The 114,743-nt window shown below is 39.3% G+C and overlaps 4 protein-coding genes across 6 annotated transcripts; 3 read left to right on the forward strand and 1 right to left on the reverse strand.

The window, feature by feature from the left end:
- Positions 1–1,100: 1,100 nt before the first annotated feature.
- Positions 1,101–15,129, forward strand: LOC137297656 (UPF0046 protein C25E10.12-like). Its single transcript, XM_067829559.1, has 6 exons — positions 1,101–1,279; positions 4,152–4,518; positions 6,038–6,245; positions 7,650–7,765; positions 8,451–8,561; positions 11,278–15,129. The coding sequence occupies exons 2-6, from the start codon at positions 4,164–4,166 to the stop codon at positions 11,691–11,693; spliced, it is 1,206 nt and encodes a 401-aa protein (XP_067685660.1). The 5' UTR covers positions 1,101–1,279; positions 4,152–4,163; the 3' UTR covers positions 11,694–15,129.
- A 7,017-nt stretch (positions 15,130–22,146) lies between these two features.
- Positions 22,147–46,655, reverse strand: LOC137299037 (methyl-CpG-binding domain protein 5-like). The gene is made up of 7 exons (XM_067831511.1): positions 46,496–46,655; positions 41,963–43,320; positions 32,392–32,690; positions 26,651–30,670; positions 26,089–26,267; positions 24,546–24,658; positions 22,147–22,371 (listed from the first exon to the last, which is right to left on the reverse strand). Exons 2-7 carry the CDS (start codon positions 43,144–43,146, stop codon positions 22,230–22,232), a joined length of 5,937 nt encoding a protein of 1,978 aa, XP_067687612.1. The 5' UTR covers positions 43,147–43,320; positions 46,496–46,655; the 3' UTR covers positions 22,147–22,229.
- A 1,511-nt stretch (positions 46,656–48,166) lies between these two features.
- On the forward strand, positions 48,167–67,080 carry LOC137299038 (alanyl-tRNA editing protein Aarsd1-B-like). The gene is made up of 13 exons (XM_067831512.1): positions 48,167–48,295; positions 50,202–50,330; positions 50,902–50,919; positions 52,379–52,520; positions 53,604–53,661; positions 55,574–55,733; positions 57,971–58,087; positions 58,701–58,831; positions 59,709–59,775; positions 60,956–61,047; positions 62,473–62,530; positions 65,124–65,218; positions 66,508–67,080. The coding sequence occupies exons 1-13, from the start codon at positions 48,257–48,259 to the stop codon at positions 66,641–66,643; spliced, it is 1,242 nt and encodes a 413-aa protein (XP_067687613.1). The 5' UTR covers positions 48,167–48,256; the 3' UTR covers positions 66,644–67,080.
- A 2,126-nt stretch (positions 67,081–69,206) lies between these two features.
- LOC137298173 (sialin-like) lies at positions 69,207–96,666 on the forward strand. Of its 3 annotated transcripts, none has more exons than XM_067830320.1 (10): positions 69,207–69,229; positions 85,765–86,033; positions 87,103–87,339; positions 88,008–88,095; positions 89,481–89,567; positions 91,596–91,729; positions 92,219–92,368; positions 92,859–92,991; positions 93,854–94,095; positions 95,380–95,745. In XM_067830320.1, exons 1-10 carry the CDS (start codon positions 69,214–69,216, stop codon positions 95,671–95,673), a joined length of 1,650 nt encoding a protein of 549 aa, XP_067686421.1. In that variant the 5' UTR covers positions 69,207–69,213; the 3' UTR covers positions 95,674–95,745. The 3 variants fall into 3 exon arrangements, with proteins under 3 accessions (XP_067686421.1, XP_067686420.1, XP_067686422.1); XM_067830319.1 differs by lacking the exon at positions 69,207–69,229 and adding an exon at positions 78,330–78,486; XM_067830321.1 differs by lacking the exon at positions 69,207–69,229 and adding an exon at positions 84,399–84,465 and having other exon boundaries at positions 95,380–96,666.
- Positions 96,667–114,743: the final 18,077 nt, after the last annotated feature.

Raw genomic sequence — 114,743 nt, forward strand, 5'->3', positions numbered from 1 at the left:
AAATACAGCAAATTTAGCAATAAAGGGACGAGGAGCGTGATCAATGGTTGTCATGTTTGGCACCTACAGGGTTAACACATGCAGTGTCTGTGTTCAGGACTGATGCCAGTCCTACCCGGTCTATGACGTCACTGAACTTCATAGCTTCAAGTTGAACTTGGTATGGTTCAAGGTGCTGTTCAAGGTGATCTTCCAGTTTGTCGAATGACGTTTATAATGCCTCATTGTCAGTAAAAATAAGCTGTCAGCAACTTTCGCAGTAGACTGGTTTGTGAATGTGTAAATACAATTTTCATAGTAAACAATAAAGCCATTTAAATTGAAAAGGAGCCCCAGTGAGACGGGAGATCTATGTTGAACCTGAGGAAATCTGGACCTATTTCATTTAGGGCTTTTAACATTGCAGGGAGGACTGGGTTGGAAGACTGCGAGACCTATACCCGGATCAAAGAAATGACCACAAAGACGTAATACTGCATACATATATATCAACTTTATTTCACCGCCATTACAGATAACACCACTGAAATAACTAGCAACAACGCCATGTTTCTTTATGCGTGACTCCAACTCATGATCAATTTATAACTATGCAAACATTATTTTTTTAAGATGTTACAAAATTAATACACAGTAAAACTCGGAATCAACTCATACATCGTCGAATTCCCATTCCAGTCATCCGACATGTTGAAAATTCGCTGTTTGACATCCAAGTGACGCCCTGAATATATCTTAGACCGCCGATGACGTAGACAGCACTATTACTATACGTCACAGCATAGAACTGGGTCTTTCTCAAGTTCTATGGTCAAAGGCAAGAGACCTTTCCCGCCGAATATGGCGGTAAGAAAACACCCCATGCATGCATGATACAAGTCAGTTACCCCAGTCATAAACTCAATCTTCGTCCACTTACAACAACTTAAAGAAATGCCCTGGCCTTTCACTGATAATCGAAAGCCATGCACACCATTTGGTAACCATGCAGACGAAGTCCTCATTCGATTTCCAGAGTTGCGCCCCTTTGTATGAGGCATAGCTATTAATACACACAGGCTGTTTCCGGCTTGTCATTTCCAACCACATAGTTTCAAAACACTTGTATTGTCAACATACTGGGCCGAGGAGTATGACGCACGCCAGGCTTCATCAAGGGAAACGACTTTAACCCACCAAAGATATTTCGAAGAGTGTCAATTATACAATGCCATATGCAGTCAAGAACAAGGCAAGACCTGTTGACAGTGGTTACACGGAAGGAAAATAGATAATTCAGGTAGGCTCAAAAGTAAAAGTAATGTGAGGTGTTGGATCTGAGAATTGTTTATTTCTTTATGTTTGTTAAATAATAAGTCTGAGCGTATACAGGTGATTTTAAATTCACGCTTATCACTAGGCAGAAACATGTAATGTAATATTTGAAGATACGCAATTGTTTGAAGCACCTCTAAAATATATTGCACATCATGAAGTCTATCCCACAACGCGAACGCGACGGTGTCATATATCTTGCAAGGGAGACACACAACTTAAACGTAAATGTCACATTGTACATGCTTCTAAAAGATTTCCACCGTAATCACAATTCCCCTTTTTTATCATCCTTTGCCTGAGATTAGGTTATTTTTCCGTTTATTTGTGTTTGTTTATTATATATATATATATATAAAGGGTGCTTGCATATTTTTTGTTTAAAGGGGATTCAGATGTTTGAGGGAATAAAAAGCTTTCTAAAAAGATTCAGATGTCAGGACCTTACCCTCACCCTAACCCTAACCTTCAGATTTCAAGTGAAGGCTGCAAATGGAACTCATAGCTGATTGCATGCGATGGTAGCAGGTGGATGGGGTATACTGAACTGTCCATCCTTGTCGTCATGATTTATATTACTGTGAAGCATTTCGAGTGGGGAGTCATCTCTATACTTTTAGATATTTTTTAAATCCTTAATCTTCACAAAGACACGAGGGACTGGAGAAATAACTAGCTGAAGCTCCTATCGTGGGCCTGGATATTTTAAGCTCTCTTAGCAGTAAGATAGTCATAAGTGCCATACATTAAAGGGGCACTGATGCGGAGCAGTTTCCGTGGACTGGTGTAAACTTTTGTTATTGCTTTTCTCCCGTGAGTACCCGGATGATATCCCAGAATTCGTGACTGGTTTGTGACCTCTGCTGCGCAGTCAGTAAGCGCAATTGATAGTTTAATTATTGACAGATCAACTTAGGTGAAGTCATTTTTACTTCATTACAAATGTATTATGAAAACAAATGAAACACTTTGAAGGTTAATCATCTGCCAGTGGTAGAAATGGTAAAAAACTATTAGGACGGAAAAATAACGACGCCAATGTACGTCTCTATATTTTGTCTCATAACCCTAATTAGTTTATTGTGATATTTGTATGATTTTGAAAATTAATAAAAGAACACGTGATCTGCTTATATCCATAGTAAATTTCTAACATAACAGCAACATTTATACATTGTATAGATTGCCAATGTGGATCCTATTTCACACACATACGCGATCTAGTGTGTGTTTTCTGTCATACAGATTCTGCTGAATGCTACAAGAAATAAATTAAAACAAACTGCAAATAATGAATGTAAAACAGACTAATTTTATAGCAACAATGTCAGGCTACTACCTTGTTCAGGAATGTATCCATCAATATCCACGTAAAAGAAATCGTATTCCATTCATCTGCAGCTGGTAAATAATCCTGCTCTGTGTCGCATGTCTTACAACTGTCTCATTTGTGAAAAAGTAACACATCGTTTCACGTCTTTCGTTGGTGAAAACCTGATAAACCTCTCATTGGTCTCCCAAGATAGCACACCTGGCAAACTAATTGTATGATGTCCACTATTCTAAGTAAGTTAGTTAACCAATAATGAGCAATCAATCAATCAACGCAAGGGTGGTTAATTCTTTGAAGGGAGAATGTTGTTTTTGCACTCACACTTTACGACAGGGTGTAGTCATCTACACACACTGCCTTTTGACAAATCCGCTAGAAGATAAAAGTAATTAATCAATCAGTGTGTTATTGGTTAATCCTTTGATCAATGTTTGTTTTTGTAACTCAGCTGATAAACCCTCATGCATCACTTACATGCACATATTACATAACATACAATACATTTGCCATTACAGACCTTAATTTATAATGTTGAGTATTTACTGCAGACAGGAGAAATGCCAAATGGGAACCTTTGTTGAGTAACCGAAGTGGTGTTACTATTAATTATACCTGTTATAAATTCATTAATTGACCATCCAGAGAATGATGACAAATAACATGTGTAGGTTTACAGCATCAAACGCGAGTTACAGCAAGGAAGATGTAATCTCTGTGTCGCATGCAGCCTGAAAACACTTATGGCCCGAAACTGTTTTGAGGATACCAACAGAATTTCGTTACATAAGGAATACATACAGGCATTTGCTGTGTACTTGGGTAAATAGGTGAAATAAGGTGTTTTTAACGTAAGAAAATTTTCAGATTTCTCTACCAAAGGCAAAGTCATCGTTTTTTGTTTACGAATTCAAATAAATCAACTGTGTGTTTTATTATCATAAATAATAAACCATTGTAGCTACCATAGCTACCAAAATTTACGTATGATATTTGCTATCACAGCGGAACCAACACTCAAAACTACCTAAATATAAAGCTTTGCAATCTTCCGTACTGAAACAAATGGCTTGCTACGTGCCTGTAGACATCATATTTTCATGTAACATGATTAAATATCGAGGTTAAAAACACAGAAATAGGATCAAATTGGATCAGTAACTATACCATCCAAGCATCCGAAAAGAACTACACTGCTGGGATATTTGGTTACGATCAGACAAGGAATACCATGGATATTTTTAAAGAAATGGCATATGATGGGCTGACTGTTTAGGTGAAGAAATTCTGCTAATATGGACAGGAGCCCAGTTCCTTTGTCCGTCATGGTGGAAGGAGCGGGCGCTGACCAATTTGCGGTTTGGTTTCGTAATTAGACCGTTGGCGAGAAACATTATTCGCTCCGCATCAGTGCCCCTTTAACATTAACTTATGACTGTTTTGGCACTAAGAGAGTTTTGCGAAGCCAGGCCAAGGAAGTAGATTGTAATTGTACAAATCTTTTCAGTGACCTGTCAACATGATAAAAAAAATCAAGCAGATGATGTTTACACCGGAATGCGATAAAAATGAGTTGACACACAAGACAACACTGGGCTCAATACAGGTTCATCCGTTGACACACACACCAACAAAAGTTTGGAAACAGCTCAGAACTGAGTACAGAGTTGAAAAGCTGAGGCAACTGTATCCCTACCCTCCAGTCAGGAAAGACTTTGTTCGATTTGTTTGTATCGGTGATACCCACATGAGACATGAGGAGAGGCACACAGATCTGTCTTCTATGATCCCACCTGGTGATGTGTTGTTGCATGTTGGAGACTTCACCATGTATGGCAGCAGGGGTGAATTGTACACATTCAACCAGCATTATGGTAAGTTGAGGTCCTGGAGCTGCTGAGCAACAGTCTGGCTCAACGTAGGTCTCTGAACTGCATTTTTGCCCCTCTGTCTAGCCTCTTTTACCGTGCTAAAGTCTAAATGAAATCGAAGCACATTTAATTTTCCCCAGGTTGAGTATCTCCCTTCTCAGTGGGGATCATTTTCAGTATACATTTGTATAAGGAATTGTTTGTTGTTATCAATTTATATGTTTTCAGTGTGTAAATGTTAGTCTAAACATGAACCGAACACAACAAAGTCTCTATTTATGGGAATTACGATTACTGAGGTTGCTTAGTACATGACAGCACACTGAGTGACCACTGAAGTGTTCCACAAAGTGTTCTCAGAGCAATGTTTTATGCCCATTTTAAGGTGTTCAAGTTCTGATAATCTTAGCACTAAAATCACTTTGTGTAACCATGGAAACAGCAGTGGTGAAGTTAACATTTTCAACCAATACATGTGTATGGATGCAGTGTGTAAGAATCTTAATAGGTAGGCAGTCATATAGTCTGTCTCACAGTCTCGGAACCATACTGCTTTTCCATTCCATCCATCCCTTGCAGAAATACAAAAATCTGAATGAAGCAAGTCTAGATTTTCCATTTTTTAGGCGCTTCCTCCTCACTTCTTTTCTCTTACCCATGAAGATCCCAATCAGAATTGGTCTTCAGCAACCCAGTGACACATTCCATTGTATCCCAATTGCATAGAACAATCCTGGTGCTGTTGATCACTGGATTGTCTGGTCCAGACTCAAATATTTACAGACCGTCACTATATAGCTGGAATATTGATGTGTGCAGCATTAATAGCAAACAAGCAGATCAACACAACACAGTTGTGTTGTGTGTCAGTGTTGAATGAATCAGAGTTATATCACCCTGGAACTTAATAAAAGGAAACCATTCAGCCAGTATCAAAGCTACAGATATCATTTTTGATCCTTGAGTTATATACTTAGCTGTGTTGATCTCAGTTTGGTGTCCCAATTTTCCTTTGAGTAAGCAAATGAATTGTACCCACCTCACTCAAACTAATTTGTGGATTTTACCATTTTCCTAAATATGTAAAAATATGATAAAGTTTAAATGTTGGTTTGCATGTTTGTTATCTTTATTTGAATTGTAAGATGTGAAATGATAAGAAAACAAATTGCCAATTTCAGAAACTGAAATAGAACCTCTCCAATATCTTAGTTATTTTATGTAATCACAGGTACGCAAGCTAAGTTTCAACACTTTTATATGTATGTATGCAAGGTCAATTTATTGAGTATTTACAAAAATTCAAAGTACCTGTATGCAGCAGACTTAATACGAATTGCATTTTCACATAAGTATTGGGGTAACTGACACATTTGCTCGTCACGCCTAAGACCAAGGTTCTATTCCCCATGTGAGCACAATATCTGAAGTCATTTCTGGTGTTCTCCGGTATGATATTGCTGGAATATTGTTAAAGGCGGCTTAAAACTAAACTCACACACTGAAACATTGTTTGTTTCAGGATCCCTTCCCCACAAGGTGAAGCTCCTTATTGCAGGTAACCATGACAGCTGTCTGGAACCAGTACGGAAGCAGACGTCTTTTTGGGGGCAGCCAGTCATGAATTCCCAGGAAACCCTTCAGGAGAATCGTGATATGCTGACCAACTTCACCTACCTCCAGGATGCTATGGTGGAAGTGTATGGGATCAAAATATATGGTGCACCGTGGTGAGATGCCATAAGAATACTTGTTCATGTTTGTTGTACTCTACGTACAGTGGAAGCTGACAAAACCGGCATCTGTCTAATCCAGCAAGTTGTCAACACCCGCATAAAATAGGCGTCCCTTCCGTGGCTTGTACATTTATCATCAGCTCTGCAATCCAGCACATTACCTAAAGCGGATTATTTCCTCTGTCCAAATGAGTGCCGGATTAGACAGCTTCCACTGTATAAGGGAATGGTTGGGGAGCCTAATGTTTAAAGCATACATTCATCACGCTGAAGCAAGTGAGGGAGGATGTTTTGTGCCACTTTTAACACTTTCCAACAATATTGTGGCAGGGGACATCACATGGATTCACACATTGTACCCATGTGTAGAATCGAACCAGGTCTTCAGCTCTGTCTTCAGCAGATATTTAAAAGTATGGAAAGGATTTGGTCTTTTTAAGAATATTATTCTTCTGATTCGTGTCTGTGCCTGTAAATGACTGTATTGGTTAGCTAGTCTCTTCCAGCTTCTAGTATTATAGTACATCACTGTAGAAGAAAATAGAGTGAATTTAGTGTTACTCCGCTTTTAGCAATATTCCAGCAATATCACCAGTCCATGTAAACTTATCCTCAGTACTTTTTGTTACACTCCACCACAGAGTCTAACAAAACCTTATGGGAGGTCACGTCAGGTAATCTTTGAGATTGACCAATCAGAACACAGCTTACCAAATCGCCAAAGTGGACATTCGCACATACCTTTTGAACTTTTTTGTCTCGAAAAGGTTCGTACCCGAACAATTCCGAATGCTATTTACCGTACGCCTCTTCCGGGTGATGCATAAGGCCTACGTACAACCATGATAACGGTGAGTAAACAGTCGCTGAAAATGGGTTTTTTTCGCAATATTCAAGAATGTCATCTTGTGGAAATATTAGCTAATGGTAACCATGTCAACAGAAACCCCAAATCCCATATACTGCAGGTCAAATAATTGTGTTATATGCAGATTTTTGTTTGTGGAGAGATCTGTGTCAGTGACCTGAATATTTTGAAAGTCCCTCTGATCCTGAAATAGTAGCCGTTGTCTGATTGGTTAAATCTGTTTAACCGTCTCACGTTTGATTGGATGGTCATTGGTCGCTCAGATGTTACCTGACGTGACCTTCTACTAGGTTTCGTTAGACTCAGTGGTGGAGTGTAACAAAATACACTGAGACTAAGCTTACTTAGACTGGCAATATCACCATACAGGACACCAGAAATGGGCTTCCCACCTTATAACCCATTTGGAGAATCAAACCTGGGTCTTCAGGGTGACAAGCAAACACTTTAACCGCTAGGATAACCCACAACCCATCAGAAAATAGACATGATAGAGATGACTGAAGTGAATGTTCTTCCTTTGATGCCAGGGTCCCAGTCTGTCATAGTGATGCCTTCACTCTTCAACGTGGTATGCCGTTATTAAGGCGCTGGGATCTCATTCCTGAGGATACTGACATTCTAATGACACATGGACCCCCTGTTGGTGAGTACACTGAGTGAGTCAGTCAGTTTAGTTTTACGCTGCTTTTAGCAATGTTCCAGCAATACCTATGTCAGGAATCGAACCCAGGTCTTTGGTCCTTTTCCAGTTTTATTTGCTTTTAGCAATGTTCCAGCAATATCATGGCAGGGTTCACCAGAAATTGGCTTCACTCACAGTACCCCATTCTCTTCCCACAGTGGTTACTTGTCACATCTTCCTACGTAACCTCTGTTCTAATACGACCCTTTCATGGTGCGAGTGTTCAAGTGTTCTGATTGGAGGCAATCAGATTTAGTAGTGCAATCAGCGACCTTGTTTCAAAAGTGATCGTTCGAAAGACCTCGGTAAATTCTGGATGCATCGTGAAAACTAGAACCTCTTCCCGAGCAAGATACTCAAATGTTTTATTTTCTAGAAAAAGTCTATGTGATACAAAGCTTGTGAAGAAAACTGGAAAAAAATTAAAAATACACTTGTCCTTTCTTGTGATCCCTTATTGTTTTCCCGTAGTATGTTGTTTCTCATTGAGCAGCAGGTGATACCTGTTTTGTCTGGTGCAACAAGGTTAATACTTAGAGTTGCACCTTGTGCATATAGGTCTCATTTCCTTGTGGGAGAATGAGTTCATTCTTCAACTTTGGCAGTACATATTTAGTTTGCTTGCAGTAATACGCTCTGTCTGCAGGCTATGGAGATACACTTCACAATGGACGCAGTGTTGGCTGTGTTGAACTACTTAATACTGTGCGGAACCGAGTGCGGCCAAAGTTCCATGTATATGGGCATGTACATGAAGGTATGACTAGGGATATGTATGTAAGTATGACTGGGCATGTACATGAAGGTATGACTGGGCATGTACATGAAGGTGTAACTAGGCATATGTATGAAGATATGACTGGGCATATATTTGAAGGTATGACTGTGCATATATATGAAGGTATGACTGGACATATACATGAAAGTATGACTGTTCATATAGAGGAATTAATGACTGGGAATACACTTGCAGGCATGTCAGGGAATATACATGAAGGTATGACTGGGCATATATTTGAAGGTATGACTGGGCATATATGTACATGAAGGTATGACTAGGCATATCTATGAAGGTATGACTGGGCTTATATGTACATGAAGGTATGATTGGGCATATGCATGAAGATATGACTAGGCATATATTTGAAGGTATGACTGTGCATATATATGAAAGTATGACTGTCCATATAGAGGAATTAATGACTGGGAATACACTTGTAGGCATGTCAGGGAATATACATGAAGGTACGACTGGGCATATATTTGAAGGTATGACTGGGCATATATGTCAAGGGCATATACGTACATATGGACGTATTGTGATATTGATGTCCATGTCCTTGTTTGTCATGGTCCTGAGTGCAAGGACTTGCCCCAAAATATACTGAGTCAAAAAAGTTTGTTGTAGATGACCTCGCAAGTCATACACAGTACGACGGCTGCATCCCATTGCTCTTGCGATCAGGATCCCACAAATTAGCTTCCATTATGCGAATTCATGCAGCGAATTTAGTGCCATATTAGTGTAAATGTATTCAAGTGCGGTTATTAGGCCATCAGTTTCATGAATGTTGAATACTATTTGACAAGGGTAATTAACCAGTCAGATTGCAGGAAACACTCACTATTGGTTTACAATAACTGATCTTCCCACTTGCAACATGCCAACGGCACATTCATGTTGCCAGGGATACTCTACAACAGGGATAGGTCACTCGTTTGCTTTCTTTACCATTTGTACTAATTAACGTGTGCCTCATCATGCCTCAAAACGTTAACGTTAACACACAGTGACTTGGCTCATTCCCAGTGCAATTTCAGTTGTGTTTAATACAACTTCAGCCAGTTTATTGTATCAGTTGGAATTTTACAATGAATGAATGAATGAATTATAGTAAGAATTAAGAGCAATATTTATGTGAATGAATGAGGAAATGAAGGAATGAATGGAAGGAAGGAATGAAGAAATAAAGAAAAAATAAAAGAAAGATGTACATATGTGAATGAGTGAAAGAATAAATGATACACCGCGGCCTTCCCTCCCAAAACATGTGAAGGAACGCAAAAGTATTGCGAGAACACGTGTTAACATCAGCTGTCCTTTTAAAAAAAATCTACTTCGAGACATTTTTGTTTACATTAATAATTAATTCAGATATCTTATTGCATGTGGGGAATGGAATGGGCAATAACAAAATGTTAACTGACACTGTCACACTGCCCTCAAAAACAAAGTGTAAAACTGTCACAAAACTTTCTAAAACACCTTTCCAGTTTTGTCAAATAATATCAACAAGAAAGAAAGAAGTTATGGAACTATAACCCTCAAGCATCAATGGCCAATCAGATCAGATCAGCGATATGTCATAGTTTTCACACACCTCAAATACACCTTAACATTCTTTTTGAGATTATGAAACTATCACTATCACTTGCAAATACATTTCACCTGACAGTATATTCCCCTCATGTGAATTAAAGGTGTATGTGAAAGATGTTTTTGAGGAAATAACTAGAAACACGGTGTGTAGCATTTCAATGGCAGATCAGAAAAGATCGGCGAAATGTCATATTTTTCACACACCTCAATTACACCACAACATTTTTTAAAGTGATAATACTGTCACTATTCCTTGCAAATACCTTTTAACTAAAGGTATGTTTTCCTTCTAAAAATTAAACGAATGTGTAGAAGAGGTTTTTATGGGCATAATTCGTGGTGAATTGAGAATAGAAGCCTGTGAGCTATGATATACCGACGTGAAACTTTACTACAAATCTACTGTGCTAATACAAACACTAATACCAATTATTTGTCTGAAACTGAAGTGACAAGATAGTTAACCTATCTTCTTCATGTAGGATTTCAGTTGTTACAACATTCAGCGAGCTTAATCAGCTGTTGAAAATAAACTGGGCTCAATCTTTAATACTTTGCTGCCACCATATTGGCTACACTGGTAACGTAATGATCCGAGACATATGTTCAGCGGCTTTTCAAGGAGTTTATTCTTCCCCTGGCGTTGCACATTTGACAGTCATGACATTTAAAGTACAGTTAGAACCGTGGTTTAAAAGTGTTTTTTCCAATTCATGAGGCCAATGCAAACATGTGCAAATCAAGAAAACTTCGATGCAAAGATCACATGATTGACTGCAAGTGCAAAACCTGATTTTGCACGAACATCATTTGCACGACAAATGGATGGGTTTGAGTGGGTTTTGCTAGCGTTTAGAGTCGAAAGATAGGGATCTCAATTCGGATACATAGACGTATCATCAGAGAAAAACTATTCATTATTTTTAAAAATTAGATTTTGTGAAGTTTCTTTTTTGACTTGATTATAGTTACAGCATGATTCCAGTTTCATGGCAGTCTTTTTGTTAGTTCCAATGCAAAATATTACAACTATTTTATACCTAAAACATCTGATTCCTTCAGCAAAGTGTTGTGGACCTATTCTCTTTTGTAGGGTATGGAATGTACACAGATGGGCAAACAGTGTTCGTCAATGCAGCAATGTGTACGAAAGGGTATCGTCCAGTCCAGGCCCCGATTATATTTGACTTCCCATTACCAAAAGGGCATTCCAAAAGTGAACTTGTTGATCTGTCAGTTATTGAGTCAGTGATGCAGTTCACACCTGATGAATCTGAAGAAATACATGAGGTGACAGAAGGAAAGGCAGCAGAAGTGAGACGGGATACCACTAAAGAAGTGAGGCGGGACACTATGGCAACAGACGTTAGGCAGGAGACCAATAAAGACGTGACGTGGGATACCATGGCAACTGATGTGAGGTGGGATAACATGCCAGCAGAAGTGAGATGGAATACCATTCCAGCACAAGTGAGACTGGATGCCTTGGCAACAGAAGTCAGATTGTGATGTTGCAGGAAAATATTTATATTATTGTGATGTGCACACATGCATCAAGATCAAGAGAAAACTGATGTGTTTGAGTGTCATAGTGGTTACAGTGTTGGCTCATCATGCCCAAGGATGGGGTTTTGATTCCCACATGGGTACAATGTGTGAAGCCCATTTCTGCTGTTGTGATATCAGTGTGCGAAATGTACACTGGTCCTGTGTTTGCAGACTAGTAAATTTCATCATACCACTAAGTAATAAGTTTAGGTCCAGGTGGCTAGTGAATTTTTTCTCGATCTAAATGATTAAAATTGTCTTTAGATTAAAAGGTGAGCCATACCCACAAGTCAAAGTACATGGGAAAACGAGAACCAGCTTTACATTCACAATCACTCCTGTGGACCAGTGAAGTACAGAAATGACCTCTATTTATTGTCCACTCATTGGTCCTGTGGTCTAGTGGGAAATTTAGAAAGGTTTAAAAGCCTGGATATTGCTGGAACATCATTCATACTGATTCACTCACTTAAAAGGGAACCAGTTGTGTTCTACATTTACATTTATCATTTCCTGGGCCATGGGCCATCAGTGTAAGATGTAACACAATAGGCAGTGTACCAGAGGTTGACCGGTGGCTGACCATCTCATTGAAAGGAATATGCATTCAAGAAGGTCACATGAACAGTCCTGCCAACTGGGATAACAGGAAAGGCTATTAAGAGTCAAATTTAACCATTTGAGGGTCGGTAATGACACTATTACGGACTGAATTAATACCTTAACTGTGTCATCCAACCAACAAATGAACATAATAGGCACGAAGTATGTGTTTTGCAGTGGTCGCCAAGTAGTGCAAATTGGCCAAGAAATCCCTATATAAACTGTGTCCACATTGAAGTCAGCCGAGAGGCACAGAAGGGCGCTGAACACCGATCAGAGCAAGACCAGCCAACCAGTCCAGGTGGGACCAGACCCAGAAGCCCAGCAGCTTAACCCTATGGAACCAAACACTCTGAGACTGGTCGAGCCTGGTCAACACCAAAACTCAGCCTCTCTCTGATGGTGACTGCCATGTCTCTTGACCAGTTGTTGGTAACGTAAAGAATTAAAGAAACTTTACCTTGAAAACTTTTCGAGTTTGTTGATTGTGCCACAAAGATTATCAGCATGTTTTGTTCTCTTTTGGGGTAATTTCCTTTTGATAAGGATTTGAACTTCCATTCCATAACTGTTTCATATTTTAGTGAAAGCATTAATTATGAAGACAGTCGTTTTGATACCATCAACATGTTTTATATTTGTTAACTGTTATTTTCATATACTTTTTGATACTCTTTTTAATGTATGCATTGTCTGTGATAGTGGGACATTTTATATACACATATATGTATGTTGATTCATATACATTTATTATTCATGTCAAGTGCAAATAACCATGTGAATTAACATAAAACTAATTTTGTGTGACCAGTGATTGCTTTGGTTGTTTTAAAACATGAATGCTAATTTTGTGTAAAGTACTAGATACTTAGTATTCCAGTATGAACTACATTGCATGTTTCATTCAGTGTTGACAATGCCGGTGTTTGAGAAATGAAGTGTGTGATATTTTTCGTGTGCGACACAGGAATAGATACTGATGTTTCCCTGAATGATAAATTTACACAAGTACAAGATGTTGAGAAAAGAATGTGGTGGTGCAGCAATGTTAAAAGTAGTCCAGTACACAGAACAATATTCTAAAAGGGCCTCCACAGGCTTTTCCCTCATTGCTTTAACACTGATGCACTTCCACATGTTTTTCTTCCCATTTGTTATACTACTACGAGAAATGTCAGTGACATGATATTTTACTACCATGTTACCATATTTACCATATTACACAACCCGTCCAACATCCCATTCAAAGTGCACCCATGCACAGGAAACACTCTGAACACAGGTAAAGTTTATTTTATAGCTCTTATTTCTTGTGTTTAATATTGATATTTTACCAGTGGCTGCAATTTTAAGGTTATTGAATGCAAGAGATGGGTTATGAGCATAAAATTTACTGTTGTTTCTGGTTTGTCTTATCATTGTCTCATACATCATGTTCAGTAGTACTAACATTATAAAGAACATGCCTTCCACAACTAGATGTGCATGGAGTGAGTGAGTGAGTGAGATAGTGAATGAGTGAGATTTTAAGCCACATTTAAAAATATTTAGCAACATCCTGATCGGGTACTTCATACACTGTACCCAAATGGGGAATCAAGTCTGGAAGTTCTGGCATGATCAGGGCACCCCACAGCCTTACATGTCAACAGTAAACAATCCACATGAAATTTAGGTACCACAAAATTATTTTAGGCAAGACATATTGTGCAATCTGTGAAGATTATTTTGATGTCAATTTGGGAAGTGGTGGGGTAGCCTTTTGGGCAAAAGATCTTTGATTCTTCACTTGGGTATAGTGTGTGGAGCCAGTTTCTGTTGTCCTTTGCCAGGAATGTTACATGTGAGCTTTATTTGGCAGTGAATAAGCCCCTCTGCAAAGAGGTGGAACAGAAGTTAACATCCCATTCAGAAGTTTTGCACTGAATGACTGTTCATTAATTATGGCAGGGTGGGTGGGCTAACAAAATGTTTCACACACCCCATCCCCCACCCCTTAAAATCAATGACAACCCCACTCGCTGATATAAGGTGCTACCTTTTCAACATATATACCCCAGTCAGACACAGTGCACCAACTCAAGGTCCTCTGAAAATTTGGGGTAGAATAGGTCTTCAGCAACCCATGCTTGCCATAAAAGGCGACTAAGCTTGTCGTAGAGGTGACTAACGGGATCGGGTGGTTAGATGCGCAGACTTTGTTGACACGTCATCAGTTCCCATTTGCACAGATCGATGCTCATGCTGTTGATCACTGGCTTGTCTGGTGCAGACTCGATTACTTACAGACCGCTGCCATATTGCTGGAATATTGCTGAGACTGGCATAAAACTAAACTCACTCACTCACACCAGCTCAGGAGCTGATGAGTATAGGTTTTATCCACATGATGCTGAACCTGGTCATGACATATGCAGGGATTCTTTAGTCTCTGGCAACAAGCTGTCCACTTGATGAATGAAGTCTTTGCAAGTGGGGTTTTGAGGTTGCTTGCAGCAGTTAAATAACAACATCAGCCAGCAGTGTTCAAAATAATCGCCGGCCCGGAGCCCAGCACCGGTTGTTATTGTATCGGATCATCAGTTTCAAATATCTACAGGCCTTGGTACCCTTAGTATAATATTATCTCATTTTTTACACCTTGAATCATTCCCGTGTGTTGTTTTTCCTTTATTCATGTTCGAGAATTGTCAATGGTCCATCATGCTACGATATCTTAGTTTTCTCCATGGCATATCAGTGCTTTGGTGCATAGAAATACTGTAGTTCTTAAATAAAAACATCTCTCTGTGCCACAGGATTTGCTAATTGATTTTATAGAAGCAGTGTTAAACTCATCCTCGATATCTCCAGGGTATACGTTCCAGTAAGTCTCAACTATACCCTGGACGCATCTACGGGTCAGCCCGATAATTTTGTTACCTCCCTTAGCTGGCTCCACATTCTCACAGTAGCCAATCAGCTAGGCCGCGGTCACAACTGAGTTTGCCAGTGGTCAACAAAGGTAGCAGTCATAACTGTGAAGGTTTGCTCGCAGTGTGACTCGGATTTTTTGGAAAATCATACAGACAAATTTATAGGTCTGAAACTTGCAAAAAATCTAAACAAGAACTGCTTTTACCTCTTTCAGAGAACCTCTGCATGGATTGTGTTGCTAAGTTTAATTAGTTAGATAATTTAAAAAGCGAAAGTGAGTTGTGATTGGTTCGCTTAACTTATCAGTGTAGACACCTGTATGGATAAAAAGCCAGCTTAGGGAGGTAATAAATTTATCGGCCAGAGCCGTAGATGTGTCCAGGGTATAGTGGAGACTTATCGGTACATACACCCTGGAGATATTGAGGATGTATGAAACAGTGTACTGTATCTTTTTTGTTTTTATTGGTTTGACTTTCACAAAATGAGCCTGTAGATTTCATCCTGGACCTGTAAATTTTAACACCTGCAGGCAGCAGTACGCCCTGATAGCCAACTGGCAAATTAAAGTATTGCAAACACTGACGTCAGCTGGATGTGGTTGGGAAGTAGCTTCAGCAAACCCCCATGAGTATGGAGCTGATACACATAAGAAACAAAGCAGTGTGAACAAGGTTTTCACCCATAATGTTGTGGAATGTTCAAGGGACACAACTCTTCACAGATGCACTTTAGGCAACTGTGCTACAACTGCAATCAAATTACATTTGTGACATCATTCCATTGTCTGCTTGCTCCATTACACTTCAGGAATGGAGCAATGTGTACCAGTTTCAAATTAAAGACTTCATTTTGTCATTTAATATTGGTAACAGAATCTAATTACTTTGAAATGTAATTTAAGAAAGGTAACATCCTCTTAACACTCCCTTATTATTAAGAAATGGAGAGTTACTTGGACATTACCCTATACATACGAGACAGAAGACAGAACCTCCGAGTGTGAACAATAAACTGAAGTTTAATACAGAACATTGGGAGTATGATAAACATGGGAATACATCTGTCCATCATTGCAGTGTCAGCCTGTAAGGGACAGGCAATAGCGTCAGTAGATTCAGTTCTTCCGTGGCATACTGTCTCAATGGTTATTGATAAACAAGTCACAGAAATATATGCAAGACGATGATTCCCTCGGTATCTGATTCTGTCACATGACCCTTGTCACATGACTCTCACTAAGCTGTGATTAAGACTGTAAATAAACACTGAATAACATGATATCACATTATACAAATTTTCTGTACACGACATCGGTTGTGTGCTTTGAGCACATGAGGACTTTTAACATTAAGATAAGTATACTTCTGTATCCATACATGGCACAAAATGGTTGACTATGTACAAAACATCATATCAATTATCAATATATACAAACGAAATCAACTTTTATCAGTATTAAAACTGGGTCAGTTGTAACTACTGGTGTAGCATTCGAGATAAAAGGTTATGTACAATTAAAAAAAAAGATTGTCCAACAAAACAACAAATAAAATATGTGTATATCTCTATGCTCAAACACAAACTCATTGGAATCTGACCACAGACACAATAAACACAATCTTGACATTCGCAAGCCTTGTGAGAGATGGGTCAGTAAAAACGGGTAGTTGTCTCCCTTTGAAGCACTTTTCACACAACATTGAACACCATAGAATATTCTGAGATTCTAAACAAACAAGCTTAAATTAAATCTGCACAACACACAGTGACAACTATAGCACTGACAGTAAAGACAATAGCACAAGCAGCTGAAAGCAGCATCTCGGGGTCAAACACAAATATCACATCTAACCTCTAAATATTTCCTGTCAATTTGATCATAATAGATGTGTTACGATAAAGTAAACTCTCTGTAATCTTGAACACACCAACAAATACTTGATAAGAAAATACCACTAAGTGAATACCTTCAAAACGCCATCCACTTTTAGTCTAATATAATTAATGCCGTCAACATTGCTAACAAACAAAACATTTAATGAATAAAATTGAAATTTCAACAAAACACTTCCAATGTTTTTCTTCAACTAAGCAACAATACAATTTGTTCATTTATAAGTTAATAATAACATCTCATGGCATAACTACCATATCATTTTACCATTTAGTCAGGTCTGATAATGCATTTAAATATTATGCGACATTCTGAAACCTTTGGATGTCTATTTTCAGCTAAATCTGAAAAACCCAAACAATTCAGCACCTAATAGCAACCATGAACCCTGTATAAATTGCAGAACAGTATGTACTGACTTTGATAAAGTAAGAGTTAGGATAATGCCATTTTAAATGCTTTCAGTCATACCAGGCATACAAGATAAATCTGCAATGAAAGACCAAGTTATCCATGCTTTTTTTGAAACCAACGATCATGGATATGGTGCTGACAAACCCTAATGACAGCTGATCTGGGATTCAAACATGAAATAATAGGATGCTGGCTATAAGGGAGACAACTCTTGTCAGCAACCTGTGGAAGACAATACAGCTGTGTCCCCATGCACACTGAACAGATCATAAACTACAAATATTAAACTGCATGAGGCAAAGTCACAGAATCCTATCAGTAACTGAAATAAGTAAAGATATCATGTCAGTGAAGAATTTGAATTTTTGCAGTGGAACTTGACTATAAAGAAAATGCCATTCTTTCAAAATCTCAACTCCAAATTACAAAGTTGGAGAATCTGTTAATGTACTGACATCACTTTGTAATACCGAAGACTGGTTACATTCTTAAGAGTTCCCTCCCTTATTATATTTCTGCCAATTCCTATAATATTTCATACCTAGAATTAAGGAATGGGAATCCAGTTAGAATAAAAAAATTAATCAAACACAACTTCAATACAGAGTAATATTGAATATTGACGTCCACAAAATAAATCTAGTATTCACAGAGACATATTCAACACCACCTGTTCCTAAACTGCTCTGAAGTAGAATGTCCTTCAACCCTCCCCTCTCCCCAAGTAGGTGTTCACATGTGTGTTGACATTAGCTAAAGCCAGTGAGGTTGACGGACATGGAACTACCTGTCCATGAACAGGTGTACAATGTTAAGAATTGACCAGCCCTGTGCTGATACTTGTGTGTATGAAATAAAGCCAAAAAACCCAGCCAGACATCATTTTGGGTGACTTCAAAATGTTACCAGTCCAAAATAGATTTAACCAGACCCGATACCAAGATATGGTGAATTTTCTGAGATGTATCAAAAGAGTTACCAGCTTGTCATGCTGGCTAGCTGTTAATTTAGACCATCTGCCAGAAATCTAACCCGTCTCGGGCAGTCAGACAAGCCTTATGGCATACACTGATGTAACAATTGCTATTAACGGCTAAAGATACGATATATATTGATATATATATCTATTACAAACATGCCCTATGCTTAGCAATGGAAGAGACAAATGATGTCCTTTAGCAAAAATTTCTTGAATGATAAATATATTTCAAGTAATATATTTGTGACGGAGCTTCTGATTCTGTAAATTCACAGTCAAACTTTTAGTTAAGCATATAGAGAGTTATCAAAAAGTTAATAAGCCATCAGACTGACATAAATCTGGTATTATGCAAAATGAAGTATCACAAATAAATAACACTTGTGCACATTTGGACATATCACAAAGCCATACAATAACATTGAAGCAAGAACTGAAAATGTACATCTAGATGAACAACACGCAGAGGGTCTGGTTGGAAAATATTGGAGCATAATTCAGTGTTTCCACATGAACACGTTAAGGAAGTGGTCTGCTGCTTCCATTAGTTTCCTGTTTGTAATGAAGACAATATCAGTCACAAATTCAGCAACAATAAATTAAGCATAAAAGTGTTAAAATAAATCATCTCTCTCGCATGGAGTAAGTCTTAAAAATGCATCATACAAATCTGATTAAATAACCAGACACTGATTCTGGCCGTACCGACAAATGGAGAAGGTACGTCTATTGCTCAAGAAATAATTATCATAAGACATGTTGACACCTCTGAGGTTGAGGGCGGAGGACAAGAGTGTCCGCCAATATATACTGCCCACTCTCCCTCCCAAAACATAACAATAACAAACAAGATGGCAATGACCCTGGCCTCATACAAAGCACTGATCATTTCTAAACATACACTACCTCACATGTACATGCTAACAACAGTTATATCTTTGACTACTTTATAAAATAGAGTGCCTTCGCTCACACTGGCTACCGAACTGAACATTTAAACAAATGAATTCTTGATGTAAATCTGTTTGTATGTTGTTTTTACTTCATTCATTCATCTCTTGTCTTTGAAAATCACTTTGGCGGCACCAAATATCATTAACGTAATATGGATATACTTAAACCTCATCCGTCACATAGCAAAACAATTTTGGATGCATTTTCTGGGTCAGTATATACTGAACAGCAAAAGAAACATAACTCTTGTCTCTTTATCAAGTTTTTAGATAGAAGACACAAACATGAACGCTTACTTTTAAGAAATTTCATTTTTCAAAACTTTCGTTTCTTTTGCTGAACAACATTACCTGATCAATACCAGCTTTTCAGGCCATTTTAATGAAACATCTCCGCACTACAATTATCAGTCTATGCTGAACTATGGGAGTAACAATCACCTTCAAGTTAACATGGCTTTCTGGAATGAAGCCTGTTCATATTGTATTATATACCCAAGGATCCAATTACTTTTTAAAAAATATCCATTCAATATTTTTACTTTGACTTGTTCAACTATCTGACCTGTCTTGTGCAAGCAAACATTGTGCCTCCAATGGAGACTTCAGTTGTATCTCGGCTGACACATTACCCGATCCACAGCTGCAGTGCGTGACAATTGAACACAAGACCAATTGAACATTACTAAACATCAAAATACTAACATGAAACTGTCCATCAATTCAGAAAACAAATGTCAATATTGCCTGTATTTAAATTATGCAGTTTTGCACCCAATGACACTGACAAAACATACACGTACAGAATTTGCATGTTATGTGCATTTGAAATTTTTCAGATCATGTATCACTGATACAGCACTATACAAAGAGGGAAACAACTCAGTTTCTTCTTAGAAAAATAAATTTTCCTCCGAAACAAAGATTTACACCATCCAATAAATGACCTGCTCATCAACCTGTGAAGTGAAACATTCATCAGCTGTCCCAGGATTCAGACACAGTCTGCTTTGCCACAGTTTCTGTTTGAGGGCATAAAACCAACTGTGGCCTGAACACTAATATAATTTATCATTGACCTCATCAAGAAATTCCAGTGACAGATCATAACTTTAACACAGATCTAACTATCACAACTTTCAGACTGAATGAACAAATTTTTCAGATTAACACGACCCTGCTCCAAGAACACACCAACCAACTGTAGACACTGACAGAACAGAAAACCAATGCTTGTATGACTTATATTTGAATAAATTTGAAACATTCATGTAAAGAGTAGAATGAGCCTGTTATGACTGATCCCAACACCAACACTTACAGTCATGTCGTAAACCTTAACACGTGAAAGTATTCTTGCACCATGAAGTCAGTCAACTGCCTCACTGCAGAATCCTTGCAACAAAGAAATCACCACCAATCAGAATAAGTGATGGCTCTTGTGGCAGTCACACTGGGGAATACAATAAATCACACCACACTGCTATACATGCCACCACTCTACCATACCAACCCATTGCTGTACACTGAAACCTTAGTAATTTGAAGTCCTTTCATCAAAGACATCACTGCTTTAGGATGCATTCATTGATAGTGTGGCCTTTACATGGCACCCTTGGAGAAACTCATCTTATATCTGATCAACCAAACCAACTTTACAAGGAAGTCCTCAACACCAAATATAGATATAATCTATGTTATTGTATGGTCTGTTTATTGAAAACATGACCTCTATTTAAAATTCAATATGACCTCAGTTTGACTCTCCATCAATGACTGAACTTGAATGACCAAAGATACGTGATTCAGTGAACTATGTTTTAGCTGGTTCACAGAAATTGTTTATTTCAACCCTAGGGTTAAAAATATATGATTTAACTTCAATAAAACATGTTGGTTGACAAAAGGTGTCAATAATCTTTCTGAATTTATGCTCCAAGAATGATATTTATCAGGTGTAGCCATTTTACAACTTTAAATGACTAGGCAACCAGGCATAAAATATCAAAGAGCTCTAACTCTCATGGCTTCAAAATATGGTGCATTTCACCTAGAGGTGTAGCAGTCAGAAATTTATGAATTTCCTGATGCCTGGTACACTAACAAATGACTGCATCTTTCTGACTCTTCCACCGGAATAATTCTCAGTCTTGCCACCTATTGTGGATGACCACAATAAATAATTTCTGTATCTGCCCTAAAGTCTAGAGTGAAGCAGCTGCTCAGAAGCGAACTTCCTTCAATGTTGATAAATTGGTGTCATCCAAACCCTTGATGTCAACAAAAGAAATTGTGGGAAAGGCAAACAAGAACTGTAATTTGTGTGAGTTGTCATTACACTCTATGAATAAAATGACAAGCAGTAGTTTCAAAATTGTCGCAATTTTCATTTTCAGTCATTTTAAACTGATATATAACGTAGTCGTTATAAACTGTTGTGATTACAATCTAATTTGTGTTGATGTCATAATGAACTTAATAGATATCATTTTTCAAACCAGCATAACATAAGTTCTCAAGAGTTAAAAAGATTTCAAAATATTTCAAATTCGGTTTCTTGCCAATCAAATATCATGAAACTAGAATCCAATACTTAAATAATCCAGGATAACTGTTATAAATCACTTTTGTCCTTTCTCCATGGACTGAAATGTTCACTATCAAACCACAAAACATTCAGTGAATACACACTTTCTTCAAGGTCTGACTGTGTACTGAAGTAAGTCTCTGCGGTATCAAGCCTTCCTCTTCTTTGTAGCACGCCCCTTGACCGATGGTTTCAATGTGGCTGAGTCGGAGTTCACTACAGGCATGTCCTTGATATCCTTGACCGCCTCCTGGATAGCCGCCTCTAGGTGGGAGTTCATCTTCCTACCTCTGGAAAACATCAGAATAAAAACAGAACTTCATAAACAGTTGTTAGGTTTTGTTTGGTAGGACAAATGTGGAGCCAAGCTGTCCACTACATACTCTGACTTAGCAAGCATGGACTTCTGGACCCTTTTCTGCAACTGCAAGTCCTGATTCATGACAGTAACATGTATTTCTGCAACATTATTAGTTATAGCCCACGGCTCCATAACAATATTCAATAGAAAACAGGAACTGACATTTGGAGTACACCATAGATCAGTGCTTGGACCAATCCTTTTCACAATCTCTACCTCTCCTCTTGGAACAAGTGCTAGGCAACACAAGCTAAGTTTCCATGCATATGTTGATGATACACCGCTATACCTAGAGTTCAGACAACTCTTAACCTCATCTGTTGAGAGCACATTCCAAGCCATCACCAACAACAGTGTTCACGAATAGTGTCTGACCCTCTGACAAATCCGGCAGATTTGCCAACGGTCAGACAGAAGTCCCTGACCTGCTGGCCCCAGTGTCTGACTGAATATGTCACAACTTTTGTCTGAAATTGTTATTTGTGGCATGTGACACTTGTTCACTGTTTCTAAATTCATGTTTATAATGTTTATCATTATATAATGTTAATAATTTCAAAGCCAATAATGAAAAATGTTAAATCTGAAATGTGTGTTTAATTTTATTCTGTGGGTCCTGTGAATTTTCACTGGGTCAGACAGACATCTGAAACTTACAGGACCCAATGTCCTGTTATTGTGAAACACCATTCGTTAACACTGCAACAACATCACTGACATTTGTCATTGGATGAGGATCCACTACTTACAGCTTAATGATGATAAGACAGAACTACTCATCATCAGACCACAATCCAGAAACCTTTCCATCACAGTACCAGAGTTCAGGATAGGTGATGACTTGATTGTGCCACGAACGTGTGCTAGAAATCTTGGCGTCGTCTCTGATTCAGAACTGTCCCTTGAGATGCATGTCAACATGGTGTGTAAACTGCTAACTACCACATCATGAACATGGGTCAAATAAATGAACCAGTACCATCAACATGATGAACATGAACCAGAAAGATGTTAAATCCCTCCTTCATGCCTTTGCGACATCCAGGCTTGATTACTGCAACAGCCTTTTGCTTGGATGCAGAAGCAACATTTTGGCCAAGCTTCAGCGAACACTAAACTCAGCCAGAGTGATTACCCACACAAAGAAGTACGAGCATATGACACTTGTCCTCAAGGAACTACATTGGCTACCTATGAGGGAGAAGACTGAATTCAAAGTCCTATTGTTTGTGTCTTCCAGATGTTAAATGTCCTTGCTCCACATTACATGCAAGACCTCAACACCCCCTACTAGGCAATGAAGACATTACGATCTATGTCCACACTCTTGGTTAATGTCCCTGTCACATGTACTGTCACAGAGATAGATCATTGTGCAAAGTAGTAGCTGTGTTGTGGAACAAACTTCCAGCGTACTTACGTGACAATTCCATCATAAGTTTCAGATCTGATCTGAAAACGTTCTTGTTCAGCACATGACTAACCACCTTTGAGCAGTTCTCTGGATTAAGTTGCTAAAAAATGCCTAGTTTAATAATAGTACTATAAAACAAGGGAGATAAGTCACGGTCATGAACAAACAGTACTACTTTCCATTTGACTCAAAAGTGGACCAATGACCTTCAATCTAATTAAAAAACTAATAAAGATTTCATACTCAATGAAATGCTGTCATAATGAAAACATCACACCAACTCTGCAATATTTGTTTTTGAGAATTTAAGCCCTAAAAATAAAAAAAGTTGCTTAACAAACTATCATTAAAATATGGACACAGTTCACTGTTTGTGATAAGCGAGGAGTGCACTTGCGAAAATGCTTCTCAGACTAATTCAGCAAAACTCTCTCACAGTTGGTCTAATGTTTTGATTAAGATTAGCGTTTCATTGAGCATTTTATGTATGCTAGTTTTCGAGTCAGACTGCAATTCATCAGTCCGCTTTTAAGCCCAACAAACTATAACTGGGTGTGATAAAGATGATGGGATGGGTGCGATAGCTGAGTGGCATGAAAGAGCTGCAGGAATCATCCCCTGTGACTTGGGAACAAACACTCTCCACTTTGTCCTCTAGATAACACTGTTCCAAAGCAAGGACACAGTACCTCCGGTATTTCCTCCTTGTTTTGTGATGAGCAATCATTCCTTCACCCCACGTCTTCAGTCTCTGCGGCTCAACCCGAGTAAATGTATGATCCCCATACCACATGACCAGTACCTGGACAACATACAGAACACTTAGGTGAGTGAGCGAGTGGTTTTACGTCACTTTTAGCATATCATGGCAGGGGGCACCAGAAATGGGATTCACAAACTGAACCCATGTGGGTCATCAAACCAAGGTGTTCGGAGTGACGAATGAATGCCTTTAACCACTAGGCTACCACAATGGTCAAGAATACATAGCAGTAGGGTGCTCTGTCAGCAATGTCAGCAATGCCAGCACAGCATCACAGATACTTTAGATGTAATAAATGTATACTAAGGTAAAACATTGTGGTCGCACTATTCTTTACTGCGTATGTCAGCTGTATTCCTAAAAATGGTAAATGTGTAAAATCGGAGTCGTTTTTCTCAGCATTTAGACATTATACCAAGCATGTAACAATGGAGTGAGTGAGTGAGTGAGTTTAGCACTCAGCATATTATGGCAACAATCTGCAAATAATCAAGTATGGACCAGACAATCCAGGGATCAAACACAACCCTGAAAACAGCATGTCAAACGCACACAGTAGTATCAAAGTTTTAATATCACACACTCTGGAAATAACAATGCTACATTTACATTGGGACTAAATGTTTGTAATACATATTTTTATTCACATTTGAAATTTCATTCTGTATTTTTTTGTCATGCGGCAAAATCTAAACTGATCCGTGCGCACACATTATCTAATTCTGGAATCTAGTTAAGTTTTGGAATGGCTTAACTAACAACTGTTGGATAACTCAAGGAATCTCCTCATTTTTGTCAAAAGGGTGTCATATCAATGTCTTGTTTATATAATGTAATGGCCTAACTATCAACTGCTGGATAAACTGAGATTACCAAGCATGTGGGTGTTGAATATGGAAAATATACCATTGAGATATTTTGAAATGTTTTGTTTTATTTATGTGCTAAATGTTTAAAATACTGAGTTGGAATATTTTCCATAATCAACAACAAGTTTTGTGATATATTTATAACACCCAGGATATGAAAACAGTGTGTTTTGTGATGACAAATCAAGCAGACGATGCTGACCAGCAACAAAATGTAAGGGAGATAACTCTGTCAGACTACTTTATAGATGAAAAAATAAACAATGAAAAATATTCAATTGAAAAATAATACTAATCCCCAAATTTTATTATCCATAAACCTGATGATCTGTTCTGTTGACAAAAAATTCTTCACTGGAAATATCAACGTGATGGCAGAAAGTTAATCATTATGACATCACTATCATTGAATAACCTTGTTTGGTGAGACAACATCCGTTGTATAACTGGTTACATAACACCTGTTTCCAATACACAAAATTATCCTACAAAGATATTCAGAACAAATGAGCAATAACTTACAGCATCTGCCCAGTCCAGTAAGGATAGGTTCAGTGTCTAGTTCATACTATGTAATGGCCTAACTGATGGATAACTTACAGCATCTGCCCGATCCTCTAAGGAGGGGTTCAGTTCAATTCCTTCAGCAGCACTTTCTGGAACCAGCTTGCCTGGCCATAGCGGGAAGCCTCTGATCTGACCCCATACCACATCTCCTGTGGAGAAGTTCTGAAGGTAGCCTTCAGGCACCATGCCATCAATAGATTCTTCATCATAGTCTGCAGAAAGAGTAACACGTGAATATGTGACCTCATCTAAAATCAATCATTCAATACCAGATGCAGATAAATTGAAAAGTATACATACTTTGGCCTTTTATGACTCGCAATTGGATCAACGCATAATATCTTCTACCAATAACAAACAGTGTCCATGCTATCTTTAAATGCTTTACTTTTTCAAGCTGGAAATCCATCCACAGACACATGGAACATTGCCCAGAATTACCACGTGTAATCTCTACAATTGCAGAAAGGAAATACAAGTTTGTTTATCTTAAAATTTAAGTCCCTACACATCAATGTAGGGTAAGTGTTCAGTATTTTATCACAATGCAAGGGCATTTATCTTGATCATAAATAAATCCGAACACAGTACTCACTGTCAATGCTCGTGGAGTCCACATCAGTCTCATCATCTGTCCTGGCTCGTTTCAATCCCCTCCTCAGGTCATCAAGAGACATGTCATCATCCAGTGAATCAGTATCATCACACAAGTCCTCCTCTGGCCCATTGTGGTTGGCATGAGGCAGATCTGAAGCTGTGGCTGCTGATCCATCCTGTACACTGCTGGATGAACCACGGCCCATCACTGCATTTGAACCCGAAGGAGGCTCTGCTTCTCCTAATGATGCTGTTAGCGGCTTTGTTCTCAAAGCTGTACCAGTTTTAGTGGAGTCCAACAAGTTAGAGTCACATGATTTTTGTTCACCTGCTGAATCAGACACAGACAAAGTTGATGAGGATACATCGTCAGAGTCGGTATTATGCCATGACTGTTTATCACTGTCATTTCTTGAATTCTCACTAACACCAAATTCCTGATCTTTCTTAGTTTGGGATGTCTCAACTAAACTGTCCCTATCTTCAGACTTCGAACAGGTAATGTCGTTGGCACCAGCACATGTTGCATCACAAACAGCTTTGGACTCTTGAGAAACCTCATTATCAACTGAATCTTTTACTCCATAACTTACATCATTATCATTAACAGGTTGTTCCAGAGAGAAATTCTTGCTTACATTTTGATCACATTCACCTTTGAATTCACATTCCCCTGAAGGACTCAAATCTGCATCCTGGGTGTCCCCATCCTCCTCCTCATCATCCTCTTCTTCTTTCACCTCAACCTTCACTTCCTCTTCCACTTCACCCACAGTGGGGACTTCTTGAGTTGGTATGCTTCCATCCGGATTCAGTGTCTGTTGAGCAGCACCTTGGAGCTGGATTTGGTTGACAAGGGATTGCATTCCCTGGATCTGTTGCAGCAGAAGTTGCAGCTGAAGTGCCTGCAGCTGTTGAAGTTGTATTGCATTCAGATTGGTCATGTTGCCGTTACCAGCATTATTCCACATCTGTTGCATCTGGAGGAGATTGAGACCTCCTCCAACAGCTGCCTGGCCTTGACATAGCTGAGGATCAATCATTGTCCCATGGAGCATGACTTGCTGCATGCTGTTCAAACCAAATTTATCTATCCCAGGTGCTGCTAACAATGGATTAGCTCCATACAGCTGAAGCAAGGGAATATTTGGATTTGGTAGAAGCACAACCTGACCTGGGTTATTGTTCATTTGTTCTATGACTTCAGCTGGCTGATTGACAAGTTTGTTCATGAGCGTCTCCACTCCCTGGTGGGCTGCCTCAAGCTTTGGAACATTAGCTTGACCACTTTCACTTACACATACTGTTTCATTACTGGCCATAGAACTGCCAACACTGTTGACATCTTCCGCTGTGCCTACATTTGCATTGGTTTCAGACTCACCCCCTTGAGGTTGTTGTACTCCCATAAATGCAATGTTCTGTGTCCCAGGCTGGGATGTATGCATTGAGGGTATTTGGTTTGTAATAACAACGGAATTGTTTAATGTTGGGACAGTGACAGTGCTGATGAGAGATGTAACAGGTTGCTGATTCAGAACAGTCTGAGGAACACCAACTGCTGGGATCACTTGTGATAAGCTGTTTGTGACATTGGTTACGAGGGGAAGAGACATCGGAGGCATTGGAGTGTTCATGGTGACATAGGGGAACTGATTATTTAGCAAAGAAGCATTGACACCAGCAGAAACTTGGGATGCATTTGAGGAAGATGTTGTTGAAAGTTTCATGTTAGCACCAATAGTACTCGGGCCACCAGGAACATTTGCAAATAGTGTAGGGAAGTTCACAGCAGGTCCATTAAAGCCATCCAAACCCTTAGTAGTCTCTACTCCTGAAACTCTACCTGTTGTTGTGGCCTGTTTTGAAGTTTGTGAATTGGCACCTGACTTTGGATCAAGACCAATCAATACGTTTTGAGCAGGATTCAAACCTGTGGAATTGCCTATTGGTTGGTTAACAGGGAGGAACATGTTCAGAGGTAATCCCTGCACAGTAGGACCATTCAATGTATTGATATAACCCCCAGGAAGAGCACCTGCCAAAATATTTGGGTTCTGAGGAAGCATGAGAGTTCCACCACCTTGCTGTTGTAGAGATAAATTCAACTGATCTAACGTGTTAATGCCTGCTTTGTTCATGATGTCAGGAATGGCGGCTGGTGGGGCAGTTTCCTGCCCAGTTGGAACTTGCAAAGAAGGACTGACCTGCATTGGCTGGCCTAGGAGAACATTAAGTGGGTTTTGCTGAGAGCCCTGTGCTCTTGCTGCAGCAGACAGTAGTGTGCTGGCAGGAAACTCCCCTGGTCCTTGCTGACTTAAAGCTTGTTGAACTGCATTGAGGTTCAGATTATTAGCAGCTATCAGTTCAGAAATTTCATTTGGCATTACCAAATTTGTAGCAGTAGTGGTTGGGTCTGGTGCAGAGACAGTGGAAGCAAGAGTGACAACTGTGGCATTGCTACTTACAGGTGTTTGGCTCTGATGTGAAACATTTGGCTTAGTGCTGTTGGTTGTGTTAATTTCACTGACACAATTTGAGTCCTTAGTCTCACTTGACTCTAAAGAGTTTGCTTTGGCATCTGTAGGTAGAGTGGCATTGCTGGCAGGACTTGATCTGGTTTTGTCATCACAACACTGTTCAGATGCACTAGCTTCTTTTTCATTAACGTTCAATTTTTCTATAGCAGGTGGATCTGATTTATCACAGTTTGCACTGTCATCAACTTTCAACAATCCTGGGGTCTTAGCAGTAGTCACTGTGCCAGTTGATGTACTTGATGTTGCAGAAGGTACACTAATACTACATGTTTTTGGTGGCAATACTTTGTCTGGTACCTCTTCTGAGGGTTCAGATGCTGGTGAAGAGGCTGTGGTTACAGGTACAGTCTTATTTTGAACTGAGGTGGATACACTTGGAGGGGAGGATACAGAAGGTTGTGGTGTCCGTGGACTTGGTTGAGACATGTCTGTCTTTGTGGAACTTAATGAACTATGAACAAGAGCTGTTTGTTGAGCAAGAAATGCTGCTGGATTTTCCATGAATGATACACTAGTGTTGATGCTGGATGGATTCTTTGATGCTTCCTGAGGTATGTGTCGGACATCAACATTCGGACAAGGAGACGTCCTGTCGAGAATGCTGTTCAACTTCTGTTTATCCTTCTTGCTTCTAGGCCTCTTGGCCTTTGGTTTCCCTGGGTCCAGCCAGGTCAGATTACCTAAATGAGGATAGCCCTGGTTAATCATGAGATTAGGTTGGGAACCAACCTGCAAATGATTGCCTTGCATGTTGGCTTGTTCAAACACAGGAGGATTCGTAAATCTTTGGGCTTGTGGATTCTGCACATGCATTAGAGTCTGGAACATTATGTTTCCAGAATTCTGCTGCATATTCATAGGCAACTGGCACTGGAAGTGTTGGGGAACATTTGGTCCATACATGTGGTTTGGAACAGAATTGACTAAAGAGGGACTGGCAGTGGGAGCACATGGAGAAGCAGACTGTTGCATCAACAACTGGTGCTTCAGCTGGTCTTGACTAAATGGAGCTTGAGGAGACACAGACCCTTGATGGAAGATTGCCTGACCAACACTATGTCCGGCCATAGATGTCTGAAGCCTATTCTTCTGATCCTCCAGGAAGCCTTCTTTACTGAAGTCCAGCTTGGCCGGAACTTGGCACGTTATTGGGCCAAGGTCATCAGCTGGATCAGGCATTACATTGCCAACAGAGTTGTTGAGCTTATTTAACTGTTGTAACTGTTGCAAAGCTTGAGATTTGCAAGGAACTGACTTATTTTCAAACATCTTTGGTACAGCATTAGAAACAGTAGTGACATTATTTGACGACTTAGATGCAGGTCCATCTGTGGGATTCTGTGAACCATCACCCTTTGATTTGGTGTGCTTGTGGGTGTGGTTCATCGGTGGTTTCACCTTTCCTTTCTGGGCCAGGAGCTGTGATACCAACAGTCCATCATATGGTGTAGAGTTCACTTTGTTTTTGCTCTTCTTACCTATAGTTGTTTAGGAAGCAAATAAAACACGAGTGAGGTTAACATAATATAAAATTATATCAGTAGAGGTGAAAAAATGTTATGAGGATGCGATATGATACATATCCTGATAAGGGAGCAATACAATTGATATCTCTGCAGGAGAATATCAGACCTGTAGTTAAATTCCACGGAGCATATACATGAAATTATACAGGAGGCACATGTAAGCTTAGAGGCTCTGTGAAATACCAGAAGATAAACAAACTCTTGATCAATTTATGTTGCTATTGACATAATTTACATATATATAACTTGTGATGCTATGTGTCATATGCTCTGTAAAACTGGGAGTGAAAATCAAGTATTGTATCGGGGGCTTCATCTCACAACACAATTCGGTATTGCTGTTGGATTCATATAAATAATGCAACTGGTTTCAATCCCTCCTTGAATCATATACTGAGTAGAAAAAGAAATGCATTTTTTTCATTTTGCCAAATTAATAGAAGACATAAACATGAATGCTTACTTTCATGAGATTTCATTTTTCACAAAATTGTATTTCTTTTGCTGTTCAGTATATTTCAGTAATATTACATTGTAACAGGTAAAACCTACAACTACTCAATTAAGCTACTTAATTGAGTGATTGAGTTCAATTTTGTGCTGTTATTGGCAATATTCCAGCAAATACTATTGCTGGAAACACCAGAAATTGGCTTCCTTGAATTATGCACACAAAAAATTGAACTTGTTTGTGGACTTATGAGTGAACACTTTAACCACTTGGCTACCCCACAGCCCAAGTGGCCAGACATAGCAAATCAGATAACAACGAAGGACCTGAGATCTCATATCAGTGTAATCATGGTCGTCTCCTAGCCCTAGTTTGACAAATAGAAATAGATCTTAATATGAAGATAAACAAAATTGGTTTTCAACTTGACTGGAATGCCAATACAATTCATATCTAAATTTGTAGAAAAATAAAGCTTGTTTTGATCAGAATACTAACTGAACCAGGCCCAACTACCCTTAACTATATAACCTGAAGTACATTCAGACAACCAAACTCTTTCATGTTACAGTGATTTATCATGAGCAGCAAAGAGGTAGATAGTAGGGACTAAGTCCACAGTGTCAGTGTAAAGTCAAAATAATGTTGCCATAGTTACAACCATTGTTAAAATCTAGATAAGAAAAGCATTTCACTCATAAAAGGTCCTTAATCGAGAAAGAGTGCTCAGTTCAACATGCCTCGATCACATTCATTGTTACATCAGTGATACAATTCCTCAAAATGTAAGTAAATAAAACCTTTAACAAACATCCAAATCTGGAGCAAAATCTAAACTTTTTCCCATTTCCCAAGGCCAGGATGATTGGGATCCTAAACGAATCCCTGCATTACAACAGTTAACATGTCATGACAGCAACATATGTCATATTTGGGATTTCACTTTCTCAGTAAAGTACAAATTCTAGTACTTTTTTGGTTGAGTCCCATCCAAGATTCGAACCAAACCAAACCAAAAAAGTACTAGAATTTGCACTTTTCTGAGAAAGTGAAATCCCAAATATGACATATGTTGCATTTGACCACTTTCTAAATGGCATTGTGTAATCATGTCATGCCAGATCCTGTGATTAAACTGTTTAAAGCTCCTGGATCCAAGGCACAACATATATCAACTAAATGTCTTGAGACAACCTATGACCAGTCATCATTTCCATCTTACCTTTCTTTGAATGACCTCCTGTTCCTGAATGACTGATCTTATCCGTAGCTTTAGAAACTGACATCGACCGACTACTCTGAAAAGTTGCCATTGCAATAATTTTGCGTTTGTGAATACACAACTTGGTGAGGTCGCCTGTAGCCATATCATCCACAGTCCAGAGTTTCCCATTGACCAGTGGGTCAAAGTTAAACACCTTCTCCACCAAGAGTGGACACTCCAAGCCACACTTGCAGGTGCCCTCAGCAGACAGATACTTGCATACTTCATGGTACGAACAAAGTCTTGTGTTGCTAGGACTGCAAGGAAAACATCAGACCACAGTTCAAACATTTTTAAAGTCAGGGACTTATCTGGTGCGTGAGTGAGTTTAGTTTTACGCCACACTCAGAAATATTCCAGCTATATTGCGGCTATCTGTAAATAATCGAGTCTGGACCAGACAATCTAGTGATCAAGTGTTTGAGCATCAATCTGCGCAATTGGGAACCGATGACATGTGCCAACCAAGTCAACAAAACTGACCACCTGATCCCGATAGTCGCCTTTCATGACAAGAAAGTCGCCTTTTACGGCAAACATGGGCTACTGAATGCCTATTCTATCCCGGACCTTCACAGGCTGGACTTATCTGGACCTGAGCTGATATTTAGCTTGAGGTCTGCAGCAAATGCCATTACAAATCCCAAAATTGGAAATAAAACTTCCTTTACTCTGACAGGGCCTGCTTTAAGAGCTTGATAACCTATTTGCATCCAGTGCAACCTAACATAAAAACCTAGTTGTACCAGCCAACTTCCAGCTGAACTGCTTTTATGCAATATGTAATGACAGAAATATGCTACTGAATTATTCAAAGTTTAGAAGGAAAGTGTGCAGAGATAATTATGCTTGTACTGTTACATTTACTGTTGAGTTATTTTTCAAAAACTGACTTGCACCTGTTGCAAGTCAGACAAAAAACTAGTTTGCACACTGTAATATTGGGTTGCACCAGTGCACGCATCCTTAATATCTCCAGGATATAAGTTCCGATAAATCTCCACTATACCCTGGATGCATCTTCTGCTTGGCACAATGAATTAATTATCTCCCTTAGCTACCTTTTTATCCAGTCATGTGTCTACGTTGGAAAGTTCAGCAGACCAATCACAACTCACTTTCGCTTTTTGAATCATCCAACTGATTAAACCTGTCACTACAAATTATGCAGAGGTACTCTGAAAAAGTTCTTGCATATTTTGTAAAGGTTTCTGACCTGTCAATTTGTCAGCATGATTTCCAAAAAATCAAACCTCTGCAGCTGCAACTGCCATCTTTGTTGACACTGACAAGTTTGGTTGTAACAGTGACTTAGCTATTGACTACTGTGAAACTGTGGAACCAGCAACGGGAGGTGATAAACTTATCTGGCTGATGTACATGCATCCAGTGAATAGTGGAGATTTATCACAATGAATATCCTGGAGATATTGAGGATGTAGTGAACACAACATCGAGCCCTGACGCAGGTTAGCAAATGTACGATATAACTAATTCTGTGGATTTGTTAAAAAAAACAGTATTTTGTAGCTAACAGTATCAATAAAGAGGTACACCACTTCAGTGTAACCAAAATGAGGAGAAAATTATCAACATCCCTTATAATGGTTAAACATGTCTAGAAAGCATCAACTACTTACACAGATTGCATGTCAGATGTAACTGTATTTTTGGAGTAATTTATTCCGCAAGAAACAAATTAGGTAAATCTTGGAAGCAAATTTTTAGAGGCATGAAATACTGAGATATACAAAATCTTTTTTCTTTCAGTTAAAAAAATACTATTAGTTAACCACCAATGACATGAAAACGTTTTAAGTTACACTTGAAATCTGATCTATATATCCTTGTCTTGTAATATTGACCATGCTAGAAAAAATTCAGACTTTGAAAATTGAGTTGATCTTCAATGACAGAAAACAATGACACCTGTAATTGACATGCCATGTTTACTCAGGTGGTTCAATGTTTGAGAAAGTGTCTAGTCATTGTTATCATAACACTACAAAGACTTTAATAACAAAACCTAACAACCACAGCAAGTGTTGCTGGCTGATTTTAAATAAGAAGATAAGAAACTTTCTCCTTCCCTGACTTTTCTACATAAACTTTGTCTTCACAGTAGACACAATAATGGATGAGTGAGTGAGTGAGTGAGTGAGTGAGTGAGTGAGTGAGTGAGTGACGTAGGTTTATGCTGCTTATAATAATATTCCAATGATATCATGTCTGGGGACATCAGAAATAATCTTCACACATTGTACCCATTTTGGGAATTGAAATTTGGTCTGGTAAGCGAATGTTCTAAAACAAGGATACACAACCGACCTTAGTTATTTGATTGTGTTGGTACAATGAACCAATAAAAGGCTTATAGTTCTGAATGTTTCTTCAGTACAAGAGATAATAAATGTCGATCAAAATATGAAATGTGGAGTTCTCTAATTCAAGACTGTGGATTTTATCAATACCTGTAAAGCCTCTGAAAGCTGTGGATAGGAAAGTTTCAACCTGTTACCCAGAATTAATCATTTCAACAGTTTCCCAACTGTTTACAAGTCTATACAGTATGCCAGTACTTCCCATCATGCAAGTACTTGTATTAGCATACTTTCAGTGCACTTCTCCTTTGATATTTGCATTATATTTGCATTGTATTTGCATTTCATTTGAACTTAAGTTGTTATCAATATTGTGCAATGTATTTTCAGCAAATAATGTACGTGATCTGATTGCCAGGTAACATAATCAGAAGATCAATATTGGTTCCTTGAACAAACCCAATCATGAAGAAAAGGACTAGGATATTTTAGCTTTTAGTGATGATGCATGAATAATGAACAGATTCCATGTTCAGTTTGTTGGTCATTTTCGACAGCAATATTCCTGTTGTGTTGTTGGTCAGTAAATGACTCAATCTGGACCAGACAAGCCAGTGACTGACATCATGAACCATATTCATCTACCTGTCACTGACCACCTGATGCTGTTTGCCATCTCTTACAACAAGCATGGGTTGACAAAGGCAATCACTGATATGGAGTATTGTTAATCAGGGATTTACATTGAGTCCTGTATTGGAGGATCCAAGGGACTCATACTGTTAATTTTCATGGGTCCTGGACAACAAAATGGGGTCCCAGACACTTAAATATTATTACTACAGTTACTGTATTGTGTATTATGATCATGAAATAAATTATTTCCATAATTAAATGGCACATAATACCATAACCCAGCTTGTAGCAAACTCAGCGATCATTTATTGTTACTTGAGTGGAAGTTTTACGAAAGTATTTAGACTTTTTCTGTGCCCCTGTGCGCTTATAAATTTTGTTGCCTCCACGGTCTATTTTTATGCGTACAAGATTCACGTCCTGTAAATCCCTGGTTAATTATAACATGGTTCGTGGCTTAACTCACAAGAGTTATTAAACCACGCTTATAGATATAGTTATTCAGCATGTTATACCACAGAGCTCGAAGTAGGTCATGGCACGTTACAAAACTCGAGGTGACAAACAACTTTTGAAACCATACAAATGGTGTCATGGTTGTCAACTGACAGGAAGGAACCAATAATCCTTGCAAGAGGAAACAAATGTCCACTCTAACAATCCCAAAAGTTGAAAATATGACTGTCAACAGCTGTGACAGCCACGCATTGTTGTAGTAACTTGTACCCTTGATCCAGTCTCGTAAAGTACAATTTGGAACCATAACTGGTTCTTGAATGTATCCTTGTTACTGAAGATATAGTACCAGATATAAGCTGAGCTCTTTCTCACAGTCAGCCCGCACAAAGGACGGCCTGGAACCAGCATAGTAATAGAAGTAGTGGCTTGCAAGACTTACAGAACTTATACACAGTACACTACTGAAGTCAAAAAGCTGTCCTGATGGAGAAATCTCATTTACATAACTTCACAAAATTAAAGAACATTCTAAACACCTTTGCATATAAATGTCAGTAAGAATTCAATCCACCATTCCAGCTCTGATTACAAGCGACTCAACATTACTGGAATATCTTTGGGGCTGGCTAAATAGATAATCAGGAATATTTTTTATGTGAAAGAAAATTGTGCAAGTATACGTATCATAAACGAACTATTGTGATGAAATAAATTTCAACCTTCAGTTGTTCAGGACAGTGTTTTGTTGGTAATCCAACCAAGTGTCAGAACTCACCACTGATGTGAAAAGGGTTGATTTCTTTCAGATTTTTTCGTCAGTTTTGCTCAAAGTATTTGGGAATTGATCGATATTCACCAACAAGGATCAATCTCTATAATTTAGATCGATAACCATCCCTATCTTTTACGGTTACATGATGCAAACCTTAGTTCACCGATCACAAACACCTTTGTCCCAATGGCAAATACTTTATGAAATATGAAACTGTCCGGAAGGTTCCAAATAAATTGGGTATTTACAAAGCAATCGGGTATTTACTCCAATGCATGTATGTGTATGAGTAATTGCATGTTTTGAGGAATAACAAGCAATTTGTGTACTCCCACTAGTTTAAAGAAGAATTTTCACTCAGAGTTTCTTACCTTTTTGAGGTAAGTAACACTGATAAACATATAAATAAGATGATTCTCAATAGACATGAGTTTTTAGCAATTCTTATATTGCAAAAAAGTTGGCAGCCATCTAGAAACACTCAACATGGAAGGCACTACAGTGAACTCGGACAGCGGCTACGGCTATACTAGTACATGCATATTCAACCATTGCTTAACATTTGTCAAAGCTGTTGAAGAGTTGGGCACCACAACGAATTATCATCTACAAGCCAATTTAGGTAGTTAAGTAATTTAATACGAAGGCATTCATAGACCTGTTGGGTTTTAAGTAATTCTTATATGTGTTTTGGACTCCCAGATTTGTAATTAATTGAGTAAATGTGATTTCTATTGAGTAAAATACACAAATACGCGCCTTACCTGGAGCTCTGTGTCCTGGCTGTGATTAACTTGTAACTGACACACTTGAAGTATCTCAAAAATGTAAGCATGCCCATTGGGATCACACTGTCCCATTCTGAATTTCTTTCAGGTAAAAAGGAATGTGCTGGTGAAAGTTCTACAGACATGTCTTCTATTGACTGTCAAACCAATGTTTACCATGATAAGTGAGGAAGTGAGTTAGGCTTTATGCCACACTCTGCCATATTCCTGCTATACAGAGGCAGTCAGTAAATAATCGACTCTGTACCAGACAATCCTGTCGTCAACAGCATGAGTATCCATCTACGCAATTGGAATAAGATGGCATGTAAGTGGGAAAGCCTGACCATCTGATCCCATGTTCCATGGTAAAGTTTCCGTAACAGCTATTTCCAAGAGCCTGGCTAGCTATTCTCGAAACGTTTGTGGCGCTATGAACTTCTTCAGCCCATTTTTAACACATTGACTATGATCAAAGTTAAGAATTCTTAAGGCTACGAACACTTCGAGAATAAGGGCCCTGTTTCTGCCATGAATGCCAAATTTATGCATGTTATCAGATGAAACATGGTATCAGGTTAGTGTGTCATATTGTCAACAATGCTTTTCCAACTGTGCACCCAAACTGATTTTAGTGAACATGACTGCAAGTTCCCGTTACTGCCTCCAACTATTAAGCTTTCAAAATTGAATCAAATTCACACTTAATGAGAATCACAAATAAGGGCACATGTTACACACTAACTATACTAGATTAACGCTTTGTCTCTGAATATGTAATCTCAATTGTAACAAATAAACCTATTCAAACAGAAAAGGACCCCCAGCCAGATGGGAGATTTTGAACCTGAGGAAATCCAGGATTGCTCCATTTAGGGCCTTAGCATTGCAGAGAGTGCTTGGTGGATTGGAAAATGTGACTCAGGGACTGTGAGACAGACAATAACTTTACGTGTACTTCAGGACATTTTCAAGAGGTGACAGACTGATAACCATTAATGTATTTCAAACAAGGGCATGATGGTTAAATGGTCCAAAGTCAGAAATATCGTCCATGGAAAGAATGCATCATAACTGACATAAAACTTGTGTCATTGATAACATCTTAAACAGACTGTTGTGGTGAAATATAGGTAAAGGTCCTCTGGGAAAATTCTTGTCAAATCTATATGTGAGATAGTAAACTTTTGCTGTGAAAACCTTTCAGTCAGACGAACTGAAAAACTAACTTAAGAGCTTTTAACAGAATTAACTGCAGACTACTTTGTTTATTTGGGGGTTTTGGTAATGTTTTTTTTGGGGGGTGCATAGAATTCAGCATGGTTCAGAATGTAAAAGCTTGCTTTAGCTGTGAAGACAGGGTGTCATGTTGCCACCATACTGATGCCTTGCTATAAAGTTTTCTTGTCATTTTGAATAATTATTCGTTGACATTTTTAACCTGAGCAAGTGAGTGAGTGAGTGAGCGTAATATGTATGCTTCTTTCAACAGTATTCCAGTCATATAACAATTAATATCCTATCATTTTGAATATTTATTCATTGACATTTTTAACCTGAGTGAGTGAGTGAGTGAGTGAGTGAGTGAGTGAGTGAGTGAGTGAGTGAGTGAGTGTTGAAGTCACACAATAATCAACATCCTAATACATAAAGCAGGGACCTGGATACTTTTTTCAAACATATATTTTTAGTAACAGCTTGAATTCATATTCTCTGAAAAGAAATAGTTATCTAAGGATTTAAAATTAAGAAACAGATTTGAACAGAATTAATGGCAGATTAATTTGTTTATGTCTGGCTTTTGTTTTTATGAGTTTTATTTTGGCGCATACAATTCAGTATGGACCAGAATGTAAATGTCATTTTGCAACTTCTTCACAACAGGCCAATGACACTGTGAAGACTTCTGTGCTTAATCTGCAGGATGATGTTGACCTAAATCTATAATTGCTTGCCCCAGGACATTTCACTATCTAAATCATCATAAACAATGTGCAAATTTGTGACGATTCACTGAAGATACTTTAGTGTATCATACAGAGGCCACCAAACAAGATTTCCAACATTCAACTGCAGAGTTCTTGATTTGGTTTCTGAGTACTTTTGTCCTCTTCAACAAGTACAACAGGTCATGATGGCAGATATGGACAACATCTCTGTTGCAATAAGAAAAAGAATTGTGTGTTCTTCAACTTCTTTCCTGTGGAATATATAGTTGCTTGAATTTAGATCACCCAATCCCATAAACTGGTTCTTACGACAAGCATAGGTTACTGAGGTTCAATTCTAACCCATATCTTCAGGGGTTCAGTTTTAATTTTTATCTTGACCAGCAAAACTATTGGTCGAGAGCCTCCTAATTACTGATTTCCTGGAAAACTTCTTAAACACCTCCTAACTACACAGACCTTGTATTTCGTCATACCTTTTGTTTCTTCATGCGTTTTACTCTGCATCCAGGAGGAACATAATGCATATTATATTTGTGTCCATTCTAACCATCTGCTTTACAGGAAGCACAATTTTGTGTTGCATTCGACATTGATCTTCCTCCATCCCTTATGGGTCTTGTGGCATCAGTTAGCAATTCTTATGTGCACAGGAAGCAGTATTATCAACAGCTGAAACCCTACAATAATTTGGGTCACTTTGATCTCTTTAAGGGGATCTGCCAAGATCCAGGTAAGAATTGATCTTTAGCAACCCATACTTGTGGAAAGAGGAAACTGACGTGACTTGCTGACTTGGTTGACGCATGCGATTGTATCTGAATTTGGTAAATCGATATTGATCACTGGATTGTTTGTCCCAGGCTTGATTATTTACAGACTGCTGCCATTTAGCTGGGGTATTATTGCGCGAGGTGTTAAACAACAAACAAAACTGTTCATGGGATTCAAGTTGATGTTCTCATTAGCATCTTTACTCTTCTTCTTTTACATGACACCAGTCTACCACTCTCAACATTCTCACATGCCGGCTCGCCTCCTTTCACACGGCAGTTTCATCACGAGCTTTTCCCAGCAGTACCACTTCTGTGTGCAGAAGTCCCACTTCCATGCGCAGACAGCAGACGATACATTATGTTAACAGTAGAGATGTGAGGTTCATGAACTCTTAACTTTGGACAAGCACCAAATACAACTGAAGTGGTCTCAAAACTGGGGCTGTTCATGGTTGTGAACTTGATCATAGAAGATACCATGCATACGTATCAGCATTAATACTAACCTGAAAATCACACTGCATAATAGCTGATTGCTCAAGAGACAGTGAAAATACAGGACTCAGTAAATTAAGTGAGCGAGTGAGTTTAGTTTTATGACGCTTTTAGCAATATTCCATCAATATTTCGGCAGGGACACCAGAGATGGGCCAGTAAATCATGACCTGGATGAGACATCAATACATATTCAAAGATGAGCATGATTTGAAGAAATAATATCAGCAGCATATTTAGGCATTAGGAATAATTATAATTATTCCACAGTGGACATGCTGCTGTGGTCTTTTTGTAAAAGTTCTGTAAACGTATCTGCATGAATGTTTATTTTTTATGCACAACTGAATAGGAAATTAATGCCTTTCAAATATTATGCCTACATTGTCTGTGACAATTCAGTTTGGTTATGGAAGTTTTACATATTACCATTACATTGCTAGTTGTCCAATTATTTTTATACAATAATTATACTAAAGAAATGTCTCATGTTTTGTAAGATTTGTCACAATGATGAAAACAAGACACTGAACAGTCAACCATGTTTAGTCGAAGGAAAATAATCACCTGCTTGATAATGGTGTTAGTTTCTACTCTGAAATGTCACATATTTATTTGGGTGTAATCATATACCAGTCAAAAACGCTGTGTAGGCGTAAACCTTGGAACAAACTGAAATCACTACTGCTCAAATTGTCTTAAATATACCTGTGCTGATGAAACATCACGGAAAATTATTTCATTGTGAATTAAATTTGTTAGTAACTGTTGGAAAGACACAGTGCCATGTTGTCCCCTTGCTGAGGACTCAAATCAAAGTTTTATTGCGATTCTTGATGAATATTCATTTGTGCCCTAAGTCTGTGAGTGAGTGAGTTTAATGTTTGTTTCAACAGTATTCCAGCTATATAACAATTAACTATTAAACATTTATGGTAGCACTTTGGATTTTTGTTCCAAACAAATGCATTTAGTACTGCAGTGTTTTTTCTCAAAGGAAAAGGAACTACTGTTCAAGTTTAGTTTAGCCAGTTTAGTGTTACACTGCACTCAGCAATGTGACAGCTATATGGTGGCATTCTGTAAATAATTGAGTCGGGGCCAGACAATCCAGTGATCAACAGCATGAGCATCAATTTGGGCAAATGAGAACCGATGACATGTGTTTACCAAGTCAGCGAGCCTGACCACCCTACCTGTTAGTCACCTTTCACGACATGCATAATCACCTTTTAAGGCAAGCATGGATTGCTGAAGACCTATCCTACCCTGGATCTTCACAGGTGTTATTTTATAAGCATTATCTCCAGCATCCCCTGGGCATTATTCGTGTTTGAGGCTGAAGCATGCTTACCTGTAGTACACCACTTCCCCATTCTCTGTCGTCCTTCTCCAGCCAAACGGCACCTTAACAATCTGCAAACTCTGTTCAATGTCTTTGGACTCCATGGAGTCCTGTTCACATTCAGTTCCCTCAGAATCTGCACCATCACTTACTTTGGGCTTTGTGTGGTGCGAAGCACAACCTGATATGGTGACCGGTGGCCCTGGCTCCACCCCGGGAGTTCCTCGAGGGCTCTCTCCAGTTCCTTCTGAAGGTTTGGTCACAGCAACCGACGTAAGAACAGAAGGAACTGTCACATTCACATGCGCCATTGCAGTGGTCAGGGGCGAACTATTACAGTTGGTCATGGTGATCGTGGTGGTAGTTTTAGTCACCTGGTTACAAATGGCTGTCACCTGAGGACCAGGTGTTCCTGCATGGGGAACAGGATGTGACTGACCAGGTGCTTTAGCAGCATGTTGATCATTGACACCAGAAACACTCTGACTGACTGCTGGAACGTTGTGACTTCCATATATACAGTTCTGCATTCTCTCCTGGGGGAAATTTTGATACATCCTAGACTGGTTCACAACGGTCGGATTCTGAGCTTGGTATTGATAGCTGATGTTTTGTCCTCGTGGTCCCCCCGCCATATTCGGACTTAGGGCAAGTGTATTTTGGAAACCCTGCATATGCTGCTGGTTGGGGTAGAAGTTCTGTTGGTGTTGGGGAGGCTGCTGTACTGTATGCTTCTGAATCTGCTGTTGTTGGAAGTGTGACCACAGGTGACCAATGCTTGGAAGGGAGGTCTGATTGCTCTGGTTTGGACCAACCCAGTTATTGAAGTTCTTGTAGTTCATCCCCGGTCTCTGGTTTGGTGGGAATCCTTGGTTATGTCCACCAAAGCTTTCCATTGGGGGAAGGGAATTGAAAGACATGGGTGATGACATAGAGATGTTGACCCCCATTGGAAAACCGGCTTGGGCTCCGGGATTGCCTTGATGGTGAGCCAGTCCGACATTGTGATACGAAGGAACAAATGTGTTGCGGTCAACCGGCATCTGTGGTATCCCCTGGCCTGGTTTCATGGCTCCCTGAGCCTCACCCATCCCCATGTACTGAAAGTGACACACGTTGGTGGCATTTGCTGCCAATCCCTGGCCATAGTTTGACACTCCAAATTTCAGACCCTGACCATTGTCAAAGTTCATGTTTATATCTGGTAAATAAGGGTGTCTATGTAAATAGAAAGTCTTTGGCTGTGAAAGAACACATTTTCACTGTCTCACGTCATCTTTCACAAATTAACATACATGTATGTTTCCACTTTGATGCCATCCCTACACAGAAACTTCCAACCATGATATCTTCCATGACCAGAACATCTGCAAAAAGAGAAAAGGAAAACTTTATGTACACATTATTTCTTACATCCCTGCATGAAAAAGTGTTGGGCAAGCAATATAATTTTATATGTATTTATTCAACAACGCACTTAGCAGCATTCCAGTTACATGAAGATAGTCTGTGAGTCTGGGATTTGTTATTTTCAAAGTGGACTGACAGATTCTCAAATTCACCTGTTGGACAGTCGGGCTAAACTTCAGTCAGTCATGTACTAGTACATGAGGATATTTTGTGGGCAGGTAAGTTTTGCTCTGGGCTGCCAAGTTTTACATCTAACCAGCTTCATGGAGTCTGAAATTCTGGGGAGTTTCATACCCTGATGTAATGACACACCATCTACCCTTTCACAACCGAGTTACCCTTATCCATTTTGTTGTAGCTAGGACAAGCGTATTTTGGGGACATATTCTAAACCATAATCCTGTCAACTAGACTGGATGTAACTGAAACTTGAATGAAAAAGGAAACGAACAGCTGATAACACAAGCTTCTAGAACATGACAACACAGGCCATACTCAGTGGTAACCAATCCTCGTTGTAGGGGTTTCACATGGCTCATGCCCTTTTGGGACCAGTTCTTCTTGTGTATGCCACTTGACATATAAAATCATTAGCATCTTTGTCAAAATTTGTTCATCAATGTGTAAGAAAACTCTCATTTGTGTCTACAGATAGGATCATAATGACTGAAGCAGCATCCAAGACTTCCAAATGTTCTCAATTAAAGTCCATAGCCATTAACAGGAAGGACTGACAATTTGTCAAAATTGGAAATTTTATCAGTTTTGACGCCAGACAAAATTGGTACTTCTTAAGAGCAACAACAATGAAAATATACAGAATAGATGCTGATCAATTTTTACAAATTACAATAATATTACTTTTAAATTTTTTACCTAAGAACCCAAATCTTCCACAGCTGGGACAGTATTGGGAAGGAGAATTTTGACAATGGGCCATTTTCAGGATTATTAGCCATTTCCTGAATTTTGAATGGGCCACTGCCCCTATATCAACAGAAAAACTTCCAAATTTTAATGGGCCATTTTTCATTCTAATGTGCAATATGAACTTTATGAAAACTGTTATCATCAACTAACAGTAAACAACTGATGACCCAATAAATCAAAGCATCGTGATTCTCCTATGATCCAATGATTCTTGTGTTCTCAGTAAATTCTCAGTGTAAACTAGGGCCCAGCAGGAAATGACTTAATGAATCAGGTAGTCAGGGTGTCACTTGTAAAGTGCCATGTGCACATAACCTGGATCTTTGCTCACAATCTCAATCACTGGATTGTCTGGTCCAAATGTGGCAGTTATTTACAACTGAGACAGCCGAGACATAGGTGAATGAGGCAGATAACTATAGACCTCGACCTTAAACTTAACTACACTGTAGAGAGATTCACCTTGCATCATCGACACCAATGCATTATTACAGTACACAAGTGAGATGAGTTTGATAGTACACAAGCGAGATGAGTATGGTTTACAGTGTACTGACTTCCAGTTATCTCAAGGCAGGTCAGCTTATTGTGGAAAGATAACACAAGGTGAAGCAAGTCTCAGACATTTACCAGTTATTTAAAAGCTGACAAACCCTGACAAATGAGCTGGAAAACCTGGATTTGAACCTCTGAACACTGATTTTGGACTTACTCAAGGGACACAACTCTGCACAATGAATTGTGTATCTTGACAACTGGGTTGCCCATGTCCTTACAGCAAGTCAGTGAATGCTGTTACATACAATCAGTTATAAAATAACATTCTCAACATTTTCTACACCATGGTATAATCACTGGCCTTCAGATCCACTTCTTTAACAAGTATACTGAAGTGACATGAATAATGTCTGAATATTTACATATTCTTGACAGTAATCATCATGAATGGCTGTTTTTAGTGATTATTCAACAGTTACCTGTATCTACATAATTAATACACAAAATGATGTGATGTAAATATTAATATCAGTGTCAGGTAACAGAATATGTTACATATAGCAAAAGTCATCATATAATGATATTCACAAATCAACAAGGCAGAAACGGGTTTTCTTTCATCAGTTGCCAAAACCAATTGCATGCATACATCCACATCTTCAAACAAATTCTTGTGAGATATTTTCTGAAAAATGTACCCTATCCTAAAAGATAGTCTGTCCATGTAAGCATTGTGTGGATAAGCCGTACCTTGGGAAATAATAGAAGAAAATATAACATCTTTTCTGATGGCTAATGTTCGCTTCAATAAGTAAGAGGTACCAATAAACTTGCAACATGATTGAAACTATCATACCACATTTGTTCAATATGAGATACAGAACAACTGACTCAGCTGGTATTCAACAGTGTTAAGGTGAAACAAACATTGTGTAAACTAAACATGTTAAGGCAGTTGTGCACATACTATATCACACTAATGTAACATTGTATAAAGGAAGAAGGGTCATCTCTCTATATATGAAATTTTACATTATAGAGTTATTGTATTTGACATGATTTGGTGCTGAGCTGTTAGGACCTTGGGCATATGTGCATTTTGAATCAAATATAAACCAGAGAGATGTTTTGTGCAAAGATTATATACAATACAGACAAGCAAATAACAAACAGTTGATCTACAAAGTAGCACATTTTGACAAGAACCAGGTAAACATAAACATATATTCCTAAAACGTATGTGTTGGTCAAACAAACTAGGGGATTCTATTTCAACATTCAAGAGTTTTCTGCATTGAAAGTAAGTATATAACTTCGTTGTATTCATCAAAGATCACCAAAACAAAGCTGCGGGCGAATGATGAGAAGCACAAAGATGTTATGTAATATTGCGTTTGTGGGGAAAATGACAGGTCGGAAGTGAAGTCCGATCACATCGCAACAGTCTGGCGCCAAGAGCCTTTCCTTATTCTAATTTCACTGTTAACTTATTTACGTTTGACAGTTTCATTAGTGTGTAAAGGGGCCATAATCGCAACTTTCCAGGTAACTGCCAAAGGTGTAAAGCAAAGCTAGTCACTGTTAGGTGTATGTTACGTGGGTACGTTTCACGGGACATTTCGCCACAAACAGCTAGTGCGACAGGTGCCCGTTCCGTCGCGCGTGTTTATTTGCACAATACGGGTGTCTGTGGTGCATACTTACTATTGTAGCATGCTCATGTATTCCTATGTTAATTTCTCCTGCATTTTGCGGGTATATAACCATTGTTTTTAGCTTGCGCGGCACACAAAATAATCAAAATATCAAAATTTTGCATATATTTATCCGAGAACATGGCCGCAGCTTTACTGCGCATGACACCCAGCCCAGACGGGATCAGCGACATCTTGCGGCCATTTGATAGCATTTTCTTGATGAGAAGTGTTCTATCCGTAAGACTGACTGGGGCATAAAATGGGATGTGAAATACATGTACGAGGGAAAACAAACACTCTTGATCTGTTGATTGCGTATATTGACTGCGAAGGGGAATCATTGTGTCCGGTGCAGTTAACAATAAAGTAAAAACACCATCGACGTGATTTGACGCGATTTTGATTTGTCATGCCAGACGTATAACGGCAGTTGATTGTTTAATCTCGTGTGTTTCAATTGGTCTTCAATTAAACAATGAAACCACCGAAGCGTGAATAAGAGCAACGGGGATGAGTGCCCCTTGGTCGTGATGAGTAGCGGGTACATTGTTGTCACAATAACCGTGAAATTAGAGGTCGGACGGTTAAACGGGTCGGGCTGATTATAACAACACTTCAGCCGTATCTGGTCATTGAACCTGTTTACACAACCAACACTTCGGGACCCATTTATTATCCGCAATAATTCTCATAATGCTTCCCTAAAGAGGGAAGAAAATAGCAACGCAAGAAGTAATTATTACTTATTGTCACTGAAAGAGAGTACACGTACGATCTCTACACTTACGCTGCCTCTCATGAACAAAATTAATAGCAATCCCCGAGTGCATCTGTACACACCTGAGGGCTAAACCCACCTCCCCAGACAAAATGGGTACTCCTTCCCACCTAAAAATCCTCATCACCCCTCTAGTTATTAATTATGATCCGTCTCTTAGATCATACTGCCTTTTTGAGTGTATATTGGGCGCACCTTTAGAAAACAGCACCACAACCTAACCTAACCTAACCTAACCTAACCCAACCCAACCTAACCCAAGTCGCCTACAATATTACGTAAAAGACCATTATGGTGTGTTTTAAACTTTGTGGTGCTGCATTCTAAAGGTAGGTCTTTAGTGAACCTCAACTTCAAACTAAACAATCGACTTTATGGAGTCACGGTCGCTTGGTTGACTTGCATGTCATCGTGCCCCATTGCGTTGATGGATGTTCATGACATCGATCACTGGGTTGCTTGGTTCATTTTCATATGAAGCCGGAATATTTCAGTCAACTGTTTGAGTTCCTTACACATATTGCACACTCTCTGAAACAACAATTCATTGTTGTTAAACTCCAAATTGTCGCCAAACTCCAAACTGTGACTATCAAAGACACATGAAAAGGCCGCAAGAGAAAATTGTCTCTCACAAAAATGCCCACAAACAATATGTTAAAAATAGCCCCATTCATCCATTCATTCATTGGGGGAAGCAATACTTCACTCCTTTCATACCCTTCGGGATATTAAGTCCTAGAGGAATTTTAAAAAGAAATGCTCAAATTCTCCGATGTCCTACGAAGGGAGTACGGACAATTATTAATGTAGACAAAATCACAAACACGGTCCAGTAACGCATCGTCGAGTTATTCATGATGTGTTGCCGGTTCAGAACCGTCAAGATTCATGTTGCAGGATAGATAGTCGTGAGGAAATATCTATTTGGTCGTTACCGAAAGAAGCGCACGTTGTTATTCCGGAAAGCGGTGTTCGAGCTGTGGAGGGATGGCGTTGGCGTGTCAGCGGGACAGTTACCTTACTCAGGTATATTGTCAGTTAAACTGACAGCCGCTTTGTCATGCGGGAAAAAAATTGGGTTGCACTTGTAAAGACGTCAATGATGATATTTTCTATTTAACATCGTACTGTGGTGATTAAGGACTGAAGACAAATGCTGATGTAATATTTTGATTGCGTCATGAGACATTCAAGTTATTGTTCCGCCTTCTATTCTATTAATTTAACTGTCATATTTTGGTAGTGCAGATATGATAGATATTGTTTGTAATTGTCAGATATCAACAAACAAAACCCAATTTGGAGATGATTATAAAACATTAAAAGAGAGATCGATCATGATGTTTTAGCAGTGGTACTGAGCTCATCCACAAAGATCTAAATACAACTCAAAACCTTCAGCCATGGATGATTAATATCATTAAGCTGCCTTAAATCATGATTACGAAATGCAACAAATTCAGCTTTAGTAATTATGCGCAAGCAACTTGGGGACATTATAAATTGGATCAGTCATGAAAAGCACTGAAATTACCTGCACAGAGTTGCATCCCTTGAGAGAGACAGTATCCTGTGAATCCAGATGATATTTCAAGGTTTGTCAGCGACCTGTACACATGAATTTCACCGAAGTAGCATTTTGCAAGTTCAATCAACCCATCCTTTCCTCAAACTTTATATTGACATGGTCAGATACGGAATGAATGCTTTTGAAAACAGCATTAAACCCAAGTCACTCACTTTGCTGGGATTCCCATTTCATGCCTTGGACCTTCTCAAGTCATCACTAGAGTTTGCTGTTGCAGCTGTTAGTGTGGGTTTTTATCTAGACCTGCACAGGGTCAATATTCTGTCCCGCCTCTTCATTCAATCTCAGTTAGCATTCTCACTTTAGACTGAAGCAATTTATGGTTGATGTTGTAGGGGTGGCGGGGGTAGCCTAGTGGTTTAAGCATTGGTATGTCGTGCCGAAGACCTGGGTTTTTATGCCCCCATGGGCACAATGTGTGAAGCCTATTTCTAGTATCTGCTGTCGTGATGTTGAATTTTGCTAAAAACGATGTAAAACCCAACTCATTTATGTGGGTGTAGGTGATTTGGAGAACTTTTCAAATCTGGCTTCTATTTCACTGAGAACAGACCTGGTATGGAGGAAGTGACTTTAATGCTTGTAACTATTGCAATTGTAGGAGGGTGTTGAGTTGTTGTCCCACAGGTAACATTCTGTTGACTGCGTCAGCCTCCTTTGACATTGTGTCAGACTTCTGATCAGTAGGTGTGTGGTTCAAATCCAAACACAACTTTTAATGGCGGCTACACAATAGTACAATTACATGCTAATATATCGCACAATTTAGTGAAAAATCATACAAATTTTGAACCTAAGGATTCTAAGGGTGCTTCATGTGGAATCCAAGATAAGTCACTGCAGTGGTTAAGCCGTTTACTTATTACTTTATCATAATATGATTCATTAAGTGTGAGACAGACCATTGTCTTCCATGGTCAAGTCCTGAATCTCCTGATATCAACATCATTTATGCATGAAGATCTGGGCTAGAATTGGTCTTCAGCAAACCATTCTTGTCTTGGAAGGGACTAACGGGATCGGTCAGACTCGCTGACTTTGTTGACACATGTAATCACATCCAAATTGCGTATGTCGATGATCATGTTGTCGTTCACTGGATTGCATGGTCCAGACTCGTTATTTACAGATACAGATTATTTACAGATATAGCCTATATATGGTTATTGCTGAATATTGCTGAGTGTGGTGTAACACTTCACTCACTCACTCACCTACTCACTGACGCACTCACATTCTGTCTTCTGTGAAGGCACTTCATTAAACAACAAGCAAGCAAATCAACAATATCAACAAATTCAATCATTAGTGGAGATACCTGATAGTCACAGGTGTGCATTTCAGTTATCGTCAGTCGTCAAGTCATGTAAGCCTTCACAACTGACCGTGGTCAATGGAGGCAAGAAGGAGAAACTGTCAGGCTTTGATGTGGTCCTTGAGGATACTGTTCTCTTCCCTGAAGGAGGCGGACAGGTGAGATTACCTTACGGATTTGTTGATAAACTGTTAGAACGTCTGTGTGTGAGGTATTATGCTGTAAAGATCTTGCAAAATACATTTTTTAGACTTCGTGAACTTTTAGTAACACAGTCAATACAGAACATTATAAGAAATGCAAGTTTCGGAAAACAAGGAAATCTCATAAAAGTAAGTGTTCACGTTTATGTCTTCTGTTAAGTAACTTTGACAAAAAGCCAGAGTTATGTTTCTTTTGCTGTTCAGTATATTATATCATTACAGTAGGCATGGGTAGCAGAGTTGCTTTTGAGTCCATAGTTCTGTGCAGAATTACCTCCCTTTGGAAGCCAGGACCTATGATGACTGGTTCTAATCCTGGTTGCCTAGATCATGTTTCTGGGTTTAGTGGCACCATACTTGTTACTTAAAACAAAGTGGAAAAGACCTGTAATCTGCTTAGTGAGTGCGTGAGTTTAGTTTTACACTGCTGTCAGCAATTTTCCGGCTATATGTCAGTGTAATAAGCTTAGAGTAACTCTGTTATTTCTTTGATAATTAGCCAAGATGCTTTGTGTTTCTGTTTCAGCCAGATGACCGGGGTTCAGTGAGTATGTTTCTTATCCTAAAAGACATTGGCCATAAAACAATGCTTTAAATATCATATCATTTTGGTACAAAAGAATAGACAGTAAACCAATCATGTTTCTTGCAACCAAACTGCTAAATAATTTTTAGCGAAAAATATACTGATGTGTTAAAGAAAAATTTCATCATTTACCAGAAGATGAACATACTATCTGTAAGATGGAACTGTGTTTCGTGTTGAATATGGTGGTCATCTCAGTGTGTTTTAGAACACTTTCCTGTGTACAGGTTCATGGAAAATCAGTGTTACACTGGTGAAAGTCTGGGTTAGAATTGATCTTCAGTTACCCATGCTTGTCGTAAGAGGTGACTAACGCGATCGAGTGGTCAGGCTGACTGACATGGTTGACATGTGTCATTGGTTCCCAAATGTGTGGATGAATGGTCACCTTTTTGCCTAGTCCACTGCAATATGGCAGAAATGTTGCTAGGTTCAGCATAAGTCACTGACATCGGCGTTAAGGATCACTTTGGTGCTCAGTTCAGTTATGTGTTGAGACTGGTTTGTTGTTTAATGCCGCACTCAGCAATATTCCAGCAGTATTTCAGCGGTCTAGGAGTATGTGTGTGTTGAGGATCACACTGGTGGTCAGATAGAACTGATTGCACTAACACTAAAACCTGTCAGTTTCATGCAAATAAATCTACATTTCACACACAGTATTTTGTACCTGCATGTTCCGCACGCAAAGAATTTTGCATTCTGGGTAGTTACATTTCTAAATTACTTCTCTAATTCTTGTAATGTAATGTTGTCTGTTTTGACATAATGATGACATAGTAATGCTACTGAAACTTGGAATCTCCCAGGTTTACAAATAGTGACCGCGCCATCATGATGTCCAAACCATGTATGGCCATATATGTCACAGATTCATACCCTTTATAGATATTAACTGTTTGGATCTTTTTGAGGCACCTGTTGCCACACTTCCCCAAATTCTCAAGGCCACATGAAAAAGATGATGTGGTTCTGATTACACTTCTTCAAACTTTAGCATAGGATTTTTCTCTTTTTTTCTACATTTTTATGTGGAAGTAACGTACTAGCTGATAACATAATCATCAAGGGGTAATTGTTTATTCAATCAAGCTTGCGGTTATCATATCGACTTTCTCTATCAGAATGACTGATGACTGACTGTGTCGGGAAAAAATTAAAAAACATGTCACTCACAACAACCCCATTCATAGTCATCCTAATATACAGTAGGACACTGAGACCAGTGGGTTGTACACTTCAACCGGACCTTTTGCGAATCTGCCATATTTGTCAAAGGAGCAGACGCTATTCGTGAACTCTAGGTATTGATGATCTCTATCTGGTGTTCAGTGTGTTGTCAGCATCATTCTATGGTTCAGATCTGTAAAGTGAGCTGAGGATTTGAGTGTAATAAGGACGTGTCACTTGTGTTCAGATCAATGGTGTGAGTGTGTTGAGGATCACTCGTTCGGGCGCAGATGCTGTCCACTTTGTCACAGAAGAAATCCCCCCAGAAACAAAAGTGGATCTCCAGGTTGACTGGAAAAGACGATTTGATCATATGCAGCAACACTCAGGTAAGTCCTACTGGAGAGTCATGTGTTCTGCATGAGGTATGAGCACAGATAGCTCAGTTGTCAAAGTGCCACTATTTGCTGTGCAGTGTTTTTCATCCAGAGCAGGCCAGGAACATATGATCAAGGGTTCATATGATGGTCCATCCTAATTAGGTTCCTAGGTTTGCAGTGGGTATCATTCATTCGTTCGTTTGTTCATTCATTGGATGCCTAATGGTTAAAGGGTTTGCTTGTCACGCCGAAGACCCAGGTTCGATTCCCCATGTGTTCACAATGTGTGAATCCCATTTCTGGTGTCCCCTGTTATGATACTGCTGAAATATTGCCGAAAGCGTCAATAAAACAGTACCCACTCACTCACTCACATCCTTTATTCTGTGATGATTTATTTGAAATACTCACCTTAAGTATGTTATGAAATTTTGTGCTTGTTTTGCAGGAACTAGAAAAATAACATGTTTGTCTGGTGAAAAACAAGTTGGGAAACTTTTTTAAGCATCTGGATGAATGCTATTTTGCACCAGTGAACTGTTACAATGTAATTGCAATAATGTCCTTTTATGATAAGCATCTCAACAGAATGATAAGGGCAAATGATTACTGTTAACTGGTAAGTGTAGCAGTGGGCTCACAGCTTCAAGGGGAGTTTACAACCCAAGCTGCCTGTCAGTTTTTATAATGTTAGCAGTCACATTCACTTCCTACTGGGTATCCATTAGCTGCAGGTTGAACAGGGGAAAAGTTTAAACAATTGGAGAAACTGTATCTGCTGACATGCTTCTGGTTTACACATGAACATTAGGATCACTATCTAGCTGCCTGTCACACCATAGAAAGTGTACAGTCACATGACCATTTGAACTCTCCGGGTACCCATTCACAAATGTTGAACAGAGGCATATTTCATACAAATTGAGGAGACATTGCATCTGCTACCTCTGATTTAGGGTGATGTTCTTCAAAGTGATTGTAGCACTACATCAGTCATAAGTCTTTGTTAAAGTATGGGAGTTAAATCATCTAACTGACTCGATCTTTTGTGGAACGGGTCCCAGTAGCAATACACATGATTTTATATTTCAGGACAGCATCTGATCACTGCTCTGGCGGATTCGATGTTTGGCTACAAGACAACGTCATGGTAAGACGTGGTTTTACTGATAGACAATATGTGTCATATTGAATTATGGGTGTCAGAATGTTTCTATTTGTCCAGTGATGGTGAGAGTAATACATAAATTCCTGCACAAGTGTCATCGAAGCAGTATAATACTTATCCGTGTATAATCTGTTTCTGTATTATCCGTTACTGCTCTCATGTGCATCATGTATCGCTGGTTGGTGCAATAATACTCATAACGATTTCCAGAAAATAACATAAGCAAAGAGGAATGGATTACAATGGATTATCAAGGGTTTGTAGGGACATATTTTCAGTAATTTGTAAGCATTATTGGTGAAGCAGGATTGGTAAAATCCATTTTACTATTGTCAGGTAAAATTGCATTGAATGTGTTGTTTTACCAAGGGAAACAACTCAAGCGGACATCCCAGGGGTGGAAATACTTTATAATTGCTAGTGTACTCCTATAGCAGTGGCATCTGTAAAATCACTTGCCCCGATACTTTTTCCACTATACCGTCCAATTTTCTTGTTAAAAATAAACAACATAATTAACAATGGAAAGTCAACTGGACACAGATAGAACATGATAGACAAATTTGCCTGCCGGGCAGGAAATAACACTGTACTGGGGCATTAGGCAATGGGTTAATCCCTCCCTTGACATCTGCCATTATCTGAGACCCATTGTGCAAAACTATCCTTGGGCTGAGGTGACGCTAACTCATTTCCTCTATCATAGGCATGTATCTGGCCTTTGTCTAAACCAGAATAATGTTTGGTCTCACACTGGACTGGTTTAAATAGATTTCTGTGTGCAATTATTTGGAATTATGAAGTCCTGTCATCCTTCAAGTGAAGTTTCTGCTATCAAGGAAGAATTTTTGTGTGGTTTGTCTTCCAACTTTGTTTCAAGATTGAACTTATTTGAATGAAAGTGGTAATTTACCGTATGGCATCAACATCCTTTACATCATAATGTTTTTTGTTATGAATTTACTAATTTGGTATTATCCCCTGTTCAGCAAATGTTTCATTGCTGTGCTGGTCTGCGGAATTTACTTTCCATGGTCCGCGGAAAACGCATTTTCATGCAGAATCCGTGCAGAATTTGCCACTTTTCTGCCGCGGAATTTGCTAATTTTAAAGATTGAGTGAAAACTGACTGACAGGAGGGACTGACTATCATAGGCCATTATCTGTGTATGTGAGTTTCGATCACCTTAGCGCTGAGTCTACTTTAGTAAGACGGAATATGAGGTCACAAAGTGACCTAATTGCTAAGGTCACTTTGTGATACATAGTCCAGCACCATAATGCTAAACTCATGTGTTATACAGCAAATACAACTAAGGCCACATGTAACTTCTTCGAATAAAGATTATCTAGCCTCATGTAAGAATGATAGTAAGTTTTGATTGGTCCATGTGACTCTGATGAAATACCATGTACATCATCACGATCCGCCAGCGTGAGTATAAAAGTCGTATACTCCCGCTGCGAAAGTCATATCAGCCTGCTATGCCTTAGTGATGACGTGAAGTGAGAAAAGCGTGCATCGACAAGCCTTTAGTAACGTGTGGTGGATTGAGGTCAAACAATCCGCTGGCGTCAACATGGCAGCAAGTCGATTTGATGCGTGTTGTTTTGTTTTGATTTAGTGAAAACATTCAACTAGATAAATGCATTATCACTTTGTGTCTCAGGAAATACGGGGTTTTATCAGTCCCTCATAAGGTTGTGTACAACCTTACTCGGGACAGATAAAACCCTGTATTTCCCTCGACCTGATGTGATAACTTATATTGTTTGGTTCTGAAAGTTTTCGACCATCTGTGTTCATCTTGCAACAAGTTACGTTTCAGAAGATGATAACTTAAACCTGGGCTTTGCTTTCCCAGCTATGTATATTTCTTTATTCTTTAATCAGGAATCTGGGAGAAAAGGTGTCATTTATAGAGCTGGATACCCCCAAGATGACAGCTGAGGAATTGACAACACTGGAGGAAACGGTCAATGCCAAGATCCGAGAGGGTGTCCCCATGACACCCAAGCTGTATGAGAATAAAGACGACCCGCAGCTGGCTGCTGTAAGTTGGAAAATTATTGTCATTGACTGTCAACAGTGTTCATTGCATTGTTATTCCCCCGGCATTTAATGCGGGGGGATATAGTCGACGCCTCGTCTGTCCGTCCATCTGTCCGTACGCCCATCGTCCCTTCCTCCGTCTGTCTGTCCATCGTAGTCATTTTGTTTCTGGAACATAACTCTGAAACCATTCAATATTATTAGACCAAACTTAATAGATATAATAATCTCAACCTATAGTTGTGCCTTTTGTTATTTACAGAGTTTGGGCATTTTTATGTTTTTCATTTTTCCTTGGAACATTTTGGTGTTAGTCTAATGGTGGGATGGGCTTCGTTTCCGGAGCAGAAAAAAAAAACCCGTTAAATATTTTTCTGCAAAACTTGGTAGATATCAATCAGAACCTGAAGTGGTGCCTTTTGCTATTTACAAGTTTTTGTGATTTACTATGTTCTCGGGTTTCCATGGAAACGTTTTGGACATAGTCTCAAAAGTGTAGGGGTGTGTTTCATTTCATTTCTGTAATATCTGTCAGCAAAAGTTGTTAGATATGTGTGGCAGATCACAAAGTGGTGCCTTTTGCTCTTTACAGGTTTTTGTGATTTATTATTTTCTCCCTTTCCATGGAAATGTTTTGGACTTAGTCTCAAAATGGAGGGATGGGCTTTGTTTCCAGAGCAGAACTCAAACACTGTTCAATATTTTTGTGCAAAACTTGGTAGATATGTGTGGCAGACCCCAAAGTGGTGCCTTTAGCTATTTATAGGTTTTTGTGATTTATTATTTGCAGACTTAGTCTCATCATGGAGGGATAGGCATGGGCTTCGTTTCCAGAGCAGAACTCTAAAACCATTCAATATTTTTCTGCAAAACTTGTTGTATACATCAGTCAGAACCTAAAGTGGTGCCTTTTTGTACTTACAGGTTTTTGTGATATATTATTTTCTCGGTTTTAATGGAAACATTTCGGACTTATGTCTCAAAAGTGACAGGTGTGTTTCGTTTCTGGAGCACATCTCAAAAAGTTCCTAATATCTGTCAGCATAACTTAGTAGATATATATGTCAGACCCCGATGTGGTGCCTTTTGCTATTTACAGATTTTATTTATTTATTATTTTCTGGGTTTCCATGGAAACGTTTTGGACTTAATCTCAATATGGAGGGATGGGCTTCGTTGCCGGAGCACAACTCAAAAACTTCTAAATATCTTTCTGCAAAACTTGAGAGATATGTAGGGGAGACCCTAAAGTGGTGTCTTTTGCTATTTACAGTGTTTTGCCATTTTTATTTTTCCCTTATTCCATTGAAACAATTCTGACTTAGTCTCAAAATGGAGCTATAGGCTTCGTTTCTAGAGCACAACTCGAAAACCATTTCAAATCTTTCAACAGATCTTGGCAGATAAATGAGACCGATCTTGAAGTGGTGCGTTTTGCTGTTTACAGATATATGGCATTTATGTTTTTCATGACTTCCATGGAAACGATTCAAACTTAATCTAAGAAAACATCAAGTAACTCTCAGATGATTTGTCCTTTCAAATATGTGAGGACTGGGGGGATATGTCATCTTCTGATGACTCTTGTTTGTTTTTGGACAAATTATAGCCAAGTTAAGTTAATCTATTTCATTTGTGCGTTTTTCAGTGGCAAAATTTTGCAAAAGAACTTATTTAAAGATTTAACAGCCATTTGAAAATTTGAACATAGAAAATTGTTTTTAGGCTCACAATCTCCCAAATGACCACATGTGTCCTGTCACTGCTGTTAAACTGACCACATTTGTTTCAATACATACAGAGTTTTTTATAGGTTGGGCGCATCAGATGGCTATTAGGGTCTTGGTAGGGTTGTAAAACTGAATACATTCTCTTCAGTATGTCCAGTGGTTTTTACAGATGGGCACATCCTGTCATGGTTGTAAAACTGAATACATTCTCTTCAGTATGCCCAGTGGTTTTTACAGATAGGCACATCCTGTCATGGTTGTAAAACTGAATACATTCTCTTCAGTATGTCCAGTGGTTTTTACAGATGGGCACATCCTGTCATGGTTGTAAAACTGAATACATTCTCTTCAGTATGTCCAGTGGTTTTTACAGATGGGCACATCCTGTCATGGTTGTAAAACTGAATACATTCTCTTCAGTATGTCCAGTGGTTTTTACAGATGGGCACATCCTGCCATAGTTGTAAGACTGAATCATTGTCTGCAGTACGTCTTGTGGTTTTTACAGGTTAGGGCTCGTGGTCTCCCAGATGACCACGTGGGCCCTGTAAGGGTTGTTACAATCGAAGGCATTGACTCCAACATGTGCTGTGGCACTCACGTCTCCAACATGGCACATTTACAGGTGAGAAAAATACTGATAACAAGGTTTGCTGAAAAGAGTTTTCTGCGAATGATGAAGCTGTCCCAAATGTTTCAGATGTCCTGCTGCTCATCCCGTATACCCAGTGGTATTTGCTCTCAAAATTGAGCAGATGACCTTGAGGGTCAGGGCCACTCATTATGATCTCAGCATCAGAAATGTTTACAACATGATGGCTCAAGTATTTTTTAATTGAATTTGATTAGGGATATTATACAACCTCTTTAAGGTGGGATTTCATTAGATCATCATTTGATGACCTTCATGGAAGGTCAAGGTCACAAGAACTCGGAGTTGAAACAATTTAATTGAAGATTAAGTATATTCAAGTTGTAAGATGAACAGTAAACCATTTTTATAACAAAAACACTATATAGGACAGATGGACATAGGAACGTTTTTATTTTTTTCCCTCGACAGTTTGAAATGGAAGATAACTCAGGGAGCATTCTTCTGATATACGTGGTTTAAAAAGACCGATCTGTTTAGATATATCACATTGCCCAAAATCTTCACACAAAGCTTGTGTATGAATTTGTATTCATTTAATGATTTGGTAAACATGACCTGACTTTGGTTGTTTTGTTTTTTTCAGGCAATAAAGTTGTTGTACACAGAGAAGGGAAAGAAAGGGAAAACCAACTTGTTCTTTGTAGCTGGGGACCGGGTTTTGTCATACCTGGGACGGTGTTGTAGTGTAGAGAAAACACTTACAGGAGTACTCAAGTAAGTCTCAAGGTCACGTGGAGGGGTGATAGGTTATTACCGCCAAGTGTGACATAAAACAACAGACATACAGTTTGAGTGAGTGAGTGAGTGAGTATGGTTTTGCACTGTTCATGGCAATATTCCAACAACACCAGTAATGGGCTTCACACATTGTACCCATTTGGGGATTCAAAGACAGGTCTTCAGCATGAAAAGAGAACACTTTATCACCAGGTTACATCATCACCTCATACAGTCTCCCAACAGATTTGACTTTGAAAAAAAAGACACAAGAACATACATCCTAATGTCTTTATTACACACAGACATTAGAGTAGCCTAGTGGTCAAAGCATTCGCTTGTCATGCTGAAGACTTGGGTTCATTTTCCCACTTAGCTACAATGTGTGAAGCACATTTCTGGTGTCCCTCACTGTGATATTGCTTCAATTTGGCTAAAAGTGGCATAAAACCAACCTCCCTCACTTTCTTGCACATTTTTGGTATTTATGAAGGCCGTGTTAAAGCTTGCTCTCTCAATCACTTGAGAGATTGCATTGAATACATTAAGAAATGAAGAAATGAAAAGGAAGAAAATACAAACAAGCCAGTTAGCTGATTGAGTAAAATATGCAAGGTATTATAGACCTGTGAGGCTTTAAGTGATTCTCATGCATTTTTTGTACGCCCAGATTTGTAATTAATTGAGTGTGATTTTTATTGCGTAAAATACGCAAATACTCTCCTTATCTGGACTTTTTTTCACATATAACAATTTTCAGTGCACTCCAATCAATATTACAGAAACAGTACTAACTGCAGTATATATCCACACTCAGATGGTGACTTAGTTCCCCAAGTGCTGTTTAATAAAGAAAAGATGTTCTTTTTACCAGAGGTCCTTTAGACCAGCATGTGGACCTGGCAGACAAGGCTGTGAAGGGCTGGAAGGCTGCCCAGAAGGTAGGGCATGTTTTTCACTATTGAATCAAGGGCATTAGTTGCCTATTTGTCTGTGGAGAGTTGCCTCCCTTGGGCATGCCAGAATCCTGCAAATGTGGGCTCTGAGTATGTTTCCTTGTTTGTCAGCACCATATTTATATTTATGGCTTTGACTGGTGTGGTGAAGATTTTGTGACCTGTATCACTTTGAGTTTTCCTTTTGTATTAAACCAATGTGATATAAGTGAAATAATGTTGGGAGCCACGTTGAACACAGTTCACTTTGACTCATGCACATACAGATGCATGCACTCACTCATAGCTCCTTACCTGTTTGTGTATTGTGCCTTGTCAAGAAGATAACAAATGGGACATGCACCTCAGTGTTGACCATTTCATATTAGGAGTGAGTGAGTGAGTTTAGTTTACGCCGCTTTTAGCAACATTCCAGCAATATCACTGCGGGGGACACCAGAAAATGGGCTTCACTCATTGTACCCTTGTGTCGAATCGAACCCAGGTCTTTGGCGTGACGAGCGAATGCTTTAACCACAAGGCTACCTCACCGCCCACTCATATTAGGAGACAACACAAAGTATGAAATAAACAAAACATGTATGTAATGTAACCTTGTAAGAATTGTAAAGTGTGGGATATTGTAAGAATTTCAGTGCTCATTTTACCTGAACATGCTCATCCTTTTAACATAATATTCTGAAAGCAGTGTTTACAAAATAAATATGTAATATTACTTTTATATATAATTTGCTTACCCTATGGCAAGCACACATGATCAAGATTTGTGATTTGTTGTGTCATGCTTCAAGTAAGCCTTCAATAGCCAAAATGTACCTAAACAAAATTTGAATCTGTAATTGATCACACAGTATACTGTGTGCATGCATGTATTTTGGCCTTTGGAGTGTACTGTTTAAATGTATATTGACTTGAGTTGAATATTTAATTGACAATTTATGTCATGACAGACCTTTCTGACCAGACAGTCCAGTGGTTGATGTCATGAACATCAACCTGCTCAGTCAGAATACAATAACATACGTCAACCAAGCCAGTGAGTCTGACCTAACGGATTACCCCATCCTGTTAGTCACCTCTTATTACAATGTTGCCTGTAAACAAATGCGAAAGAACATGTTTGTTTCCATGTGACAACCATGACATTATCAACTCTTTTATCCAGTTGTCCACAGGCTTGTTGAAGGAGGTAGCTGTTTTAGAGGCAGAAGCATTCAAGTCCAAAGCAGAGAAGGATAATTTGTTTGTGACACATAGGTGAGCTAAGGTTTCACTAAAGAACAAAATGGGCCTTCAGAATTGAGAAAAGCATTTTTTTCTCAGAATGTGTCTGATGTTTATTCTCTGTGGTGCTCATGCTTTTGACCCTCAGTTTGCTAAATTGATTTCATTCTCAAAGTTGTAATACTGTTCACTCCAGCATAGGCCCCAGGTGCTGCTGCGCAGTTCGTTGGCGGCATGGTGGATTTTTTAGAAATAAATCAACAGTAAATCTAACATTATAAGCATTATTATGTCGGCTCACTTTTGTTCTAAACTTTGAATAATTTAGTGGCATATGTCTGTAATTACATATCGCGATAAGAGTAGTGCAACTGGAATTTGGCTGGTGCAACTGGGTGTTTATCTTAGGTTGCACCTGGTGAAAGTAATTTATCATCTCTTAAATCAATCCCTCTTATACAGAAACACCCTAGCCGAAGTCAGTATTCAGAAACATACGATTGGAGTCCATTCTGATTTTTACTGTTTTCTTGGTCGGAACTTTCATACTATTGCATTAGGTGCATGTGATTGTGCTGTATAAAAAAGAACATATATGGTAATGAATATTTCATGATGAACAATACTACTTGTGATTAGGTCCATGGGAACTACAAACGGTGTTGGTTTTGAGTTGAGGAATATAGACTCGCCCCCTGTTGAGGATGCAGTCAAAATTTCTGTATTCTGACTTTTCTTAGGGCACATTTCTGTACACAGAAATGTACCTGGGGTACCTGTCCCGACCAGCGTTCGAAATAACCGCCAGCCCAGAGGCCCAGCGCTGGTTGTTACTGTGTCTCGCTGGCAGTTTCAAATATGTGCATGCCCTCATGGCCTTCATTAACTTATCTGTCGATTAATTTTCAGCTGAAATATTTCCCCGTTTGTCTTTATTAACATTCGGGAATCATCCATCATCCATCATGTTACGATGACTTACAGTTTCACTTCCTGGTATTTTGGGGCTTTGGCATATAAATGTCAAAACCAGTCTAACAAATAAAAACTACTCTGAATGCCATAAGCTTTGCTTGATTTTATAGAAACAGTGTAAAACAGTGTACAATGAAGTCTGTTTTGTTTTTATTGGTATGACTTTAACCAAATGGGCCTGTAGATTTTGAAGGCTGCAGGTAGCAGCAGGCCTTCATGGCCAGGTGGTGAATTAAAGTATTTCAAACACTGGACCCAACAATTTCACCATCAACTCTACTGCATGTGAGTAGGTCTTAAACAAGTGGGTAAATTATTGGCTTATCTCATGAAAAAACCCACAACTTACAGTATATTCAGTACATCCTTTATGTGCCTCTCTGTAACATGCTGTAATAGTAAGCTCAGAGTTGAAAACGCCAGTGGCATGGTGGGGAACAAAGGGAGGAAACTCCTGCAGTATAAATGGCTTTCTTGTTTCAGGAAGGAGGGTGATGGTGACTATATGAACATCTTAGTTGGGGAGCTGCAAAGTGTTGAGGTAGGTCATGTTACACTGCCATTTGCAATCTGCAGGAAATAAAAGAGTGTTGTGTGAATGACAGTCTACCATGTGTGTCCATTAGAATTCAGGTTACATAATCTGTGAAAGGTTAAAGGGGCACTGATGCGGAGCGAATAATGCTTCTCGCCAACAGTCTAATTACGAAAGCAGACCGCAAATTGGTCTGCGCCCAGTCCTTCGACCGTGACGGACAAAGGAACTGGGCTCCTGTCCATATTAGCAGAATTTCTTAACCTAAACAGTCAGGAGGCCGGATGCCCTTCACATGCCATTTGTTTAAAAATATCCATGGTATTCCTTGTCTGATCGTAACCATATATCCCAGCAGTGTAGTTCTTTTCGGATGCTTGGATGGTATACCTACTGATCCAATTTGATCCTATTTCTGTGTTTTTAACCTCGATATTTAATCATGTTACATGAAAATATGATGTCTACAGGCACGCAGCAAGCCATTTGTTTCAGTACGGAAGATTGCAAAGCTTTATATTTAGGTAGTTTGTAGTGTTGGTTCAGCTGTGATAGCAAATATCATACGTAAATTTTGGTAGCTATGGTAGCTACAATGGTTTATTATTTATGATAATAAACCACACAGTTGATTTATTTGAATTCGTAAACAAAAAAACCGATGACTTTGCCTTTGGTAGAGAAATCTGAAAATTGTCTTACGTAAAAAAAAACTTATTTCACCTACTTACCAAAGTACACAGCAAATGCCTGTGTGTATTCCTTATGTAACGAAATTCATGAATTTATAACAGGTATAATTAGTAGCAACACCACTTCGGTTACTCAACAAAGGTTCCCATTTGGCATTTCTCCTGTCTGGAGTAAATACTCAACATTATAAATTAAGGTCTGTAATGGCAAATGTATTGAATGTTATGTAATATGTGCATGTAAGTGATGCAAGAGGGTTTATCAGCTGAGTTACAAAAACAAACATTGATCAAAGGATTAACCGATAACACACTGATTGATTAATTACTTTTGTCTTCTAGCGGATTTGTCAAAAGGCAGTGTGTGTAGATGACTACACCCTGTCGTAAAGTGTGAGTGCAAAAACAACATCCTCCTTTCAAAGAATTAACCACCCTTGCGTTGATTGATTGATTGCTCAATATTGGTTAACTAAATTACTTGGAATAGTGGACATCATACAATTAGTTGCCAGGTGTGCTATCTTGGGAGACCAATGAGAGGTTTATCTAGTTTTCACCAATGAAAGACGTGAAACGATGTGTTACTTTTTCGCAAATGAGACAGTTGTAAGACACGCGACACAGAGCAGGATTATTTACCAGCTGCAGATGAATGGAATACGATTTCTTTTACGTGGATATTGATGGATACATTCCTGAACAAGGTAGTAGCCTGACATTGTTGCTATAAAATTAGTCTGTTTTACATTCATTATTTGCAGTTTGTTTTAATTTATTTGTTGTAGCATTCAGCAGAATCTGTATGACAGAAAACACACACTAGATCGCGTATGTGTGTGAAATAGGATCCACATTGGCAATCTATACAATGTATAAATGTTGCTGTTATGTTAGAAATTTGCTATGAGTATAAGCAAATCGTGTGTTCTTTTATTAATTTTCAGAATCATACAAATATGACAATAAACTAATTAGGGTTATGAGACAAAATATAGAGACGTACATTGTTATTTTCCATCCTAATAGTTTTTTACCATTTCTACCACTGGCAGATGATTAACCTTCAAAGTGTTTCATTGGTTTTCATAATACATTTGTAATGAAGTACAAATGACTTCACCTCAGTTGATCTGTCTATAATTAAACTATCAATTGCGCTTACGGACTGCGCAGCAGAGGTCACGAACCAGTCCTGAATTCTGGGATATCATCCGGGTACTCATGGGAGAAAAACAATAACAAAAGTTTACACCAGTCCACGGAAATTGCTCCGCATCAGTGCCCCTTTAAGTATTCACCATATTCAACAAGCATTTCATGATCTGGGAGCTCTGTTCTTATGAGTTAACTAATACATTATTACCAATGACATTCATTAAATATTAGCTTCAAGGTAGGATAATAAAATGGCATATTGTAGAATTTTTGTTCTTTAGTCCAGCTGCCAGCAATATTCCATCCATATGATGGTGGACTGTTATTACAGAGATGGCCATTTTCTGCTGATCTGTCTGTTTCTGCCAATTTCACTTCAAACTAACCAATTCTGTGAATCCTCTAGATCTGTTGAATCTCCCTGAAACCCATTCAGTAATACAATGTTAAGTTTCTATCTGAAAATAGATTTTCTGGTTGCCATCCCTGTATTTAGTTGCCTTGCGCAAGGCAATCTAGTGACAGACATACCTGTTGGTATGCAATGATAGGCCATAACACAATTCAGTGAGTCTGACCACTCAGTCCACTTCTTATGACAAGCATTTGTTACATGGATCTATAGTCGTTCATGAACTACATTTCTAAAGCAATGCCACAGCTAATTTAGTCACTGATGTCCATTGCACTGCTTCCATCAGCATGTCAATGAATCATTTCCATAATTGTGATCGCTTTCCTTCACACAGGGTCTGAGCTGCCTTGTGACTGTGGGAGATGAGAAGGGGGCCGGTCTGTTTGTGTTTGCTGGACCGGAAGCGGTTGTTAAGGACATGGGGCCAAAGTAAGGACTTTAATTATGTTGTCCATAAGCTGAGTTGATACCGGTTGTCTTCACTGAATGTGATGTAGTAACATGTAGTATAGTGAAATATCTAGAAGTTTAATATCATGCATTATTATCCTTTAGAGCCTTAATGCCAATGAAACTGTACTTTAAAATATGGGTAATGTCAGCCCATCTTACTGTTTTCCAGCTGGTAGTATGGACGGCATTTACAGTTTGTCACCTTTGACAATGAAATCCAACTTACTTGGAGAATTCAGTTATAATCATAGCGAAAAGATCTCTTTATAGAAGTGGATTGGTGTGTGCATGGGTGCGTGTATATGTGTGAGAGATTAATTTTGTACGCATTGAGTAAGACGGAAGTAGGGGTGCATTAGTGAGAAGATATTTGAACCTCTTTCTTCTTATATTATTAACAGTCCTTCTGTGATTAGTATAGCAAAAATGGCATTAGTTTGGACCAGTACAGACTGCCACGTACACATTTCTGTGGTTAGGTATTATCTGCAATTTATAACTAAAATGGATAGAATTATCATTAAAACATCCGCATGTTATCAGGTCAAGTTCGAATGTCCTCACTCGCAATAGTGACGTCATCTGTGTTGTTTCATGACGTGTCTATATTTGTAAAATGTGTGTCCGTGACCTCCGTTGTTTATTGTTAGCAGTAAATGCGTCTAAACTGAAGCCGTTTTTTTTATACTTGTTTTATTAAAAATTCTATCCATTTTAGCTATAATAACGGTAACGCTACTTTTCAGGACATTATTTGCAGGACCCCGTGGTCTTTCTTTGAAATGACTGCAAATGATAATGCCCTGAAAAATAGCGTTACCGTTACATTAATATCAAGCCCATTATTTATTGACTCATTGTACAGAGGAGTTCAAAGCAAGGATCTTAGATGCATACTAATCAGCAGGGCTATAAAGATGCATCAAACTGTCTGTGGATTGCAATTGTTACAATAGCAAGTAATTGATGGTAGAAATGAAAAACTATTTATGCATCGATAGTATGTGTGACCATCAATACTTTAGTTATTGGCTTCTGTTGATAAATGATCTGGGTTTCAAGTTTTTTGTCAGTAATTAAAAGAGACAGATACTGTTTCAGCTTGCTTTTATTTCATATAAGATGTACATTCATTTGGGAAATGATTTCAAATGAATCAATTCAAGGAGAAAACAACTATTGCAACAGTATTGCAATGACTATCACAAAGTGTGTTTCCCCCTCAATAGTGACCCCTGCTAATTAGTTATCTCCCTTCTTTTCAGAATCTGTGATCTGCTGGAGGGAAAAGGTGCCCTGAGTGGGGGGCGGTACAGGGGAAAGGCGAACAAGATGGCCAATCGTAGCAAGGCTGAGGCAGCATTACGGGAATACTTACAGCAGACTAAAGCAGAGACTTGATTGTGTTCACCACGACTTCCATCATCTGTTGGCTGTGTGAGAAGGAAGATGATCTTGAGATTATAATATTCCTTTTCAACCCATCTGAATCACCTTAATTGATGAACTTTCAGAATGATTACTTTCATTACATTTTCAAAATTACTGATTGTGGCGTAAGACTAAACTCATTCATTCTTTTTACTGCAGGATATTCAAGATTTATATCTGTGCTGCAGATGTATCTTTGGTACAGAACCAGATTCCTTATGAAGTGATGTTATGGAGGATTGTAGGATCCTTATGACTTGTTTCGTATTTTGATGTGATGAAGGGAATGATTATTTTCATGACATCAGATAATAATGTTTGACATGATCACAAGTGCTTCTGTTTTTGCAGTGAGAGCAGAATATATTGCTTTATGACATCTGTGTGAATAAAGCTATTTTAATATATATGTATCATTCTTGTGGCTGCTCTTGAATCTGACTCAGTAAAACCGTTAAAAGATTTTGCCAGTTAGAAAGAGTCTCTTTGTCATGGGAATAATTGAAAAGGGGTTTTGCTTTGCTTAGCAAGTTGTAAAATGACATTGCCTTGGCGCTGCTTGCATTAAGCAACAAGCCAACAAATTAAACTTCTTGAAAATCACATCATGAAAGTATTTTGCAATTTCAGACATAGATGCATGTTTTTCTCAATTTTAGGAATGAAACAACTCCAGTGATTTTTTCACCATGACAGCTACTATGATTGTCTTTCATGGGAGTAGAATGTACCTTGCCACTATCTATATTTAAATGTTGTTAGGAAATATGTATCTTCTGTAATTCACCATATGTTTGTGTTAAGGGTTGTATAGAGGACAGTCAGAAGCCTATATTATTTCTGGAAAATTCTTTGTGGCTTTCCCAAACTGTAAAATGTCTTGTACCTACTTCACCTTAGACTTTCTCCCACATAAGCTTACACGCTATAACTAACGTCCTATCTACAGCTGCATTAACCTTAGAGACCTCGATTATATGGTCTCGGCCCACACAGCTAGATCAACTGATCACCTTAGCAGGTCATTCAAACCCCCTATACACTTAAGGGCAGGTTGTTGCTTGTTGAAGACCAAGGTTCAATTCCCCACATGGGTACAATGTGTGATATTGCTGGAATTTTGATAAAAGCACTGTAAAACTAAACTCACTCGCTGTCTACTCACTGTGTATTGGTTGTTGTGAATATAGTGTAGATTAGTGTATTGTAGTTAACTGCAGGACCCTCTGTTTAATGTTCTAATATATATTAACGGTTGTTGAGATTTGAGACAGAATATATTTTGGTGTCTACTCTTCAGCACATATTAGACCCTTTCAAGGCCATAGAGTGAGTGAGTGAGTATGTGTTTATGCCTCTTTTTGCAACAATATGATGGCAGGGGACACCAGAAATGGACTTCAAACATTGTACCCACATGTGCAATCAAACCCAGGTCCTTGGTGCCATAACAGATGCTTTTAACACAAGGCTATCCCATGTCAGTAGAGCAAGATGGGGCAGATTTATCCACTGTTCAAAACCTAAGTAAGGTTAAAATGTGATATTTGGTATTTCTCTGCATGGATGTCAAAACATGGAGGGAATGTTAAGACTTGAGAAACCTGTGTACCTGAAAAGTAATTTGGGAAAACAAGAATTGTGAGTATGTCAGTCTACTCATTTGTGACAAGACCTGCTGATATCTATGTAGATAACTTGATACCATTTGCTTAGTTCTCAGTATTCTTCAGTGTGGAGTGGATGTATCAACAGGTGTCTTTTTGAAGCCCTCATTATGTCCAATAATAAATCACAAAGACATATGAAATGTAATAACTCATGAGAGCTTCTTGTACATACTATGTGTACCTCTCTAACTATGTAGTGATGTAGTGATTTAGTGGTCAGGCACACTGACATGGTTGACACTGGTTTCCAAATTGTGCAGATCGATGCTCATGCTGTTGATCACTTGATTGGTCCAGGTTCGATTATTTAAAGACCGCTGCCATATGGTTGGAATATTGCTGAGTGTGGTGTAAAACTACTCACTCACTCACTCACTCACTCACTCTGCTTGTAATGTCTGCTTGTTAATAATAAAGAAGTTGTAAATTCATATCCATTGCGTTCCATAAATAGGTTATGGTTAGCACAAGGATAATATTTCGGATAATTTAAAAAAAATAAAATACTACAGATGGGGCTCAATTATATGAAATGTATTTTACTAAAGTGCCCAAATTTACGGAAAAAACACCAAATATTGAAAAGCGATACTTTTGTATAAATATGTTATGGTTACCATAAGCATTATGTTTCAGATAATATCCAAAAAGTTAAGAGTACAAATGAAACTCAATTTTATGACAGGTATTTTACTGTAATACCCAAATTTAAGGCGAAAAAGAAACCATAAACAAAGATGCGTTTGGGTTCGAACTTGACAAATCTGCTTCAGCACTCTCAGTGCTACCTCGTATTAATCAATAGACAAAAGTTATGCCCCTTGGTTTGTTTTAAGGTTGATTGACCAAGGCAGCTGCCGTTCCGACTCAATGGCTGACGACTCGGGTGAGTTTAAACAATGAATTTATGATGTTGTCTTCCCGGTGTGCCTGTTCAGCAGCGGAACTGGTCATGCATGAGCGGTAATAGCGTGATTCCATGTGATGGAGGGACAATGAGTCAGATGTTCGTATTTCAATAATTGACCTTTTGTTATCGACGTGTATAAATAGCCATTACTGTGTGCGTTCATAAATCTCCTTGACTGTGTCGAATATACACAAAGGATTGAGGCAGAAATTCACGCTTTTCCATGTAATGATGTGATAATCCAATGACATGTCAATATGTATGTATATTTCCGAGCCATTACATACATATGTTCATTGGTGCACGCAGTATGATGATATGCATTAATTTGCCCCAGATGTTCAGGTATTTGAGATGCCTTAATTAAAATTTCTCTTGGTGTAAATATAGTACGTTTTCCATGGATTAAAACATGTGCTCAATTATTTTCTGATGTCATAAACAGGTTGAGCGGTAACGCGCACTGGCACCTACTCTAACGCATGTGTGATCGATCGTGAACAGTTTTCAATGATAGCACGACCAGTGTTCGTTATTCAGTTGACTGAAAGAAACAAGTTCTGTGTTAGTTACAGACAGTATATTTGATTACTTTTTCCGTACCCATTGCCTTTAAGTCGCGCTTTAGCTGTTACGGGGTAACCTGTTTGAATTTCTGTTTAAAGACTTCAATATCTGCTCACTCTGTGACACATGGGGCAGATGCGTGTCAACACATTGGTTTTCGTTTGACTTTTGGATTTGTCACTTGAGCCAATTTCCACAACCTTTGTAACCTCCTACAGTTTTATGACTACCCGGCACGTATATACCCGCCTGCCCGAAAGACTGTACTTCTATCCTGATAATGGACAATTTTTAGATAGGTATACAGCCATATGGACGCCAGTCGCTTAAAGGTACAGTCCAGCCCTGGCATAGCATTCACAAAAGTAGAGATATTCCATTTTGCGAGCATACCACTGGCCATTCCCTATGCATATGAGAAAAGGTAATCTATATCCATATAGATTAAGCATTTACAAAAGACTTAAATAAACTGTAACATTTTCCTTTAACTTCTCTTCATCATCTCTTCATCATCTCTTTCCTCCTTGGCTTCATCATTAACATTTTTATCAACCTTGTAAGTTCAATATCCCCTACTTTTTTATGATATATAGTCCAGAAATAAGGATTGAAACTAAAATAGATTTCTTTCAGGACGTGTCTGTTCGGAAAAGTGTTATTTTCACGCTAGGACGTGTTCGTGACATAACTGATAAAATAGAATGGTGTTTGCTGTGTAAATAGAAGATGTTTGAAACTACGTACCGGCACATGTACCGGCTGTGCAAAAGGGATTTAGAGTCTGCGAATTTCACCAAGTGGAGAACGTCCTATACCTACCTCCTTTTGGGCTTTTCTCCCGCATTAAGCTGTTCAGCCTGGGCGTAACGTACTGGAATACTCTCCGAAGTGCGTTTCAGTGCAAAGAGTTTCGTCAGCCCGAGTATCAACGGCACATTCTGTAAAGTTGTTTTTACCCAAATTATGAATGCATATGTTATTTTGTTTTTTAATGTTGGGTTATCAATGCATATGTTATTTTGTTTTTTAATGTTGGAAAATTGCCTATTCTTGTGCAACAGCGTTCAAGCTTGATTCCAAGATGGCGTTGGTGTGGCAAAGATCAGTACGACCTGCAGCTACCGTACACAGCCAAATTTTCGCGACCGTTTAATTTACGCGAACTTCGCGCCAGACTTATTTGGGTCGTGTCCAGGTACATAAGCAGATACTGACACAAAGTGCGTTTGATGACACGCGTTCTTGATGATGACACACATTCTGGGTCATTTCCCTCCCCCACCATCCCTGTATTTCCCTCTGCAACATGTAATGGGATCTTGTATACCTGTGGATAACAAGGATACATAGAGCCATACTCTGCAACATGTAATGGGATCTTTTATACCTGTGGATAACAAGGGTACACAGAACCACATGGTACATGGCTGGCCTTATGGCCCGTGATGTGAATAACTGATGGTAGTTCTGGTCGTTTACGCTTGTTATCCATTAGGATGGGTCCAGGATCTTTAGATGGTGGTGAGGGTGTGTGCGAGGTTGATCATGAAGTCCAAAGAACGCTTTAACCATAAAGCTACAACACTGTCTTTGTTATGTTTGACGTATGTAGTTTCCGAAACTGTCATGTAAGTTGAGGTTGCATGAGAGGAAGAGACATGTGAAAAACCTCATGGCATTTAGTAAAATTGGACATTAATGAAAACAAGCTCGAGTACATGTACAGCTATACCTATCCTTAAAATCACGGGACGGGCAAATGCGACATACACAGCCAATATCATATGACGTAGTCATGTACCACACTCAAGGCCTTGCCCTCTCACTGCCGTTACAGCTAAAAACTGACCCAAAGGTGACAGATATGTAATAATATACATAATTTATTGTTAATAAACAACGCAACACGATCCATTGTGAAGCTGTATAGACATGCACTATAGGTACGTGATAGGCGTGACCGGCATCAACATGACAAACAATGATGGGGAATGTTCGTAAATATGCTGGGCATGAACTGAAGCCACTGAATGGAGACACATAATTATTCAGCTTAACACAGAAAGTTAAGGCACAGACTGAAGGCACGTAATATTTCACTTTTAACAGAAGTGCGTTCAGCCTGTACAGTTGTAGTCAAGTTAGGCATTCAGTATTAGCATATATATCTGGCACGAGGATGGTTGGACTGATCTTGTCCTGACCGGTGTTAAAGAAGCATAAATCAAGACAGGAAAATAAGTCCCCAGACAAACTGTCCGTGGTGAAAAAGTACCAGTGAAAAGTCCTTGGTTAAAAAAGTTTTAATGTTTTGTGATCTTTTAGATTGCAATCCATGATGGAAGGTATTCACAACAACATGGATGGTTTGAAGTTGGTCTTGGGTGGTGTTATGTGCATCAAGAACTGTCTGGAAGATCGTCCAGTGGTTCCAGAAGGAACAGGCCACTCTGACAGTGAACATCCGACCATAAATATCAACAGGCCTTGACTATCTCATGTCATCATGTGACGTATAATGTAACGTATAATGTTAACTGTAGTCATTTCGCATGATTTTTTTTATATCAAGATGTAAAGTTTTCATTACGGCATAAAACTTTTACGTTTGTTCTATGTGGGACAACGAAAAAAATCAAAGTGAAAAGCATTGTTTTCTATACATTTGGTTTTTGTCAGAAAATGAAACGTGACTTTTTTTTTCAAATCGAGTAGGCACATTTTAGCTAAGCAAATTTAGGACTTTTGACCGGTACCTTTTTACCGAGGACTATTTCACCGAACACCGAATTCGAAATGCAACGCGTATAATGCAGCCTAAGGTCAGACTGAGATCAACCGTTTTTCGACAAATGTCAGTCAACACCTGCTGGCTATGGTCGACCAAGATTAACTTAGATTATACCACGGTCAACGAAGGTTCACATTCATGGGCGGATCCAAGGGGGAGGGAGAGGGTGTGTGTTTAAGGGAGTGGGGAAGGTGAAAATGACTTAACCCACATTGACGATTTTTGTTTTGTTTTGTTTTGTTTTTTTGTTTGCTTTGACGGTGTCATAGGGGGGTTCCAACCCCTTGAACACCCCAATCAATTTCAAAATTCCTGGACCTGCCCATGACATCGATCGTGCACTTTTTGAAACTGGATAATTAATGAATAATTCATGACATGAACGGCACATACGCCACTGACACACCTCAGTATTATTTTTTATACCCCCTTCAGAAACAGCTGTTTTGCGGCGATGCTGCCCTTTATAAACAGAGCCTGGGGTCGAGAGACCTAAACTTACACAGGTTCACCCCAAAGCATAGAACTTGATTATTATGCTTATTGACTTATGTATCTATTCTCGTGTTACATATATAGACAGTGTATCCTAGTATTTATCTTACCGAACACCTGAATTTTAATTTTGAACTCTTTGAAGCACAGGTGTTGAATGCAAGGCGAATCGCCATTTTGCAGACGACAATCAGAAGGCGACAATCATGTGTGAGGTAAGATAATGTTAACTCGCGAGTTTGGGGAATCAGCTCGCTTAGCAGCTAGGAGGTGTAAATATACCAACCCACACACAACACGAGAACCTGAGTGAATAAACAAGGAGTTTATTACGCCACAGTCACAGGATGATTTTTACATGATTAGGTACAAATAATTATTAGAACATATTGACATTCAGCAATCAGTTGCCAAACTACATTATCATTATATGCTGATATACAAAGTACATAATCATCATACGTCGATATACACGACACATACTACAAAAATCAAGATACATTTTCTAACCCATAACATCAACCCAATTTCTTTCATACATCTTATAATACTAGCATATCCAAAACAACATTACGCAGTACATAATGAAATACAGTGTCGAACACTCTATACATTATACCAGTATCATTCAACACGGGAAGATATTCACTCATAATACATGAATTGAAACAATACACGACACGCTCGGCGACATCCACGAAACCACTATTATCAAATAGACAAACATGAACAGCAATACAGGGAGCGAGTTGGGTTTTACAGCGCTTTTAACAATATTTCAGCAATAGCTTGGGACACCAGAAATGGGCTTAACACATTGTGCCCACGTGGGGAATCGAACCCGGACCTTCAGCGTGATGAACAAACGCTCTAACCACTAGGGTACCTAGGGTACCAATCCTGAACAGAGCAATAGAGAGTAATACAGTCTAAAATATATCAACGACCACGTTCCACCTAAACATAACGACCTTGCCAAGGATCTTAACATGTGGTCATGATAGCTAAAATGTATTGCAGAAAACATTGAACAGTAATGGTAACGATTTGCCAAGGTAGAAGAAAGTAAAGGGTCTTACCTGAGTGAATAAACAAGGAGTTTATTACGCCACAGTCACAGGATGATTTGTGACTGTGGTCGTCCCTGTTTTATACCCTTTCCCAGTTGTCATAGCTAATCGGGTTTACTGATAATATTGCTGATAAGTTGTTGTATCTAAATCCTATTGCCTAATTCGACTACCGATAACGTACCTACTGCGAAGTTAAGTTACTCTATCTGTCAGAATTACATAAAGATTTTCATAACGTATTTGACGACAATGGCGTTGACAAGCGAAAGACAAAATGCTTCTGCTGACACATACAAGATATTGGTCTTGGACATTCGATATCAGTGTGACCACGAGAGAAGTGCACGATAAATTGGATTAGCCTATCTCTATCTGTTGACACTTACAAGATATTGGTCTTGGACCTTCGTTATCAGTGTGACCCTTGGCAGACTGAAGATGTGGAACGTGTAGCATTTCGATATTTCCATAAAATATTCTGTCATAGAATCTTTATAAAATATTGTGCATTTCCACCATGTTAATAATAATAATAATATAAGTTGTTCACTGGTCGCGAGGGGGCCATGGGCTCATGTACCCTTGAAGTTTGTTTATGTTCTCCGAGCCCGCAGCCCATGGCCCCCTCGCGTCTAAGTGAACAACTTATAATGCCAACCTACCCATTCATATACTTTATCATGGAAGTGTAGGGAGGGGTGTTGGGGAACTTTCCATGCAAAGCGTCACAATAGAAATAGCTGAAGAGGAAGTTTGGATGGCACCTTTGGGAGCCTGGCATTTTTCGTGTCGAAATTCTTTAAAGTACGGGTTGGTAATGTTATCATATTCTTCCGTTTCCATCCGATAACCCATGTAGTAAAAAATGTAGCTCCTTAGCCCCTCTTCAAAAGTACCTTTAAAATTGGGTGTTCTGTGTGCAAAACGTCAGTCACTCTCTTATTAGAAATAGCTGGATTTTCCACTGGAAGTTTGGCAGGCATTTTTCGTGTCGAAATACTTTAAAGTACAGGTCGGAAATATTATTTGGTTCTTCCTTATGCATTAGGTCATCATTAACGTCAAAAGAGTCACTCTCTAGCTCCTCTTCAAAAGTATACATGCACCTTTCAACACTGGGGCTTCTCCGCCCAGAGCGTCACTACAGAAGTTTTGTTTGCGGTTTTGGGAGCGGTGCATGTTGCAACGTTTTATGTATTATCAATTTAGTAAATACTTATCAATTTATTTAATGAAGTTAGGTAGCTATTCTGGGTAGCCCGTTTACCTACTGGGTGTACTGACACTGAGCTAGCCTCATACTGCCTGGTATGATCATCCCGCAGGCAGTCATACCCCATTTCCCTTAGCAACAGGTGTCCTGTCGTGGCTGTTATTTTCTACCATTTAAAACCTGTTTTGTATATGATATATTCCAGATGTGCTTGGTATAAATATTACCTCACTATGAACAGTACAGTCCCTGCACATGGCGTCGGTCACGCAGAGATTTTCTAAGTTGTTGTCAGTCATGAGAGACGAGGAAGAGTTCTTCTCCTTCATTTCAGTCTTGGAATCTGTCTCCTTCGTCTTTACAGGTTTAGCGGGGTTTTCCGAATGCCAGTCCAGGGTTTCCATACGGAAAATACTGATTTTGGAAAGTGAACTTTGACACCAGAGAGAAGCCCTGGCTTATATTCGGGAACACGGGTTTCTATACTGAAAATTTCTTTAAGTGACAATAATATGGAATACACAACAAGTCAATAAGTGAAGGAACTCTTTTCAATATTACGTTCACGAATATTGCAATGACAATGCAATGAAACGGAGCGGATTCAAACTCTAATGTAAACTTTATAAACTTTGAAATGTTTCAAAACTGGTCATGAGAACTCTGGGATTCAAACGAGTCAATCCATCACACAAAGTCGACAACGCTTGCACCATCATCTACGGGGTTTCTAACAAGTCATTCGAACAGAACAATTTCACAGACAGGATCTTCGTCATCAATGTCGCGTACAGCATCATTGTCTGCATCCATGCCACCCTCCTCCAAACCTGCATTGTATCCGAGGTTCCAGCTGTTCAGTTCACCATAGCTCCATTCGGAACAATATGTACCAGAGAGTGGGACACATCTGACACACGTTGCAATTAGATAGAAACCCACGGGATTCCATTTGGAAGCAAAACCCCTCGGAATAGTAACCCATGGGCTTCGACGCGAGTGTTCTTACTTTCGGAAAACTCCGGTACCGATCTTCAAGGTCAATCTGGTTTATGGCAGGCGAGGTAAGGTCATGTCGATACATAATCATTTCATGAGAAGCAGACCTCGGAATCTCGACAAGGAGCGCAACAGGACGACATAGTAGATTCTTTCTTACAAAGATGTACCAGCTTTAATTTAGGTGTGTCGACATGCATACAACACGGGATATCGGTGTTTTTGGTCTTGGTTTCTATGCAGCTTGTTGTTTTCATAATTAACCTTGTATTTGTGGTAGCTCAGGCAAAGTCTCGACGAAGACACGTATGTGTTTGTGTCTTGTCATACATTCACACTTACTACTGTAAGTTACTTGTGGACCTGTGAAGATCTTAGTTAGAATTGGTCTTCAGCAACCCATGCACGTCACAAGAGGCGACTGAAAAGATCGGGTGGTCAGGCTCGCTGACTTGGTTAACCTACAGTCATCGTATCGCAATTGTGTAGATTGATTCTCATGATATTGATCACTAGATCGTCCGGTCCAGATTCGAGTATCTACAGGATGCCGCCATGTATCTGTAATGTTGGCAACAAACAACCCGTCAACCGTTCTACCATGTGTCATTGCATTGATTTCTACTATGTAATAGCATCACAAATAATCCTACATAACCATGGGTATTAATTAAACACCATTTGATTCAAAGTCCATTCCCGACGATTAATGGCAAACTTTAATCTGAAGAGAATTGATAACTTTTGCCGCAAAGTGAATGTCACCTCACAAATGTGATCAGTGAGAAAGGTGTCAGTGGTAGTGATTGATCGGTATGTTTTAATTTAGGAGACATGCTTATTTAGAATTTCATTTTTGCAACTGGAATTATGCACATGTAACTGACACGCGATGTACAAACACCAGGCATTTTACTGTATCTATGCAATCCCGATTTAATTGCGAAGAGTTGCGTCGCTTAGCCGTACCAGGATCTGCTAACCGTTGGTTCATATACGAGATTTGCTCTCGTACCTCCAGGTAGATATCGATATGTCAACGTGTATATACATGCCACACGAGTGCAGTTTCACTGTCAAGGTCACTGACGCACAGACAGCAAGGTTACACATCGCGACAGCCACATAAGTGCAGTGAAGTATGGTTTTACGCCGTCTTTAGCAATATTTCAGAAAGATCATGATGGGCTTCAGACATTGTATCCATATGAGGAATCGAGCTCGGGCCTTTGGCGTGACGTGCTTACGCTTTTATCACTTGGCTAACCCATCGCTCGCTAACAGCCACAGAGACCCCTTACGGTCCCGGGGTGGTATAGGCGTTCAGCAACCCAACTTGCCACAAAAGGAGACTATGCTTGTCGTAAGAGGCAACTAACGGGATCGTGTGGTCAGGCTGGTTGACTTGGCTGACACATGTCATCGGTTCCCAATTGCGAGGATAGATGCTCATGTTGTTGATCACTGTATTGTCTGGTCCAGACTCGATTATTTACAGACCGCCGCCATATAGCTGGAATATTGCTGAGTGCGGCGTAAAACTAAAGTCATTCGCTTGTTCGTTCGCTCGCTTACAACCACAGGAAACCATGTGATTTGGTAAGCGTTCAGAATCATTACCAAACAGGAGTCTCCTCCCACATTGTGCTGACTCGCCGCGAAATAATACTGTATGTGCTGTAAACACTATGGAAGTCACGAGCAAAGTTAATCTCGTTCCGCTTAACCAAATGTGCAAGGTGAAACGCAGGAGTATGGAATAATATCCCCATTGGGCGACTGGATATACGTGTTAATGAGCATTTGACCCCTTCACAAATATTAATTAGAGAGTCACGATCATACATACAGCTGACATACATAGGCTGAGCTCAACTGTATGCCTTTGTCCCTTAGAGATCGCAAAGGTCGAGTTGACTGGTGAAGTATACTGATGTGAAGTGGTTAGTGTAATGTGATAGTGCATGTGATAACTAGTTCTGACTGGAATCCTTCCTGCTGTTGGCAAATACTGTACATAGCTTCTAGCCATTTACTGGCTTATCGTGGAACATGCTGTTAGCTGACTGGGTGGATAAAGGCACGGCAGGAGGTTAGCGCAGATGTGGTCTCTTCCTCTTTCTCTCTTTCTATCTCTGTATCTCTCTCAGTGTCTCTCTGTTTTCGCTCTATCTCTTCCTCTTTCCCTTGCCATGTCTCTTTCTAAATATATAACTGTCCCTCTCTCTCTTGTTTCTGTCTGCGTCTCTCAGTGTCCCCCTTTCTCCCTATGTCTTTTTATGTTTCTAGCTGTCTGTCCCTCTTTCTCTCTTTATCTCTGTCAGTGTCTGTCTCTAGCTGCCTGTCCCTCTCTCTTTCTCTCTGTTTCTATCTCTTCCTCTTTCCCTCTGTGTCTCTCTGTATATCTGTCTCTCCGTCTTTCCCTCTCTCTATCTCTGTATTCTCTCAATGTTTCTTCCTCCTCTCCTCTGTGTATCTCTCTCTATATATATATCTCCCCCTCTTTCCCCTCTCCCTCTTTCTATCTCTGTATCTCTCCCTGTGTCTGTCTCTTTCTGTCTGCGTTTCTACCTATCAACTATCTCTTCGTCTTTCAGTCTCTCCCCTCTGTGTCTCTATCTCTATATCTATCATTCGTCTTGCTCTTTTCTCTCTCTCCACGCTCTCTCATAAACTCTCCGTGTCTGTATCTTCGTTTCTCTCTCTCCCATCTGTGTCGCTGTCTAAATATCAACTCCCCTCTAACCCCCCACCCCCTCTGTTTCAATCCTGCATCTGTGTATGTCTCCTTCTGTCTGTGCTATTCTCTATCTATCCCCCATCTTTCTCCCTCTCTCTATCTCTCCTTCTACTTCTGTATTCCACTCAGTGTCTCTGGCTTTCTGTGTGTCTCTGTATGGTGTTGGTTCAACGCCAATTTCGAAAACATGCTGTTGAGTTTCGAACACTTTCTTCCTTATTTTTGTAGCAGTATAATTTGTGTAAGTGTGATAAGACAAAGAAGTTAAATCTTGAATTATGTCACTGTTTTATGCATGGGATCCAAGACGGGACATTGTCGCTTACTAAGCTAAACTGTCAAAACTAATCAAAGTTTGAAGAGTGACATAACCCACTTATGTCCCACATTTATACATGTAATAGAAGAAATATCTTTTGTCCCAAACAAACATATTCGTGGCGAAGAACCATATCATGACAACATAAGTATTTCTTAAAAATATCCTCACTAACCGAGGAAACCGAATTACGCTCCTCAATGATTCATTATCACTAATCTATTTGTCACGCTCGGTGTTCTCATGAGCTCTACGTCCGTATATCATGTTTCCAAGGCCACTGTGTTCATGCTGTTGTCACCAACGGCCCAATGCATTTCATTTCCACGCTTTGTGTCTGTGTGTGTCCACGCTTTATGCATTCGTATTTCCACGTTTATACCTCATTACGTCAGTTTATTGGTTTTTGTTTATTTTCATGCCTCTTTATTCCCATGCTTCATGATTCCTTATCTCACAGCTTCATGTTTTATGTCCCGCTTTATGTTTCTTTATCACCTGCTTCGTGTTCCTTCATGTCTGTGCCTCGTGTTCCTTTCTCTCAGTGCCTCGTTTCTTTGTCTCCTTGTCTCGTGTTCCTTCAACTCCGTGCCACATTTTTATGTCCGTGCTACGTGTTCTTTTCCCTTCTTGGGTCGTGTTACTTTATCTCCGTGCTTCGTGTTCCCTTATGTTTACGCCTCGTGTTCCTTTATCTCCGTTTCTTTGTCTCCTTGACTCATGTTCCTTTATGCACCTGCCACGTGTTCTTTTATGTCCGTGCCACGTGTTACTATCTCTGCATGCTACGTGTTCTTTTATCTCCGCTCATCGTGTTCCTTAATCTCTGTGCTTCATGTTCCTTTATCTCCGTGTGACATGTTCCTTTATCCCTGGCTTCATGTTCATTTTTTCTCCTGTTTCATGTTTCTTTATCTCCTGTTTCTTGGTTCGTTTCTCTTGTTTTACGTTTCTTTATCTCCATGTTTCTTGCCTCTGTTTCACGAGTCAGTCTCTCCATACTTCCTGACCCGTGAAGGTCCGGGGTATAACAGTCCCACAGCAGCCCGTGCTTGCCATAAAGGGCGACTATGCTTGTCGTAAGAGGCGACTAACGGGATCGGGTGGTCAGCTTCGCTGACCTGGTTGACACATGTCATCGGTTCCCAGTTGCGCAGATCGATGCTCATGCTGTTAATTACTGGATTGTCTGGTTCAGACTCGACAGCCGCCATATAGCTCTAACACTGCTGAACGTAAAACCAAACTCACTCAAAATATTGATAAGATGAAAAAGTCGACGGAAAAAACATACGTTTTTTGCGTTTTTACGTATATTACGATATATATTGTTTCAGCCAACATTATATTTATAATGGCTGTCAATGGTACAACGTCTAAATGCAGTAACTTCGGTTTTTCTATCTCGAAAACACTGTAGAAATGCTGTATGTTCATTATGAACAGGCCAGAGATCAGGGACACACGCCACTAACGTCAACGACGACATTCCATATCGTCCTCGAGGACGTCATTGGATTGTCTGGTCCAGACTCAATTATTTACAGATCGCCACCATATGGGTGGAATATTTTTGAGTGTGGCATTAAACTAAACTAAACTAATTATCTATAGACTGACTCAAATCTTGAAGCTGTACGTTTTCCGACAGGGACTTTTTCTCTGTTCCCTTTCTACGAATGTTTAAGCGTATTCCATCGACACATACAATTTATGCCGAGCTGGAATGAATATTTCAAGTGCTTTGGTGAGATCGTACAGCACATTCTGTGGTAGCCGTGGACATTCGGTTGTTTGACAATTGGGGACAACTGAAACAACTTTACTGATGCTGCTCGCAGAATGCTCTTCGTCACTATTATATTACCAACAGCTGTTGCACTTGAGTAAGGGAATCACGTGGTATAAGTAACTAACTCAGTAAAGTAACGGTTCACTTGTCTTTTTCTGTCAGATACCATGACATATTTCCTGTATTTGCAAATATATACTAATCGCGGTCGATGAGAATGTTCTATGAAGCGGGACGGTACTCACGATATCTTTAAATTGTTTTTTTGCGGGGTAGCTAACACTAAAGACACGTGACGTTGTCAATTCTTTTTGGTCCGTCATTATTTGCGTTATTTTAACAGGACTTGAATTTGCATTCGGTGAACGGACATTAAAACTTAATTACACCATTGACCCTGGTGTCACGGATGACCTAACCAACGTGGAATGACACCGATGGGAGGAAAGTGCTAACGTTGCTTGTAAATTCTATGCAAATTGTTGTTGTAAGTGTTCGAATGGCGCGTTATCAGAAAGGCATTCGGTTCAATCTATCACCAATACTTTGTGTCAACCAATCACATGGCCACATCGATATACATAGTTTACATTACATGACAGTGTCCATATATATTGTGCCACTTCGTCATGTCAATATGCATAGCGTAAAGTACACAGCAGTGTCTCTACACATTGTGCCACTTCGTCATGTCAATATGCATAGCGTAAAGTACACAGCAGTGTCTTTACACATTGTGCCACTTCGTCATGTCAATATGCATAGCGTAAAGTACACAGCAGTGTCTTTACACATTGTGCCACTTGGTCATATCAATATACATAGTGTACAATACAGAACAGTGTCTCTACACATTGTGCCACTTGGTCATGTCAATGTACATAGTGTACAATACAGAACAGTGTCTCTACACATTGTGCCACTTGGTCATGTCGATATACATAGTGTACAATACAGAACAGTGTCTCTACACATTGTGCCACTTGGTCATGTCAATGTACATAGTGTACAATACAGAACAGTGTCTCTACACACTGTGATACTTGGTCATGTCGATATACATAGTGTACAATACAGAACAGAGTCTTTACACATTGTGCCACTTGGTCATGTGAATATACACTGTGTATAATACAGAACAGTGTCTCTACACACTGTGCCACTTAGTCATGTCAATATACATAGTGTACAATACAGAACAGTGTCTCTACACACTGTGCCACTTGGTCATGTCAATGTACATAGTGTACAATACAGAACAGTGTCTCTACACACTGTGATACTTGGTCATGTCGATATACATAGTGTACAATACAGAACAGAGTCTTTACACATTGTGCCACTTCGTCATGTGAATATACACAGTGTATAATACAGAACAGTGTCTCTACACACTGTGCCACTTGGTCATGTCAATATACATAGTGTACAATACAGAACAGTGTCTCTACACATTGTGCCACTTGGTCATGTCAATATACATAGTGTACAATACAGAACAGAGTCTTTGCACATTGTGTCACATGGTCATGTGGATATACACAGTGTATAATACAGAACAGTGTCTCTACACACTGTGCCACTTGGTCATGTCAATATACATAGTGTACATTGCATTACAGTGATTATATACATTGTGCCACTTGGTCATGTCAATATACACAGTGTATAATACATAACAGTGACTATATGCTGTGTGCCACTTGGTCGTGTCACCAAACATAGTGAAGCAGAACAGCGTATATGTTTGAACAAATAAACTCTCTTCGACCTATTATAGGTTACGTACTTTAATTGCCATGCGATTACTGAATTTAGTTCAGCTGTTGTTATCGTTATCTGCACTCACATCTGATTGAATCAAAACTAGGTTTTGAATGTCAACCTGACTTGTGACAAAAGCAGTGCAGGGAGTTTCCTTCAAGTTGTGTTAAAATCATGGAAACTTGAATCAGATTAATGAAAGACCCCATATTTATCTGAAGGCCTGAAACAACAGAGTGCTGAACAGAAGCACTCTACTTGAACTTCATTACGAATAAGAATAGGGTACAATACACAGGTGTGTCTATATACATTGTGTCACTTGGTCAATATATATAGCTTACCGGAACAAATAACAGCGTCTGTCTCTTCTTCGCATTTTCATTTGCTCTGTCAATGTTAAGACCCCTAAATGCCTTTAGTTTCGTGTACTAGTATATGATATTTATATTTAAAGTGACCTTTAAACTCATTTTGCAGTGGCGCTGTGCGGTATATATTGCAGATCAAAAGTTTAGACTCTCTGGTGTAAATATTGCCACATACGGTCAGCTGTTCTATTGTACATTTTGTAAAATATTCCATACTGTTTAAAGATACGCTTTATCACATGAACTGATGTATTGTGAAAGAAATTCGTAACGTAGATAAAATCATGGTCATGTGTTCAATAGATGATGAGTGAATTCTTAACAAAACTTTACATCAAAGCACAATATTACCACATGCATTTCAGAACTTCGATGCATGATCCTCGTGCAGATCATTTGCATAAGGTTTGCAGCAGTTGTTTCCTCAAGTTAGTAAACCATGTACTGTAACCATGTAGAAACCGCATATAGCAAGTGCGTTAAGCGAGTGTACACTTTTGATGGGTAGTTTAGTATACACATATTCACATACATGGGAAAATATTGATCATTTAGCCAAAGTATACATGGCTGTGACGTGTATTGAATGCGACGTATGGAACATTTGGGTTTATGACGCAGTGCTTCTCAGCAGACTAAAGCTATTGTACTTGAGGCTGTGGATGACTGTGAATAACCATGTCTGGAAGGACAAATCCAGTGATTGGTACCGTGACCTTTCTGACCTTGACCTGATCTTGACCTGACCAACGGATTCAGTTACATGGGCTGAAATATTATTTCTGACGGAATATTGGACAATATGAGTTGTGTGTTCCCGCGTACACGCACACACACACACGCGCACGCACGCACGCACGCACGCACACACACGACACACCACACAGCAATCCACCTCACATCTGCTATGGCCGCTCACTGTATTGGAAATACGATATTAGGATCAACAGCTGTACATGTGTTGTCATGTTTACGACCCAACAGCGAAAACGTTTAATTTAGATGATTTATGTGCCACATCTACGTGACATGAAAATACTGCTTCGTCTACGACAGGACATCCTTGGACGTCTGGGCTATGAAGGGTAGGGTATACATTTCATAGATTCATTCTTTTGTTAAATCGTATTTTAAACTGGACGCTGGAACATTACTGCAATTATTGTTTCGTTGGTATTTTTGTAGTCAACACTGTAAATAGTTTCTAAAATACAATTCTATATATTACTCATATTAGAAATAACACCAATCATTTGTATAAAATAATCTCTTGGCCTCGCCTTAAAGCACTACTCAGTTCCTTTCGTGTGTATTCGTACATATCCGAGACCATATTCGAACCAAGGTCCTTGGTGTTATACCTCCCAAATAGCTTTCAAGAGAATCTTCAACATTATTTTGAGTACGGTTATTTATCTAAGAATGGACCCGTACAAACCATCATCACACCATATATTGTGTGAACCATTTAACATGTATCTTTGTGGCGATTCCGACAGCAAAATAATGCCCCTTGGAACTGAAATACATCCGATAAAACGGTCATGCTCTGAAGTTATAAATATTTGTAATTATTAAAACAAAGAAGTTAACAGTTTATTTGCGATTTACTTCATAATTTTGACAATAATATACATGTCGCGGTGTACTCATTTACTTTGTGCAAAACATCGTGTCATATGTGAACTGTCATGGACACCAGATAGGAGTGTACATAAAACGATATTATTGTCTGCGAGATGTGATTGAAAGAAGCTTATAATGATTTCAAGACACATCCGTTAAAACTTTCGGTGGTACCTGAAAGAAGATTGACCTCTTAAGGTTATTCGGCTCACTGTGCCTCCAAGTGAGGTCGTAAATAACTGTTTATGACCAATGGGCGTTCACGTAGGATTTACTTGAGGACAACACACATCACGTTTCAATAAATATGAAAGACTAAAATCAGATCGTGTTTTCACATACGATACCCAGGTCGCGTTAGTTAGCACAAGAGAGCTTAACCTCGAGACATATTTGTCTCATAAACATAAACGTATACTATCTGATTTGTAGGACATTCATTTCTTATTAAGTCTTTGAAGGGCATTTAGAAGTGAAATACATAAGAATGAAGATTTTTATGGATATCAACTCCTTTATTAGAACACAACGTTTCGGAATTAATGATGAAGGACTAAGCATTAACTCCGTAACGTTGGGTTCTCATAATAAAGAAGTTGATATCCGTAAAAATCTTCATCCTTGTTCATTCCTTATATTTTTGCATTATTCTTTGGTTTGACTTAATAAATGAATAAATGGGTGGATGCATGGGTTGAACATAATAATTACAATAACAAAGTTGTGATTTTTATATGTGGACCGTTGTATTACGACAGACTGTGTTGCAACAGTGCCGTGGTGGAGACGGCGCCGTTACTGGCTGTCAGCTTTGCTGTTCATGGGATTTGCTTTCTTCACAACCATGCGAGCCAACCTGAGCATTGTGATTGTGTGCATGGTGAAGCATGACGATCGGCACAACGCGACTTATCTGGCTTACAATGGTTCCGACTCGTCCAATTCGACACATAGCGTCGTGAGAGGAACAGAGACTGACAGTGGCAAGTGTCCCAGCAGAACAGTAGCTGGATCTTCAAATGAACAGGTGAGACTTTCCCGGATGTTAACTTTCCATATGAATTTTTCATCAATTATTCATATACAGTCAAACCCCGTTGAGTCGAACTGGTCGGGGCCAGGTGGAAAGTGTTCGACACATCCGTCATCACAGACGTGTGTGTATAGATGTGTAGTTGAAATGACTCTTGATTGTGGAATCCGTGAATCCTAACCTTTGATCTTCTGATTGAAGATTTGACAGTTCGAGACAGAGGGTAACCTTGTGATAGGGCTATTCGGGACCCTGATTCGACATATCTAGTTCGAGACAACAGAGTAATAATAGTGATTAATATAAGGAAATCAACAGAGACCGAGATATGATTCCGACACGACAGAAAATTGGTTCGAACCGAATTCGAGACAATGGACCTTTTCTGTGGCTTCACCAGTCAAACATATCATTACCTTTTCTATGAGGGTTTCACCAATCAAACATATCTTTACTTTCTTCTGAAAACTTCACATATTTATACCTTCATTATCTTCTCTGGGAGAGTTTCACCAATCAAACATAACCTTTCTTTCACTATTAAAGCCACACAAATTACAAACATCGTTACCTTCTCTGTTGTATTTTCACCAATCAAACATATCGTTATTACAGTGAGAATTTCACCAGTGACATACGTCATTACTTCCCTGTTAGTATTTCACCAATCAAACACATCGTTATTTATCCATGAGAGTTTCACCACATCCAATGTATTCACTTTCCGACACCAATAGATAAATAACGGCATATATATGTTTGTGTGGTCGCACAGCCCAAAGTAAGATGGGTCATAAAAGATGTGTTGCCAACTTTATAGTACATGTACATGGGTAGTGCTAGAAATGGGTAATTGAAGCTTACGATAAATTCAAACCTTTATCAACAAACCATTTAAACAAAGTAAGCGTAACTTTTCATAGCCAGGTGAACCACTTTCAAGCAGCTGGTCAATCTAAGCTTTTTTCTTTCTTGGCCTGGTTAAAAAGAACTGATTGTAACCTCTATTTTATTTGTAGACCTCGGTGTTCTTTGAGAACCCGTGTGGTACTTTGTGTTGCAGGATGGCGAGTTTGAGTGGAGCAAGGAACTGCAGGGGGTCCTCCTGGGAGGGTATTTCTGGGGTTACTCCATAGGCTTCCAGATCCTTGGGGGCTGGTTGTCTCAGAGATACGGGCCTAGGAAGATGCTGGCTCTCGGGATGCTTCCAGCTGCAGTGGGGTGTATCTTGAGTCCAGTGGCCGTGAGAATAAGCCCCTTCCTGTTTCTGGCAGTCAGGATCGTCACTGGTATTACTACAGTAAGTACAGTCTGTAGCAGATCTGTCGCAGGATCTTGGTCAGCACATTGTCGTCACTTGTTACGAAGTTTGGATTTTAATGACTTCATTATTTCCTATTTTTCTGTTACTATCATTTCAACTCTGATGCAAACAAATCAGCATAATTAACATATTGTTGCGAAATTAACAACGACTGTTTGCGCAAAAAATAGATTGATAGGTGTAGTCAGATATTACAGATGCACCCATCCCCAAACCGCTTCAAGCAATCATTAAGTACCAACTCCCCGCCCCTACCTAAGCAAATTAATCTTAACACTAACAGCATTGCATACTGTAGGTTTACACACTGGAAATCATGCACAATGTCAGGCAGTTCACACTATGTGACATAATTATTCCTTTCTCGTCGTAATCTAACCCCCCTCCCCCATCTACCGGTTCTCATCTAACCTCTCACTGTAAACTGCCCACCCAATCCACCCTGTCTCTCTGTAAACTGCCCATCGTATCTCACTGTAAACTGCCCATCCTGTCCCACTGTAATCAGCCCACCTTCCCTACCCTATCTCACTGTAAACTGTCCATCCTCTTCATCTTGTTTCGCTGTAACCTGTCCACCATCTGCACCCTTAAACGCTGTAAAAATTCCAGCCTGTCTTCTGACGGAACCCTCTTCTCCCCAGAGTGTGATGTTTCCGTCAGGTCCTGTATTCTGGTCTCGATGGGCTCCACCAGAAGAATGGAGCCGACTACTCACTACTACAAACGCGGGTAAGCATTGCCTAATAAACGGCAACGTCCTGAACGATGTAGTCCCCGTTTCTTGGAACAAGCAAATCAAAGCGGTAAAACGAGATATTCTTCTACAGAAAGTCGTCAAATACTCCACCCTGAATACTCATTTACAATAAGTGTGTCATCGTCCTCTGCAAAAATTATACGCACACAAATGCGATCCCTAGAAATCTGGTTTTTACCGTATCACTAGATATCTTGAACCCAAATGGAATTGATGGGTTTGTTGGTGAAACGGACCTTATCATAAAGATCAACTGAACTAGATGTTTATGTAACTGGTTCCATCGCCCTTATTCAACACCAGACAATACAGGTCTTTGAAAGGAGATACATCCAGTGCTCAGTAACGTACTGTAACTTGTGGACTCAATTTATCGACATAGAAGTACACTCCCGACATGACTCACTACAATGATCATGTCGTGTTTACACTTTCGTCTAACAACATTTTCAATAGATTGGTACATGTAAGAAGAGAACTAGGTTTTTCTGTCCGAATAACAGCGAAAACATCGTTAGAGTTGCTTGTATGAACGTACTTCAGAAAGAGAACAAGATCCTTTGTTGTGTAAGGCGTTACGTACAATTACGTGTTTTTATGCTCACATGAAAACATAGATTTCATTGTCTCCGGGGACATCATTGCAAAAAGAGCCAGGCTTGCTTGCCTGAAGGCACACCAGAAAAAGAGACATGTTGTCTTTTCTTACGTTACACCAGAAAACTGAATTTGTTTGACCTTGGGAACAGACACTGCTTGTCTCCAGGCACACCAGAAACCTAAAGTTTCCTAAAATACAATATACCAATAATCAATAAAAAAAAGCAAAATACAACTAAATTTTCTTAACTTCATGCACTCGAGAACGTCCAGATGTGCTTGTTGCTTGTCTGAGGAAACACGACGTAAAGAAGGACTAAATTTGTTTGCAATAAGGCACTTCGAGATAAGAACTTTTTGCTTTGTCTGAAGGCACTGCGGAAAGACCCTGATGTTCCTGCCTTGAGGCACTTCTGAAAACTAAATTTACTTCACACAAGAAGATCAAGATTTGCTTGGTTTATATTTACAATAAGAATTCGGCTTGAATGTGTAAACGAACGAGAATGTTTGTGACATTGAAAATGTGACAACGTATATTGGTCAGATGATTTTCGGACAAGACCCTTGTGTCGAAGCTTGATGTGTCGAAACTACGGTTGTCTCATAGTCAAGAATGGGTGACTGCGCATTCCTTTTTAGTAATTCTGTTGCAATTGTTTGAAACGCCTGGTATCTCGAAGTACATCCGTGGGTTTCTTCGACACTTCGGTATTTGTATCAGAATAACAACACTGTAACAACTCTTTTAATACAGGTGGCGAGTTCGGACATGCTGTCGCGTTCCCGATTAACGGACTGTTATGCAAGTATGGCGGCTGGGAGATGCCTTTTTATGTAGTGGGTGAGTCCCTTTAAGTGAGTGAGTTTAGATTTACGCCACTTTTAGCAATATTCCAGGAGTATCGCGGCTGGAGACACCAGAAATGTGCTCCACACATTGTGCCTATTTGGGGAATCTAACCCGACTTTTCGGCGTGACGACTGAGTGAGTGAGTTTAGTTTTACGCCGCACTCAGCAATATTCCAGCTATGTGGCGGCGGTGTGTAAATAATCGGGTCTGGACTAGACAATCCAGTGATCGATGCAATACATGTGCATCGATCTGCGCAATTGGGAACCGATGACATGTGCCAACCAAGTCAGCAAGCCTGAACACCCAATCCCGTTAGTCGCTTCTTACTACAAGAATAGTCACCTTTTGATGGCAAGCATGGGTTGCTGAAGGCCTATTCTACCCCGGGACCCTCCCGGGTCTAGACGTGACGGGCGAACGTTGTAACCTCTTAACTGCCCCCACCGCCCCGAGTCTATATGTATACCGATGATATTCAAGGAGGCTATGAATAACAGAAGACGAAGCTTACGTCAACACAGCGATGACAAAACATCTGCAAATCTCTCAACAACACGGTATAGGGTTTCGAAGAATAAAATTCTATGTCAGTATGAAAAACAATTTTAGGGTTAGTGTGCGTTGCGTGATATCGGGTTTTAGCGTCTTCGGTTTCTATTTGATTTCTATTTGTCAGTCGAAAACTCTCCTTCTCAATTTAGGCAAATATTATGTTTAAAATTACAATACACAGGTTGAAATGCTGTATCATGATACACAATGTCAGGAGCCAGAGCTAGGCTTGACTGTTCCCATTCTAACGTCACGACATGGCGTTGAGTTGTCCTGTGCCAACGATGTTTTCTGTAGTGGAGAACATCGCTTATTGTGTTGCAGCGTAGCTCGCTGAACAAGATCTGAGCGGTAACAGCTACAGGGTTGGGGCAAGGAGACGTCATACGTCCCTAGGGCTACGACCAGGGCAATATGTTAGGCCGTCCAGCAAGCTAATAACATGTTCGTGTTATAACTTCCGTCAAAGTGTGCGTATGTGCGTGTGCAGATATGTGCGTGCGAACGCGATGGGGTGCGTGAGTATGTGTGTTAATAATGTTCTTCTCTTTTAAAAAATCTTATTTTTTCAAATTCACTGCAGACTTCTTGATTTCCACTTGCAGCAATAGCTGCCATGTCCCTGATAGATGAGGCGATAAAGAGATTAAAACACTGTGCTGTAGTTCGGTCCCAACTGGTTTCGAGAAAAGAAACCCCACAGGCATTCATGTTCTGTTATACATTAGCGAAACTAACACAGCAGTAACCATGGAAGTGGTCTATAATTAATTAAAAAAAACAATTTTACATTTTATCATTTAAAATAAGAAATATTTAAGATAATGTTTATTTCTATAGTCATATTTCTGAATTTGTTTTATATAAAATTTTAATGTTTATTTACAAATTGGAGTTAACTCCAAGGCTGGCACCAATAGTAACTAGACGTATTCCGGGCCATGCCATTCTATGGGAAATATCGTAATAAATAATGGTTGTATATGCACTAACGTATGTATTGTCGACATCATGCTTCTTAACAAACAGTGATCAGAAAGACGCTATTACGTCCTAACGAGGTTCCCAAGACGAGCAGTTCAGGATTATTGCGATGTATCCTGCCTCTTGTAACTTACTCTTGTCTGCTACACTGAGCTCTGTGCTTTTTGTCATCTTTCTACACCTATCACTTAACTCGTCAATTTTGTCACTCGTGGTCAGATCAGGTAAGATAAGTATATAGCCCACTGCGGGAGGAATCTCGGAAGCGCTCATACAATCACCAATTGTCATCTGCGTGTGTGCTGGTGAGCCATGTTGTTAAGGTGTTCGCTGGTGGTCACAGTGAAAACTGGTGTTCGATTCCAGGTATTCCCACACATACATTGTGACATCATGATGGCATACACCATCCCTCACGTCATGTGACAAGCCATTGTTTTCTGCCCCGCTAGCTGAACATCGTATGCTCACTTTGACAGGTAGCCTGTCTGTCATCTGGTGCATCGTCTGGCTACTCGTATCTCGGGACTCTCCGTCAGAGATGCCGGGAATTACCGAGGCCGAAAAGAAATACATTGAGACATCTATCGGTGATCGTGTGACATCCAACCGTGTAAGTAAGAAATATCATAACAAGAAATACTCTCCTAGGCCCTAATCTGAATATATTACGTGCTACCTAGCATGAGTGCTCATTTCATCGACCATCGGGCGGGCGGGTTCAGGTTGATTGTTCGAACTTTCTTCAAAGGGTGTTATGTTCAATGTTACCTGTAAAGATCAGGGTTAGAACTGGTCTTCAGTAACCCATGCTTGTGTTAACAGGCGACCAATGGGATCGGATGGTCCGGCTCGCTGACTTGGTTGACACATGTCATCGTACCCCAGTTCCGTAGATCGATGTTCAAGATGTTGATCACTGGATTGTGTGATAGGACTCGAATATTTTGCTGCCTCCATATAGCTGAAATATTACTGATTGTGGCCACACATTATAAACTGACTCCATGATATGCAGTTTCATTTGTCCCTTAGTCGACTTTGTAGAATATGCTTTTGAAAGCAACAGTATATTATTCTACCTGTTCCGTTGTCGTTGTAGACATACAAGACGCCTTGGTGCCAGATGCTGTCGTCCCGGCCGGTGTGGGCATGCGTGATTAGTCACATGACCGCTAACTTCTTTTTCTACATGATACTAACACAGGCTCCGACCTTTCTCAACGAGATACTCAAGTTTGACATAACATCGGTACATGTGCTCACTAATATCTTACATATCTATTTCAAATTCATTCTGTAATGTACGAGATCGGAAAATATCACTGGAATGGATATCAAGGAAACGTATCACGAATTAAAAGTGGGATAGCCGAGTGGTGAAAGCATTTGCTCGTCACACCGGAAACCCGGATTGGATTCCCCACATAAGCACATTGTGTGAAGCAAATATCTGGTGCCCAGCCCCCTACACCAAATCCCCGATCACCCAACCCCGTGGTATAACTGGAACATTGATAACAGCGGCATAAACACCATACTTTTCACAAATTCGATTATGTTCTCGTTCATATACTGACACTGACGCTATCAACCATTTTACCATTCCTCCTTAATTCTTATGTTCTATATCATGGAAAATATAATTGTAACTGTTTCAACGTCACAGTTCGAGATGTCCGCAATGCTGCATTGTGTCAATATCTGCGCACCTGTTTACGTTAGCCTGTTTCGTGTTGCAGAACGGGTTCTACTCCTCCTTACCGTACGTAGTGTTGGTGAGCCTAGTGATGCCAATAGGTGCGTTGTCTGACTACCTCACAACCAAAGGCTTCCTCAGCCTGAGTGGCGTCAGGAAGGTCATGAACTCTCTAGGTAAGTTATGCTGTGTCAGCACTCTGCGTGCATGTATGCTTGTGTACGTGAGAGCGTATGCTGTCTCATTCATCACTCGCCAGTTGATTAGCCTAGTGATTTGGCTGATTCTGTGTCAGCGTGACTCCATAGCGCTGGATTTGTCATTTGGCTGTTTGCCACGATTGTACACTGCGACGTAACAACTCGGAGGAACTGTATTGGAGAAAGTGGTCAGACTTTGTGTCTTGGTGATCAGACCAATTCAGCGATGACACCAGGTGTTCGCAAGCATATGTATGTTGGTTTCATAAACAAAAAACAAACACCTTCCGGTATAAATAACAAAAATATATTTGATATTAAACATATGAAATGTAAAAGTATCATATCTTTCTCAAGTGTTGAACGTGGTCGTGTGACCCAGTCGTGTAAGAAATGTGTTAGTTGCTCTCTAAAACATTGTGGCTAAAATTCCCAATATATGCCTACATGTAAAATTATTATATCTTCGTCAAGTTTTTATGAAGAATGTTTTATTATCTGTCGCCACATTGCGACTAAACTAAGTCCGACTGTAAATCTTCAAATATGAAATCTTTATCAAGTATTCAACCGGATCGCGTGACCCAGTCATAAAAGGAGTCTCTTGTTTGCTTTCGTCAGATAGCGGGTAAACTACTTCCAAAATAAATGTAAATACTAAATGTACAATTATCATATCTTTATCAAGTATTCAACCGGATCACGTCACTCAGATATGTAAGGAACGTGAAATGAAATGTGACGTGAATACCACTGTGACGTGAAACTTTTAACCCACTCGCTCAGTCAGACATGATGATCCACCCGGTGAAAACGCTCACTTGTGTCTTTTCTCAAGGTATGCTGATACCTGCTGCGTTTCTTCTTGGTCTGGCTCATCTCCCTTGCTCAGAACCGCTGGTAGGTGTCGCTCTCATCGCCGCCTCCGTCGGAACATTCGCCTTCTGTTTCTGCGGGCACATCGTCAACATGGCCGACATAGCCGTGATGCATGCTGGGACTTTAGCAGGCTTTTCTAACACGCTAGCATCCATGCCAGGAATAGTAGCGCCATACGTAGTCGGGTACATAACTAAACAGGTATGTCCATCTATTTTCCGACGTTGTGTGTTTATTATGACTCCGTGTGTTATGAATCTGATGTGTGATGAGGGGGGAACAAATACGGGTTCACATGTAAGTGCTCCCTTATTGTTTTCCAAGTTTCTTCACAATTAAGCTATGCGGTACAAAGCTTGTGAAGAAACTTAGAAAAGTAAAGGAACACTTGTCCTTTCATGCGATCCCTTATTTGTTTCCCCCAGTATATGAACATGTTTATTTTTTTCAAATGAATGTATGCATCCTTTGATGGTATTATCGAATGCTTTATGGAGATTGTACGTCAGGTGTTAGTATCTGGTGATTGTCCAGAGGATTAACATTCGCTTTTACATTTCACTTTGTGCGAAATAGTTTCCACCGTTTTGCTTGCAAGTCTGGCTAGCTATGCCTGAAAGTTACTAGCCCACAAAATAATCCTCTACTCCGAAATTTGAATGTAGATACCGGTTTCATCATTCAGCTTCTACATTAAACATTTTTAACATGGGTTTAAAAGTGTGCTATAAGTTAACAAGACATAGAGAATGTTGTATATATGATTCCATGAAAAATCCCCAGCCAGTGGAGCCAGTGATGGTGGATGTTTACTGGCCCGATTGGATTTTTACTAGTTAGGGGCTAGCGGGCAGTGTTCTCCAACCTTCAGTTACTCACCATTTCACTTTCACATTGCAGTTCATGGCCACAAAACAGGGTATCTTTTAACCTTTCACCTCGTTATCCTCACGTCATGCATCTATTGTAAACCTTGACACCCTTCCATCTTCCAATCTTTCTTCGTGCAAAGGTTCTCTTCGGCGTCACAACCTTTCATCTTACAACATTTCACATTTACCTTCTAACCTTCACCTTCCTTGTTTAACCCCCCATCTTCATCTCTCATTTCTCAGAGCGCCTTAAAGTCACATATGTTCTTGGGACAAACCTAATCATTTCGCAGCTTTGAATGTTGGGCTCAACTAAAATGCCCCTCATGATCACATCGACACCCGGAAATCGGACTCGCAGATGAAACTTTCATACAGAGTTAGATGATTGTATAATTGTCACATGTAGTTGTTGTTCTTACGAAGACTCATGATTGTAATACTGCCTAACACCGATCTGTCGAATCTAGTTGTGTCAAACCTAGGGTTGTCACGAAGTAAAACATTTCCTGCGTATTGTCACCATTAAGCGGTTGAGTGAAACTTCGGATAACCCAACCGTTCAACTTCGACACAACCATACTTAACTCTGTTTACCATTCATCAATTTCAGGGTACCCCCGAAGAATGGCGCACAGCTTTCTACATTGCAGTTATCCTCAACGTTGTAGGGTCTGTCGTCTTCGTCCTCTTCTCGACGGGTACCGCACAACCATGGGCATTACCTTCTGAACTAAACACAACGACAGTCATAGACGAACAGGAAAGGCCTGACGAGAATCACGAACTTGACACCATGATCATCGTTTCCAACAAAAATGTCCCTGATTCTCACAAAAGAGAAATTATCGAAGGGGAACGTCTTATATCAAGCAATAGCGGTATACACAGAGCTCATGACGTATGAGTGAGTGAGTGAGTGAGTGAGTCAATCAGATCGACATGTTGGGTTCTACGTCGTTTTTTCATGTCAGGGTGTATCAGGGTTAAGTAATCATATGACTGGTGAGTGACAAACATCGGTATTCATGTCAAAGTCTGTCAGATGTAGGAAAGTGAGATGTATGATGCCACGTTGTCACTACTGAGAACATCACCCCATCATAATCACAGTCAGGGTCCACTGGCTCAAACATGTCTGTCTTACCTACGTGTGACTCGAGTTTAATTATAGGACTTGTCACCTTAGATGAGATTACTTTGAGCCCTGGTAAATCTGATAAATCTGGGGAAAGCGATAACTTCTGCATTTCATATTTCTACTCTGAGCAATATAACAGACATATTACGAATGGGAAGTGACTGCTTTCTGCACCAGACAGAAAGATGCATGTTTAACACTTAACCGACATCACCCAAATGAAGCTGCTGAGTGTCTCTTCACATTGCTCATATGGCCAGTGCAGTGGTCAGAGACCCTTCGCATGAAAACCAGAGCCTGTGGATTTGACGTAGCACGTCGCTTGCTTGACACTGTTTTCTGTATTGGCCAGGGGCTGCTTTCACGAAGCAACCTTTATTAAGGTTTACCTTAACTCCCACTCTTTAACATTATTACGATGGTTACCTTAGCGACTTACGATCACCTCAGTGCTCTCTGAAAAGATGCCATACAGTACAGAATTGTCATTAAAACAGCATTGACAATCGAGTCCTGTGTCCTTAAACCTTGGCTCGTTTAGGAACATTTGTATGCTTTGTTTTCATCATGATTATGATGATGATGATAATGATAATGATACTACGTGTGTCATGACAATCACTACGTTGTTCTTGTAAAGCTGATGGGAAAGATTCACCTGTTTTGACACGTGAAATTGTGAGTAAGGAAAGGTAAGATATATGGATGTCAACTTCTTTAGTGTGAATAACACGACGAATATAATAAACCATTGCAGTGGTGCGGCGTTAGGTTAAGTTAATGGAATGTCACTGAATGTTTATTTGTACTGTGTTCAAGAAAGGTTTTATGTTTTCACTCACCCAAATGCCAGAATACAAACTGCAGGGCGAAAGAAGAATAAACTTGAAAATTGAACTTGATCAAAATATTCAAACCGTATCAGTGCGCTACTAGGATGAAACCCGTCGTCGATTGTAGCAAAACGCAGATAAGAAATCAACTCGGAAACGATGGAATCCGTCTAAAATGCATCACCATTTCTATTACCGTTTCTTGTTTAGTTTAGTTTTTTTTATGTTTTATTTATTAAACATAAGTATGGGTGTGTGCTTTCCTTTCTCCTGCAGTCCATTCAAGATATTTTTCATATATACTGAGATTCAGAAATTGAGGGGCACACAAAAATTCAAGTTTTCCCTTAATATTTTCCAATTTTCCACCAGCTTTGAACAGCGCTGAGGGAGAAAATCCGAGAATGAATAAAGGGACACTGCCATGCAGTGGTGTTCCCTTTTTGTTTCCCTCAGTATATATTTCACTTTCGACGCGACTATATTTCTAGTGCGCTCTAACGCAGATTTTGAACGAAGTAAGGACTTTTTGTTGTTTTACATGACCTTTTCACCTTCCCTTTCCAAAACAATCTTCAAGTTTCTTTAGTCAACGGTTTCGACTGAACATACCACATATTACATGCCACATACGACAAGTTTGTTTAAGATGCTGATCTGTTATGTGTTTATGGAAGTGTTGAAATAGTTCTGGTCATGTATAATTATGTTTTTCTGAACACATCACCTGTTTCAACGTTGGATGAATGAACCACAGCCACATGCAGCAATACGAACACTATCCTATAGTGTTCTGTCGAACTCTGAATCTGTTGAATCTATGGTTTCCCAAGCTAAAATGTTGATTCCTACGCATTTCTTTTATAGTCATCGTTTTTTGTGTCGAACCTCGGATAACTCGAACTGTTTGCGTGGGTCCGTTCAACTTCGATGCAATGATGCTTGTCTGAACGTTTATGCAATGTACATAATATCTAATATAGAATTGTATATTACAGTGGGCGCGAGACGTCACAAACACAGCGAGTTCTCAGAACGATAACAGTGCTCCGTACAGCATCCTAGCGAACCCTACCTGCGTGGTATATTGTTGTGTTGTGTAGTGCAGTGTTGCTAACAGACACCTGAACTCTGTAGTTGAAGTATGTTAACAAGTATATGTCTGTGATAGTCCAGTTGGTTTTACTGTCCTTTGTTGATAGATATTTTAAATTGATTACCTTGTTTTCATCGCTACATGGCTGTAATATTGTTGAGCAGATGTAAAATTTTAACTCTCTCACTCTCATCGTATCCCAGATGCGCAGATCGATGATCATGCTGTTGATCACTGGATTGTCTGGTCCAGTCTCGAATGTGTACAGACTGTCGCCATATAGCTGGAATATTACTGAGTGCGACGTAAAACTAAATGCATCCACTCACAGACACCTGGCAGCCGACGGAAACATTCCTTCACGGATGCCGTATTGTGTCTCGGTACTGTACTGCAGTGCGACTAGAGACACGTTAGAACAAAGTAAGGACATTCAGTTGTTTTACATGTCCTTTTCTCATACCCCTTCTGAAACATAAACAAGCTTCAAGTTTCTTCAGTTAACGGCTTCAACAGAACAGCTCACTATTACAAGATTGTTTAAGACAAGCGGCTTCAGACGTTATCAGATATACTGCTCCCAAATCAAGAACTACCTGACTCTTGAATACCAGTATAGTATATATCATGGTCTGACAGATAAATAATCGAAATATGATGAAATTGGTGTCCTTGATATAACTTTTATAGGTGTCCCTAATACATCGTTCTTAGGATGCCGATCTGTTATTGTTGTACTTTTTGTATTATGTATATGTTTCGGGTTTGTTTGTTTGTTTGTGATTTGTTGTGTTTTTGTTGTTGTTGTTGTTGTTGTTTATTTTTATTTTCTGTTTTTGTTTTATGTTTGTTTTTTTCAATTATGAAATGGTACAAGCTTTAAAAGCGTTGTTCAGATGATGTGGTTATGATGGTGAGTTACCGATGGTACGATATTTATACACGACGGCTAGTTAACAGTTGGTCATAGCACAAAAATGACAGTGCTGCTGTTATTCCACGGCGTTTCAGCTTGAGAAGGGACCGAGAGTGGCGCGTGTTAACTAGTTATTACTTTGACGCCATCAAAAGTGTCAATTTGGCCCTGAAAACCTGGAAACATAGTCATTACAAATCTGGAATCAAACCCAGGATCCTGCAGGATTAAAAGGAAGCAATTAATCCCTGCCAAACATGGTGCCTTAGACCACTTGACCCGCAATAGCCCCCATTCAAACAGACTTTACAAAAACACGAATTCATATTTCCAAAAGAGATGTATTTTTATTGTGGCTGTTTATCAAATATATTAATTTTTGTATTACATTTTTATATTCATTATAGGGCATACACTACACATTTAGTGTGTATGTATAGTGTAGGTTTCTGTACAGTTATGTGCATTATGTGGAAAGAGGGATGTGACGCATCGCGTCTGATCAGTCCTAGGACCCCGTTTCACAAAGCGATCGTAACGCTGAGATGATCGTAACTCCTGTACCTTTAGCAAAGACGTACGTAACTACAATCGCTTTGAGAAACAGATAGGCGATCCACAAAGTGTTCGTAGCCTTACGACATGTCGTAACTCAATAGTTTATCATTAGCTTACGGATATCGTAGCGCTACGAACGGATTGTGGATAGGGACCCAAAGCTGCCATGGATGTCGTGAGTTTCTACTATTTAACTTATTTGTTATTAAAAAAGCTACGATTGTTCTAATTAGAACCACGTGTATAAGATACGTACAAGCCTTAGACTAGGCATAGATTATGTTCATTATATGTGAACAAAACAGTGTACCGAATTGCACACTAACATTTGAATTGCCATACTGGTTTTTATTGTAACAAACTTGGCTTTGAATTTCTGTTATGTCAAATTTGATGATGTCATGATGTGTAACATGTAATGTCGTGTAAACCTTTGATCTATAAAATCTGTATTATATCCCAATAAAGTCTTCTTATTTGTAAGGATCTTAAACAAATAGACAGGGCTTTAACTGACTAAAACACTGATTAATTATTGGATGCAACGCAGAAACAACAAAGTTAACACTCTTTAATGTGTCTCCAAAGCTGATTAAAACGTTCCCGGCCTTTGAAACTGAAATCCTTCGAACGACCTTAGAGTTTCTGTGTCTATTTCCAGGAAATATCTTCTGCACATTTGTTTGATTACCTGTTTTTGTCAATCTAATAGTTCGGTGGAAACAGAAGCTTACGTTTTTTTGTAAATGTGAACCTTTCGGTTTAGTTCAAACAATGAAAATTGTCAACAGAGGTTTCTTCTGTGGTGGGAGGTCCCAAGATTCACAACGATCGTAATGCCATGAATTTCAAACAGTACTTAGGCCACAACACAACTCTTGTGTCATGTAGCAGATCAAAATAGGTGGGATTACAGTGTTAGGTCGCTGGAAGAAGCGAGGCAGGAGACCAAACCACACTTGGCTCAGACCGAACAAGGTCGGCCGGAGTTTATTGAATGAGAATACTTTGTCATGTTTTTGTATCACTAGGATCACAGAATCGAGTTTCATTTGTCACAATCCCATATTAGGGATTAAAGGTTATTTTGTAATATTTGTTTCATGAACCTGAAGGTGTTATTGAATTACGGCCTGAGGCAGAATGCTTGGTGACTGTTTGATATAACTAGAATGAGTTAATAGGTGAACTTTTGGTGTGAACTCCTTCATCCTAGAACAAGAAAGGAAACACAGGGAGTGAAAGGTTGGAGAGGAGAGAGAACCGAATAACGTAGCCTGTTCGATGGAGAGTGAGAAAGGCAGAAATATCGAGAGCAATGATGTCCCTTATGTTGTAAGTGTCTGGGCGGCGTAGAGTGCAGCGCTATAAAAACGAACTTCTCCTTCGTCTTCTTCTTCGTCTTCTTCTCCTTCTTCTCATTATAATTGCTTTTTTTAAACAATACATGGGGACATATATGACGTGAGGTTGTTAAGGAAAGTATCAAGTGAAACGACCATGAGGATAAAGGGACAGAAGACTTAGTATGAGGAGACACTGGAGGGATGTGACCGTGGAGAAAGTGGAGGGCTGTGACCGTGGAGAAAGTGGAGGGATGTGATCGTGATTGCATGGGAAGCCGCGAAAGATCACAAGAGACAAACTAAAACATTTCAACTGTTGACTGATTGATTAAATTAATGCGTGAACAATGTGGGGAATTTATATCAGAAGTAAATATACGCCACACTTAGAGAACCAGGAGTCCCGTGCCAAAGCCATTAACATCATGTCCGTGTCTTGCACGCTGTCTTCAAAACTGGTTACGGCCAAGACAGGCACCTATGCGCTACCTCATTATAGCTTTACAGCTTATTGACTGAAACCTGAATCTTATGATGTGAGTCCTATCCGTTAATGTAATGGTACTTACCTCAGAGGGTCACCTCTACCTGTTGCTTAATGATCGCCAAAAGATTAAATTTGCATGAAGGCCGTGACACAATAGGAATAACATATTTCCCATTGACTTTTTTGTAGTGAAGTAAAACATGTAACATTTGAAAGAAAGTCCACATACGTCTTAGAAACAAAAACAAACAAAAAACAAAACAAGAAGTACGGAAAATTTAACTGAAAGCCGTGTGCCACAGTTAACTGCTTATTTTTTTCTTTTAGCAGTATTTACTTGACTTGTTTTAGGAAGTTTGCACCTACCAAAGTCATTCCAGTACCTAATGTACCTGCTGTTTCCAGTGACAGGTGAAAGGCCACAGGTCATGTCGCTGCCAGGAAGGGTCGTGTACACACGGACAACTGAACAGACACGAAACTAGTCTAGGCCTATGTCCAGCATCAACACTGAGTGGACACACATGCTACATCACAGTCAATAACTGACCACCCCTTCTTCCTGGACACACAACGGTCCGGTGCAAAGCTATCAACTCATTAACATCTTAACGAACCCGGAAGGATGAATCTAATTAAATATAACGGGGAAACATCCAACATGGCTTCCAAACATCTCGCGGTATATGTCCACTGAAGGCAGGGCGCTGACTCCCGCCTGTTTGCTCTCCAAATCAGACATTAGCAAATTTCTGATTTCCTGAATGACATCCCGACCACCAGAGTGTTTGGCTTTTCACCTTATCACTTGACTACAATCAACACCATTCACTCAGATTTAAATTTAATAAAAAAAGATGTGTCTTCATCAGAATATTTCACGTTTATTTGCTTACGCTTTTTTGTAATAAAGCTGTTCACAGTGTGATATTGACCGTGTATATATACGACACAGTTATTGTCCTGACCGAGATTTGTATCAATACATATGTTGTACTATTGTCCACGGGGTACCGGAACCTGACATTCTCCATAACGTACTGTTACACTTAACTTGTCTGGCAGCGGCATTCCGATAATATAGACAGTGCGGTCTTTTTATCCTTCTGTTCTACCTTATATAAATATTGGTACAGATTCAGTAAAGATATTTCAAAAGTGTCCTCTTGAAGATGTGTGTTAAACCTTGGTATTTAGCAAACCACTTTTGTCTAACATAGCGTCTAACGGGACATGGCGTACTTGAAAGCTATTCCGGTTGATCAATGCATGTCGTATCGAACTAGCATAGATCGATTTTTAAAGATGTCAGACATTGGATTATTTATTCGTTTATTTACTAGCAGTCGTCTTACGGTGCGGTGTTGACCCATAAACAACGACAGTACTGACATGATTTTCCAGGAAGTGCTGGGTCAGGAATAATGGGATTTAGCTCTACGAGGATCGGCATATTGTGAAATCTAATTTCATTTTTCAGTTTCAGGCCCACCATACAAACGGTGAACAAATAATCAAAACTGAACTCATATACACCAAAACAGAACAAAAATAGCCAAAATATGAAAATAAACTTCCCAAACTACAACAATATCCTCAAAAACCGAAACAAACGCTTTGTGCCGAAAACCTAATTGTTTCAAATGGAAACAAAACCCACGTATTAGCTACGACAGTGCCCGTGAACGCTCGCAAGACGACAGTCATAGCATCCAAAAATAGCATCGTCAAAAATGGCGGTGAGGGGAGAGGAATAGGCTTTGTTCAATAACGTTTTTCGTAACCATGAGTCTAATCTGAAAAAATGATATCGGGACGTAGCGCATCAATCTCCTATTACATTACGCTTCAAACCTATGTATGAGTTTCGTTTTTGTGTTCTTCCGTCTTCTGTCATTAAATGTGTTAGTTTTCCTGCATACCAGTGAATGAGTCAGTGGCGCTATAGCCGCTTTTAACAATATTGCGGCTGGGAACACCAGAAATGAGTTTCACACGTTGTTCCCATATAGGGAATCGAACCTGGATCTTCTGCGTGCCATGCGAAAGGTTTATCCTTTTAACCACACGACAGCATGACTAATTAAAAACAATTCCCAACTGGTTTTAGAAATGTGCAACGCCATATTTATTGCTTCTCAACTGACTGCTTAAAGATTTACCAGTTTCGTTTGGTCATTTAGGACTTTCACTACATGTGAATGTCTTCAGTTACATGTTATATACCCATGTATTATCCGTAACAGCGACGCCATTAGGAACGCTATTGTTCAAACAATCTATATAACTAGACATGAGCAAGTATGACGAAGGAAATTCTATCTGACGAATATCGGGTTTGAGACAGTTTTCAAAAACTGCATGTTTTGTGTGAGCTTGTGCAATGACATGTCCAGCATGTCGACTTTCTTTGTCAAATAATCATAAGAATAATCCTTTTATATAAATTGAATTAATGTTCTATTCACCAGTGACATAGGATCATAGGTCAATGCCGCTTGAGATGACGTAAACCAATTGAACCACTATGATGAAAACTAGGGTACATATATACATAGTAATATTTTGTATAGGTGTTACCTACCTAAAGACTAATTATCAAATTATGAACTGCGCCACCGTTTTCCAGTTGTTGTATTGACAATAGCTGTGATGACCATGGCCAAGTGACGAGGACATTGTCTTATCGCTCTGCCCGTAATGACGTCACAGACGAAGCACTGTCAGATCACGTTTGTCTTTCAATGGCACCGCGTCAATCCTAGATCCCTTTGATGGTGCAGCGCCAATCGTTGTCCCTATTGTCTTACATAGTGGGACAACCTGTGGATATGTCACAGCAAAGTGTAAAACAGATTTCTGGCGAGTTATCGGACCTGATCTGGAAAATATAAAAGTTTTGATTGGGCACAGGACTGTCATGTGGTTTTCGTATTTACCAGGCAATTGAAGAACATGTTTCGGGAGATATTTGGTGATTACCTAGACATTCAATGTTTGTTTAACGTGTACATTGGTAAGCTGTTTTGGTCTCTCACACTAGTGGGGCATTTGTTAACGATTACATGGGACAGATCTGACAGTCTTGCTTCTCTCTCGGTTAGGTAAAACATTCATCCAACGCGCCTGTTACAGATTTAGTTAAATCCAAAGTTTTGAGAAGGTGTGAAAAGCACAAGACAGCGGTGACAGCTTGAAAAAAAAGGTTATGAATTAATTTCTGAAATAAACAGGTCCTAAAAGCCCTTGTGATAATTTGTCTGAACTCTTCTCCTTAAGCTCATAGCAGGTAATTGTCTTAAATCGTAGTCGCCAGAGCATAACCAGTTAGTGTCATGTAACATGTCAACGTTAGTCCCTAACACTATTATATCATGTAAAATGTCACCCCAAAGCATTACCATTTAATGACTTGAAAAACATAAACGTCAGAGCAATACCATTTAATGTCATGTAAAATGTCATTGTCTGAACAAAACTAGTTCATGTCATATAAAATCGCCAGAAAACAACCAGCCTCTGAGGAATGAGACTCTAAGGCAAAATTACTCGTGAAAATTGTGTGAAAGGGTCGATGGCAATAACTGATGTCCTCAAGAGTTTGAGATTCAAGGATCCAAAAGTACTCCCAAGTGTAATGGTACAATTACAAATGTATAGTAGATCCACATCATACAATCGTAATGTAATGTCATGTAACATGTAAACGTCCGTCCATAACCATTTAATATCATGTAAAATGTCACAATATCATGTAAAATACCTACAACAGCGCATGTAATATCATATCAAATCTATTAGCCAGATCAAAACTAGTTCATGTCATATAAAGCCCTAACGACAGAAAATAACCAGTCTTCACTATCTGATTCTAAGGCAACACAGGAGTGCAGTCGTTGACAATGTCGATGACAGCAGGCGTTCATGATTCAAGGACCTATACGTACATGGACAAAACATGACGACTTCTTCTGGAAGTATAACGGTGCAATTTAACATGTGTGGTAGAACCAACCCATATGGTCGTAACAACGGTGGAGGAAACTCGTGAACCGTCTTAGATGATAAATGGACACCATGTTTTAATCATGGGCCACTGTTTTCAATAAATAAGGGAATAACAGAGATCTTGCGAACATTTTAACATTGCAATCATAATTTATACATTGATCTTGTACCTAATGTCCTGTGTCAAATCCTTGAAACTTCTGTCAGTGACGTGCCATACAGAATCGAAATTCCACACCATGTGAACAATTGCTCCTGCAAGGCACTTGTAATTTGTGTTTTCCCTCGTAAATCTTAACTCGTGATAATCTCATAATCCCCGCTTTAAAGGCTTGCCAGTCTGCAAATCCCTAATCCCCCGTGGTCAGGCAAATACCAAGGCGATCTGCCAGCACTCACAGTTGTCTTGGTGAACAATGCTTGTCTTTGACCACAAGGTAGAACATCTCCACAGCATTCCTGACAAAGCCGGTGTTACTGACGTTGACGCAGGTCCAGATTAACTGATTGTTTCTGGTCAAAGGGATTGTTTTTTTGGGGGAAATGGGACAACGTTTGATGCTGAGGTCTTTGTAGCTTGTAAAATGTTTTGCTTTGGCTATTCCTTAGGTGTATCCCATGAGTGACTTCGTCCTTAATAACAAACTACGTCATCAACATTATTGTGGGGTCGTAGACACTGGTTCTATTCTTATGGATATGAAGATTTAAATGTAGAGAATTATCCATCTGAGTTTAATGAGATTTAATACGTTAACTATATCACCATGTATTTAGTTTATATTGGCGGAAAGAAAAAAATGGCACAGGTGTTGGACATCTTCGCCGTAAGTAAAACAAACGAGATAGACAAGATGTCCAAAAACATTGTACAGAACAGACGATAGGAACCCCAAACCAGCACATTTAAGATCCGAATGCTGATAATAGAGTCAGCACAAATCCCACACGTTGATTACTTCATATTTATAACTACACAAATGTTCGTGATCAGCCCGGTTCATTTATATCACCACAGATCAGTACCATAAATAGTGTATATTGCTACTGGTTGTACATTTGTGTACATCCATCATCGGAAGTTGAATACGAAATAGAAAGACAAGGCGGTAATTTGCTAATGCAAATGGACATACGACTCTGCAATTGTGGCAAATGAAACACAAGTATCAAGCATGAAAGTTCAAATGTTCTTTTTTGACCAAATCTGTGAAGATCCGGTTTAGAATTGATCTTCAGCAACCCATTACACAACCAACGGGATCATGTGACCATACTGGCTGATTTGGTGGACAAATGTCATCGTGTCCCAAACAGGATGCTCATGATGTTGAGCACTGAATAGTGTGGTCCACTATTATTTACAGACCACCTCCCTCCATATAGTTGGAATGTTGCTGAGAGTGTCGTTAAACAACAAACCAACCAACCAACTTTTCCGCCACGGCTTTTAACGCTCAATCTTCCAACCAGAAATATAACCTTAAGTCTAAAATCTTAAAATGGGCTACGAAAAGATGGTGTCAACGCAGCTACACCTACTTACTATACTACAATAACATATACACATTTACCTGCTATATCAGAATAACATGCTAACACAAGTCTTCTATACCAATGTAGTATAAAAACTCGTACTGTACCAATTTAATATATTAACACCTTCTTTCTATGCCAGAACAACATGTTAACACCTACATACCAGACCGGGATTACATATAAACACCTACATAATATACCAGTATAACATATATACACCAACTCACAATACCAGTAATATTTATAAACACCTACTTACTGTGTACCACTACTTCATATAAACGCCTACTTTCTGTACCAGTATTACACATTAACACCTACTATGCCTATGTTTCATATAAACGTATACCTGTTATGTTACTATAACATGCTAACGCCTAAATACTACACCAGAGTGAGTAACTTGACAACCAACCTAGTATACCAGCATATACATGTACCTAGTACATCAGTGTGACATATAAACGAACACCTATTACACCAGTACAAAATATTAACAAACATCTATTATACCATTGCCACGTGTTAAATACCACTAGTATATCATTTTAGCACCTGATTACAATTCCAATATAACATATAAACACATACCAACTAAATAACTATAACAGGTTAACACCTACCTCCTACACCTGTATATGTTAACACCTATCATTATATACCAATATGACATATAAACACATACATGCTATACCAATATAACATGTAAATACGTGTCTATTATATCAGTACAATATTTTATCACCTGATAATTATACCCATGTGTAACACATAAACGAATACTACTAGATCAGTATAAAATGTTACCACCTATCTACAACACCAGTGTATGTTAACACCTATCATTATATGCTACTACAGCTTATAAAAACATACCTACTACATCAGAATAAAACGTTTCACATACCAACTGCACCAGTGATACACCTTAACACCTACCAACTACACAAGTAATACATGTGAACACCTACCTACTACATCAGTATACAATGTTTAACATACTGACACCGACTACTTGCAAGCAGACAACTCCACGTACAACATCGCACAACACAACCGTGACAAGGTCTGTTATGAGTGTCCCAAAATATCATTTTCAAGAAGGAAGCATTCTAAATCAAATAAAACATTGTTTGTTTCATATTTTTGTTAAGCAGAATTTCCTCTTTTTTGGAGTTATCTTATTTGTCTGAACCATTATTCTACTTAAATGCCTAAACATGCTTTGTTTTGAGGTGTGAATTTATGCTCTGCTATATGGCAATACTATGGATTATAGAGACGAACCCTTCTTTCCCTCCTCCCTTGATGCTGACCGCAGCAATAGCCAACAAACATTGCTGCATTCCATAACCCTTTTCCCAGCCGACACACCTTAGACCTAATGCCCACCACTACAGAAGTAATCTTGAATCGTATTTGACCAATGAATCTTATAACATTCTCAAGCATCCAGCAGTCGCTACCAGAACATGCATCCCAATGTCCACATCTCGTCTTGACCAACGGTCATTCCTAGAGATGTCGTGGTCAATTTTCTGATCGTCTGATTTGTGGTGCGTTGCGTGAAAACAAAGGCAACAATTCCGAATTCGTCCTGAGTCAACAAGGAGGTAACTCGAAAGGCACACAATGCGCGAGGGTTGTCAATATTAACTTAGAGGAGTACAAAACACGCGGCAGTGGGCCTGTTCTTCAGTCTCGCCTTGACAAGCCAGCTACTCTTGATACCTGGCTTAACGTTGAACAATACTGAAGTGAGCATCGCAGGTTGGATCTTGTATTCCTTGGCAACGGTGCGAAACAGGCAGTGAGCTAGCTCTCGTTGTTCTTCCAGGATAAAATCATCAGCGAATCGCTTCTGTAAAGGGACCTCCAGAAAACGCATTTCTTATAAAGTTAAGAATTACCGTTTTGACGAATTGCTTCTGCAAAAGGACCTTGAGAAAACGTTTTCCTTAAAAAGACCACAAGTGCAGACTGAACGGAACATTCATCTCTGATCCCTGGAACTGAAGATCCACAGTGTCTCACTATAGCCCTGGTGCTTGGCACGGAGAGTTGAAGGCCGGTCGAGAAGGTCGAGCACTATCTATTGCTGATCAAGATATCATCAGTTGTGTCCAATTGGTCATTCTCAAGATGTCGCGTGCACTGGTACTGCTTTTGATATCGTCGTTTATTTGGAAGGGTAAGTAACAATTCAAATATTGCCTTTATGGTGTTAGCTTCATATGTCCATTTGGATTGTGTTCAGCTACTAGATAAACCTCATTGAGAGCAAAGCACGATATGTATATGACTTAACTGTAAGGTGGCACCCCTCAGCTTCAGATATGTCGTATTGGCCACTGTCGGGTTACTCATGGCCATCTGTTTAATACAGATGAGATGGACCTCCTAAGTGTGTCTACTGCGATGAGGTGATCGCCATCAACCATATTCCGCTTGTTTGTAAGGACTTTACGGTTCTAGGGAGTCACATTATGAAGCAAATAATCTGAAAGATCTGTTTTCCCTTGTGCGTAGACATCTCATTGTGAAATACTAGAGAGACATTGATCTGTCACAAATTGCTATGTATATGTGTGAAGAACTGACTGCTTTTGAATTTGGTGCAATGACTTTTCAATTTGTAAATGATACCGTAATGAAGAAACAGATATTTTAAGAAACTCCTTTGCTCTTTGCAATTAAAATGTCGCTATATGGTCCAGACAATTTCAAATATAGCCCGTGCATGCAGCTCATGGCTTGATATTGGAAAGTACTATCGAAACTTTCAGGAATGCTTTGTGTGTGAGAGAAACGTGGTATAATTTCATTTGGAGTAAATGTTGACATAATGAAACTTTCAGATATCGTAATATACCCAATAATCCATGTGAAATGCGATGCGGTTTACACTTATATATCAAATATATAATATCACCAGTCATTTCTCAAATGTATTTCCATTGTTTCTGGAGTCACATTATCATAAACAATTGAAATTTAGGCATTTGGATTCATTATGAATGGGATGAAAATGGTGGATGGGATGAGACAGTAACACGTGGCCTAGTGTACACAATGTATGCATGCGTTAATATATTTCCTGAATCTATCGGCGTAATACTTACATTACACCATCCCCTATGAACTGTCAGATAGATAAAGACAGTATGCCAGAAGTATGGGAATGACGTCACCCATGTAGTACGGAGGGAGGAGTTAGAATTATATGGTGTTAGTTTTTAGATAATGTTAGTGAGACGTGAATAATGAAATGAAATGAACCGTACTTCATAGTGCTATTTTTGGTCGGTGTGAAATGTAACTGAACTGGTTAAATAGGGTAATATTCTTTCGGGACATTCAAGTGCTTCAATATTTAGGAACAACATACAAGAATGTATTGCATCCACATTACGACACATTAAGATGTCGTACTTCAGGAATATCTTTAATGAATGAATTGTGCTTATTACAGTGTACCACTGTGGTGCCTTTTTTCGTAATGTATGTTGTTCTATAGTAATGTATCATGTTCTATAGCAATGTTACGCTCTGAGAACTCGTGACTTACCTATAGTTATTTTTGGCAGACACGTTTACTCCATGCACAAGCATCAACACCAAGAACACATACATATACAGAAACGTGGTTGCACATAGAAAAGGTTTTGATGCATAATTAAATAGGTAGGTTTCTCTTAAGGAATATAGTAAACTAATATGTTAACATGTTTCACATTTTGTGATGACAAGAGTTGGTATCAGTTTTCAGAGGAAGATGTGTGATAGAAACAGGGTATAAGCCGCTCTCTCAGATTACTCTAATACCAGGTGGAATTTATCTTCTATAATGTTCATATTATATGTAGAACAAATAAGTTGATTACATTCAATGTCATTATCATATCTCAATTTACTCACATTTAAAATATTACACTGGAAACGTAGTTTAAAGTGCTAGTAGAGACGGAATAAATCTTTAAGGTTGCGCAATCCTATTACACATTTGTCTGTATCTAACAAACATTCAAACTGAGAAATCACTATGATGTAGACATAGACATGAATCTTTATTGAAGTCGCGAAGAATTGAAAAGAGTTTGAACTAAATAAAGCACGTGGGAATAGCAACGTCACGTGTGTGTTTTAGAGTGTGTCTGTCTGTCTATCTGTCTAGCTCTCCCTCCCTCTCCTCTGTGTATCTCTGTGTTGCTGCCTCTCTCTCTCTCTCTCTCTCTCTCTCTCTTGCTCTCTCAACAAATATTGTCTTAAAAGCCCCAAAGGCAACCTTATAAGCCAACAAGGGGCATATTCTGGCAGAGTGCCTTACGAGTTCGGGAGTGTCTGTCTAATGACTGGCAACACAGCCCACAAATCTTGGGCAGTCATGCTGAACATTGTGTCCGAAGTTGGCTCTCATTTAAACTGTAAATGGTTGATAAAAAAATGTGGAGGTCACACGTTTTGGAACCAAAAACTCTATTCTTTTGTGTATAGAGGTAAATGTGTCTTGACACGATTCTTGTGGTATTTTGAAAACGGTGTTTACTGTTGATTTTAAAGGAGAAAACAAATACGGTTTGTGAAAATAGCTACTGGGTCATGGCAGTTGTTGCTAATAAACTGGTAGTGTATTGGCGATATTGTAGAATCATAAAACCAATCTCTTTACTGCCACCGGCGTTATCTATATCACCCGGTACAGTGGGTAGCCTAATGATTAAAGCGTTCGTTCGTCGTGGGGTTCAATTCTCAACAAAAATACAATGTGTGAGGCCCATTTCCAGTGTTTCAAGCCGTAATATTGCTGGAATATTGCTAAAAGCGGTGTAAATCTAAACTAACTCACTCTATATCACGACACACACGCACACGCACTCATGCACATACACGCGCGCACCCAAAATAATACTTTTAGACTGAAAATGATGCGGTATGGATTCTTATACCGTTTTCGAGCATGAAATGAAATACTTGAAAACGGTATAAGAATCCATACCGAAACGTCGCCATTGTGAAAATAAAGAAGTTGATCATCCATAAAACTTGTTCCTTCACCTTTAACTCACCAACTTCTAAAACGCCTCTAAAACAATGAAAATGATACGGGATCGCTGACATGGTTGACACATGGCATCGTATCCCATTGCTTAGGTCGATGATCATGCTGTTGATCACTGGATGACCTGATCGGAAGATGGGTTCCAGATTGGACCCATCCGTCGCTGATTTGGTTGACACATGTCTTCGTTTTCCAACTGCCAAGATCGAGCCTATGAAGTAAATAGCTGAACTGTCTAGTCCAATCTCGATTATATACAGACCGCCGCCGTATGACTGGAATATTGCTGAGAGCCGCGTTACACAGCGCACAAAACATTTCAAAACATGTGCTATGCTATACTACACAGTTCACTACATACAAAGTGTTTCGATCAGAATGTCGCACAGCAGATATAGTGAATGTTCTTAGGTACTGCTGACAGTCATTCCTTACCCACAAGCTCCCTGCAATGTTTTCTAAAACAAAACCTGTGGGATAATGTACCTAGAACAGTTAGACGCTTAAAAAGATAGGATAATGGTCCCTTTGTGGCTTTCAGTTGCCAAACTTCACCGGTATAATTTGATGTTGTGCCAGATTCTTATCTTATGTGTAAACATTGTTTAGGAAACTACACACTGTAAGCCCAACTGATTTGAAAATTAGATTACAGTTTAACCTTGATGACTTTACTGTCATAGATGAAAACGTGGAGGTCATTTTAACCAAACAAGGAACCCTATGTTCTTTGTTAACCAGGGTGTACAAGACTGGATTTATTGTAAAACACACGTGTTAAGGAGTGGGTTTTGTTTTATGTTACGTTTAGCAATATTCCAGCAATATTACAGCTGGGTACATCAGAAACAGGCTTCACACTTTGGGAATCGAACATGACGAGTGAACCCTTTAACCATTTGACTCCGCCTCCCCTGCCCAGCAAGGAGATTACGATTATATTGTCTTTTCAATTTCTCGTACTAAAGGAAACAGGTGGAAGATGTTATAATTTAAAGCTACAGTTTAGTTTCGGGACTAAACTCAAGGAAACTGATTTTGATGACTGGGACGACGGTGTCAGCACGTGCGGGGGTAATCTTTTTTCTTGGTGCTATCACGTTTTGTTTCCAGAAGTCAATTTTTTAGCGCAGGAAGTTAATGTTTACTACTTTAATTACTCACAGGCATTGTCGTTTTGCTACAAACTCTCCGGAAAACAAATCAAACACTTGTTATTTGACTTTGAAGTGTGCCGCTAGGAGCCACGTGACGATGAAATGGGTTTGAGCGTGGGGTTCGACGGAGAGGTGAATTGCTTGGTAGCAGTTTATGTCATCGTGTTTGACAGGGATTGGCTTCCGGAATGTCAAATTTATTTGTGATTGTTCTTCAAATAATGAAATGGATTTATTCGAACGATATTAAGAATAAATTGTGTGCATTGGCGCGTTGTTCCACATGCAGTCGTGTTCGCTGACTCCTGAAGTGACTTGAAATGATAAAACCGGGTGATAATATCAGAAAAATCTAAAACAACAAATTAACGACTTCTCTGTTGGAATTTCTATATTATCTTAAAGTTCCTCATATCTTTGTTAACGTTCACCACACGAAACTATAAGGACTACTGTGCGGGTGAATCATGTAGCAGAACAGTAAACACTTTCGCTAGTCATGGAGAAAATGTTTAGGAAATGTACCGTCTGTGTAAAACGTTTTGGAGTGGCATTTAAGAAATTGGGAAGTACAATATAGACAAATTTGGATTCCTCTCGAGGTTTCGACGTTTAGATACAGATTCTTGTACCGCTGTCAAGCACGGATGATGACTGCTGGTTGTCATCCATGAAGTTTGTCAGCATTGTTTGTGATTAAGTGTATCTAAACTTGACTTTACTCAGAATCTGATTCCTTTTTGGAGGAAACTGAGGCATTCTGAAAATGTTATGAATTGAAAGCTGAAATTCAATGATGACAACAAGGTGTTAGCAAAAAGGAGAGGCACTTCGTACTTGATCCATTCCATATTATTTTGGCTAGCTATACACGAAACATTATCAGTATTCCTACGAACTTCCTGACCTCATTCTTAATACATCGTCTACGGATGTTTCGAGAATAAGGGCGCTGAATTCTAAATACGTCTATTCCACCTTAGGGAAGTATCGTAACTATATATTCAAGGTCTCAAATTCAGTTATTTCAGAAAAAAACCCTTAAAGATGGCTTCTTATTCAGGATTTCAGTTTTCTTGAAGTGAGAGACTATTGTGTTTTCCCTGGTAAATCTCATCTTGTGATAATCTCATAATCCCCACTTTAAAGGCTTCCCAGTCTTCAAATCCCTAATCCCCCGTGGAAGCACGATAAAGGTGTTTCACTCAATGTAACCAAGTGGAGAACCGATGGCGGACTGTTCCTTCAACAGCGTGACACCCGTGAAGATCCGAGTCAGAATTGATCTTCAGTAACCCATGCTTGACGTAAGAGGCGACTAACGGGATCAGGTGGTGAGGTTTGCTGAATTGGCGGACACATGTCATATTATCCCAATCATAGATCGATGTTCATGCTATTGATGGTAGAATAGTCTACTCCAGTCTCGATTATTTACAGACTGCCCTCATATACCTGCGATATTGCTAATAAAACTAAGCTCACTCATGTTAACAGAGTGACAGCGAATGCATTAAAGTGAGTGACTACGTGACTGAGTGACTAAGTGACTGAGAGACTAAGTGACTGACTGAGTGACTGAGTGACTAAGTGACTAAGTGACTGAGTGACTGAGTTTGATTTTACACCACTTGTTAAAGAAACTTCTACACTGTTTTGGTTCATTTTGGTTTACCCCCATGGCTAATCTCGTAGTCACGCCAACGTTTACTGACGATCACCAGAGTGGTGCTGACAATTCTGGAACAGTCATCAACAAAACGATCACGAGTCCCTGGCACCTTCACGGAAAGCGAATCATGGCGCCAGAAAAGTCCCGATCTCACATCTCGCTGGA

This window comes from Haliotis asinina, chromosome 10 (genome assembly GCF_037392515.1).
Source record: "Haliotis asinina isolate JCU_RB_2024 chromosome 10, JCU_Hal_asi_v2, whole genome shotgun sequence".
Taxonomy (NCBI): domain Eukaryota; kingdom Metazoa; phylum Mollusca; class Gastropoda; order Lepetellida; family Haliotidae; genus Haliotis; species Haliotis asinina.

What these genes read in the sequence shown, in the direction of transcription:
- LOC137299037 (XM_067831511.1), bottom strand. Translation starts at nt 43,146, where the DNA reads ATGAACTTTGACAATGGTCAGGGTCTGAAATTTGGAGTGTCAAACTAT. An exon ending in GGACTCCACGAGCATTGACA is followed by an intron (nt 26,268 to 26,650) that starts GTGAGTACTGTG and finishes CTCTTTCTGCAG; the next exon opens with ACTATGATGAAGAATCTATT. An exon ending in TAGAGGATCGGGCAGATGCT is followed by an intron (nt 24,659 to 26,088) that starts GTAAGTTATCCA and finishes TATGTTGTCCAG; the next exon opens with GTACTGGTCATGTGGTATGG.
- LOC137298173 (XM_067830319.1), top strand. Translation starts at nt 78,447, where the DNA reads ATGCTGTTAGCTGACTGGGTGGATAAAGGCACGGCAGGAG. An exon ending in GGATAAAGGCACGGCAGGAG is followed by an intron (nt 78,487 to 85,764) that starts GTTAGCGCAGAT and finishes GTATTACGACAG; the next exon opens with ACTGTGTTGCAACAGTGCCG. An exon ending in CTGGATCTTCAAATGAACAG is followed by an intron (nt 86,034 to 87,102) that starts GTGAGACTTTCC and finishes TTTGTGTTGCAG; the next exon opens with GATGGCGAGTTTGAGTGGAG.
- LOC137299038 (XM_067831512.1), top strand. Translation starts at nt 48,257, where the DNA reads ATGGCGTTGGCGTGTCAGCGGGACAGTTACCTTACTCAG. An exon ending in CCAACATGGCACATTTACAG is followed by an intron (nt 58,088 to 58,700) that starts GTGAGAAAAATA and finishes TGTTTTTTTCAG; the next exon opens with GCAATAAAGTTGTTGTACAC. An exon ending in AATTTGTTTGTGACACATAG is followed by an intron (nt 61,048 to 62,472) that starts GTGAGCTAAGGT and finishes TTCTTGTTTCAG; the next exon opens with GAAGGAGGGTGATGGTGACT.
- LOC137297656 (XM_067829559.1), top strand. Translation starts at nt 4,164, where the DNA reads ATGATAAAAAAAATCAAGCAGATGATGTTTACACCGGAATGCGATAAA. An exon ending in CACATTCAACCAGCATTATG is followed by an intron (nt 4,519 to 6,037) that starts GTAAGTTGAGGT and finishes TGTTTGTTTCAG; the next exon opens with GATCCCTTCCCCACAAGGTG. An exon ending in GACACATGGACCCCCTGTTG is followed by an intron (nt 7,766 to 8,450) that starts GTGAGTACACTG and finishes CTCTGTCTGCAG; the next exon opens with GCTATGGAGATACACTTCAC.